Source organism: Silene latifolia, chromosome Y (genome assembly GCF_048544455.1).
Source record: "Silene latifolia isolate original U9 population chromosome Y, ASM4854445v1, whole genome shotgun sequence".
In the NCBI taxonomy this organism is placed as follows: domain Eukaryota; kingdom Viridiplantae; phylum Streptophyta; class Magnoliopsida; order Caryophyllales; family Caryophyllaceae; genus Silene; species Silene latifolia.
In genome coordinates this window covers 244958719-245102897 of record NC_133538.1, presented here as the reverse complement: position 1 = coordinate 245102897, position 144179 = coordinate 244958719, and the positions used below count along the sequence as shown (strand labels likewise).

The 144179-nt window shown below is 40.4% G+C and overlaps 1 protein-coding gene, 1 long non-coding RNA gene and 1 other non-coding gene across 3 annotated transcripts; 1 reads left to right on the top strand and 2 right to left on the bottom strand.

The window, feature by feature from the left end:
• Positions 1 to 5347: 5347 nt before the first annotated feature.
• LOC141633643 (uncharacterized) lies at positions 5348 to 7880 on the bottom strand. Its single transcript, XR_012538423.1, has 3 exons — positions 7561 to 7880; positions 6554 to 6658; positions 5348 to 5513 (listed from the first exon to the last, which is right to left on the bottom strand). It is a non-coding gene; the product is annotated as an uncharacterized LOC141633643 (long non-coding RNA).
• A 17175-nt stretch (positions 7881 to 25055) lies between these two features.
• Positions 25056 to 25162, bottom strand: LOC141634688 (small nucleolar RNA R71). The gene has a single exon (XR_012539413.1). It is a non-coding gene; the product is annotated as a small nucleolar RNA R71 (small nucleolar RNA).
• Positions 25163 to 65020: 39858 nt separating this feature from the next.
• LOC141630381 (small ribosomal subunit protein uS4m) lies at positions 65021 to 132001 on the top strand. Its single transcript, XM_074443212.1, is given in 6 exon segments — positions 65021 to 65196; positions 68667 to 68767; positions 102452 to 102814; positions 119961 to 119965; positions 131344 to 131571; positions 131603 to 132001. Coding segments are annotated over 6 exon segments (1233 nt in total). The 3' UTR covers positions 131963 to 132001.
• The last annotated feature ends 12178 nt before the right edge of the window (positions 132002 to 144179 follow it).

Genomic DNA, 144179 nt, shown 5'->3' with positions numbered 1-144179 from the left:
CACATTTTTAACTACACACATGACGAACTACATAAAGGCTTAAACTTTACGATAAAAAAAGTAAAAATCGAGTAGGAAGGGAGAGTTTCCCGACATTTTTCGAGTAACCTATCACCGTTACCTTATAACTTCTTCAATGGACGCGATTCCGACTCAAACCACTCCGAGTCGTCCAAGCTTGCACCTAGACATCACAAAACACGAGATTAGCACGGATTTTCGAGCCATGATAGGGACGGCCGAACAGAAACAGGGAAAAGTTGGCGTCTTTCTTATATACAGAGTAGGAGGACGAGAAGGGGAAGCTAATGGCGCGGGAATTAGCGAAAAAGGTTGAGAAAAGAGGATGAAATCTCAGTTTGTAGGCCGAGTTTTAACCTATCACCGTTACCTTATAACTTCTTCAATGGACGCGATTCCGACTCAAACCACTCCGAGTCGTCCAAGCTTGCACCTAGACATCAAAAAACACGAGATTAGCACGTATTTTCGAGCCATGATAGGGACGGCCGAACAGAAACAGGGAAAAGTTGGCGTCTTTCTTATATACAGAGTAGGAGGACGAGAAGGGGAAGCTAATGGCGCGGGAATTAGCGAAAAAGGTTGAGAAAAGAGGATGAAATCTCAGTTTGTAGGCCGAGTTTTAATGGAGATTTAAGAAGGTGTGCTGCTGTATGTTGTTGCAGTATTTCGAAAAAAAAAAAGAAGGAAAGGGGGAAACATGGCTCTTGCTTGGGGATTGGTCCGAAAAATATTGTGAGGGTGAGAGAGAGTAAAATATTATTAATTTAGTTAGGTGAAAAAGGTGAGTAATGTGTTGTCGATACGGGATAGGTCGGAAATAAATTAGTCTCACATGTGAAAATGTGACGGTCTTTGCTAGACGGAATTTCGTCATAAACCTACTATAATTTAAGACGGAACTTTATTATTATTAATATTACCGTTACTATTATTATTTGACTAAAATATATATATTCTTATATAAATTATGCCGTAGAAATATAATTTTATAAAACTTAGGCTTAAATTTATAATTAATTAAATTAAGTAATTTGAAAATATAAAATAAGGAAATTGAAGGGTTAAATAAATTAAAAATGTTAAAATGCGAAATTCGCGGTTGTTACACCAATTGTCTCTGTCACTATTTTTTCAACAATAAGCTTTGATAACTAGTGTTGATATTAGTATGTTGTCGGAGACTATAATTGTCCCTTTCACTATTTTTTTCAACATTTTGGTCCTTAGTTGTTGTGAACTACCAATGGTGACATTAGCGGTTGAATTATCAATTGTTTTGTTTAAAAACACTATAGTGTCTTTTATAATTATATAATTAATACTCATTTATGTATTTTATAGTTAATTTACATATTTTTGAGATCCCTTCCATCAATCATGCCTAAACTAGCGAGAAACATAGGATCGTACGATCCTACAAACCGATCTCACGATCCAATTTCACAGGACCCAAACGATTCAAAGTAGAATCCCAATCCTTACAACATTAATTACACATATGAAATATCATATTTTGGTATACAAAGAACAATTAGTCTCTCTTGTGACGGAGTATATCCGTCACAAGGTGAAGACGGGCCAAATCGATACCAAATTGAGTAATGTGGATACTAGTGGGCCATGTGTAACTTATTATTTAATATATTGCATGTTGGGAAAGCAAAAGAAAAAATAATAAAGAAATGGGGAGCTCCCCATATTTCGTCTACTGTCAGAACAATAATTCAACCTCAACTTCTCTCATCTCTCATCACTCTCAGTAAACACCATTTTTTTTCACACTCTCTCATCACTCTCACTGTATCATCTACAATAATAGACATTTTGCCATTAAAAATCGCCATTTTCTCAATCTTACAGCTTCGAAAGCTCCGTCCATCAACTTAATCTCTTCAATAATTGAATATTCGATGGGCAAGAAACAAATGGCGAGGAGGACACCCCCCGAAGAAAAATATGGAAGGTATGATATTATTGAATTTGTTGAATGTTGTTTGTTGTTGAATGTTTTGTCAGAAAAGATATGGTAAAAATATGGTTTTTATTGTTAAATATTGTAGATGAACCGTGTATGCATGAGTAGATTTAAAAAATGCAGTTGTTGAACATGGTGATTTTAATTTTCTAAAGGATGGTATGTTTAATGTATTTAAAATCAGATCAGGTTTTGTTATTAAAGATGGTATCATTAGTGTAATGGGAAATAAAGTTCAGATCTGGTTTTGTTAGTGTTTTTTAGTATGCAATAATGTCAGCTGAAGTCGGGTTTTGTTTTGAAAATTGTAATGGTAGTCAATTTTGTCATATTTGTTGAGATTAGGGTTATTGAATTTGTTTTTGTTGGTAAAATGAACTAATTAGACGTGTTTTTGTTGGTAAAATGTTAGGGGTTTCATTTAGAGAGCCGATGGAAACAGATGAAAGGGAAGAAAGTGATGCGTCAGACGACATCTCAGTGGATACAGAAGACACTGATGAGGAGGGAGGCAGTGATGAGGAGGAGAAGGGAGACAGTGGTGAGGAGGAGAAGGAAGGCAGTGCTGAGGAGGAAGGCAGTGGTGATGGTGGTTAGGCAGAGGTGATGAATAAAGTGGTGAAAATGGCCGCATTTCTTGGTGCAAAGAAGATAAGCAAGGAAGAGAGGAGCACGGCAGATGGTAAGCTATATATGTGACCATTTTATCGCAAAAAGTGACCACTTTAACGATAAATGTGACCCTGTCATGTTTGTTAGCTGTAAAATGTGACCAATGTGGGTATTAGATGGTAAATTAGTAAACTTGTTTGCATTTGTGATAACATCATAACATATCATCAATGACATAGTGACATTTGGAAATTGTGACCAATTTATGCAGAAATGTGATCCTGTTAATATATACGTGAGATTGTTATCCGCAAAAAGTGACCAATTTGGGTGATTTGAACTAACATTAACAGGGTAACAGCTATAATTATCACATGGTGACATTTTTTTATGTGTAAAATGTGACCCTGTTAATATATATGTGAAATTCTTATCTGCAAAATGTGATCAATTGAATTTATAAATGTGGCCATAACATATTTCATATCTTTCATATCTTTAAAATGTACCTATGTTTGAGCGTGTTGCACATTTTATTTATGTTTGTTTGAGTTTAAGATGAATCTTAATTTGTTAACATAAATCAGTAAATATGGTGACATATATGTTAGTGTTCAAAATGTGACCACCTTAACTGAGAAATATACCTATGTTTGAGTGTGTTCCACATTATATTTATGTTTCCTTGCGTTTAAACTGAATCTTAACCTATTAACATAAATGAGTAAACATGGTCACATATGTGTTGGTGTTTAAAATGTGACCAACTTAGCGAGAAATGTACATATGCTTAAGTGTGTTGAACATTATAGAAATGTTTGTTTTGATTAAAATAAATCTTAAGATTTTAACATAAATGAGTAAATATGGTGACATATGTGTTATTGTTGAAAATATGACCACCTTAGTTGAGAAATGTACTTATGTTTAAGTGTGTTGCACATTATATATGAATAAACATGGTGACATATGATTTATGTTCAAATTGTTACCACCTTAGTATCGAAATGTAACCCTGTTTGAAATATTGTCTATTAGTTAGAATGTGTGAATGAATGTTATGATGATAACATCTATGAATAAGCATGGTGACATAAGAAAATGCTACCACCTTAGCGGAAAATGTAACTATTATACGAGTTAATTGGTTTTACGTCAAAACCTCTTAAAATGGAAACACATATGACAAAAAATGTGACATGGGGTTTTTTGTAGCAATGTTGTCACCTTAGAACGAAATGTAACCATTATACACTATGTTTGTTTGGATTTGAATGAATGTTATAATGAATGATAACATCCAAGATAAACATGGTGACATATGGTTTGTGTTAAAATTGTAACTACCTTACTCTCGAAATGTAACCGTGTTTTAAATGTTGCCATATAAGTTAATATGTGTGAATGAATGTAACAATGATAACATCTATGCATAAACATGATGACATATGATTTGTGTTAAAAATGTTACCACTTTAGATCAAAATGTAACCATGTTTGAAATGTTGACATATTAGTTAGAATGTGTGAATGAATGTTATAATAACAATTATGAAAAACATGGTGACATATGATTTGTGTTATAAATGTTACCAGTTTAGTATCGAAATGTAACCTTGTTTGAAATGTTGTCAGACCTCAAAGAGAAAGTCAACCGAGCTAACAACAACATCCACCCTCATTTAACTTGGGCATCATGCTAGAGGACATCGGCATTGGGAAATTGCGAGGAGGTACAACTACCGCCACTGAGAATGCACCGTTAGACACCAAGTACAGTCTTGAGTACACCCGTGCTAGAGAGAAACATGAAGCAACAAACTTAGGCGGTCCTCACAAATAGGGTGTTGCTAAGAAAAAGTAAAGAAGGGGACATGGGCAATTTATGGACTATGATATGTTTAACTGTTAGTTTGTAATAAGACTTATGTTTAGTACTTGATGGTTGGTTATAGGATATGTTATTTTGGAACATAATTATAGTCTCTCATGTCTCAGGGATCTAAGAGATAGTTTGTTTTGTGACCACCTCATTATAAAATGGCATTACTATTTATTTAAATTAAATGTGCACATTTCTTCTTAACAATATTAAATATGTCACCATAAACGTCTAAATATGTTATAATTCTTAATGAATAGGTGATTACTAAAATTATAACAAATTATAACATTTAAATTACAAAATGTATGTTAGTTAACTGATGACATACTTATGTGAAATGGTAACATATTTAGTTAAACTGGTGACATACTAATGTAAAATTGTAACAATTTAAGCACTTCTGATTACAAAATGTACGTTCACGATGTTATAACAACCTTGCAGCACTACATAGCATGTACTACCCAAAACGTTTTCCACCCCAAAAGTGAGATATGACGTTTTGTTGAATATGCCACTAACATAGCCGATGTCTCTGTGTTGGGTAAATATGGACACATTGTCAGCATATAAACTTAAAATGTTTAAACATTAACATTTAATGTAACCAGTGAATAGTTAGAATGGTATCATCTAGTTGTACAATTACAATCTAACTAAAATAGACATCAATGATGTTATTTTATAATAACGTGCACACAAAACAAACATTATCTTAGATCCCGACATCATGAGGGACTAAAATTGTTTCCAAAATTAACATATCTTCAAAACAACTATCAAGTACTAAACATATGTCTTAATTATTACAAACAACTGACATTAATACATAACAAAGTCATCAAATGACGTCTGCCATCATCCTTATTTTTACTTGGCTGCACTGCCACCTTTTGGAGGACCGCCCAAGTTAGTTGCTCCCTTCTTCACTATAGCACGGGTGTACCGAAGGTGGTACTTGAGATCTAATGCACTTTATTCTAGCCACGTTTATCAGCTGCGGTTGCATACGAATTTCTGCAGAGCATGAGTATCAATATGTTACTATTATATTGCATTTATTTTAACACCAATAAACATATGACAACGACACATTCTAACTAATATTAAAACATTTGAAGATGAACTTATATGCAACATTGCTGATTCATTCCACACAGACCAAAATGTAACCATTTTTGTCATATATCAAATTGTAAAATGGTTACATTTACTAACTTATGTTGTCTTCCTTACCATGGTTCCAAACTTCCAGGTCCTCATGTCGCCAATGGTAGTACGATATGTTTTCATTTTAAGAGATTTGAAATGGTTACATTTCCAAACAAAGATGGTAACATTTCTACACAAACTGAGATGTCACCATGTTTATTTATATATGTTATAGTTATAAACTACATTCAAATTCAAACAAACATATTGTATAATGGTTACATTTATGTCTAAGATGATAACAATGCTACACAAATACACGTTGATAGTTTGATACCATTTTTAGTCATATATGTTCCCATTTTAAGAATCTTTTAAAAAAATTCACATATTCTATAAAATGGTTGCATTTACCTATAGTAACATTTTAACACAAGTTCATATGTCACCATGTTTCTTCATATATGTTATCATTATAAAATTTATTCAAATCAATGAACATGCTGTAAACTTGTTACATCTACTTACAAAGATGATAACATTCTACACAGACTCTAATGTTATCATTTGTCTTCATATATGTTATCATTATGAGATTCATTCAAATCCAAACAAATATATTGTAACACTTAAATGATATCATCTTAATCTGAAATGTAACAATTATACAATATGTTATTTTGAAATTAAATGATCTTTAATAATAACACATTTGAATAAACATGTTGACATATGAGTTTGTGTTAAATTTGTTATCACCTTTAGTTGGAAATGTAATAATTTTCCGAGATGTTTGATTTGACAGTCACTTCCAATGTTACCATCATTTGCTTTGAAGGAATAGTCTTATAGTGATAACATATATAAATACACACAGTGACATGAGTTTGGTATAAAAATGTTACCTTCATTGTCAGTATGTGTTTCATAAGCTCCATTGCCATTTGGCTATGTATGCGGGAGATCAACTCAATCTTCCTCATCGTCGGCATCCATTTCAATCTACGGACCTACACATTTTAGACCAAATATGATAACATTTTATTACATCTCCTAACATGACAACACACTCAAACTTGTTCTTATATGTTTTTTAAGATGATAACATTCTACACAAATACTCATATCACCATTTGTGCTGTTATATGTTTTCATCTTAAGAGACTTTAAGGCAAATTAAAACATCTCATAAATTGTTACATCTCCAAAATAAGGTGGTAACATTTGTATACAAACTCAATTGTCAGTGGAGTTGGTCATGTATATTGTCATTATAAGATTCGTTCAAATCGAAATAAACATAATACAATGGTTACATTACGATAACATTTCTAAAACGACCCCAATGTCACCATCTTAGTTCATATATGTTTTCATGTCAACAAAAATATAATAGTAACATTCTGAATATGGTAACATCTTATAACAGTTTCTAAGATGACAATACACTCTAACTATGTTACCATTTCAGATATCAGTGTTATCACTGCATACTCCTACATACATAGATATGAAAATCGTACCATCTTCCTCACATGTTCAAGCTGCAAATATATTTTTTGATGATCAATCATGTGGAAATACAAAATGATCAAATTGAAACAAATAAAAACAAATTTCTCCCCTGAATTATGACTCCAAGCCTCTCTAATTTGGATAGAAACCTCATATTTTGCCATAACAACCCAGATCTCTACATCAAAAAACAAAAGATTTAAACTTTTAAAAATAAATCAAACAAAATCCTACTAAATTTATGAACTTTGAGTTAAAAAATGACATAGAGACCGAAACTTTTTAAATAAATAAAAAAACCCCAACACAATAATCAAATTAAAGTAATAAAAAAAACACAAAAAATTCAAACTTTTTAACATAAATAAAACAAAAACCCAATAAAGTAATCAATTACCGTCAAACAATACACCATCATCGTTCTCGAAAACATAAATTTGCTCCTCTAAACCGTCAAAGTAGCTGCCTCCTCTTCCATTTCTGATTTTGTTGTTGTTGTTGTTGTTGTTGTTGTTGTTGTTGTTGTTGTTGTTGTTGTTGTTGTTGTTGTTGTTGTTGTTGTATTTGTGCAATTTTAGATGACGATTTGGGAGTGAATTAGTTGGAAGAGGGAGATGAAGATTGTGAGATTTTAGGGTTTTTAGAAAGAGGGAGTTGTTTGGTTTTAAAAATCAAAATGAAACTGTGTAGAAGAAGAGAGAAGTTCACAGGAAAACAAAAAAAAAAAAAAGAAGAAAGAAGAAAGAAGGTATGACGCAAATGTGAAAAAAGTGTTGATGTAGCGTACTACCTACATAATATAATAATACTCCCTACACACCTATAAAAGTTACAAATAATAAACAAACCAGCCACTTGGTTGTATATTCGACCCATTTCCTTGTAAAGTGATACTATTCGACCCGTCTTTACCTTGTGACGGATAGCATCCGTCACAAATGAGAATTTGTGTGCAAAGAAAATTATAAAACTCCATGAAGTATTCTCTTTATCTTTGCCTAGATGAAGAGGGCCTCAACCGTCTTATTCTACAAGGGATTTCGTGTAACCAAGGCATGAAATAGGGTTGAAATACACTTAAGGAAAGCGTGCTCTTCGTGATTCGATTGATATCTAAGTTTATGATCATTATCACTGTTACCTTATATACCAATATTTCCAACACGATTAGTATAACATCTTATGACGATTTTGCCAGTTTTAATTGGAGATTAATTACTATTTTAACTAGAGTTGGTAAATTTGACCCGACTCGTCGAAAACCTGAAACCGACCTTCTTGCGATCAATCACTCGATACATTCTGATAAACAATAACTCGAAGGTCGGACATGAACCCAACTCGATATTGATCCCATTAGATTGACGACATGACAACTATTAAAGTTAATATTGATCAAAATGAAAGCGATTTAGGGTTTAGTTTGATGCGTTTGAGTTAATAATGAGTAACTAAATCAAACAATGCTCGAAAACTAAATTTAATAGTAAAACAACTAAGGTAATGCGATAATATAACTAAACCCGATAAACACAAACTCGACCCAGTACATGAACTGAACCCAAATTACCCGACACGTAAGTGTAGGCGGACCCAACATGACCCAAATCCAATATGATGCGACCCAATCCAAATCCAACCCGACTGACACAATCGCCACTCTAGATTTAATCATGCTTGGGAAAACTGTGAAAAGAGATGCGTAAAATGTGTGCGAGTCGATGAGCATGCCTTGTCAGAAGAGTTACCGGGGATTCTTTGTTGATGATAACATTAATGATTAAGTGATCGGGAAACTTGATAATCAAGTGATCAATCAATATCTATCTATCTATATTATTAAAGGAAGCTTTTTTCGAGCAATTACAAGAGTCTAACTTTTGCAAAATATTAGAGTCTCCAACTTTATAAAAATTGTTAATAAAAAATAATGAAAATACTTAAAAAGATAAAAACAAATGGAAAAGATGTAATCCACACCTACCCTATTACTTCTATAATACAACTGCACAACCATATTAGAGTTTGGGTAGGATTAATATCCTATATTCTCCTCGATTGATATCACCAAGCTGGAAACAAAGACTACACAAAATCAAACATCCTGACTATATATATAAATGGCTATATATTACCTTCCTCCTCCATCATAAAGTGAATTTTTGCACGTCCTTTTTTTTTTGCTTTTTAATTTATGTGGATAATATTTCAATCTTGACTTATTTGTTGTAGTTAATGTGGGGTTGCAACCTTATTACATTTGAAGTGTTTTCATTTGATTTTACTACGTGTTTCATTCTCAATATTTACCTAATTTTTATGTTTATATTGTCTATTGCATAGTTTGATCATTGACCTATAGTTATATCATGTTTTATATGTCACTTTTATCGACTTTAATTTAATTTTATAAATAATTTTTTAATGAGTCGTCTTTGTTATATATGTAGGTATAGGTATTGACACGAATTGAAGGGAATGAAAGGGAGCAAATTTACGTAATACTCATCAAGTTCTCAAGTGCAACTTCCTAATCTTGACCTTCTCCTAATTTTAATGCGAGTTCCTCTCCCAATCCTAAGAGTATTGACCCATAAAAGCAAAGGAAAATGCCATAGGCTCCTAAAGAGCTAAGCGTATGTATATATATTGTGTAGGAGACTTAAAAGTTTTGACCAATTATTTTTTTTAGGTTACTGATCATCAACTATTATGTGGATAAAGGATCCGTGATCGCATTTTACTATAAATTTGTGTAAAGCCGTCTTAGACAATTATTTTTAATATATAAATATATATAAACCTTTCTCATACTTGCAATCACAATTATTTGATAATATAAGTTATCACGGTGCATAGTATATTACTCCATTCGTTCAAAACATTTGTTTATTTTTGGTTTTAGCACAAAGATAAAGAAAAGAGTGGAGGATCAATCATTTGATGACAAATGGACCAAATTTAGTGTGGAGATCAAATTGTTCATCAAAAGCATTCTCAAAATAGAAAGGTAAATAAAGAACTGAGATACCATAAAATAAAATAGGTAAACAAATGACAGAGATAAAGAGAATAGTAGGTTCATTATCTCTTTCTCGCCGATTTGTACGTTTATGCATTTTGTTTTGTTGTTCACCGGGTTTAATTGTGACTAAATAGTTCGATGGACTTACTACATACAAAACGATTGACAAAGAGTAGGAAAGTAATGTATGTGAACTTCGCTTTTGTGATGGTTATTGTGCATATGATATCTAAAGTTCCAAATTTCATTTGATACAAAGTTTCTCGGATAGTTTGGTGTCATTGTTCTTCCTAACTTAGTTTTTTGTATGACCGTAAATTAGAAAGCATAATGACTACCTAGCTAGACTATAAGGACAATAATGCATTGACGTCATTACTATGAAGGGAACATATCAAAATTTCTGTAACATGTAGTTGTTCAGTTAGACTTGAATTAGGATAGTTTTTATGTTTTTCATTTGTATTTAAGGGGTTGATATTTTTTTTACAAATACGGAGAACTAAAAACATCTAGACTAAAACTCTTTGGGAAGTTTTACCCTACTATTTCAATAATGAATCAAACTCCAAGTTTAAAGTTAACTTATATCCACAAGTTCAATCCCCTATAAAAGTGTCTCATCTAAAACCATTTTACATGTAAAATTAAGGGCTTGCTTGGATTGAGGGTAATAGGAGGGGAATGAATAGGAGAGTAATATGTGAGGTGTATTTCCCATGTTTGGTATGCGGGTAATTATTCACCTCCTGAAATTATTACCCTTGTGAATGGGTAATACATTACCCACCCTCTCCCCTGGGTAATGATTAAGGGAGTAAAAGATCTACTCAGTAATCATTACTCTTATGCCAAATATATCATCAAGGAACTCATTACCCCACTAATTAATTTTCCCAGTAATTATCGCCCAATAAAACTTACCCCCTTAATAATTCCATGGATTCCAGGCAAGCCCTAAGTAGTAAAACTTATTACGAGTAGTTACTTAGGGATTTTTAAGTCAGTTAATTAGTGGTTTTATACTAATACATGTGTAAAACCATCTTATACAAGTATTATTATTGATTATATAAAACCATATACTTTAGAATCCTACAAGTAGGCCCGTGCATCGCTCGGGCATTAAATCTAGTAAATATATATTTTAGGCTTTTTTTCGAGGGACGTGGTAGTCTCCAACTTTTTTAAAACATTTAATTAAATTTTAAAATTAACTACTTACAATTTTTCTATTAGAATTGGTAAATAATTAATCATTTACAATTTTCCTATTAGAATTAGAAAATTATTTTTTTAATATTTGTGCACTTATTATTTTAAAATTACTTTTTCCAACTTTTCTATTAGAATTAGAAGATTATTTCTTAATATTCGTTTATATATATATATATATATATATACATATATATATATATACATATATATATATATATACATATATATATATATATATATATATATATATATGAAAACTTCGATATACTATAGGAAAAAAAACTTAGATATATTCATAGTCTCCAATTTTATACGCATTATTCAATATGATAATTCACAACATAAAACATCTGTAAGTTCAAATTTTTTTACACACTTCAAATAAAATTAAAAATTAACATTGTAGACATAAAAATATGTCTTACATTGTTAAAATGGGGCCAAATGGTCAAATGTTTACTTATGTGAAATTTTATCGTCTGAGAAATGGGCGGAGATTTTAGCCCAAACAAATATGACGGGATTTAGTCCATCTTGCGAAAATATAAAATTGGTCCACTCAAAAGACGAATTGGGTTGTATTTCTAATACAAAATGTGATACGTAAATAACGTGTCCAAGCAGAGCAACGGTCCCAACTCCAAATTGGACCATGATTTGCAAGCCCACGTAATGGAGTTTGGCAAGCCCAAAAAATATCGAAAGAAACCAAAACACCATGCGTTGTGACGTTGGAAACATGGTATATACATCAATATCAATCAATATATATACTTAAAAGAGGAACTTTTGGAGTGATATTAATGGTCGATGTATTGGAGCGATATTAGTGGTCGATAATTTTTAAGCTACTTATGTTTAATTGGAATTAGAATATTGAATAATAATATTTATTTATCTAAATTAAAAGAAATAAAAAATAAAACAAGAAGTAAGGATAAACTACAATAAATTGCAGAGATTCCTTAATTAGAGGATAAACTATTCCATCATTATAAATTGTATATATTAAACAACCGGTTAGAAAAGATAGAGATTTATAATGATTCGAATGCTAAAGTTTAGCATGAATTGGAAACTACGGAGTATCCCTATGTACCATTATATAAAAGCTTTCCACAACTAAAATTTTTAACATGAATTTTTCATGTATACCCTCCCTCTATAATTCGTTTTCCCTTTCATGTTTTTGTAACATGATTAATAATGTACTCCTATCATGATAAATGTACTCCTAACATAATTAATATTGTAGATTTGATGTTTTTATTTTCTATTTTATAATGATTTTTAATAATACTTTTTTTTTTTTTCTATGCAAAGCTAATATCGGGTATCTTCTATGAGGAAAGATTGAGGGGCTTAATAAAAGGCTTAATCTAATAGTGTAAGATGTAGTCCTCTACTATATTTGAATGGTGAAATTTTATCTATATTATTTAGTTACCATATTTTATGGTGTGGTTATCCTCTCTTACATTCCACAAATATACCACAAAAACAATAAGAACTAAAGTTAAATTTTACATGGTAGCTCTTACTCAGACACCACAATAAGTAAGTCAAAATTATCGCAACGCCCTCGAATCGATACCAATCTAAAAGTATTGGTGCAACCATGCGTTAGGGTAATAATTAGGGCATACTCTGGTGTATCAATTTACATGGGACGTGCATATACTCTACTCCGTCATTAATTAGGATTATAGTGAAAATAAACCATACACTCATATGTCCTCTCCGATAATATTTAGACGTTACAATTAATTGTGCGAGACCATAGTATCGATTAAAAGGATCCATCAATAACATCTCTACTTATGAAAGTTTTGCCCGATGAGAATTATGGAAATGTACAAGCAAAAACTTGAATTAGGTCACAATACATGTGATGTGACATAGAATATACGGAGTATAACAACTCAAGCGAGACGGTTTTTCATTAGAGATGGTGTTTCACTAGATTATTAAGAGATCGCTGTGTTTGTAACTTTTATTATTGATTATGACCCAAAAAGATGGTAATCTACTTTCATAGTAAGTGACTCATTTTACTTTTACCAGAATACGTAGACCATTGATACAACCTAAAATTAAAATTGTTGTGAACTTGATTGAACAAAGGTATGACAACAGTATCCATCAAGGTGTAAATATGAGTCATCAACATGTATATCAATACATAAGATGCGAATTGAAGTTACAATTCATGATCATAGGAAGAATTTAGTAGGGGTAGTTTTGAATAATTTAGGATTTAATAAAGCACATGTAAATTTCAAAATAATTTAGAATCTAACAAAGTATAATATGGACAAAATTAGCACAAAGCGTACAATGTTAAATCATACTCCCTCCTATTCTAAATAACCCTCCCTATTCTAAATAAAGTATTTGTGTGGGGGTAGGAGATTGGAGAGAGAGAAGGTATTGTGTGATTAAAATAAGTATTGTTGTGGGGTAAGGTGATTAAAATAAGATAAAGTATGAGTATTGTGGGGTATTGTCGTAGGGTGAGGTGATTAAAATAAATATAAAAGTTTGACAAATAAGGAAATAGGGAGAGCATTGTGAATTGACGAAAAAGGAAATAGGGAGAGTTATTTAGAATTTGAGGGAGTATGACTTAATTTTTGGTTTCCGGACTAATCGGAGATAATCGTACTTGATAACTCTTTTTTATATAATAAGGCCCTATTATTTTAGACTTAATTTCAGCTCATAACAAAAGGGACACACAATACAAATAAAAGGATACGGGTCAAAGCGTTGAAAAATAATAGTACCTTTATCTCAATTTTATTGCTCCATTTTCCCCTCTAAATTTATCCTAAATTTATTGTTAACTTTTTAAAATTTAGTAAATATTTATGCTATAAATCACTTATCCTTGCTATTTTATTAATTTTTCTTAACTCCACTCAACAGAGAAAGTGAAGCAATATAAATGACCAAATGAGATAAAGGGAGTAATTCCCAAGAAATTAAATAAGCATTTTTGAGGTCGACCTTATGTAAATACTTTATATTTGAGACCATTGTTGTGATATAACCCGACCAACGGCTGGGCTTGAAATCTAGCTTATTTTGTCATTATAAAAAAAGTCTATTTAAACAACCTCATGACAAATTCTCGAAAGCCATTGTTAAGATATGACCCGGGCAACGCCCGGGCTTGAACACTAGTATATCATTATGTGTGATAATGATTATCTTTAATTTCAAAAGAAAGACTTGGTCATTAGTCTAACAACCGCAACAAGTTTGTTCCACAAAATGTGGAGAATGTGCATGAGACTAGGGAGTAGTCAACGAGAATAACGGAAATTGGTTGCATGTGTTTACCCGAAAAACAAACAAACGCATGGTCTTATAAATTGAGAGTAAATCCTCTCATTTAAGACTAATGAACACATTTCACAAAAATCACCAAAATCCCACCAAAAAAATATACTACACACAAAACCTCTCTACAAAACCTTCTCTAAAAATCTCTCCTAAGAGGAAAAGAAGAGAAAAGAAAAGACATTCAATCTCTAAAAAAACTCCCAGAAGAGAAAAACAAGAGAGAAAATATATTCATTTCTAGTCATCTAGATTTGGATATTAAACTACTCTTTGACCCGACGTCAAGCATCCATTGCAGTCAGTTGAAGAGAAGCAAATCAAAATCGTCACAGGAGAACCAAGTCTTCAAATCAATACCCTCCTATTCATTCAATTGCGGATATCGAATCAGTAGAATAACTAGTAGATTGTACCCGAAATCCTTTGAATTAATAAAATTATTATTTTGTTACATTTGTTTGTGTTTTATCTTTTATTTGCAGATTTACACAAATTTGTTGTTACAAATTTGGCACGCTCGGTGGGACATCTCTACTACTCATCTCTTTTTCCGCACAATCAAGTTTCACAACAATCGTTTCAATGGCCTCTAACGAAAGCTCAACACGTCTCGATGGGTCACTCGATAGATCGCCCATTGGTGTTTCTACAAGGAGCAGGACCAGATCCATACTCTTTCGTACCGCTGCAGCAAGACTCCGTTCTGCATCCGTGCCTACGTGACCCCGTAAATCCAATGTCACCGTCAATGCTTCAAGGGAATCATATGGCGCTGGCGACTCTAGGCCATATGAATATCCTGTTTTCGGTTCATCATCTCACATCCGAGTCGACGACCCTCAGTTTGTCTCATCAACATTTCGAGAGATAATGTGTGGCACTTTTGGGGAGATGACTGTTCACACTAGCCCTTTGTTCGAGCCATCCACCGTCGAGGATAACCACAGTAGCGCTGGTTCGTCTCCGTCGTCACCACAAAGGCGTAACGAGGAGATGTTAAGCCAACGGTCATATTCCATGGTGGCACCCGTCATGGTCATTGAGGGCGATAATATGGAGGAACAGCTTAGCAAAATGAAAGCTATTCTCGAAGACCTCCAGAAGGAAAATGAAGAGAAATCCAAGAAGATTGCCACCTTGACAAAAAAGTTGGAGAAGCGGCCTGGTTCGTCATTTTATAATGAAGATAGTGATTACGCCAGCGAGAACGATGATGATCGTGACAAGGATAAGTCCTTTACTGCGAAAGACGTCCAAAAGATGATCGCGGAGGCCTTCAAAAGTTAGTTCGATGGAAACTTTCACTCCGTCGACAAGTACGGTTACGTCAAGCCATATATAAAAGGATTGATTATTTGAGGATGCCTATTGGCTACCAACCACCGAAGTTTCAGCAGTTTGATGGAAAGGGCAATCCCAAGCAACATATCGCCCATTTCATTGAAACTTGTAACACTGCTGGTACTGATGGTGATCTCCTTGTCAAGCAATTCGTCCGATCTCTGAAGGGGACTGCTTTTGATTGGTACACAGATCTAAGCGCCGAGTCAATCGACAGTTGGGACCAGATGGAAAAAGAATTCCTTAATCGCTTCTATAGTACCAAGCGTATTGTAAGCATGACGGAACTCAATAACACGAGACAATGGAAGAACGAACCCGTTATCGACTACATCAGTAGGTGGCGCGCGTTAAGCCTCGAGTGCAAAGACCGTCTGTCGGAGACTTCTACTATTGAAATGTGTATCTAAGGAATGAATCCGGAGCTAGTCTACATCCTGCAAGGCAACAAGCCAATAAAATTCCTGGATTTAGCCACTCGAGCTTACAACATGGAGATTACTATCTCTAGTCATGGAGGATGACTTTTTACTCATTTAGAACCAAAGACGGAGAGAGAAGAGTTTAAGAAAAATGACCAGACGTGTAGTAGCACTTCAAGGGAGGCTATGATAATTTTTACTTCCAATCCGGTGAAAATATCGGCGCGACCTAAAACAAACAAGAGAGTGGCGACCTATTTAAAGGAAACACGAAAGCCACGCCCAATTTTAAAAGAGCTCGAGAAGAAGACGTATCCTTTTCCGGATTCCGATCTAGCCGGTATATTGGATGATCTCTTGGAGAAGAAGGTGATCGAGCTTCCTGAGTCTAAACGACCAAATGAAGCTGGACGTACGACCGATCCGAAGTATTGTCGATATCATAGGGCAGTGAGTCATCCGTTGGAGAAGTGCATAACCCTCAAACAGAAAATAATGCAGTTAGCTGAAGACGGGAAGATTCAATTGGACCTCGAAGATGCGCTGAATCCAACTATATCATAACACATGTAAACGTCGAAGGTGTTAAGTCATACCCTTCTTCTGCAGTTAAAAATCGTGTGCAAATGATTCAGTTCGGAACTCTTGAGCCGGTGATTGTCGCCATGTCCGAAGAGTCTAAACCCCTTGCATCACCAACCTCTGGCACTCAGAATCTAGAGGAACACAACGACAATGAAGGGTGGACGCTTGTGACTATGCGTCGACGAAAGAAGCAAAGCGGAGAAGTGTCAGTACCCCAAGTACCCAAACGTCCAAGATCAACTCATCGGAAAGTAAGGAGATCTTCATATAAGAAAGGTGGAGGAATCGTCATGGATTCTTCGTTTGATGTCGTATCGTTTAAGACAGTCAAGACAAAATCACGTCGAGTCGTGACGTTATAAGACTATTTTTCCAAGAGTTACTTTAAACAAGTTTCGGTGAACACCGTGTCTTCTACCGTTGTTGAGGAAAATTGTAGCGAAGACGATCTGACTAAAGAATCCACGTCAAATTCGACCAAGGGGGCAAAGGTTGATGCAATCCTAGATGCACTGCCTGCGCGTATGGGATGACAACAAATGTTTCACTTGCCCAAAGAGTTGCGTCAACAATTGTCTTTGACGATTCTTCAACCAGAAGCTTATGCTGATAAACTTAAAGCCGCAGGAGAGCCTGCAGATCAATTAAAAAAATGTGTTTCTTGCAATGTCGCGCTCGCTTTGTTTGATGAATATTTGCTACTAGGATCAAAGCTACACAATCGCCCTTTGTTTGTATCTGCATACATTCGGGAAAGGAAGGTGGGTCGCATCTTGGTGGACGGAGGTTCAGCCGTCAACATAATGCCAAAAGCCACTATGGAAGAGCTTGGGATTTTTGTAAGCGAGCTAGCCGAAAGTCGTTTGATGATCCAAGGCTTCAATCTTGATGGACAAAGAGCTATTGGAATGATCCGTGTTGAAATTTCAATTGGAGATATGTTATCCACCACGCTTTTTCAAGTAATCAATGCCAAAACGTCATACACGTTGTTGCTTGGCTGACCTTGGCTTCACGAAAATGGTGTTGTAGCATCAACCCTACATCAATGCCTGAAATACTACAGAAACGGCGAGAAAAAAATAAATGGCGATGTGAAGCCCTTTTCTACGAAGAGAATGATACGCCAACTGAGATGCTACCATCAACGATGTTTTCGACTGGGACCAAAGTTCCGAAAAAGATGGATGACGCCAAAATTCCAACCGAAAAGGATTCAAAAATAGTCAAACATCATGAAAGCGTCTTCATAAAGACAAGTCAAACAAATGTGAACTCTGCCGAAAAGAAAGTTGCTCCGATCACGCAGAAAGCGACACCGAGCTTTAAGTATGTGCCAAAATCAAAGCGTAAAGATGGAGAGACACCTTTCGCAGAGTTCGCACCTCAAAATGAAGCATCCACATCAACTAGAACAATTGATGATGACGATCTGCAAACTTTGAAAAACAGTGTCATCGTTCCGGTTGCAAGAACAAATCGCTTTCCGACGAGTAAACAACCTCTGCCCGGTTTTCGACGTCTTCACTGAAAGAGGACCAAACAGGTGACAAAAAGTCGACCAAGGTAAGATTCGATCCAAATGCTTACAAGCTCATATCGATGTACGAGTACGATTTTGAAATTCCAACTCCGTTAAGCCAAGTGATTGAAGTCAACTCATATGGTTTAAACCAAACGCAAAAGAAATTGCATCAACAAGGGTGCAAGCTCAAAATCGGAAAGGTTGGTATTGGTTTTTCGCCTCCTGAGCTCGTTAAATATTCTGCATGGCATAAGGCAAAGCAAGCTTCATCACAATATATTGTGGAAGATCTGGCGGAAAGTAAAGGCGAGAACACAGAAAAGTTGCCACAAAGGTCTGTTTTTGACAGGCTGGGTCAACCAACCTCTACTCCTCACTCTTCCATGTTCGACAGGCTCGGAAAAAGGGAAGATACCATCCGGGTGTAATTGACATTAGGTTCTCAACAAAAAAGGCCAAATGTGTCCGTATTCACTCGCATTGGAAAAAACGAAGTAAAGAAATCAGTTTTCAGTCGCATTGGCAGCTCAAAAGAATGGAAGAGGCGTCAACGAAAGCAAAAGAAGTCCTTGATGGCAAAAGTTGCAGTCGACCTCAGCAAAGATACTCTTAGTGTAGCTCCCTCTCGAATGAAACGTCATCTTAAAGTGGAAATAACCACGGGTAGGTCACTGAAAATAAAAGGACGTACCGTCATTTTCACAAGTCCGCAAGAGAAGTCGAGTCGAAGGAAAATCACTCGGAATTTTGTCTTGCCTAACCATGTGACGGCACAAAAGTGCCAATATTCGGGTGATGAGATAGAAGTTGGTGAAACTCCTAAAACTCTAGAAGATGATGTCCAAGCGACGTTGATGACTTCAAGAAAATCACCCTAGGCACAAGTTGAGGTGCCATCGACTTCCAAGTCAAGAAGAAATTCAAGGAGCTCTCATGACTGATCATTCGCCAAGTCAGATATTGACGGGTGACGTCAAAAAAAACTACGTTTACGACAAGTTTTGGTACGCCTTAACTTCCCAGTCAAACACAAATTTGCCCGCCAAGTCAGATAATGACAGGGTGATATTACAAGAAGGATGGATCATCCTTACGACAAGTTAGGGTGCTCATCATTGACTTCCAAGTCAAAGTAAAATGGATCGGGACCTCGCCATGTTAAGACACCAAAAAAGACACATGTGAAAAGATCTCGATGGGGCAATAGTCCGGAGTCCCATCATCATGCCTCCCAAGGCCTGAAAAAAGTTGACTTCATTGTGGGACGGACTTACGTTGTGCAAGAAGTCTACACCAATAGCGCGTACAAGATTGTCGATAGTGATGGAGTACCTGTTGCTCAGTTGGTCCGATCAACACCAAGTTCTTGAAGCGCTATTACGCGTAAGATGACAATTCAGCAATAAGCTCCTGAGCACTAGGCTAAACTGCACAACAACAACAACAACAAAAACACTAAACAAAAATTTCCCTTTGACGAACTACGTTGGCTTGATCCTGCGAAGTATTATTATTTTGTAGGTACGTAGGCAGCTTAGGTAAAACTCTTTTACTTAGGTGCGGCCAAAACCCCCAAACAAAATCGACTTTGTTTTGCAGGAATTACGTTGGCTTGATCTCGTAAAGTATATTCGTTCATGCTTTATGGGTACGTAGGCAGCTGAAGTAAGCAATTTGCTTTAGTCCAGCCACACCAAAAAAAAAACTCCTTTTACTCCTGGCTCATAAGAGTATAAATTATGTACGGTAAAACGAAATGGATACGCAAGATTGAAAAATAAAATTCAACTTTATTATCTATGTATTCAAAAAAAATATACACTCCCAAGTGTATAACAAAAAAAAAGTCTAAAAAAGAGACTAATACAATAAATGGCATCATGGAAACCACGACAAGTTTTACAAAGCTTCATATGTGTAAAAAAAAAAGACGTCGTTGGTTGAACTCCATCTCCGGAGAGTCGAGATTTAACTTAAAAAAAACGGTGTGTCTTGACAATGCGTGAACGGAGCACCAGCGAGGAGCCTACGACATCTTGCAACTATCAGTACAACTTTGGAGGGACTCGTCATAGAAAGAAAAATGGTGTGTTTGATTCTATTATCTGCTCCATCAATGTCGCGGTCGACCATCACTAAATACTCTTTGTCTTTCGTCTAAAATTTGCTCTTCCTGAAGGGTAGCATATCGTCTCCTAAGACAAAAGATGAACAAATTATTTTTTTTTTAACAAGGTTTACATTGCCAACAATATTCTCACTTTTATGACCAAAAAATTTTCTCTCTCTACAACAAACTTTTTATTTTCCGGTTTCATGATTATCCTTCAATACTCTGTTTCCTATGGTATATTCTTATCTCCATGGTGCGAAGACGAGGTCGTATTGTGAAGCTCCAGTCTGCTCTTGCTTCTCATAAACCTTAGGTTTCTTCTGATTGTCTTCATGATGACAATGGTGATCAATTAAAAGAGAATTTTTCTACCCCGGGTGTGGACTTTGTGACGGTCAATGACTTAATTGTTTCCGCCATTGATAAGGCTCGAAGCTCGGGTTTGCACTCTTCTTCTCCAATTGTTCGTCCAATTACTGGTTCTTCATCTTTGGTAAACCCTAATACAATTGTTTCCCCAATTGTTCCTACTGTTGTTAATATGGTTCCTGTTACTAATTCTGTGCATAACAATACTGCCTCTAAAGATACTCTCGAAAATACTAATAAAAATGTCCCCAATTCCAGAAACTCCATGGAAAAACCTTGGTCTCATGTTGTTATAGCACCTCTGAATGCTGGGATGAGCTTGCATTTTTGTCACGATAGTGTGAATGCTTTAGAAATTGATATAGATCCTTCTGATTTTGAAAAGGAAATGAAAGTTTGGGAGTTTACTTTGATGGGTCATATTATTGGGGGGAAACCTTCTCTTAAGTTAGTTCAGGCTTTTGTTACTAAAAATTGAAGCTCAATTGCCCGCCCGGTTGTTCAGTATTATAGGAAGGGTTGGTTTGCTTTCTGGTTTGACTCTCAGGAAGCCATGACAAATGTTTTAAGGCAGAGTCCTTGGATGATTGAGGGCAATTCTTTGATCCTCAAGCACTGATCCCCTTCTTTTTCTACTGAAATGGAAAAAGTGGCTAAAGTTCCTGTGTGGATCTTATTTCCTGGCCTTGACCCCTATCTTTGGTCTGAGGTGGTGTTGAGTAAGATTGCTAACAAATTAGGGAAGCCTCTTTTTGAAGATCTTGCTACAACTAATAAAGAGAAGCTGTCTTTTGCAAGAGTTATGGTAGAAATTGATGTTTCTAAGGATTTTGTGTATTCTGTGGTTATCAATACTCCTTTTCTTGGGCAAATCACTCAGAAAGTAGTCTATGAATGTGCTTTTTTTACTGCACTGGGTGTGGCAAATTATGGCATAAGAGTACTACTTGTAAATGGCTTAAAGTGTCTACTGAGAGTACTGTTGAGCAGCCTGCTCACGGTAAGGACAAATTTCCTCAGCAGGTTTCTGGGTTTGTTGTTCAGGTCTCCTCTGATCCAAAGCCTTCCCTCCCTGGCTCTTCTCCTCACATGTCTGAAATTCTCTCTTGCCCTGCTGATAATGCTGTTGTAACAACTAGTAATCCTTTTCAGGTGTTGGATCCTGGTGAAATTTCTCAGGATGAGATGCCTGGTGTTGTGATTAGTCCAGAACTAGGTGGTACCTTGGGGCTTATTCAGGAAAGAACTGGAGACCAGTTGGAGAATGTAGGCTCATCATGTGTTACACTAGGCCAAAGATCTCTTTCTGCTGCTCCTGTTCCTTCTGATATCATTCTCAAAATGCACTCAGGATGTTCTGTGTTAGCTAGTTTTGCTAATAGTGCTGTTCCAAAACCTCCCAATATTTCTTCATGAAGATTTCATCGTGGAATGTTAGGGGTTTTAACTGTCCTATTAAACTGATGTGACCATTATTTGAGCATATTTAGTCCCCGAATTAGCCTCGTTCCTATGCTTTTTAGTACATATTTGGGTAATTTACTATCTTTAGTCCTTTGTTTTGCATATTCTTTGAGGTTTTGTTTCCTTGGTAGGAGAGGAGTGCAAACCTTGCATTTTCATGGCATAATAGAGCTAAATTGATCGAATCTAATGACCAAGCATCAAAGAGAAGACAAGACTAGAAGGCCTTTGTATATATTATAGTAGATGGGCAATGATGAAGAAATCCTTGCATCCCCGACTAAATCCCGGAGGATTATTGGAAGAAGAGAGGAAGAAAATAAGGCTGAAACATTATCCGCCCGTCCAACCAGGCAAGACGCCCGTCCAACACTTCAGGAATCCGAGCGTCTTTGCCATCAAGACGCCCGTCCAACCACGCCACAATCCGCTCGCCTTTGCCATCAATCCGCCCGTCCAGACACCACAGAATCCGCCCGTCCCAACCCCTTGGATGCTCGGATTCTCTTACAGGCCCACACGTCCTTTTCTTCCCTCCATGAAAGATGCGCATATTTATGAAAGATCGGAAAAAAGGAGACTCGCATCTTTTCTGAGAGGAGCGATTCCTCAAGGACTTAATCGTCATTTAAGCCCTTAGTAAACCCTAATTTGTGTACCTAATTCCCACTATAAATACCCCATTAGTCTAATTAGATTAAGCATGTTCTTCTTATCAATATTTAGTGTAGTTTATATCATTATAATCTCTTCTTAATCTTGTAATCAACTTCTAATCAAATATTAATACAAATCTCATTTCCTTAATTTCTCTTTTCTTCATCTTTTATTTTGGGTAATTGAAGATTATTTGGGTTATTATTGCGAGAATGACAACTTTCCAATCATTCATCAAGTACTTCTATTATTCTTTGCTTTATTTTGGAATCATTAGTAGGTATAATTATCTTAATCCCTTTTTAATTATTGTTAATCATCTTTATTTATTCATCATGTTTTGCTTTGTTAATATGATTGACAACCTTATTAACATGTTAAACTTGATAATGAGTGAGTAGTTTCCTTAACTAGGGTTAATGGGTAATTAGAGGAAACCAACATGGGGGATGATTCATGCTTAATTTAATATGTTTTCAAAATTTATTTGCTTGCTTGTTGTGATCTCAACTTATGCACATGTTATGTTTGATGAAATGCGAGCCTATGAATCCTTGCATTTTTTACCCATCACTTACCTTTTGAATGAGACTTGTAAGACATAAACCAACTCGAGTCTCATTAGACCATGCATACAGTTGAGTAGGGAGGATTAAGTCGAATTGTAGGTGTTGTACAATCTAATCTATTCGGCTCCGGGACTCAAACCTTCCTAGGACTGTAAGATATAAACCAACTCGATCCATCACAACAATAATTGCTTGCCTATAATTTGAGAATATGTTTGTATGATCAATTCCCATGAATCCCCTATGACCCCATGAGACCCTAGTGCTTTGTATCAATTGTTTACATCTCATTTCATCTTGCTTGTTTACTTTTATTGCTATTTAGTTTAGTGATCTTCTCATCTCAACCCAAATCGTGACACCCCTAGAAACCGCTACTTACAATCGAAAATCCTACATCAATACCCGTCCCTTGGGATCCGACCTTTACTTGCCCCTTTACTAATAGTAGAGTTGTTTGTGAAGTTATAAATATTGTTTTGGTCTAGGTGCTCCTAACGACAAGTAACCAAAAATTAAGCTCCAAGTGAGTCCGACCAAAAATGGCGCCGTTGCCAGGGACGGTGTTATCTTGATTTGATTTTCTTAGATTGTTATTAGTTGTGTGTTTCTTTGCCTTGGGGAAGTAAAACTCCTCAAGGTTTGTTCTAATTATTTTCAAGTTGTTTGATATTTTGCATGTCTAGAAGATCACAAGGTAACTTGTTACCCATTGATCACGAAATTGACAGGACTTTGACAAACAATAGAAGACTTGCTAGAGGCACTTTGAGAGGTATGGGTGAAGTTGTAGATATTCAACCAAATACTATTGAGTTCATCAACCCTTTTGCAAGAGAAGGTGAGGAGAACCCAACACCCAATCCAACACAAAATCAACCCACAATGCCTAAATTTTCATCATATTCCTTACCAACCAAGGAGAACCTACCCAATGGTACTACCACACCACAACACTTAACCGGAAATTTCATTGCTAAATCCGCATTTATCCAATTAGTCGAAAGAAGCCAATTTGGGGAATGCCTAGTGAAGACCCTCACTCTCACATGGAGACTTTTTGTGACTATTGTGATGCGATTTCACAAACCGGTGTAACTCAAGACCAAATTCGATGGGTCTTACTTCCTTTTTCTCTAATCGTCACCGCAAAACAATGGTTGAAAGGCCTTGATAAGGCTACTATTGGAATTGACTCTTGGAAGAAGTTGGCTCTAGCTTTCTACAAAAAATTCTACCCTCCGGAAAAGACTAACATGCTAAGAGCTCAAATTACGGGTTTTAAGCAAAGGGATGAAGAATCTTTGTATGAAGCTTGGGAGCGATTCAAAGGAATATGTCGCTCATATCCTCATCATGGACTTAACGTGTGGTTCTTGGTAAAATAATTTTCGAACGGTCTTTATGAAGACTCAATAAACATTCTCAACATGGGATCAAATGTTATGTTCACCGAAGTTAACGATAATAGAACTTGGAACAAGATTGAGGAAATGGCGGTCCATAATTCACAATATAGTAGACCTCGCAAGGCTACTAGAGGAGGAAAGCATGAAGTGGACTCTATTACTCAATTGGGTGCTCAACTTAGTGTTCATATTGATACCATTAACTTGAAGTTTGAAAAGGCTATGGCTAAACTTGAAGAAGCTTCAAAATCACCAAAGCATCATGTTAATGCCATGGTAGCATCTTCATCAATCCCAAGTGGGATATGTGAGAATTGTGGAACTTTGGGACATGACCAAAGTGAATGTAGGGGAACAAATGAACAAGTGAATGCTTTTCAAGTATACAAGAGTGGTACCCCTTATTCCAATTATTACAATGAAAACACCAAGGTTACCAAAACCAAACTCCATACAATCAACAAAATGACCAAGGTTTTGACGTTCAAAAAGCGGTCCTCCAAATGCAAAAGAATCAACAAGAATTTTTCACTCAAATGCAAAAATATAGTCAAGCAAAGGATATCACCATCAACAACATCCTAGCCCACACAAAAATGTTGGAAACTCAATTGACCCAACTAGCATCTTCAAACTCTCAAAGACAAAAGGGACAATTACCACCTCAAGGTAATCCCCCAAGACATGAAACAGTTAGTGCCATTCACTTGAGGAGTGGTGCGAGGTATGAAGGACTAAAGAAGCAAGTTGAGGATGAAGTTGTGGAAGCTAGTTACAAGGAAAAAGTTGTGCAAAACTCCAAGGAAGGAGAACCAACAAAAAAAGAAGTTTCAAAGAAAAGTGAAGAAAAGGCCAAGCAGAAAGAGCCCATTGTGATTAGACTTCCATTCCCAAGTCGTCAAGCTAAGCCTAAGTTTGATGACCAACTTGGGAAATTCATGGAAATTGTGAAGAATTTGGAAGTCTCGATTCCTTTTACGGAATTAATCAATCACCTGCCGGCCTATGCAAAGTACATGAAGGACATCCTTACGAAAAAGAAGTCGATCCGGAAGCTTGAAACTATCGCCTTCACTAAGGTGAGTAGTGAAATCCTTCAAGGGAGTTCACCTTCGAAACTTAAAGACCCGGGAAGCTTCTGAATACCGTGTACCATTGGGGACACCACAATCAATAAGGCTTTGTGTGATCTAGGAGCAAGCGTGAGTGTTATGCCGTATTCGGTTAGTAAAAGGCTAGGGATAGGAGAGCTTAAATGTACCAACATCACACTCCAAATGGCCGATAGATCGACGAAGAAACTGCTAGGGATATGGGAAGATGTTCCCGTGAGAATCGGCAAATTCTTCATCCCGGTGGACTTTGTCATTGTTGACATGGAAGAAGACTCAAATATTCCGATCATCCTCGGTAGACCTTTCTTGCACACCGCGGGTGCGGTGATAGATGTGAAGCACGGAGAGCTTACTCTAGAAGTGTGAGACGAGACCATAACTTTCAATCTTGACAAGACCATGAGAGCACCCCGTTTGCATGAACCATGCTTTATGGTTGATCACTATAGCCGAAAGGATGATAGGAAGAAGTCGGAATTCCAATGGAAAAAGAAAGTTGATGATGCTCCATTCAAAGAGCAAGAGAATAGCAACAAAGAGAGCTTGAATAGCTCACCCATTATAAGTGAAGAAGATGGCCTCATTGGCCAAGAAAAGAAAGAAGGAGAGTTGTCTCTATCAACTCAAGAAATTTTTAATGATCAAGTAGATGAAGTTTGCGGTCTTTGGGATGATGAGTTCGAAGGGATATTCAATCCCTACATTGGTAATGCTATGAACCAAGACCATCACGAAGAACAACAAGCGCAAAGATCTATTAAGGATCTTTATCATGACAATGAACAATCTTTCGACTACTTCTTCAAGGTGTTGAGTAACATCAACAACAACTTGAACATGCCTCCTTGACATCTCACATTGGATGAGAGTTTGGTTGAGTCCTCCCTAAACCACCTGTTCCGGTTGTAATTCCGAAGCAGTTATTTGTTACCACTCGTGGCTTGTAGAATGGCGTCTTTGATTGAATCCTTCTTTCGGCCTCTCATGAAACAATGAACAAACTGAGGGCTCGACTTTGGCCGAGCGTACTCACTCCGACGCTCAAGTCAGTGAACTTAAAGAGATAAGTTATGTGTTACTTGGCGAAGTATGTATTGTAGAGAGATAAGGAAGATATTACCAGATTATGAGGTGTTTAGGTTAAATTGTGGATCCTTTCCTCAATAAGGGTTGAGGAGTATTTATAGACTTTCACCTTTTGTCACGTAGTGACCAAGTGGCCAAGTGGCTAGCAGGTGGAAAGACTGATCTACCCTCGGCCGAGGGACCCATGGCAGGCCGGCGGGCCCTGTTGACTCGCCGCCGAGGGGTCTTGGATATGAGTACGCGGATATGTGCCCCGGCTGGCAAGTCACCGTGGCCGGGACATAGGTGACAGGCCGACAGGTTGCGTCGGTTAGGCTGTCTAAGTCGTTGACTTGCTGTGGATATCTTTGACCTTGCTCAATATGTTGACTTGGTCAGCGGGTGCAGAATATGCCCCATCAATTTGCCCCCAGCGTAGTCTATGCCGTGGTATGGACCTTCGATGAGTGTTGAGCGTATTCTGCGCAAGTAAAAATTTTTCTGCCCCGGCTTCTTCTACCTCGGCTTGGTTCTGCTTAGGCCGTACCATATCCCCCCTCCACATGGATGTGTAATGGACATCAGATGTGGAAAAGAAAGTGGCGCTGGCCGAGACCGAGGTTGTGAGTGCCGTGTGCTTTTGATTGCCCCCAGCCGGTGCTGCCAAGCTTGGTTGAATCAGCGGGCCGTTTGGCAAGTAGATACCAAGGGGTGTGTTGAAGAAGATACGTCGATTGGCATTCTGTCAAGGAGCGTGTTGAAGAAGTTTTGTAACTGTTTGTCGATTGACCTTCCATGGCTGCATGCTTGACATGTGTCTCGTTGTTGATTGGTTGACGCTTCATGGGCTTTGCCCTGATTGGTCGGATTGAGTGGGCTTTGCCCTATAAATAGGAGAGTTAGCCCCTGAATTTGGCCTTCCAAATTCATTTTCTCAAAAAATTTTCTTCTTGCTTAACTTTCTTTGACGAAACTTCTCTCTAGTCTTCGAAGCGTTACTCTGGCGTAGCACTTTTTCTTCAAGGTAAACAAACAAATTTTCAACTTTTAATTGTTAAGTTTTTTGTTGTGAACATGTCTTCTGCTGATGCCGGTCCTAGTAACCGTGCGCCGGGGGGTTCCCCGTCGCGTCTTGATGAGGAGGAGATACTAGACGCCATCCCGATAAGGTCTGGGGGCCCTAGGTCTCCTTCTCCCGAAGTTGATCCAAAAGCTTTGGAGGATTGGGAGGATGATGATTATGTTGATGATGACGGTGATGATGAGGAAAGGGCTCATCCTAATGAGGAGAGGCCGTACATCATGGATCACGGCGACGCCTGTAAGGTCTGCCCTGACCGTGCTTGGACCCACAAGTTTGCCAGTTGTTCTGGTCCTGACGTTTTTGAACGTCACTTCTCCTTCGGCAGGGAGTATAGTATCGTAATTCCTGAGGAAGGTCAGGCGGTCTGTTGCCCTCATCCGGGTTGCATCGGCGTATACATCAGACACCTGGAGTATGGACTCCGGTTTCCTCTGAATGAACACGTTATGGCCATAATTAAAGCCATGAACGTCGCCGTGGCCCAACTGCACCCGTTGGCCATTAGGACTATAGTCGGCTTTGTGTGGCTCTGCCTTTTCAAGGGGGAGGTCCTGACAGTGAACTTATTCCGCCGGATTCATCACCTTTGGCCGTCGGCCCCTGGTCGCGTTGGGTGGTACAACGTGCAGACGGAGCCGGGTTACGTCTCCGTTGATAAGCTTTCTTCCTGTAAGGACTGGAAAGATCGGTGGGTGTACGTTGAGGTTCCGGAGGATTATCCACTGCCCCGGTCCTTCCAGCACCAAGTCAATTTGCGGTGCGAGACTAAGGCGGAGCATGACAAATGGGTCTCCCGGAGTAAGCTTAAGATGGACGCCAGCAATGTCCTTCTTAATGCGGATGAGAAGCGGGCGATGAGGCTGTTTGAGGCGGAGAAGAATGGGATGCCGAAGGGATGGATTCCCCCGACGCGATCATTCTTCGGGATGAGCCGCTCAGCACGTCGGCCTCATACCGGCCCTCGAACGGGGTGAGTGGGGTCGGTGTGAGGCCCATCTCTGCTTTTAATGTTTCTGTTATTTGAACTTTGATTTATTTCTTTCACTTGACTGTTGCTTCGTTTCCTTTGCAGACCATTTCGGTTCGGACCTGTCTGAAGATATCCTTAGGAGAATGGGACTTGCCAAGGACAAGACAATTGTTAATTTGCACCCTAAGGCTCAGACCCGTGATCGCAGAACGCCGCCGAATGATCTCATGGATCGCAAACAAGGGCTTGAATACGACGGCGGCCCGGCGAAGGTTGCTGGTAACATACCGCGCCGAACGCGGAAGACAAAGTCTTCGGCGGCGACGGCGTCAACATCAGTTCCACCTCCACTCCCTTCAGTCGAAAAGGAGACGGTGGAGGTCGTTGATATTACCGCCGAGGAGGTGGTCACCTTGGCAGTGGAAACCCCTCTCTTCCGTAAGAGGAAAGAGCCTACCGCAGCCGCTGATGGTTCTGCTGCTACTGTTGCTACTGCTGCCGGCAAAGAAATGCGACCTCCGACCAAGAAGGCTAAGCATGGTACAGATCTATCCTGTGGCTCAGACTTAGCCGGTTCATTAGGCGTTCCTGATGACAGGCTCTCTGGTATGTCCATGCATGTTGACACAGATGCTTTGATTGAATTTTTTGTAGATCAACAGTTGTCGTCTACCGGTCCCACTGTTGAACGGCGTGCCGAGAAGAAAACTGCGCAGGTAAGTGGTCAAGATGTCACCGCCGTCACCTCATTCCCTCAGCCTACCCCCGTCCAGGTTAGGTCGGAGGGCCTAAGTTTGGCCAGGATGCTGTCGAAGTGGGCTGATACGGCCGGTGCTCTTATTGTGGAGCAAGAGAAGGCCATTGCTGAAGCTGCGTCCCAACTTGAGCGGCTCAGGCTTGAACTCGATGCTGCGAACAAGGAAGCTGAGAGGGCCAAGGCTGAGGCTGAAGAGGCAGTCCGTGCTGAGAGAGAAAACTCAGGGAGGACGCTGAACAGGCAGTCCTCGCTGAGAGAGCCAAGGCTGAGGCTGCGGCGGCTGAAGCTGCTAAGCTGCTGGAGGGGCGTGACCACCTTCAGAAAGTCGCCGACCTTAATGCTAAGCAGAGGGAGGAATGGAGGTCCAGGTTTCAGTCCCAGGGGAAGGTGGTTCGGAATAAGGATGCTATCATCGCCCAAAGGGAGGAGGACATTGAGATGCTCCAACGCGAGATTCTTCCTAACATGTGCGCCCAATACCGGGACCTGGCCGAGGAAGCCGCCAGGGAAGTGATTGGGGAGCTCTTTCCTCTTGATGGCTCCTTTCCGTGGCCAAAATTTGACGAGATGCTTGATGACAAGCTTGAAGCTAAGGAGAAGGCCGCGGAGGAGAAAGCCAAAGAGGAGGCCAGGGTGAAGAAGGAGGAAGAGGAGGCCGCGGAGAAGGCGGCCCTTGCTGAGAAGGCTAAGGCGGCCAAGGAGGAAGCTGAGAGGATGAAGGCAGCTGAGGCTGCTGAGGCTACCAAGAAAGCTGAGGCTGCCAAGACAGCTTCTGGGTCGCCCACCAAAGACGATGCTGCTAACGTTGCTGATGGCAAGCAGCAACAGGCATAGGGAGACGGGCGGTCGTCACCAGGCTCACCCGGCATCTCGGATAGCTTCAGCTGTTCGGGGGGCCAATTATTAAGCCTTTCCTCCCTGCCATTTTTTGGCGCTTCAACTGATATGTCTGTAACCTTTTTCTTTTCTTTTCCTTGTATTTTGTAAAACTTTGGTAGGTTGTGTTTTGGCTTATCCCTATGGGGACGGCCGTCGTCTGTATTCTCCTTAATTGTAATCATTTTTCAATAAAGCTTGTTTATTGGCCCTCGGCTTGGCCGGGGTTTTGATCACAATCCTTCACTTGTCTTCTTGCGTTATTAATTGAGCGCTTTTTCGTTTTTACCTTCGGCCTGGCCGAGGCAGTTAGAATGCGTATCTCAACTGTGTTTAACGTCTTTTTCTTAAACATGTTAGCATGTTGGTCGCTTCCTCTTTCACTCTCGGTATGGCTGAGGCGTCCGATTTGCGCTTCCCAACCGCCGCTGTAAACATGTTAGCGTATCGACCGTTGTGTCCCCTGCCAGGCCTTCGGTTGGCCGAGGCGGCTAGAGGTTACGGCTCGACAGGCGTCAGATCTCGTAGACATATTGATCGCTTCCTCTGCCAGGCCTTCGGTTGGCCGAGGCGGCTAGAATTGTGTCTCAACTGTACTTATACGTTCCTAAGGCATGTTGGTTGCTTTCGCGAGTATCAACTGCGCTGGTAGTGACTGCCGCGGCGTCTACTTCTTGGGGTGACTGCCCTCATCAAAGGCACACCCTCCATGTCTGTCAGCCGGTATGTACCCGGCCTCATTTCTTCAACCACTTTGTAGGGACCTTCCCAGTTAGCCGTCAATTTACCATGAATGTTCCCTTTGTTGGTGGCGGCTGACTATCTTAGGACTAGATCTCCTACTTCTAAGTCCCTTTTGTGGACTCTTCGGTTGTAGGCTCTTCTCATCCGGTTTTGGTATACTGCCAAGTTGAGGCGTGCTGTGTCTCGTCTTTCTTCGACCAGGTCTAGGGAGGCTTTCAGACCTTCCTCATTTTCAACCGGGTTGAAGGTGGCCGTTCTGAATGTCGGCACCATTGCTTCAATTGGCAGGACTGCTTCGGACCCATAGACTAAGTGGAATGGACTGTACCCCGTTGCTTCTTTCTCCGTGGTTCGCAGGGACCACAGGACCCCGGGTAGTTCATCGGCCCATCTTCCCTTTAGGTCTTCAACTGTCTTCTTCAAACCATTGAGGATTGTTTTATTAGCCGCCTCCGCCTGTCCGTTGCTCTGTGGGTGGCAGACGGAGGAGTATGCAAATCTGATACCAAGTTCCTCCAAGCAGTTCATTATTGTGTCACTCCAAAATTCTCGGCCGTGGTCAAATACCATGACTTGGGGTAACCCAAAACGAGTTATGACATTTTCCCAGATTACCTTTCTTACGGCCGCCGTGGTCTTGGCAGGTACCGCTACAGCTTCAACCCATTTGGTGAAGTAGTCAACGACGACAATCAAGTACTTTCTTCCTCCGGATGCCGTTGGAAATGGCCCAAGTAGATCCATCCCCCACTATGCAAAAGGAAGGGGACTAAGTACCGGCTGCGGGTCTCGGGAAGGTGCATGTATCACCGGAGCAAGCATTTGACAGTTGTTGCATTTTTTGGTTTTGGTTCAGGAATCCTCAAGCATGGTGGGCCAGAAGTAGCCGGCTCGGAGAGCTTTGTGGGCTAGTGTTCTTGCCCCCATGTGCGACCACGATGCCTTCGTGAATTTCTCGTCGCAGATTAGCTCGCGTCGGGCCGGCCGACACATTTCAAGAGTGTCCTTGTCACGGACCTCCCGTATAATTCTCCTTCAAACACCAAGTAACTTGTGCGATCCTCTTTATCTTATGTGAGAGATCTGCGGTCCTCCGAATTGTTCATCGGTTGTACTTCATTATCGGAGTCATCCACGTCGTCTCGGCCTCTATGTCGCCCACCATGCCGACAGCCTCGCAATGCTTTTGGCATTCCGGATGTCCACCAAAGACGGTTCGACCGACATTCTTGATGGTTGAACTGGCAAGCTTTGAGAGAGCGTCGGATCGGTTGTTCTCGGACTGGGAATGCACTCGTATCCGAAAGATTTCAATTTTGAAGTGCAGCTTTTACCCTTTCCAGGTATCTTACCATCCCGTCGTCCCGAGTCTTGTACTCTCCTCTGATTTGATTAGCCACTAAAAGTGAATCTGTTTTCAAAATGATGTGCTCCGCCCCGGCAGCTCTAGCTAGCTCGACTCCGGTTATCACCGCCTCGTATTCGGATTCGTTGTTTGAGGCCGAGAAGGTAAATTTCAAGGCGTACTCAAACTCGTCCCCGTTTGGACCGATGATAAGTATGCCGCTCTGAGCCGTTCGCCGTGGAGGACCCGTCGGTGTATACTTCCCATACTCCGGGGTTTTGCTCTTCTTGATATGTGCACTCGGCCAGGAAATCTGCAAGTGCCTGTCCCTTTATCGAGGGCCTCGGCTTGTATTGAATGCCGAAGCCGGATAGCTCTACTGCCCATTTGATGAGCCTGCCGGATTGCTCAAATTTTTCCAATGCTTTCTCCAACGGTTGGTCGGTTAGGACCGTCACGGGATGTGTGTCGAAGTAAGGCTTTAGTTTCCTTGCGGCAACGACGACAACAAAGGCTGCTTTTTCAATCAGTGGGTAATTCCTTTCGGCGGGCAACAATGTATGGCTGACAAAGTAGATTGGGTGTTGTTGTTTGTCTTCTTCTCTGATGATCACGGCACTGACCGTGGCCGAGGTAACTGCTATGTATAGATATAGCGTCTCCCCTAGCATTGGCACAGACGGGGTTGGGAGAGTTTGAAGATGAGCTTTCGGTTGCTTGAAAGCGTGCTCTGTTCCTCCCCCACCAAGTCCTTATTTCCTTTAACACTTTGAAGAATGGGGTGCTCTTGTCGGCCGACCGAGAGATAAAACGGGCTAAAGCCGCCATCCTCCCGCCAACATCATAACCTCTTTTCTATTCCTCGGCTCCCAGTGCAGTCCAAAGTGTGCTTGGACTTTTTCTGGATTGGCATCAATTCCCCTGGCGCTGACAAGCACGCCGAGGAACTTACCTGACCGGACACCGAAGTTGCATTTCATTGGGTTAAGTTTCATCTTGTATTTCCTCAGTGAACAAAATGTCTCGTGTAAATCGGCTAAGTGCTCGCTGTCAGACTTGCTTTTTACAATAGCATCGTCGACGTAAGCCTCAATGTTTTGCCCTTTTTTATTTTGGAACACCTTGTCCACCAGTCTTGTGTAAGTTGCGCCGGCGTTCTTCAAACCGAACGGCATCATTTTATACATATATGTGCCGTTACCGGTGATGAATGCGTATTTAGGCATGTCTTCTTCGGCCATGAATACCGATGATACCCCGAGAAGGCGTCCGGCCCGCAGCTCAAAGATAGTGTAGCCTGCCGTGGCGTCGATTAAGCTATCTATTCGAGGCAAGGGATAACAATCTTTGGGGCACGCTTTATTAAGATTGGTAAAATCTACACACATCCTCCACGCCCCCGATGATTTCTTCACCATTACAACATTAGCTAACCACTCAGGATAAGTACAAGGCATGATAAAGCCCGCCGCTAGTAATTTATCTACCTCGGCTTTGATGGCTTCATCCTTCTCGGCTGAGGAGTTCCTCATCTTCTGCTTGACAGGCGAGCGGTGGAGAGTACGTTCGGCTTGTGAACAATTACCTCCCGGCTCACGCCGGCATCTCGGCCGAGTAAGCGAAGACGTCTTTATTCTTCCTCGGCAGGTCTAGGAGAGCGGCCCGAATTTTGGCTCCAGTTGACACCGACGATCACGGTGCGCCCGGGTCAATTTCCACTTCTTCGGTCTCCGCTCCTTCGACCATGCCGACAGTGGCATCCATGAGGTCGCCCTCCTGTTGTAAGGATGGGCTTTTCCCCTTCTCTGACTTCTTCGCCACTTTGAGGGATTGCATGTTGCACCCTCTGGCAGATATCTGGATGTTGACCGCTTTGTCTTTCTCATCCTTTGAGACGAGTTTATGCACTTCCCCCGGTCCGAGACATACATCGTTGTCGGGCCCGGATGGGCATTACGCATCGGCCTCGCTCAGAGTGACTCGGCCTATGAGAACGTTGTAGGCGGACGAGCCGTCAATGACCACGAACTCGAGACAGACGTTCTTAGCCGCATTCCCTCGCCGAACATCACCGGGGCTGATTGACCCTGGGGTACCAGGCCGGCCCCGGAAAATCGTACAACGGATTGGTGCAGGGGGCTCAAGTCCTCAACCTTCGCACCGAGGTTGAGAAAGCACTCCCCGAACATAATGTTCGTGTAGGCGCCGTGTCAATCGTGCACCTCTTGACCAGGTGGTTGGATATGTCCAAGTGGACTACTAGTGGGTCGCTGTGCGGGGCGATGACTCCTTCGTAGTCCTTCTTCCCAATAGTTATGTCGGGGATGTTGGAAGCGGGGATCGCTGTTTTGGGCACAAAGTTGATGGCCTGATATAGTTCGTTCAGGTGCCGTTTGTGCCCATGAGCAGACCCACCGTTCTCATTGCCCCCGATGACAACATGGATTACTCCTATCCGTTCAAAGACGAACTTTTTATTTGAGCCGCCGGGTATCCTTCTTTTGGCCTCCGCAACATACTTGCCGAGGCTCCCCTTCCGGATCGCCTCTTCAATGGCATTCTTCGATGCCGCAGTTGTCAGTTAAGTGACCGGTGTGGCCGTGGTACTCACAGTACTGGCTCGTGTCACCGTCCCCCCTCGCCTTGGGAGGCCTTTCCCACTTCTGACCCTCGTTCTTGCTCAGGGCGAAGACCTCGGCAGCAGATACGACCAAGGGGGTGTGGCCATTGAACCGCTTTTGGTAGTACGGTCCTGAACTCCCCCCGGCGCCCGCCGAGTTCTGTTTCCTGGCAGATTTGTCAGACCGTGACCTATTATTGTCACGGCGTCCTTCATCCGGGTTGTCCTCCCGGCGGCTCTTTCTCTCTGAGTGCCCGGCCTCGCTGGGGCCTACCCAGGTTTTGTGGTAGTCCTCCACCTTTATGGCTTGGTCGGCCATCTTCCTGGCGGAGTCTAGGTTCAGGCCGCCGCACTTGATGAGCTCATTTTTTAAGTCTCCTCTCGGGAGGCCTTTCATCAGTGCGAAGGCCGCCGCTTCACTGTTCACTCACGAATCTGCTGAACCTTGGCGTTGAACCTCTTCACATAACTCCGGAGAGACTCGCCTCCCTCCTGTCTGATAGTCAGGAGGTCCGATGTCTCGACGGCCCTCCTCTTGTTGCAAGAATACTGGGCCAAAAATGTGTCCCTTAGGTCGGCATAACAGTATACCGACCCATCGGGTAGCCCCTTGTACCAACTCGTGCCATCCCATGCAGTCGTTGGGCGACTCGGCACCAAACCTCATCGGGTTGCTCCCATACCGACATGTAAGACTCGAAAGCCTCGGCGTGGTCGGTTGGGTCGCCTTCTCCTTCGTATGATATGGGTGGCAACTTTAGCTTAGTCGGCACCGGACCTCTAGGACATAGGCATCGAGGGGTCGTCGACCACGTGTCGAATGACACGCGGCGATCGGCTCCTCATATCCTTAGTCCGGCTCCTCTCCCCGTGGCGGGAAGGGCTTCTTCTCCGACTCGGTGAGTCGGGCTTCTTCTCCGACTCGTGAGTCGGGCTTCTTCTCCGACTCGGTGAGTCGGACTTCTTCGCTCCTCGGGGCGGGCCTCGTCGGTCTTTGCGGCGACGCTGTCCTCCCGCGAGTGCGAGAAGGACTCAGTCTACCACTAGCGCTCTGGGCTCCCCGGCGTCTTGACAGGGTCGCTTCCTCCAATGCTTCGTTCAAGTTTCTGAGTCACATTTTGGGCCCCGGTCTCCTCAGTGCGGGTGCCGCCGCTCTTGTCGTTGTGACAGTGTGAGTCGGCGTGCCACCCATTAGGTCCAGGAGTAGCTTCAGCTTAGCTGCATCAACCACATGTCCCATGATGGTGACTTGGTCGGCGGGCAGCGGCGTATCTGGTATTATTGGCATCCCGTACGCCGGTTGAATTACTCGGCCGGTGGAGGGCTGCACAACCCCATAATTGTGGACGGTATCATCTTGGCGACTTGGTTTAAATCGATCCACAATTGCTTCTGGCTGCTTTGACATCCTCTTAGCTTGTTGGGTGGGTTTTGTTTTTTTTGTTTTTTTTTTGTAAGGGATTTGACTAGCTTCTAGTATCTGTTTATCCCCACAGACGGCGCCAATTGTTCCGGTTGTAATTCCGAAGCAGTTATTTGTTACCACTCGTGGCTTGTAGAATGACGTCTTTGATTGAATCCTTCTTTCGGCCTCTCCTGAAACAATGAACAAACTGAGGGTTCGGCTTTGGCCGAGCGTACTCACTCCGACGCTCAAGTCAGTGAACTTAAAGAGATAAGTTATGTGTTACTTGGCGAAGTATGTATTGTAGAGAGATAAGGAAGATATTACCAGATTATGAGGTGTTTAGGTTAAATTGTGGATCCTTTCCTCAATAAGGGTTGAGGAGTATTTATAGACTTTCACCTTTTGTCACGTAGTGACCAAGTGGCCAAGTGGCTAGCAGGTGGAAAGACTGATCTACCCTCGGCCGAGGGACCCATGGCAGGCCGGCGGGCCCTGTTGACTCGCCGCCGAGGGGTCTTGGATATGAGTACGCGGATATGTGCCCCGGCTGGCAAGTCACCGTGGCCGGGACATAGGTGACATGCCGACAGGTTGCGTTGGTTAGGCTGTCTAAGTCGTTGACTTGCTGTGGATATCTTTTACCTTGCTCAATATGTTGACTTGGTCAGCGGGTGCAGAATATGTCCCATCACCACCATTTGTAAATATTCTAACTCCCTAACTTGCATTTCAATTTTTACATTGCACTTTTGTCATTTTTGGATTTATATTTTTGTGCCTTGATCAAGATATTCATCATTTTTGAGAGAAGTGAGGGAGGGACCTATGATTTTATTGATGTGTAGTTCTTTGACTTAGTGTGGGGATAGCAATTGCCTAGGCTATTCATGCCTTTGTAGTGCCCCCGCAATGAAGAACACGAGGATTGAAGAATGAAAATGTTACGGGTTGTGCAGTACCCACGGATGGACCTGAATCCGTGTGGACAAGGAGGAATCCGAGCGGCCAAGAAGAGAATCCGCTCGTCCTGAGGAATCCGAGCGTCCAATTCACCAGACGCTCGTCTGGCTGAGATGGGGAATTAAAAAAAAATTGGTCTGTCACAAAATCCGAGCGTCTCAATTGAGAATCCGCTCGTCTGACACAAGACGGTCGTCTTAAAGCAAAGACGCTCGTCTTTCTTCTGTTGAATTTTAAAGAATCACCCTGTAACAAAATCCGCTCGTCTCACATTGAGGAATCCGCTCGTCTTTCTTCAAAGACGCTCGTCCTGTGGCGTCATTTCCTGAGGTAAAAACGAAGAATCCGAGCGTCGCAGAATGCAATCCGCTCGTCCCCTGCTGTTATTTCAAAATTAACGGGTCTTTTAAACCCTTATCCTTCATTCATTTTCATTTCCTCTACATTCAAACACTACCCAAAACCCAAAAACCCCAAAAACCCTCATCCTCTACATCAACAAAACCAAATTTCCTCAACCAAATTCCACAAAATCAAATCCAAACTTCCTCACAACAAAAATTAATCACTCCTTTTGCAACAACAATTGATTCAAACACCAAAATCTTCAACCTTTGAGTCGATTTTTAAGATACAAAGCAACATTCTTTCATCTTAAATCGATTTGGGCATAACTAAAAATTGAAGATTTCAATCTTTCTTTGGTGTAATCAACAATGGCAAGAACTAAAGGAGGTAGCAAGGCACCCCCAAAGAAGACACTTTCAAAAAGGCAACAAACTCTTCAAGCAAAACAATTGTCAAAGGCATTGGTAGTCCATGAGGCAAGGTTGGAGGTTCAATAAGGTCCCCCTATGGAAGCTACAACATCAACAACTCCGATCATTAAGCAATTATCCAATTATCCGGAGGTAATTTTCACTTCCGACTCTCATAGGGATAAATTCGTTCTCTTTGCTAAGAAGACCATTATGCGTACAAAATTTATTTGTGAAGATGCCTTGACAAAGTTGGGTGTTCTTGAACAAACCAAAACCTTCTTTGAGGCTATGGGATTGGGTAAATTGTTTTCCATGAAAGAATTGACATACCCTTCCCTCACCTTGGAATTTTTGAGTTCCCTGAAAGTCACAAGGGTGGAGACTAGAACCCACATCGAGTTTCGTCTTGCAAATGTTAATAGACGCATCACTTTTGGTGAATTGAGTAAGATTTTAGGCCTTAGTGATACCCCGTACTATGAAAAGATCCCCGACAAGTATGACACCGCTCCTCTTTGGGAGGCAATTTCCAGAAAGAAATTTGTGCGCTTTCATGATTGTTGTGCTCTATTAGTCCACCATCCGGGCATTAGAGTGTGGCATAAGGTCATTGGGAATACTTTGATAGCAAGAAATGGCACTAATCATCTTACCAAGCTCGATTTTGTTCTTCTTGAGTCGGCCTTGAACATAGGAAGGGAATATACTATGCCATATAATGCTCTAAGGCTTTTTGTTGAACGATAGCTTAATGTCGATTGTGGTAAAGAGGGCACCGCTTTCATTGTGAATAGAGGACTAGTTACCTTTTTGGCCAAACACTTAAACCCAAATTTCAACAAAGACAACACTTATGTGGCGGTTAAAGGAGGTCATCTCATTGATATGGACACCATGATTCACAAGTTTAAGTGGGTCAAGCATGATCCTCTTGACACCAAATATGGGTGGTTAACCAATGAAGCTAGATCCTTCACTTTGCCTTCAAAGATTTGCCGATTGAGTGTTCACCGACCGAACTACCTTCTTCCACTCTCCGAGGAGACCGAGTATATTATTCGACAACAAAGAGGCGAGATTGATGAGCCCTCCTCTTCCATTGTCACACCACCCTACCCATTTAAGTATCACGAGTTCAAACCCAAGGATGTCGAGGTAGGAAATGATTACATGACTCTACTCATGAGGGAAATGCACAAGCAAGCTTACAATGATAGAGTGGATGCTTATAAGGCCCAATATCCGCCCCTCCTACATCTAGCTAGGCATGGACTTCTTGATCCATCATGTCCTTTACCTAGTTGGGCGGATAGGGAAGTTTTCTTTCCTAGCACCTCTAGTGGAGGAAGACCGGGTGGAGAGGAGAATGTTGATGATGAGGGTGTTGATGAAGAAGGTGAAGAACAAGAGGTTAAAGAGAATGTTCAAGAAGAAGAAGCTCAAGAAGAGGAAGAAGAGGAAAGTGAGGAAGAGCAAGGAAGTGAAAGTGGGAGTGGAGATGATTTCACATCTATGGAGGAAGATGATGATATGATGGAGGATTAGCAAACCTTGGAGGCTCCTACATTCTTTCACCCCTCTTATGGTTTGTCTACTTCTTTTGTTTTCTTTATTTTATTTTGATCATTTGTTTGAGGAGTCCTAGCAACATGGAGGACTAACACCTTGGCCCCATTAAGGTGTTATTTTTAATGTTCCCAATTTGTAAAATCCAAAATGACAATTTGTAGTTTCATGCATTGCATTCCATGTGCATGAACTACCCCGAAATTCAAGACGTTAGAAATAATGTCTATTTTGGTTTGGGGAAGTCCATGCATATGCATCGGGAGGTAATTTAAATTACGCTCTCCGCCATAACAAAAACCCATGCATCATGTAGTGTAGCTTAGTATAGTTTGCATTTAGTTTAGAAATCATGCATCATGCTTGCATAATTTCCTATCGTATTGGCCATTGAGGACAATGCCCATACTAGTGTGGGGATGGGAAATTCTAACTTGACTTTTATTCAAAAATCCAAAAAAATCAAACATTGCGAAAAAAAAAACAAAAAAATTTTGAAAAATTGAAAAAATTCAAAAACATGTTCATTTCCTTTGTAGTGTAGTCTTGTATATATTGTATTGTATATATTGTGTTTGTTCATCCTTGTTCACATTGATTGACTACGCCACATCCGAGACATGAGGATATTGAAGACCGCATGGTATGATCTTTCCAATCTCCTTTTTCCTCTTTATGTTAATGACTATGTGGCTTTATTTTGATTGATGCGGCATAAACAAAGTGAATTTAGGATTGCATTTAGATTATTTGGCATACTAGTTGGTAGAATCATATGCATTAGGATGTATATATGTTAGTTGCGTCATGGCATGTAGTTTGCATGTTAGAAAAATTTTGTGAAACCGTCTACTTGGGAAGCTTGACAAGTGTATATAGGCCCTAGTAGATGCTTTTTCTTCTTAAGACTTTGCTTGTTAGAATACTTGTAAAACACCCTAGGATGTGTCATGCTAGTATCCTTTGACCCATGGATTAAGGCCTAGTCAAGAATACCTTGTGGTGTGATAACTCCCTGGCTACCGTTTATTCCAAAGTGACACTTGAAACCATGCAACCATCCTTCATCCATGTTCTACCACATTTTGTCATCAAAGGAAATGAGCACAAAATAAATTGTTCAAATTTGAGTTCAAGAAAAGAAAACAAAAGAAAAGAAAAAGTTTGCAATTGCATCAAAAGAAAAGAGGAGTAACAAAAATGAAAAACTCCTATGCTTTAAATATAAGGCACCCTCGTTACTAATTGGGGTGACTTTGAAAATGTTCAAAAGAAAATGCAAAGAAAAGTTGAAAGTTGTCAAGTATTGAAATGCCAAACATCAAAAGAAATGGCAAAAAGAACGTGTTCTCAAATGTTATATGCCACAAGAAATTGGGGGGAAAAACAACAACAAAAGCAAACTCCCAAATGAAACTCAAATACTATCGATCCCTTTATCCATCGTATCCATTTTTGTGCATGGTAGAGAGGGGACGACCCTTCTTCTTGTCTAGGCAAGAGGGGGAATTCCGCGATCCTCTAGTGTTTCTAACACCATAGGGAGTCTATTCTTGGCAAAAGCATTTAACGATTGAGGACAAAGGTACCCTAGCTTGACACAACTTGGAGGTGATTTATTGGTATCCTTCTAGGCTTAGTAGTTTGATGAAATTGCATTTATGAAAGAGTGTGTACCCTTGAATTGCTTTCCCTTTAGATAATTTCCGCCACTTAGATGAGGAAAGTGGCTATTCTTTTGTATATGCATCCATTACTTGATTTTGTGTGCTTTAATGTTTGGATGTGTCACCATTTTGGCAACACCCACCTTGCCTTGCAAGAAGGCATCCTACCTCATGGTTGTCTTGTTGTGAGTTGAAGGGGCGGAGTGAGACCCGCTAATTGTCTCATGTCGGCTATGTAGTAGGATAGTTTAAATAACGGTCCTAGTTTTGTCACCTCTTTACTCGGGACGAGCAAAGGTTCGGTTTGGGGATATTTGATGTGACCATTATTTGAGCATATTTAGTCCCCAAATTAGCCTCGTTCCTATGCTTTTTAGTACATATTTAGGTCATTTAATATCTTTAGTCCTTTGTTTTGCATATTCTTTGAGGTTTTGTTTCCTTGGTAGGAGAGGAGTGCAAACCTTGCATTTTCATAGCAAAATAGAGCTAAATTGATAGAATCTAATGACCAAGCATCATAGAGAAGACAAGACTAGAAGGCCTTTGTACATATTATAGTAGATGGGCAATGATGAAGAAATCCTTGCATCCCCGACTAAATCCCGGAGGATTATTGGAAGAAGAGAGGAAGAAAAGAAGAAAATAAGGCTGGAACACAATCCGCCCATCCAACCAGGCAAGACGCCCGTCCAACACTTCAGGAATTCGAGCGTCTTTGCCATCAAGACGCCCGTCCAACCACGCCACAATCCGCTCATCTTTGCCATCAATCCGCCCATCCAGACACAACAGAATCCGCCCGTCCCGACCCCTTGGACGTCCGGATTCTCTTACAGGCCCACACGTCCTTTTCTTCCCTCCATGAAAGATGCGCATATTTATGAAAGATCGGAAAAAAGGAGACTCGCAAATTTTCTGAGAGGAGCGATTCCTCAAGGACTTAATAGTCATTTAAGCCCTTAGTAAACCCTAATTTGTGTACCTAATCCCCACTATAAATACCCCATTAGTCTAATTAGATTAAGCATGTTCTTCTTATCAATCTTTAGTGTAGTTTATATCATTCTAATCTCTTCTTAATCTTGTAATCAACTTCTAATCAAATCTTAATACAAATCTAATTTCCTTAATTTCTCTTTTGTTCATCTTTTATTTTGGGTAATTGAAGATTATTTGGGTTATTATTGGGAGATTGACAACCTTCCAATCATTCATCAAGTACTTCTATTATTCTTTGCTTTATTTTGGAATCATTAGTAGGCATAATTCTCTTAATCCCTTTTTAATTATTGTTAATCATCTCTATTTATTCATCATGTTTTACTTTGTTAATATGATTGACAACCTTGTTAACATGTTAAACTTGATAATGAGTGAGTAGTTTCCTTAACTAGGGTTAATGGGTAATTAGGGGAAACCAACATGGGAGATGATTCATGCTTAATTTAATATGTTTTCATAATTTATTTGCTTGCTTGTTGTGATCTAAACTTATGCACATGTTATGTTTGATGAAATGCGAGCCTATGAATCCTTGGATTTTTTACCCATCACTTACCTTTTCAATGAGACTTGTAAGACATAAACCAACTCGAGTATCATTAGACCATGTATACAATTGAGTAGGGAGGATTACGTCGACTTGTAGGTGTTGTACAATCTAATCAATTCGGCTCCGGGACCCAAACATTCCTAGGATTGTAAGATATAAACCAACTCGATCCATCACGACAATAATTGCTTGCCTATAATTTGAGAATATGTTTATATGATCAATTCCCATGAATCCCCTATGACCCCATGACACCCTAGATCTTTTTATCAATTGTTTAAATCTCATTTTAATTATCTTGCTTGTTTACTTTTATTGCTATTTAGTTTAGTGATCTTCTCATCTCAACACAAATCGTGACACCCCTAGACACCGCTACTTACAATCGAAAATCCTACATCAATAACCGTCCCTTGGGATCCGACCTTTACTTTCCCCTTTACTAATAGTAGAGTTGTTTGTGAAGTTATAAATATTGTTTTGGTCTAGGTGCTCCTAATGACAAGTAACCAAAAATTAAGCTCCAAGTGAGTCTGACCATAAACATAGTGAGGTCCACACTTTTCTTAAGGATAATAATATTGACATTCTTGCTCTTTTGGAAACTAGAGTCTCTAGTACTAATGCTACTACTATAATTCGTCAAAAATTCAGAGACTGGGTTGTTGTCACTAAATATAGTAAGCGTTATAATGGGAGGATTTAGGTTCTTATTAACCCCAAGTCTACTAAAATTATTTCTCAGAAAATTTCTGATCAGGTTATTAGTTTTCATATTCACCACTTTGAATCTAATATGGCTTTTCACTTGAGTATGGTTTATGGAAGCAACTGTGTCATAGCCAGGGAACGACTTTGGGCTGATTTGAAGCAATTTGCCCCCTCTACTCCTTGGATAGTCTTAGGATATTTTAATGTAGTCAGAGACCCTGCTGAAAAGCTTAGTCCTAATCCTCCAATTCTTCGCGAAATGATGGCTTTTAATTCCTGTCTTTCCTCCTGTCACCTGGATGATCTTAATAGCTCTGGTTGTGAGCTCACTTGGACTAACAAGCAAGACTCTTCTAATAGGATTTGGTCTAAGTTTGACATGGCTCTTGTTAACCCTAGCTGGCTCTCTACTTTTCCCCACTCTTTTGCTCATTTTAGTGAGTCCGGGATTTCTGATCACTCTTCCATTATTGTTCACATTACTGATGATAGGACGATTCAGATGAGGTTCAGTTTCCTAAATTATTGGATCTCTCATCTAGATCATCATAGTACTATTGCTGATGCTAGGAGAACTAATAAACAAGGGAGTCCTACTTTCTGTTTTTTTAGAACCTTAAGTCAGTCAAACATGCCCTGACTAAAATTCACAGGAAGGATTTTGCTTATATCTCTGCTAAAGCCAAGTCTGCTAAAATTGCCTTGACTGAGTGTCAAGCTAAGCTGGTCCAGAATCCTTTCTCTGAAACTCTTATTCAGGAAGAAAGGCTAAAGCTCAAGGAATTCATTACTGTCAAAGGTCAAGAACTCAATATGCTTACTCAAAAGGCTAAAATCAAGCATCTTCAGGACTCTGATTGTAGTTCTAAATATTTTTTTTCTATGATCTGTGAAAGAAGGCATCAGCAGCAAATTGGTATCCTTAAAGATGTTCATGGGGTTCCTCATATTGGGTATGACCAAGTCATCCAGGCTTTTCAGGACTATTATCAGGGGTTGCTTGGGCTGTCTTCTCAGGTTGAGCCTCTTTCTGATGAGGAATACACTGGTAGCAGGTTATCTCCTGAAGACAGTTTAAATATAGCTGCTACCATTACTTTAAAAGAGATTAAGGATGCTCTCTTTTGTATGGATATCAATAGTAGTCCTGGTGAAGAGTTTATGGATTCAAATACCTAAGAGGGGGAGGGGGTGAATTAGGTACTATTTAAAAATTTCAACTTAAACTTTATTGAATTAAAGTAAGTTGTTTGATAATATGGGAGATAAGTGAATACATCGATTAATATTGAAGGATTAAACGAGTATTAAAAGACAAGTTTGCTAAAGTCTGAAGATAACAATGGTTCTGACTGTTGTTATTCATCTCAACGTATGGAGTATAGGCTACAGACCAAATGTGATAGTATGTGGAACTGTTACTCAAGAGTTGAGTAAATAATAAGACTAAGTAATATAAAAGCAGCGGAATAAAGAACAAATGAAGATCAAACAAGAGATTTTTGAATTGGTTTAGCAAGAACTCAAGTGCCTACGTCCAATCTACTTTTTATTGATTAATTTTAGTAATCTACTTCGACTACTAAAAATCCCGTACAATAAAAAAACCAACAACCTACTCCGGTTGTGACACAAGTTCAAGAACTACTCCGTCCTAGAACAAGGTAGCTCGCAACCTACTCCGGTTGCCAAAGAGTCCAAGGACTACTCCGTCCTAAACTCTACACACTAACTTAGAACGTTTTATGGATCAAGTTTCCACGGACTGATTCTTAACAAGAATTGATATGGACAACTTTACAAGATCAAACGGTTCATAAGTGAGAGAGTTTAGTACTTAAAGCAACAGTGGTTATGATTGTAACACTTGAAGACTTTTGAAAGCTTTGCAAAATAAAGACACGGTTTTAAACTTTGAAAACAATTTTGCAAACTTAATTAAGTTCTCAGGAAAAGTCTTGTGGAAAATATGAGATGAGGCACTCCTTTTATAGAGAGGGCAAGCAAGGTGGGTGATTTAGGGTTTTGAACTTCAAAGGTCTTGACATGTGATGAAGACAAACTCTTCCCCAAACTTGCACAAAAGAAGGTGCTCTTTCAAAAGGAAAAAGAAGAAAAGAAGGTTTGTAATTATCCAAAAGAGGCGTTTGGTTTTTCAGAAAACAAAGAGTGGAAAACAAGTCACAAGGTGACAAGTTTTCACCAAAATGGCAAAAAAGCAATCCTTGTTTTACAAAAAACCAAGGAGTCAAATTGGCAGAAAGAAGAAATAATTTGAATTGATAATTAGCTAAACCTTTTTTCTAGAAACCCAAATCCTTAGAGAGAAATCTGAAAGTTATCTTTTAAGTCCAAGTCACTTTAGAAAAACAAAAAGTATTTTTGAAATGTGAAAATGAATTTCAATTGTTACGGATCATGAAGACAGTCTAGGCTATTGTTACTTGTAAGGGTAACAGTAGTCTTGACTGTCATTATTGCTTTTAAATACTCTACTCCCTAACTTGTACATTAGATGACGCAAATGGCTTTATACTTTGGGTGATCAACAATTCAACACATCTTAATCCACGCTTGATTTGATCATAAAACGTGAAAAGGTAATCTAAGAGAACACACATTAAATGGGCATGTTATCATCAATCAAAGGAACCAAACAAATTCCCCCTTTGATGATGACAAGCCCTAAAAAACGAATGTTTAAACTTAAGAGAGAATCCAATTTCAGGATCAATCAAGCAAAGTCATATAGGAGAAGGGACTATATTACCTTATGTAGCAAGAGCCTATGTTAAACTTACCAAGACAAGTTTACATTGCCCCAAAACAAGAGTAAAAATTGTGAAGGCTAGGCCTAGTTATGAGTTAACCAAATTACATAGAGATTAAGAACATGAGTTTACCTTTTCCCCCTCTTGACATCATCAAAACGGGCAGGGATGTCAATGGCATTCAAGAGCAAACACGTATAAGAAGACACGAAAAGACACACATAAACGTGACAAGATAACAAGGTCAACACAAACATTTGGTTCAAACAAAGTCTAACCAAAGTTCACCAAGGCTAAATAGAGTTTAAACTACACCACCGACGAAGAAATTAAGAGTGAAAAATCGGTAGTGAAATAGGCAAAAGAGGTACGGCAAAACAGACAAGGATTATGCGGGTTAGGGCGATTTCAAGGGGAGGAAGCTTGGTCACCATCCGACTCATCACCGAAGGAATCCTAACCCAACGGGTCACCCATGCCATCATCACCATGCTCCTTGGTTGAGACAAGAGTGGAGATGATATCCACTTCACCACGAATCATATCCACGGTGGAGGCAAGAGCCGAGAGAGCCGCATCCTTTTGACTTGCATCTTGCTTTACACAAGCATTCAAATACGCAATAGCTTGAAGAATTTTCCTTATGCTACCTGTTCCAACTTGACTAGATGATCCACCCTCCGGATCCGACTTGATTTTCACAGAAATTAACTTATTATTTTCCACTTTAATCAACATTATTCCCATTTGACCGTCACTAATTGTATCACACATGTCCAAGGACCCCACACTAGAGCTAATAAGCACCCAATTTGCCTTAAGTATGACTGACAACCACATACCATAGGGGAGATGAAGCACACTAGTTGAGGGTTTACGGAGTTTAGCCGAGATGAGGGCAAAACGCTTGAACATTTGCCCAATTAGGTTAATCTTTTTGTGAGTGGCGATGTGATAAATGAGATAATGTTGGGCTATGGATAATTTTCGATCACCCGCGGGGTAAAGAGAACGATAAAGCATGTTGAAAATTAATCGAAGAGGAGGGGGTATGGAGGTAGTACTAACAGGTCCACATGTCACGGCTTTGGGATGGATGACTTTTGCAACGGCCAAAGGTGAGGCATAAGGTAGGGCAACCCAAGTTTTGGGAGGGAGGTCGTCATAACCTGCGGTTGGGATTTGAAGGGCAGTGGCAAAATCAGGTTGGTAAAGTTTTAGTGGCTTACCATTAAACTTAGCAGTGAGAAAATCACCCGTCTTATCCACTCGAACCATTGCAAAAAACTGAACAACTTCACTGACAAATACCGGTTCACGAATTTCCAGTAGACTTTTCCACCCTTGAGAAGCAATCATGTCTCGCACATCGTGAAATGCGGAAGAATCATACCAGGACTGATTGTAGACCCGAGGAGAATGAATCGCTTTATCAATCTTTCACAGTTTTTGTAGATCGAGGTGGGAAGATCCAAGTCTTCGAGTTATTGCCAAACACGCGTCATATCCCATTTGAAGATGAGAGACGCGGAATCTGAGGGTAAAAGATACACCAGTTTTTTCTTTGAGGGTTTTTATTTTTTGGAAGGAGGTTCAAGAGATGGTTCATTTAGAGGAACAGTGGTCGGATTTGGAACAGTAGATCCGGTTTCAATTTCAGTTTGTTCAAAACTTTCAGTGATCGGGGGTAAGGACGATGAAGAAGCTTTCCCTTTTCTCTTGTTATTTTTCTTTCCCGGAGCTGGAATGGGGTCGACAGATTCAGAAGCATTCATACTGTCATAGGACGGAGTGATTTCCTCGTTTTTATCATCAACCACGGTGACTGTTTCTGTGGATGAGCTTGAGACGGCAGTACCCATTTTACAACCACCTCGGGTTTGACGTCCAACCATGGTGGAGATTGGAACGTCGTCAGATGGGACCTTATCTGAAGGGATGAAGGTAATACTAGTTGGGTGAGGGTTTACGGGTTCAGTGACAGGGGTTGTTGTTGGATTTTGATTTCGAGGAAAGGCATAGGATTCTTTTTGAGGTTGAGAGGTTTTGGAGGTAGGTGATGGGTCAGTTGATGTGGATGGGTTCGTTATTTTTGGGGCTTTGATCGGGATTGAGGTGTTGAAAGAAGTTTTAACCATAGTAGGTAAAAGGAGGTTATAAGGTAGGTGAGGGAGAGGAAGAGTTGAAGGGGAACGGTTTTTGTGGGTTAAGGGATTTTGGACGAGGGAATTAGGGTGGTATAATGGCCCAACATAAATGAGGTAAGAGGTAGTTGGTCGGCCCAATAAATGAGGTTGATCACTCAAAATTAAAAGCAAGGTAGTACAATATAAACATAAATTTAGATATGAGGTTGAGTGATTCCCGACTGACGAGTATGGCATCAATTTTCGGTAAAAAATGGTATGAGTGCACTAAGAACATGCAATAACATATGTTCATTTTAGTTAATCATTTGGAGAAATTAGTAAGACTCACATTAGAAATGGCAAACAATTAATTAACCCAATTTCTAGTCTAAATTTCTCAAAATGCTCTCTAGCAAGTGGCTTAGTAAATATGTCGGCAATTTGATTTTCGGTCTTACAAAAGATAAGTCTAATATGTCCTTTTTCAACATGATCACGAATGAAATGGTGACGGATATCAATATGTTTAGTTTTAGAATGTTGAATCGGATTTTTGGATATATTTATTGCACTCGTATTATCACACATTATGGGAATGGAGTCAAAAATAATACCAAAATCAAGGAGTTGTTGTCTTACCCAAAGAAGTTGAGAACAACAATGTGCAGCACTAACATACTCACTTTCGGCCGTTGAAATAGCCACCGTATTTTGTTTCTTTGAGCCTCATGAAATGAGACACGGACCCAAGAATGTTGCAATACCCGGTGTACTCTTTCGATCTACCGTGCAACCCGCATATTCCGCATCGGAAAAACCTATAGTGTCAAATGGACAATGTAAGGGGTACCACAAGTAGAGATCTTGTGTTGCAATCAAATACCGAAGAATTCGTTTAACGGCTTTAAAGTGGGATTCTTTCGGATTTGCTTGGAATCGAGCACATAAGCAGATACTAAAGAGAATGTCAGGACGACTTGCGGTCAAGTAGAGAAGTGACCCTATCATACCTCTATACACTTTTCACTAACATTCTTACCGAGTTCGTCTTTGTCAAATTTGGACCCGGCTACCATGGGTGTATCATGAGACTTACCATTAGTCATTCCAAAATTCTTAAGCATTTCCTTAATGTACTTTTGTTGATGGATCATGATTCCATCCTTTGATTGCTTGATTTGGAGCCCAAGGAAAAATCCTAGCTAACCCATCATGCTCATTTCAAACTCCGATTTCATTAGTTCCGAAAAGTACACGTAAAGGAGTTCATTTGTTGCACCAAATATAATGTCATCAACATATACTTGGACAACCAACAGTTCAGCTGACTGTGACTTTAAAAATAATGTTTTGACAACGGAGCCTCTTCTAAAACCATTTTCGATAAGAAATTTAGACAATCTATCATACCAACACCTAGGTGCTTGTTTTAAACCATAAAGAGCCTTGTCTAATTTGAAAACATGGTTAGGCAAATCATTTTCTTTAAAGCCCGGAGGTTGCTCCACAAATACACCCTCTTCTAAATACCCACTTAAGAAAGCGGTTTTAACATCCATTTGGAATAGTTTAATGCCTTTGTGAGCCGCAAAAGATATAAGTAATCGTATAGCTTCAAGTCTAGCTACCGGTGCATAGGTTTCATCATAGTCAATACCCTCTTGTTGGTTATAACCTTGCACCACTAGTCTAGCCTTGTTCCTTACGATTTTTCCCGAGTCATCAAGCTTATTGCAAAAGACCCATCTAGTACCAATGACGGTACGATTAGATGGTCTAGGAACTAAGTGCCATACGTCATTCCTCTTGAATTGATTGAGTTCTTCTTGCATAGCTATTAACCGGTCAGCATCAGTCAGGGCGACTGTCACATTGGCGTGTTCCACTTGAGAAAGAAAAGCATTGTGGGCACAATACTCATCAAGATGGGCAAGATTGTTGAGGAAGGATCTTATTTGAATTCCAGAATTAAGATCACTTGTGAGATTTGAGAGTGGGTGAGAGCTTTGATGTTTCCACTTCTTTGGAACAATGGATTCTTGTTCCCCCTCAGCAGTAGCAGTCTCAGTGACTGTTTCCTCCTGATTAGAGCGGTCATTCTCAACACTATCTTCATTTCTGGAAGTGGAGGCAACGATCGTTGGTCTGCATTGCGTCCGAGAAGAAACAAAGTGGCGAGAGTTACCACGTGTTCCCCCTGGACTGTTGCTTTTATTTGGATACAACAGTCCCTGAGGTTGTTGCAGATCAACGTCATTGTTCAATGCTTTAACTTCTTCAAATACAAAGTCCTTTCGAACAAGACCGATCTCGAACTCATCTTCATCATCGTCTTCTTCTACACTTTGTACCAGTCCAAGCATACTAGATTCATCAAAAATGACATGGACACTTTCTTCAATTAACATGGTTCGTTTATTGTACACTTTATAGGCCTTGCTATGATCGGAATAACCAATAAAGACCGCTTCATCGCTACGTGGATCGAATTTTCCCAATCTATTTTTGCCATTGTTATGGATAAAACATTTGCTACCAAAACATCTAAAATATGAGATATTGGGCTTTCTTCCACGTAGTAATTCATAGGGTGTTTTTATTAACTATGCTCCTTATCATAACACGGTTATAAATGTAACAAGCAGTATTTACCGCTTCACCCTAAAAGTTTTTAGGCTATTTACTACATAACAACATAGTTCTAGCCATACTTTCAAGAGTTCTATTCATGCGTTCTACCACTCCATTTTGTTGAGGAGTTCTAGGAGCCGGAAAATTGTGGTCAATGCCATTATCATCACAATAGGCACCAAATGATGAATTTTCAAATTCGGTTCCATGATCCGTTCTTATGGAAACAAGTTTTAAGTCAAGTTTGTTTTGGATTCTTTTTAACCAAATTTGAAATTCATCAAATGCCTCATCTTTGGAGCTCAAGAAGAGAGCCCAAACAAATGTAGAAAAATCATCAACAATGACACACACATAACGGCTACCACCTATACTCCTAGTTCTCATAGGTCCACAAAGGTCAATATGCATTAATTGAAGAGGACGAGAGGTACTAACACATATTTTGGATTTAAAGGAGCTTCTAACATGTTTTCATTTAGCACATTCATCACACAATTTATCAAATTCAAACTTCATGTTAGGAAAGCCTTCTACTAAGTCAAGTCTTCTAATGGTATTAAGAGTTTTAGAACTAACATGTCCGAATCTTTTGTGCCACAACCAAGGATCATTTTTCATTACACTCATGCAAGACATAGTATGACCGGGCAACATGTTCAAATCAGTTAAGTAGACATCTTTGACACGTCTACCTTCAAGAATTAACTCATGGGTTGTAGCATTAAAAATACGACACAAATCGGTACTAAATTCAACTATATTACCCTTATCACAAAGTTGAGAAATACTAAGGAGATTATGTTTCAAACCTTTGACAAGCTGCACGTTGTCGACACAAAGTAGTGGTGACTTACCAACCTTTCTAATGCCAATTACCTCACCCTTTTTGTTGTCACCAAACCTTACCGTGCCACCATTATACGCTTTAAGTGAGAGGAATTGGCTTCTATCACCCGTCATGTGATGAAAGCATCCACTATCCAAGTACCAATTATGGCCGCCTCTCACCAAGCCCTACACAAGATTAGTATTTGAGTTTAGGAACCCAAATAAACTTGGGTTCCCTATTATGATCAACATATCTTACGGTGTCTTTCCTAATCCATATTTTCTTTACAACTTTGATGTTCTTGTTAATGTCATTAAATCTTTTTCTACAAGCATTGAAGACATGAACATTCTTACCACAATAGTTGCAAATAATGTATTCGGGAAGACCAACGTATTTCCTTCTTCTAAAATCAGTTTAGGCTTCTGGATGTAACAGTCTGTCTGACTGTTCCATTTGAAGCCTAAACCGGCGACTTTGTTACATCTTTCATTTTGACTCGTGAGGAAGTTTAACACGGTTTGACTTCCTTCCAATTTCTCAGTGACATTTTTAGCATTCACAAGTACTTTATTCAAATTATTGACCTTGGTGAGAAGGTGCAAGTTCTTTTCTTTCTCCCTTTTGAGTTCATCATTCATCACACTTTGAGTTTTCATTTCAATCAGGTGTGATAAAGAAAAAGGATTAGATTAAAAGGGACTTCCCCATGAGGAGGTGTAGCTCGAAGCAAGTATCTCAACCCTGAGGACTCTTCCGAAAGGAAACCGCAGTTCGCAACAAGAATCTGAATCAACAGCTTCCTTGGGAGAGGAATAAGACATAACAACTCTTTCTCCTAGCACGCGTGCTAACTCTTCAACTAGGTCGGATGTTAATGTTAGACCAGGTGTAATTGATGCTAACCCGAGGGCTACCCTTTCACCCCGACCGCGCATCTACCTCAGCTTCACTTCCTCTTCTTACCTGAGGTCTAGAAAGATCCAGCCGAGAGAGGGTAGTCTATAGTATTGCTTCGCAATTACCAATGTGATCTCCGTATCGAATGAAACTATCCGTAGTATTGCTTATATTTCCTACGGTAGTAAAAGCAATACTCTATGTTCCCAGTGAACAAGATATGACGCCGGTCCCCAAACCCCTAGAGGGTCCCCATGTGACGGGCGTGCCAAGTAAAAAGGTATGCGAAGCAGAAACTTTAGTGGCTCGAACGGTAGTGATAAGGTTGCGCACTTGGGCGAGTCAAGTCTCTCTCTATCTTGGGCAACACTTTCATACTCTATCAATACGGGTACCATACTACTATAACCGTATCTGCAAACAAATGAAATAACTTCAATTAAAAATGAGACTAATGAAATACCGAAGGTATCAGTGACTACTACTACTACTATAGAATAGAAAATAAGGTCTCAAATGAGACTACTACTATAGTAGATAATGAACAAGAAGTAAAGAAGCCAATGCTTTTATGATGGAGTACTTTTACTAAAGATGATAATGAAACTAATGCACTTCCATATGGAGAAAAAAATTCAACACCAGTAGAAGAGGTACTCCCAATATATTATTATGATAATGACAATGAAACCAATGAAACAAATGAAGAAAAGAAGGTCTCAATTGAGAAGGAAGTAAAGCCATTACTATTAGTAAAGCCTGCTTCGCTGCCAGCTACAGAGTTTACTAGGAGATGGAGTACCAATACCTTATCGGATGAAGATTATGAGTCTATAAATAGAATTGGGGAAGAGCAAAAAGAAAGACTTTAAAGTTTACAAAAACTTAAGCAATAGTTCAATGCTCGACTAACAGAAGAGGTGCATTGCCACTCGAACGATAGTGAAGATGTAGTCCCAGTAGACTACAATGAAACAAATAAGACTACTACTATAGTAAATGAAATTTATCTTGAAATGAAAAGAAAAATTCAAGATATGAAAAAAAAAAAGAGATAGAGGAGGGAGGATACTGACTCTCCTTATCCTGCATTAAAAAAAGTACTTACGCACCTAAGAGAAGGAAACTCCCACGATCGGGCTGAAAGGCTTGCTTTTGTTTGTTGAGATGGTACGAATGGGATGGATGTCACTTTCTCTAAAATCTTCCTTCTTTTTTTATTCTTCCTTGACTCTTGATTCAATTCATCTGCACCAGTAGTTGATTCGATCACAGCTTATTCTTATACTAAAGCACCGGATAAGATCACACCGGAAGGGCAAACAAGAGCCCATCCCTATTGCAAGAACGGGGAATCTACTAAGAAATGATGAAAAGATAGTCATTCAGTGCAAGTGGTATCCTATATTAAGATAAGATTCCGGTTTAGTTTAGAAAGGATCTGTCCCGAAATTAAATAAAAGAAGAAAGCAATGCCCAAAACTCCCACGCTTTCCGGATCATTGCTTAAGAACCAAGCGGTCATTTCCTTCTTCCTGAATTGGGAGAGCAAGAATCAGTCTTTCTTCATTTATCGAGAGACCTGTAAAAATAAAGCAAAGAATGAAAAAAATTATTGTGATAGTGATAGAATGTCATATATTTCTGGAGCTAGATTAGTTGACGATAAACAAGTCAAAATTGCCTCAACCAAAATTGATGGAATTTGACCTAAAAAAGCCATTCAGGTTTGTTATCGATTAGGTATCAGTGATAACATTAAGATAAAAGAGTTAACTAAATATTAGATCGACCAAATTTCACAAATGATAGGTCAAGATCATGTTGTTCATTGGGAATTGAAGAGGGGAGAACGAGCCGACATCGAACGATTTATTTCTATTTCTAGTTATCTTAAAATTCGTCATCAAGATGGATTGCCCTTACGCGGTCAACGAACTCATACTAATGCTAGGACTTGTCGTAAGAAAATTAGGAAATGAAAGAAGTCTACCGGAAGCCCTTAGTACTTGTCTGATCAATCACACTGGTAGCTTCAATAGTTCACTTAATTTTCTTTCGGGTTTGGTCAGGAGGGATAAAAGAGAGATGCTTTCTACCAGTCAAAAGCGGATACCGCCCCCCATGCTCTTACGGTCCGCTTACCGAGGTTGTTTACATCCCGCATATAAGTAACGTAACCCTTGATCCTAACCCTCGGAAGCGTGGGGTGTGACATGGGGCCAGAGCAAGTTGGGTTGGGGTATAGAGCCGTAAGCGCGGTGGGGGTGACAGAGGATGTGCTCGTACGGTTCATAGAAGGATATGATCAACTCGTTGATTTTTGGGAACTTTCACTCCTATATATTCGAAATATGCCTTTCTAGGACCATTACGATCTCCAGCTCAAATGGTCCCTTATGAAGTCTCTATTGGTCTTATTCTTATTGTGTGCCTTGTGAGCGCATTTTGATCCGCGAACGCAATCGCTCAGATGTTCCCCTAACCCAACCCGGGAACGGACCCGAGGGAACCGCTGCATGGAGAATGTCCGCGTCTTGTCGCAAGGTCATTTTTAGTTTTGGGTCATATCATAATAGGGCGAGCTTCGAGCGGGCAGCTTTATCTGATCAAAGGCCGGGGCACAAGGGTCCTGGTACTATCCAGGTGCGAAGAACCCCAGAGGTGACTAAAATGAGTATAAATCTCACTCACCGGCCTAAACGACGAGGAAACACACGAACGTGAGAGCAAGGGATCACCCAACGAATGGACGAGCTCCAAGGAGGGAGGCAAGAACCTTGCTTTCAGAAAAGTGGCGATTCTTATCTGAATTGCGAGAATAACTGACTAAGTCGTGCGTGCCATAAGAGGTCATTCTCCAAACGGCACAGGGCCAAGTCTTTAGTTTAGGTTCTTTAAGTAAGTTGGGTGACAGATTGGCCATAAGAGTACTCCGGGAAAAACCAGGGCAACAAATGTCGAGCACACGACGATGCCGCCCGTTTTAATTTCGTGGAAGTCTCCGGCAGAGGAAAGGGTTGAAGGTGATAGCGCATTCTGCTTCTTATCTAGAGAGGGGCGCGGAAATCGTTCCTATTGGATCGTGCGTGGCAGCTGGTATAGATAAATAAAGGCGGGCTGCTTGAACGGGACACCTATTCTCTTAATAGGCGGCAAAGCGGAATAGTAAAGGGGCCGAGTTGACTGATAAGTGATTATACTTTTTCTAAAGGCTAAACTATCATGTGGAGCTAACATGACTGGCTACATATAAGTATAGCCAAATCAAGATAAAACAGGACACACGGTCAGAGGCCGCAGCGGGACTACCATAGGAAAGCCCGCCCCCGCTAGCTAACGTAAAAAGAGATTCCCGGATAGCAGTAGTCTCTATGTGAATCTCTTCTCGACCAGCCGAATTGGGCTGGGAATGGTTCAGGCCACATGCATCATTTTCTGAAAGCACTCCTGTCGCCTCCGATGATTGCTTTGTCAACCATGCTTTCCTTCCCTCAAAACAATGCTCTTCACGTGACGAGACGCTCCTTGGTTTGGAACAAGACAACAATGAGTAGTTCGCTTTAGGACTCCACCCCTTCGAGAGAAGGATGCCGGCAGAGATGGAGCTGGGAGCCAACCTAGACTTTCCTGCTAAAAAACGTCTAAACTAAATAAGGTGCTTTAGCTGAAAAGGAACCATCGCAGCCTCTTCAAGAGATTTTTGTTTGGTAGGAACTACCTACTCACTCGGACAATGCTCTGAGCACGAAAGTGTGCAGTCTTATCCCATGCTGAGTCACAGGCAGCATCTCGGAAAGCACGGACGAGCCACATGCAGGGAAACTTGCACGTGTGGTTCGGCCGGGGACCCCGATATCTTTGTACTAATATGTGTAGGTCCTCGTAATTCGAGTGAGATTGTCACGGCGCAAAAGCAGATATGGTCCGGTATTCCCTTGTTCCCTGTATTGGTTATGTTCTTTATTTCTTGTTTAGCAGAGACTAATCAACCTCCGTTTGATCTCCCAGAAGCGGAAGCTGAATTAGTTGCAGGCTATAATGTAGAATATGCGCAGGATGCAATCCTTAATAGTTCACTGTTGGCGGAAGCCAATGTCCCGGGGACTCATTCTGACTGAAAAAGGGGGTGGGTCTTTACCAACTTTTTAATTCTAGATTTTAAGAAAGCCAAAAATGTGAGCGCCTAGCGCGAACCTTATTGAAATTTAAAGGTCCCCTTACTATATATAGTATAGAGAGGCTCGAAGCTATTTGACTTTGATTGCAGGGTATCGTCAGATACTCCTTTAATAAGATAGAAAGGGCTTTTCTTGCTTGTTTAGTAAAGTCACGCTTTTCACTTTGATAGGAGTAGGTGCTTGCTGGGGCAGGGCACTCTTCATTCGAAACTAATGAATGTCGGGTCGAAGGTTTCTTCCTTGTTCTTAAAAAGGTAGTTTGGTAACCCCCCCCCCCCCCCCTTAAACGAGCATGGGGCTTAGTCAAGTAGAATCGGGTTGCGCTGCCTGATGCTCCAATAGAAAAGAAATCAGTAGGGCCATGCCGGTACGACTGAATATGCGTTGGAAAGGGAAATCCCTCCACTACGACACCAAAAAACCAGGCCGAATAAGAGCCCGCCCGTTTCCATAGAACAATATCGTGACAACGTAGACTTAAGTGGTCATATTGGATCCTTGGGAACCATCACAAGTATGGCTGGCGGGCCTATACTTAAACGAAAATGCCATGTCATCCAGCGGAGCCTAGAAGAAGGTGACTCGCGCAGACAGCTGTGTCCTTTTCAATAGAAAAGAATAACCAAAGCAACCCAGCTGGCTGGTCAATCTCAGAGATCTTATCGACCGGCAAACCAGAGACGGACGACCACGGTCCCGACCTTACCAGCACCGAAGGTGTACTAATTAATTAACTTTCAAAACCTACTTTTTCTTTTCTGACAAAATAAACCAAGCTTAAGCGGTCACGACAACATCCATAGTTAACCTTTGGATTCTTAAGTTAAGTAGGGGGACAAGGAAAAGCACGTAAGAATGTTGACCACTACATAAGCCACTAGTGGCTGAGATAAAGCAAGGAGAAGAAAGTATAGGTTGGGCAGAGATCAGAATCAGAGAAACAAATTGCGCGCTAGCCTAGCTAGCTAACGTTTTTCAGCTGGCTGTTGTTATGTTAGTTGTAGCGCTCTTTCCCTCCTTCTTTCACTTCGGAAATATTTAGAAGTCTTTTCTTTTTTTCTTATGATGACCCAGTCGAGATAGTACAATACATTGGTGTAAAAGATTGAGTGGGATCTGTGAGCTTGCTTTGAGAGGAAGTTGTCTAGCCCTATATTATAAGAGAGAGGAAGTTAGGTGTCTAGATGAGGCTAGGGATCAGTCTTAGAATGAATCTCAGGAAGATGACTGTTCCACTCTTTTATTTGATTAAAAGGAGCGAGTGTATTTGCTTAATAATATAAGACGAGCATGTTGGCGAGCAGGTTAGGAGCTTTCGTCTTTAAAATAAGGACGAGCATGTAGGCATCAGATTCCATGACCTTATATTTTGAACTGATTTAATATGGAAAAGAAAGAACTCAATTAAATACGGGCAAGGCGCGATGCCCTGGCTTTGTTGAAAGACGGCACTTTAACTCTTTTCCGAATCTGATCATTCCCAGATAGACCGAGCATTCTATATAAGGCGAGTGCATGCTCTTAGTTTTCTTTAATCAGATGCACAAAGCTTAAACACGAAATACAGCTTTCCTGATTGACTTAGGTTTTCATTCCCTTTACCTGCTTTGGCATACACTTCTTTCAATCGTAGAAACCAGGAACCACGTCTACATTAGACTTCAACGAACGGGTCCAGACCCCAGACCCTTTGGCCTCAGAATCACACTCTGACTTTGACTTCGATAACTGTCTTTTGACTGACGAAACTAATAACTCTCAGTTTAAATCTTACCGTTATAAGACTGAATCCGCAGAAGACGTAGCAGCTTTATCTTATGGGGATAGGGAAGATGGGTCCTTTTGGGACTCGAGCAAGAGGATTCCTGCTTCGCCTATATGCATTGGTCGGAATATTACGATTCCTTACTAGGATGATATATAAGCAAAAGCCGGGTAATAGGTCTACAATATAGAATAACCCTCAAGGATGGGCTCTGCCCCTTCTTTTAGATGTTGCACTAGGAAGTGAAATCGCCTCGACGAATACATTTGACCGGGAAATATTAGATCAGATTTCGCCTTTTCTTTACCATTCGGCTCACCTGTAAGAGGAGATCGGGGATATCATATGCGGGAATATGTCAATCAAGTGAAATGCGCTTCCTTCATCCGCTAGTGGAAATACAAAAAGTTTTAAACCTTTTTGTTTACAAATTGCGGACATATTTTAAGTCAGCTGTCCCCTGTTTGCAGGATGAGTGGAAGCTGCGCTCCTTTTACCTGGTGGAAGAATCTATAGAGCACTTTTGTTTACTGGATTGCTAGAACCTCCCCTCACTCTGACCATTGAATGAACCACTTTAGGTCACATTTGATGTCAAAGCCTGAACTCCAACCCTAGGCCACGTACTTGGTCATAGGAACGTTACCTCACATGCTACACCAGCAAGTGAACCCAAAGATCGCGGGTTTGATGAGTAATGCGTCGGGGAAGTCCTTACTGATTTTGAGTGCTTCTTTAAACGTGGATAGGGATGAGACCCTACTTGCATGCATTAGCTTTCATGCACTGGCTTTTACGCCATATTAAGAATAAGAACTAGATGTTGAGAGGTATTATAACTGTAGGTACCTGGTAATAGGTCCGATATTGAGTTGAGGATGGGCTTTGCCCTCTGTCCTTAGGCTAGCTAGGAAGTGAACCGGTCTCCCCTTCACTCCCGTTTGAGCCAACTTCCGTCTCTTCGAATGATTGAATAGCCATTTGTGACCAACATCGTGAAGCAGTTCCCGAGATTCCCGACCAAGCCTTTCAACCCAGGGACCCTAGTTTCTACCATCTATCAGCTAAAGCCGCTTGAACCCTCTTGTGGAGTAGAAACCTTATTTAAGAGGTTTCATGCGCCCTAACCCAAGGGCGTATCATGGCATGGACTAGAAGAGCGTAAAAACAGGCATATCTGGGAAGTTTATGCTCTTCCCATCATCGCCAGCTGGATATTCTTCTGGAACAGCTGCATCAGCTGCAACTTCACCCGGTTCCTCAGCAAAAACCTTCCCGTTTCCTATACTATGCACGCCAATAACTAACTTGTTTCGTCAGGAAGGGTTTTTAAGTAAGAATAAACCATGTTTAATATTAATATGTTTTAGGCGCCGCCCCCCGCTAACAGAGTCTCGGGGAATGGGGTAGAGGCTCCATAAACGGCCACTGGAGTTAAATTTCATAGGAATAGATCTGCTCCTATACTTAATTCCACGTGCTCATGAAGGAGACACCTTAATGTCGTTGCCAAACCGGGGGCAAGTTTACTTGCGCTAGCGCGGTCATCCAAACAAGGAACTGTACGCCAATATCAAATGCCACTTTGATCAGGTATTTTGTAGCATATACCGCCCATATTTAAGTATTCTATAACATACTCTATCAAAGGACAGTCGTGGAAGACTCTAGGTCTTTGACGTGCCCCGGGAGTTTAACCCCCTGCTGCTAGTGGTAAAACCACTTGCATCCCAAAGGCCGGAGACTTCCCTAAGGCGAGGAAAGCCGCGAGAAAGTCCTAACCGGTATCACCGGTTGTTGGTTAAGGGACGAAGTTTGCCATAAATGGGCGGATAAGTTCGATCAATGTTAAGGAGACCAGGCCCAACCTCTATTCTAAGTTATAAATATTTGAGGATGCTCCACCAGAAGCTTTGGCTGATGATGTGGAATGGAAAGAAAAGTATCCTTCCATTAGTGACGAGGATAGAGACATAGCAGCCTCGTCTCCGGTGCCCGCTGCTCTTGATTTCGGGGCAAAAGCAATTGCAAAAGTTAAAAAAAGCCGGGGATTTCGGTTACTAATGACTTTTTACTTAACAGGCCCTTTCAAACTAAATGGTTCAAAGAAGCCGGTGATTTTAGTCATTCGACGCTTTTCACTAAGAAAATTTATTTTATAAATAGATTTTTAAAGAACCCCGTTATTTTGGGACATGAATTCCCCGAAAGTGACATTATTAAGGCAAATTCATTTCTAATACCTAAATCCCTAAAGAAGTGGCTGGTAGTGGACCATGTCTCCTACTAAAAGGCACCCTCCCGGGTCAGGACCAAGAGGAATGTTGCAGATGCAATTCAATAAATAATGGAATGAGAAGCTCTTTTTGTGCCTCGCCAAAGGAACTGGACCTTTAAAGGCAACCCTGTTTTCCCTTTCTGGCGCGTAAAAGGTAAATGCCGCTGTTTCGGGTAGAAAGATAGGAATACTATTTTATTTTTATGTGGTTACATTGGAAAAGAAGAGCCCAAGCCCAGCTCCTTACTAAAAAAATAAGGCATTCAGTGCCCATATACTTTCCTATCGAATGTCAACACGGGATTACTTAAAAAAAACAGGCGTTAGAGTCGGTTCAAGGGGTATCCGCCAAAGGCGCAAAAGTAGTTCTAGGAACCTTAATGACGTTCTTTCTTTTTCCCTTGAAAAGAGGGGGATGATTGGTGCGTCAACAACCTCTTCTTTGTTTGCACTAAAATCCCCAGGAATAGGTGCCTCTTCGTGCCCCTAAACAAGCAGCGATAGAGGCTGTGAGCCGGACTTTGTCCGCAGTAGCCGTTAAAGGGTCCATTGTTTCCAGGTAAGCTTGAGGTTAATCTTCCAAGGTAAGATACATAAGGACCTGTCCGACGTTCAACCAACTTCATCAGAGCCCCAACAGCCTCATCTAAATCTTGCACCACCTCCTCTTGTTTATCTGATTGTTCCTCTTCACCGTATGCTTCATCCGTACCGGTAGACTAAAGATAATGAATCTCAGCTCTTTCCCCGACCAAGTTCACACCTATGCCCACATCTATACCTTACCTATCGCGGGTCCACAGGAATTGTAAGTTGTTCTTTTGATTTATAGATTTTTTATTTATAGAATTCTCCGCCAGGAAGGACCGAAGCCCTCTTTCTTTTTGCTAAAATGTAGCTGCTTCGGAAGTAGCTTAAAGGTCTCCGATTGTCCAAGTATTTATTCCTATTTTATCTCTAGATACAGTGTGGGATCAACCAACCAAATTCCCTTACTCAGAAGGAAGGGAAGATCGACCCAACCCTGGTGTCGCAAGGATATTTTTGCAAATATGATATCGAAAGTGAGCCGCGTTTTAGTCTGGTTGAGAAATCATATCCTATAGAATAGCAGGAAAAGCAGCATTTACAGAAGAAGAACAAGTTGAGGCATTTGCTGGGGATATAGCAGTACTGGAAGTAGAACGTGTGTGCCTTTTCCTTTACCCAGGTACCGGGTAAGAAAGATCTTTCCTACCTTTCCATCAACGAACAGCTTGATTTGGTTCATTTGCTCGCTTCCAAGCAAGGGAATTGAAACCCAAGCCTGCTTCTCAAATTCAAACACGAACACACGAAACAAAAGCAAGCTGTTCTAGATCCTGTTCCAGTTCCAGATAGAGCACTAGAATTTCAAACACTAATAAAAGACAGAAGCAAGGTTCGAGATAGATTAAGATTCTAAAGATATTAGTTACTACTTAAATCACAGAATGAAGATCAGTAAGGATTTATCCCCTCAGATTCTCTTTTACACCGAGAAAGTCTTCTGTCCTTCCTATCCTGCATGGAGACTGTCAGGTAGCCTACCAAAAAGGACTCCCTACTTACTTAAATTTGCGATCCGGGGCTTCCCATTTGTAATTATATGCGATCTCTTCCAGATCCTCTTTTGCCTCTCAAATATGGGTTAAGCTTGCGAATTTCCTTTGATAGGCTACTAACTAAGAACTCGATAGGCTACTAAGGAAGTTCATTCCCCTCATTGATTTAACATGATAGGACGGGCCTTGAGTGCTTTTATGATATGATATAATTAAGCCGCGTCTAAGGAGTGGGGTCCTTTTCTCCTTAATTGATTGGATATTTTCGTTGATATTGAAGTTGAGTACAGAATTAATCTAAGTATCGGCTTCTGTCGGATAGGGTAAGCAAGTAAACTTCTCCCCTGCCTCTTTTTCCAGAGGCTATTGATTGAACTTATATCTCCCATTATTCTACATTAATTAACATCACTAAGGAGGATAATGTATTGGCCTTTCTGCTGTTACGCGCGAGGTGTATCCTTACGTTAGGGCGCCTCCTGATCGATTAACGGCACGAACGAGTCTGGTCTGTAGTCCCGGAACGAGCAATAGGTCGAAAGTGAAAGATATGAAATGAGTGAAGGAGCTTTCTTGTTACTTGTTATAAATAAGCATGGCATGAAGAAGTCTAGTTTACGCCACTCGTGTGCCACTGGCCAATAAAGCTGTACTACTCTCCTATTTCCATGAGGTAAATAAGCTGTCCTTTTATGCTTTTATTCCAGAATGCGCCTCAGGATGGCTTCCCTGACTGAATGACTGCTAGTGTATTTCCCACCGTATATGATATTAATATCAAACTATAGATCTAAGAATAACCCGAGGGAGGGCTATTAGGGTCATAGTTAGAATATATATTCCAGATTAGATAATAGTCCTTAAAATAAAAATGTAATATAGGATATCTTCCCTGCAGATCCTATCACGCATTCTCATCCCTTTCACTAGCGCTCAAGTCCCTAAAGGTAAAACAAGGGTAAACCCCCTCTCCTTCTTAGTCGAGCTCCTTCTTCGGACCCTATCGCTTATTCATTTCACTCTCGTACTAGCATAAGGCAGTGCTCGCTTCAGCCTCCTACACCCGTCAGAACGTTCATTGTCTTGGGCCAACCCGCTCTTCTTATACCAAATCCATGGTAAAGGATTCATTCTGATGCTTTTGTCTTATATATGACATATGATATGATCACATTTGTCATAGAATCGCAGTCAGTGGACTACATAAAGCAACGAGTGTAACGAGTAGGTTAGCGTTAGCGCGTTAGCGAAGGAAGCTACTCCCATTTAAATTAAAAAGTTAAGGAGATAAGTTTACTTCGTTTTTACAAGAACTATAACAAGAAAAAGCAGCCATATGCCAGGAAAAAGCAACCATACGCCAGGATGGACCACCTGGAGAAAGGTGAACCATCTAGTCCAGAAAGATTTGAACCATCTAGCTAGTCCCTAGTCCACAATAGATAGCGCAGATGAAGACATATGAAGTGTTACAGGAAGAAAAAGATACAGGTGAAGCTACGGATGATCCAGACTCAGACTAAGGTTAAGAAACAGGTATGGCAGTTCCAGTTGAAACAGTCGAAGACGAATTAGAAGAACCCAGGGTTGATGGAAAGTTCGAAGAACCGGTTGTTGATCCAGCTGTTGATGATGGAAAGAGGGGTCCTACTATATATATACCAGTAAGATTAAAGAAACATTTTAAATCGCAGACCTTCCTCACCTTGGCACTGTAGAAAGTGTGTTGCTTGGGCCCTATTTCTTTCCCTTGTAATTTGAAATTTTCCATTAAAATTTGTAGCCCTTGCTTGGTTTGACTCGAAAGTAACAATCTAGCACCTCCCAATCTTAAGATTGTATATTCTCTCTTATATAAGACAAAACTTCTCTCTTTTTCTTAAGGGAAAAAGCCTGATATGAGAAATTTAGGGGGCCGGGACTTGAGGTCAAAAGGGGGCATTATTCGCCTCAAAAGCGGGGAATTCCTGCTTGATGGGTTCATTCCCTCCACTCGCCACTTTTAAATGATAGGGCTGCTCGCTTCGTATAGAAAGCTTATGAACCTCACTTTCTTTGTTATTCTCCTAACTCTACACACACTCCGTTTATAGGGCTTTTAAGCCTTGCATATGTGAAAGTAAAGAGACGAGCCAAGGACCTATCTTATACTGGGAAAAACCTACTACTACTACTCTTTCAGTCAAAGTTCTAGGCTGAACATGAACAAGGCCCACTGTGAAGGCAAGGCCGGACCAATCATCTCTAATTGAACTTAGCGCGCGTATCTAATCTAACTGATGGCTTCCTGCGGACAACTTTTTGTCAACGGGGGATTCTATGTCACCAGGAGCTTCTATGTCAATAGCAAACTCTACCTCTATGTATATAGTTGGTTGGATCAGTAGTCTAAGGTAGTAGGAAAGTGACTAGCAGGGTGGCTTTCCCGCGATGAATGAAACCTCTATCTTACAAGAAGCTTTCCTTTGGCATACGCATCATATGTTCTCGATCCCAACAAGTTATCTTCCCAGTATTAGACTATGTCTGTATAAAAGGCTTAAGGCTTAAAGGCTCACTAAGGCCAAGGCCCCTTTTCCTAGTTTCATTTGAACACGAACTACGACTTTCCACTAATGTGAAAAGAAGCTCTTCTTACTACTGTTGGTGTTGGCACTCACTTCAGCACTCGCTCTATAAGAGGTTTATGCGCCTTACAAGTACAAGTGGAATCTTAAACCTAGCGTATCATAAGTATCATATATAGGGATAGGGACGTTTCTTTCGAAGAAGAGAGATGGTGTCTAATAAGATAAGAAGGAAAGGCGGGGCTTTAGAGAGTCGATGCGGATATGAAAGAGGCACTCGCAACATCCCACTCTAACCTCCCCTAGTTTCGTATACGACACTCGTTCCCTATTGTTACGAAGACTGCGCTCGTTTCCTATTATTTAGAAGGCCACTTCACTCGCTACCTTAATCTATTAGGGCAACTCTGCAACATCAAACTCGCTATGTACTTCGCTCGCCCCTATATTAGAAGGGCACTACGCTCGCTCCACCCACTGCATAAGAGATTTATGATAGAAAAGAGAAGTCAGGTACGCCGTTTATAGACTAAGAAGAATTCAGATAAGAAGACGCAGATAAACAAGTATAGGGACTTTAGCCACTTGCGGGAAGAACTTTCTAAGAAGATAGAGAAGATAGGATAGGGTGCTTATCCATCCTACTAGCAGGGGAAGATGTTTACAGCATGCATCTTTGAAGAGAAGGACGGGAAAGGTCATGAAACTTGATCAAATGTATGTGATAGGAATGAGACTAGTTTTCCCTTATAAAAAAAGTTTGTTGTTGGTGGTCTTGCCCCTCTTGCTCTTGTTGGCTGACTGACTGACTACGCTATCAAGTGCACTTGTTTTATATTTCACTGATTGAACCACATACATCCCTTTATTAATAGCTAATATTCTGTTTTAAGGGACCTATGGTAAGAAAGGAATGAAGGTAAGTCGCAGGAGCTCAGCTCTTACTGATCGCACTGAGGCTATGCTCACACTCGAAAGATTGGCTCTATCCTCTCACTCGAAAGCTACAAACAAAACAGCGAAAATGCCCCTTGAAAAGATTACCTAATGGTGTGACCCTAAGAATGGTATCCTAGATGCCTTTTATTATGTGGAAACCCTAGATGAGGACGTTTAGCCTATACAGCACCGGACGATCTTGCCTCAGCCGCTCCACCCGCTACAACGGGAGGATCTTTTCCAGCTGTATTACTGTATTACCTTTAATTGTAGCACGTGCTTCCTTAGATTCATTCTGCCGTTAAGAAGGGATATGTAATGTTATGTAAAGTGTTTCGTTTTGAGAATGCCGTTTCCAGCGCTCGCTGGGATCGTTCGATTCGATCCTTGTTTGCTGATCGAAATTAAGAGGTTCGATCCGAGATATCGTACGAGATTTGACAATTAGAACAAGGAGACCCAGATTCTACAGTGCCTTGTTTATTGCCAAGGGAATTAGAAACCAAGCCCAAGCAAGCGCCCTTTACCACCTTTACAGGGAAACCTATACAGGAAAAAAAGACTAGGAAACTTCACAACTAAACCCCTTGTTAAAGAAGATGCGTCCTTATTAAAGAAGAGGCTCAAGCGTTAGAGAGAGGAGCGAGTGAAGGATACGAAACTAGTTTGTTTGCGGTCAGTGCTCGCATATTTAACAAAAGGTGGTTTTCGGCGAAGCACATGTAGCGAGTGTGTTAAGGGAACGAGAGTGTAGAAAGAAAGGGTCGTTCCTCTCGCTCCCGGCCTTTACAAAAGACAGGTTAACGTCGAAGAAGCAATCCCTTTTGAAAAGCAAGCGCCAGTTCAACCAAATCATGCCAATAAAGTTGTCGATGATGGAGAGGGGAGAAACTTCTATCCAAAGGCTTTCTTCTAATATAAATCCTAGCATCTTTCCTATGGCTTATTACCTTGTTAGCGAGGATAGCATTCCCGCACGTAAGCCACTGAAAGGGCAGATGTGCTTGGACGAGACGTAACCTTTGGAAGAAACAGATGCGCTTGAAGTTTTAAAAGGTTGATGTACCAGACAGGGCATGTGCCAGACAGGGAAGTTGAAAATGCAGTTGAAGAGGCAACGACTTTAGCCGATGGAACGAGCGAAAGATATGTAGCGAGTAGAATGCAAGGGAAGGAAGATTCCATTCATCATTATCTTATATAATATAGGAAAACAAGGGAACCAAACCCGCTCTCTATGAAGCTGCGCGCCCCGAGACTAATTATGATTATGAAAAGAAGAATAAGTAAGGATCATAAACGACATCAAAAGAGGCCGATTGAAGCAAATGCGGATAATTTTTAAATTTAAAAATTTAAATAAAGGGTCACACGGAGCCAAGTCAGACCTAACTTGCTCCCGCTCCTCGGGAACGAACGTCTCTTGCTCTACTTTATCCAATTCCAGAAGAAGCGCTTTTAAAGAAGCTACAATCCCTGAGTTGTGAGGCCCAGAAAGAGGGTCAGAGTGAACCTTATTTTCCCAAAGATATTAAGAAGTGGAAAAGAAAAAGAGTTCGACGAGCCGGAATTAAATCATTCGCGGGGTTTTGGTTATTTGGGTTCAATTCCCATAGCCCTGATGTGGCGAAGTTGAGATTATGCTGATTCAACAATAATACATAATGTATATATTTAGATTTAAAACAAGTCGTCTACTTTTTGGAAATGTTGGTTTTCGAGGACTTACAATAATGCAACGCCGCCTTCTCCGAAAATGGAGAAGAACGAAAAGATCTAATAAGAATAGGATTTATCCGAGAAAAAGTAGTAACAGTTACATCAAATTACAAACTACACGAAAGTATTCCCCTTTTTATGGGAATTTACCTATCATTGGGCAAAGAACTAAAACAAATCTCACTTCATATATCCCTTTTCTACTCAATGCAGAAACAAGATTGGACGTTATTCTGGTTCGTATCCATTTTTTTTGAAACTCTTCCTCAAGCAAGGAAGCCAATAAGTCATCAATAAGTTTGCGTGAATAATTTTTTAGTAAACATTACTCATTTTTAAGTTTCCCACGGTGATATAATATCTATGAAATTAAATTACGCTCGAACCCGCTCTGAATAAATTAAATAAGGATATTTTTGGGGTATAATGAATGTCCGGTCCTCCGCTCAACAAGCACTGGATTAGCTTCCGTCGTAATCCGCTTGGAAGGCCCTTGCCCTTGCGCATTCTGTGGTTTAAGTAGACTCATTAATTCATATTCCATTGCAGGAGAGGAATGAAATATTAGACCTTAAGGGAGAACGAACAACCTTGGATACGTCCTGACCTCTTTCTGGTGGCACAGCCCCTTGCTTTTGTTGTTCACACAGCCTTCTCTAACTGATCGCACCTTGGCCAACACAGGCGCTTCTTTGATCACAGCATACCCTCCGCTTGCTCGTTGGCAAAAACATCAAAAACAAGGGAAAAGACACTCGAAAAGAGGTCCTAATGGTAGGACTTTCTGGAAACCTTCCTCGAAAGATCCTTACGCTAGAAAGGCCCATGATTTCACCCATACAACGGGAGAATGAGAAGTTTAAGCGGTTGGAGAGACAAAGGCGTTTGGAAAGAGAAGCGGTTGGAACAACCTACGGGTTTAATCCCTTAAATGTTAGCTTTTATACCGCGTTAAGAAGAGGAATGAAAGACTCGACATAAGGGAGAGGAGAACTGTTGGAGCTTGTGTCCTCCACAAACTAGTGTGATAACATTTGTAAATCTCTTACAGGTTCACAAGGGTATACTTCGTATTTTAATCAGTTGATTAACGAGTACCTAATAACGATTGGATTGCTAGAAAGTTTGACGTTATTATCATACAGATGGCGGTGATCAACTGGTCCCTAAAGGTCACACCTATAGGATGTGTTTGAGAGATGTGGTTATAGAAATATAATCACATTGATGGCTTATATACTAAACAGTTAGTCAATGTGTTGGTGAGACAATTATTTAATGAAGATTAAATAATATTAGTTGAGACGAATTAACTGTCAATTCGTAAATTAAATATAATAAGTTATATTTAATTAAATGTATGTAATGTTAGCTTGGACGAATTAATCTGTTAATTTGTAATTAAATGTAATCGGTTATATTTAATATCAACAAGATGAATGTGTCATAGTGGTAATAGTGAGGGTACTCAAACCAAGAGGTCATGGGTTCGATCCTCACTAGATGACAATTTACACATTTTATACATTTTTGGAATAACCGAGAATAAGAGAAATAACTCTCTTAATTTCGGTAAATTGGGCCGAAATTATGGAAAAGAAAATCCACCCTATTTCTCCATATACTCGGTTGTTATAAGGGGAGATGAGGGAATTTTCTTAACCTAATTCTTTTCCCAATTCTTGCCTCCTCTCATCGGAAGAACACAAAAAACCTAAAAATTAATCAGTGATTTTTGGATCGATTCTAGTAAAATCAAAGGGCATTTCTCATATCGTCTTGGGTGCAACTAATAGGCGAATATCATTGCGATATTGTTCTTAGGCCGATTTTGCTAGAACCGAAGGTTATTTCTTAATCCTTTATGCTTTTGTTTATGCAATTTAGTTTTATGACTCGTAATCATCACTTTATTATTCGTTATAATCCTTAAATTTAAAGGGATGCATACAGATAAATCCCACAAGAACTCGAACTCCTTTCACAGCAAGCGGCTTTTTCGGACCAAGACCCGCCCGCGGTTGAAAAAAGAAAACCATATTCGTGGAAACGTGGAACTCTTTCACCCAATTAGTCTTCTTTTAAACCAATTTTACAGAAAAAGCATAAAATTGAATTAATTAAATTTCCCACGAATTTTTTTAATAAACCCGTGAATTTCGGTGCCTTTCACTTGGAGGAGAGATTTCAAACCTGTCATCATTTTTCGGTGCAAAAACAGAACTTCGTATCTTACGTTAATAGTTAAAAAATTTGCTATTTTTGCATTTTGTTGAAAAATCACGGGGTTTAAAGAAAAATTGCATTTGAAAAGCCCGTTTCACTAAGAAAATCAGGTTATGTCCGAAAATCACGGGGTTTTGTCAAAATGCACATCTGATTTGGTCGTTTCACAAGTAAAAATTGGATTGCAACAAAAAAGACGGAGCGACTGAAGAGCGAGCCAGTTGTTTAAGAAAAAATGAACATTTTCAAAACTGGCTTTATGAGTGGAAATGCCTTTCACCAGCGAAATCCTCAAGAAAATGAAAAAGTCGCTTTCGATTTTTAAATTTATTAGGGAAAATAGGTTTTGTAAGAAAATCCTCGGGAAAACGCAACATTTCACATTCATTATTAAAAATTAAATTTTAAAAGTTCGTTTCACTAAGAAAATCACTGGTGCAACCAAAATCATAAGTAAAACATAAATTGCATGTTTGACAAGCCCGTTTTACTAGTAAAGTCACTCTTGCAAGAAAATCCTCGAGAAAATGAAACCTTGAGCGTTGCTTTTGCCCCCTATGAGTGGAAATTTGATCGCAAGCAAAAGGCTTTATGCGAACCTGTACCCGCTTTTACATAACTCCCGGAACACAAGACAAAGAAGGAGGCACTCGAAGACAAACGCGAAGCCGGTCCTGGTCATATAGTCCAAACAATCCTTAGTTGAATTCTGTGCGATAAGCAAAGAAGTGGTATGTGCAATAATGAAGTGAGTTTGCTAGATCATATAGTCATCCAAACAGTCAGTTATCTCAGTCATCTCGGCCAGGGACCGTACCGTCTGCCCGACAAGCGATCGATCCAACCTATCCTCAGTCCCGGGAATGCGAGAAAAGGACCCGTTCCAGTCATTCTTCTCCCTAGTGATGTTAATTAATGTGGAATAAAAATACAAGTTTACTCACGAACGTAAACTCGAGCACCTTGCGCAGCTAGCAGCTTTTTCGGACCAAGACCAACAAGCGCCTTTTTCGGACCAACATGTAACCTACACTCGTTCCAACACCTCTCGCTTCATTCTTTCACTCGCTTCCTTATGGTTAGGGCTCAACTTCTAAGTAAAATGGTTAGATGCCCTACTGAAAAGAAAGGACTAGACTAATGCCATGCGTTAGGAATGAAGATGCTCAACCAACGGGAGAGGCACAGTTCGTATTTTGTTAGGTGCCCCACTGTAATTATAGGCCTTAATTCGTTATCTGCCCCGCTTACGCCAGGAACGGGTTGCATTTTGTTAGATGCCCCGCTAAGGATTCAACCCCCGCTACGCGCCTTACTTACTCATGTGCTCATCATTCTCTCATCAAAATCTGATTCAGCCATTCGAACCTCCGATCGGCGTTTGCCCACTCCAATAACATAGGAGCCGTAATGGTTGTACTAGAGAAGCATCAAATCCCAAATTGAGAAAGAAGAATACTTAGAGCAAGTGAAGGCTTGGAGTGAAAAGCGAGCGTAATCCTAGAGCGCGTTAGCCTGTATTAGAGCGAAGGTTTGGTTGGTTACCGTTGGTCGATACCCTCTCTTTGTATCTTGACTGAGGGGCGAAGCTCGTTTTCATCTTTCAAAAGAAACCGGGATCATTCCATTTTGTCAGGCTTCCTGCTCAAGATTTGACATGAAATCGAGGCAAAAAGTGGGAATGGTTCGTCTTTTCTTAGGTGCCCCACTCATGGTTTAACACGAAAACAAGATCTCAAGTGGGGGTTCAAGCAAGAGGAATGTCTCTATCTCGGTAGGTGCCCCGCTAAAAAATAGGACGTGAAATAGAAACTGGAAGCTTTGTTAGGCTTCTTCAGCCCCGTCTTCGACCCTCTCTTCTTCAGATAAGGACATAAGAGCCGCCCGTCCTTTCGTGCAAGTTGCCACCGAAGCCTGCCTTCTCTTTGTGCGGGATGGCCTTCCAAAACAAATCAAATCGCGAAAGATCACGATCAGTGGTTCTCTTTCTTCATAACCGAGGGATGCCTTTCCCCCTTGTTTTTCCTCTCCCTCTGGTCAAGTTTTTCAGACCTCGACTTAGGGGTTAGATTCCACTGTACCCAGGAGCCTGTACGCGGCCTATCTTATCTCGGACCTTCTTCCTCTTCGAGCTATAAATAGCCTCGACTTATGGGTGAATAAGCCCAATACAATTGCACGTACTTAGTCCGCGAGGTACTTTTTTCCCTCGAAATAGCATTGAGGAAGGCTTTTTCTAGACCCTGAGGCCCTGTAGAGCAAGTAGGTCATTTTCGGCGTAATAAAGCCAACAATGCTACTCAAGGAAGCGCTATAAATGCTCCTAAATATAGTAAGTAATGCTCCTAAATATAGGCTGGAACCCTACCCAATATAGTAGAATGGGGTAAGGTTTCCCAATCGGAAAAGCATGGATCATGGACGGTATCGGCGTGTGCTCAGTCGCTTGTGAGTCAGTCCTTGCATTTTTCTTCACCCAGTTGTGCTCTTCATTCTCAATTATCAATCGCATACACCCGTTCGCAATCGCGGATTCCCCTCTCAGCGAGAGAATCACTCTCGTCCCCAGTAGCAGACCTTTGGGACCGAACACTACTAGTGATGATTTGATCTCAAATCAAGAAATACGAGTCATTAATTAAGAGAAGAAAGAATGTCTACTATAAAAGTCATTCTTATATAAGTAAATAGACGAGAAAGTCTAACCCAACCCGATAAAATTCGACATAAAATAAAAAAAGTGGGCATTATTAAGGCAAGAAATGACTGGCCAAAAAGCAAGGACAAAGTTTAGTTTTCCGGAGAATTTCGTTGCATCGATGGGATTATCAGCCTAACCAAAGCAGTGTTGGGGCATAAAATAGCATAATAAAAAAAGTTTTTACCTACTTACGGTATTTTCGAATGTCCAACTCGAAAAAATCACAAACTTTAATTTTTGGCAATCAAATTCGACCTCGAAGCGAAAACCTGAAAAATTGGAAGAAACCCGTGATTTTTGGTGTCTTTGCCTCAGAAAAGGGGCTTATTCACCTGTCCTAAAAGGTCAGTAAATCCAAGAACAAATTTGACTTCGTATCTTACGCTTATAGTTGTAAAATTTCCAATCAACACTTTTGTAACGAAAATCACGGGTTTAGTCAAAAGTGACACTGATTTTGTGATTTTATTAAGGAAAATTACTTAGTAACGAAAATCACTGGGTTTTTTTAAAAAGAAAAGCATTTCCAGAACAAGATGAAGTCGGTCGAGGAAGTTCCAAAGGAAGAGGGATTTGTGGTCGAACCGGTTGATGACGGTGGGTAGAAAGTGCCCTAGCCTATATACACCAGTAAGCCTTTCTTTTCTACCTCAGTCCTTGTTTGCACAAGCACTTCAAACAAACTCGCTCTTGGTTGAAGCTCGGCTACTAAAGAAGGAGTCCCCTTTGATTGACACACCGAACTCTGCTCTCAGGTACATTCTTCTCCGTCTTTGCTTTCCATGGGTTCTTGTCTCTTTTGGTGCGCATGCCCGCAATGATTACGTGGTTCATGGCATTAGAGAATTCTTCTTTAATTATTTAACAAAGATTAGATAAGTTAGTATGACGACTTGGTTTTTCGATCCTTTATCTTTTCTTGCCTGCCTCATCCGACTCTAACGCTCTAACTGGCTAAAAAGGATCTCTTGGTACGCTATCTTGCTAGATCCGCAGCCAAGTTACCAACCTAATGTCAATGATACGGGGCAGGAAGGGGCCAAGTTCAACTTAATCCCATATCTGTCTAAGAAAAGAAAGCCTCACTACGCTATAGAGGAATCTCTCTCTTCCTTACCTAAACCAAAAGAGCTGCTTAAGCCGCTTTTCACTCTCATGCTCGGGACCCTATCCTAGTAATGTAAAAACTCTTTTCATTTATCAGCAGCGACATTCTCCTCTATACTCTCGCGATATTGGGTGCCGCCTTTTTTGAAAAACGAACAGCAATCACATGAAGCAGTTTCCTTGTTTGGGTTTGGTTCTTTATTTTGGCAACGACACTACTCTCTCGCCTATTATATTAAGGGCCGAGCAAAACAACCAAGCTATGAAATTAGTCTTCCTTTTTTTATAGAGTGGAGCGAAGCCCTTAAACGTCATAATGCATTGAAGGACGAGTCTCCCTGTGCCACTGGCCACGCATCTTACTATCATGAATGAGGTTAATGAGCGTAGTCCCTTTCTAATCGTAGGGAACGAGCCCAATCTCTTTCCAGGGTTTCCGCATTAGAAGAGGATGAAGAAGAAGACCCATTTCCGGAACAAGATGAATTCGAGGCATTACCAGATGAGGATGAATTCGAAGAAGAAGCTAGTCCGCTTGTATTGGACGAAGCTCTTTCAAGAGACTCGAGGCGGGATTGGCTTTACCACTTTCCCGTTACCTTTTCTTTTGACTCATATAACTAGATATAGTTAGTGTTTTCATTTGTCTTTTGTATCCGAAGGGAATATGCTTTTCTTATTTCTTATGCATATACATTACATATAGCAAAGACAAAGCAGAGTTTGATCCTGGCTCAGAAGCACCGATAACGAATATGCTTAACACGAGTTCCAATCTTATCTTATTAACTCTTCTTTCTCTTTTTAAAGTTGAATTCGTGCATAGTACACCAAGAGCCACATCCTCATAGAGGAAGGTAAATTGAGTTCACCCATAGAGGTGTCCTCGTTAAGGTCGATTCGAGGTCGAAAGCTTGAATTTGATTTTTAAAAGTGATTGATGAGAATAAGAAAATAATGAAGACACCGTTTGATAAGCCTGTATTTCATTTCCAATTGAGAAAGAAAGAAGGCGAGAGTTAGCTTATGGGCCCCTCCTAAAGCAATGATAGTTAGGCAGAAAAAAATTATCATAGACTATATGAAGGGGTAAAGAAAGGGCTTCCATGACAATGAGATCCTTCTTGTCTTGCATGGGCTTGTTGAATGGCAGGTCTGCTTACTTAGAGCATTCCCCTCAGCTAAATTCACTCACTTGAAAGAGGTATTCCCTCTAATTATAATAAGGCATTCATGAGCTTACCTGTAACCTGTAAGTGGACTAACCTCGCCTTCTCATAACTCTACTCTGGACAGCTTCTTGCGTGCTCTATTTACTTTAAAAGCGGATTCGCCGACTTTGACTTCTAGGCTTGAAGCCTTCTCTTCTCGCCCTTTCATCAAAGACCATACATTTTCTTTCTTTATCTTGTGAAATCACGCATTGATGTCTTTCTGGTACCCTTTTGGTTGGTTTCGATCTGCCTCTTTACTTAGCGCGCTAGAAAGGAAAATGAGAGTCAAGCAACTAATGTGAATAGGGATTACTTGAACAAGAAAATCTATCCCAAAAGTTCTTCCTTCCCCTTATAAAAATTGAGTAAACCGAAATAGCTTAAAAGTAAGGTATCAAGAGGATGATGTGAGTTAGTCACACTGCAACTGGATTTAGCGATTTTTACAAAGAAGTAGTACTTCCTACGATGAAACTCAATCGTACCTCGGATCCCTCTGCTTCTCTTGTACTCGTAATGGCTACTTGATATATCAGCGAGAGACGTTCCTAGTCACTCTGACCTCTCTTTAACCTCTATTCTCTTGGGAAAACAATTCTAATAATCGAGCTCAGTGAGGGCTCAGGGTATTATCTCGCCAAAGAAGCAGAAAGAAGACTTGCAGCTAGAAAGTAGCTGTGATTACTTGAGTTCAATCAGTTGAGGTTGATTCAGTTTGGTGGTATCCTTTTTTAAGTCGTCTTGATCCCGGCACTTACTACAATGCAAATGGATTTAGGTTTTTATTTCACGTGACATCCCCAAGTTACTCTTGTGAAAGCCATTCCTTCTTTGTCTCTTTTGTCCATGAGTGAGTGCATTGATGCCTTTAATTTTAATTTAATTTTAATAAGGGGTTTGCCTTTGCTTAAATTTTTCCTCGCAACTACTTCCTTTGCTGATGAAATGCCTTAGTACGTAGCCCTGCTTACGACTGCAAATGGTTCACGTTCACAGCCCTATAGCGCTAGCCTTGCTAAAGGAATGCTGAAAAAAGCCCTCGTTAGGTTTCAAAAGAGATGGAATACCCTCAAAAGGCGAAGGCCGATCTAGGATTGCCGGTAATCCCTTCCCCCTTAATTAATCTGATTTGAGGATTAAAATTCAAGAAAAGAGTGACGTTTCGCGTGTTACGTTTGCCCGATCTTTGGCCTTGTTTGGCTCTAAAATCCCTGGCTTTTGGCTCTTTCCAAAGTTCTAATCTAAATCCTATCTAAGCATAGGCTAATCCATCTCTTATAGGTTAGGTGGAGATTTAAGATAAGAAATTTAATACCAATATTTAAGCGGAAGAATGCAGATTAGGTGCAGTTTTCCCTTTCCCTGTTATTGTATGTATGATCAAGCTCAATTTCAACTTAGAAAGAAGTGGCACGAAAGAAATTCCCTTCTAATTAGAAAGGCGATCGGAAGTAGCGAGCAGGAGTGTTAACGTTTAGTTCCTTAGCGTAAAGCTTAAGCTTATAGCTTATATTATAAAAGTTAAATTTAAATAAAGAAGTTAGCAGCAGGTGCAGGTAAAGGTACCTTTATTCTGAGACAGTCTAGAACCACGGGGAATGAACCACGGGGAATGTTGCCGCAGTTTACTAGCCAAAAGAAAAGTATGGGACGAAGCTACTCTAGTTACAATAGACTAATAGTAACTGAGCCAATACCGGTAAACCCAGGCCCCAATGCAGGAGTTAACGAGTCACTTGCTTATAGTGATTTCTGTTGGAGTTAGTGTCCTCCACAATAGTGCGTTAACATAATAAATCTCATTAATAGAATATCATCAGATATTTAATTATTTGATCCTCCTCAGTTGATTAACGTAAATCGATAACGATTGGCTGACTAGAGTTTGACGTTATTGTCGTGAGACGGCGGTGATCAACTGACCCCTTTCGGTCACACCTAAAGGAACGAACGCCAATTGATAACTAATTAATTGTATGAGATACAATTTGTTTAGTCCCTTGATTTATAGACTAAGAGGTTAGTCGATTATTTTTGAGAGATTTCGAGTTGTGAACTCGAGGAGTGGCAGTTATTATTTAATTATGCGATAATTAAATAATAAGTTTTGGGAAACGGGTTTTAGTTAATTAACTGTTAATTTACTAAAATTGTACTAATTGATCAATTTGATTAATATTAGTACGTAAATAATATGTGTAGTGGTGCACGTATATTTACGGAGTGAATTGGACGAATTAATTATGGAAGTATTTAAACAGACACGATGATTAAAATAAAAATTACACGGATTTGTGCGACAAATATAAGAACCAACATGGACCCGTATATGGTCAAGTGGACCGTGTAAAATAAGTGTAGTGGATGATTACTCACATAATCATTTTACCTTATTTTGTATACTATCATAATATATATCTTATACTAGATTTTGCATGTGATGTAAGATAAAATTATAAGACAAAATTGTCCAGTTGAGCACTCCACCCACCCGCCATCTATTCCCCCATATACTCCATCATTTGTTCACAATTTTAGACAACCTCACTACTTTACTCTACCATTTTGCATGTGAACAAAAACTCATCTACCTTCTCTCTAAAATAATAATCATCTCTACTAAGTTGTTAGTATACATAAATAATATTACTAAGATTAGTTAGTAATATTTCTAATAATAATCAAGGGTACAATACTAATAAGTTCTAGTTCATACTTGTTAATATTTATGGGTTAGTTCTTGGGTGCAACAAGGAGACTTTCTAGTTGAAGGTTTTTCAAAGAGGATCATCCACATCATTTTAGCTCAAGAACAAACTAGTAAGGAGAACTAGTTTGTGCCCATTTTACCATATATTCAATGTAAGGAAATTGTTTTTCCTTATACTTTCTTTTTATGCTTTCATATTAGCATGCATGTTACATAGATCACATAAACAACAATTTATGAGATAAATTAATTTTATTAGAGAGTCTAATATGGATCTATGATCTTTCAAGTGGTATTAGAGCTTAGGCTTGTAATTTGCATGTTGATTTTAAGCATTTTAATGAATTATGAGATAATTAGTAAAAACTCAAAAATTGTGTTGGAAGAGGCTTTAGCATGAAATTTTTGGGACATGCATACCTACTGATCTCAAAAGGTTTGTGGAATTTTTTGGTGATTTTTGAAGTTATTTTGCTATTTTTAATGATTTTTGGTAGAAAACCGAGTCAAAATGTCGCATTTTAGTAAAACAATTGACTAAAATTAGTTAAATGTTGATTCGGTGCATGGATTTTTTATGGTAGTTCATGCATGTTTTCTACTGTTTGTATGCAAAAGGTTGGAGGTTAGTTCGGACTGTTGCATGTTTATTGATTTTTTGAGTAAAAAGTCGATAAAAGTCAAATTAATTAATCATATTTTAGAAATTTTTGATTCTGCCCATGATAAATTTATGTACATTTAATAATATTATTTAAATATCAAAAGTGATTTTGCATGTGTGTTTTCACTTTTTTTTTATGTTTATTGGTTTTAGTGGTTAAAAACCGATAAATATCGATCTTTTTTTTCACAAACTTTATCCGGAATTTTTTGGCAATTTTTCTGACATTTTGGTGTTCTTGGGAGTGTTCCAGAATACTAAAAATTTTTGTTTCAATTTTTTGGGGTACTTTTTCAAATATTTTGGATTTTTACTTAAATATTATGATTTTACCGATTAAATTAGCAAAATATCACCAAATCAGACTAATTATTTATCATAAAATTAGTGAGGACTAATTTTGAGGTTCAAAGCAGTTTGGACAATTAGTTTGGACTTAAATAAGAATTAAGAGTTAATAATTAATTTTTAAATGTTAAAAATCGATTAAATCCACAAAAACCGAGATGGATACCAATGAATGATAGGTAGGGCGATTTTGGCATAATATTTGCAGCATTTTAAGCATATTTATTTAAGTTGAATGAATGATTGTCATTTATTTAAAGTATTTATTTTTTTGTACCTAGTATGGCCTAGTTAATTTTAATCGTTATTACCCGAAATGAATGGGAATATCGATTTGTTTGTAATTAAATACGATCTCGTATCGTTGGTTTGTAATTAATTAATAGTTTTATTTATTTTATTAATTAATGTATAATAGGAATAGCTATCTAATTCATTTGTAATAGTTATTTTACCGGCGTTTCCAAAAGACGGATTACAACGAGACGGAGTCTATTTTTGGAAGGTGTTCCAAATCCCACAAGGAAGAGCCACTTATGGAATGAAGAGGCAAGGGTCCAAGGAGTTGGTTTCTGAAATGTAATAGACTAGTTTTTATTAACTAGGTGGCCATACTAGGATTTATTCATATGCTTACATGTTTGCTTGTTTTATTTTTCGCGCATGCCAAAATCGCCATTCACATTCATTTTATTTTTCACGGTTGTCAATTCCCGTCATTTACATTCACCGAATTAATTCACTTATAAGGAATTTATGACTAAATTGACAAGATCTCTCACATAACTAAAATTGAGATTAGCCTTACCAATTAGTAACACCTATGAATCTCTTGTTCATTAGAGCCACGCTCGCCCAAGCGGGGTGTTCTCTTTTTACCTTGGGTAAGTAGGGTGGTAAGTGGTTATAACACGCCAAAATTGGTGGGACTCAACGGGATATAAGACGGTCTTGTGTTCCGGGGCTAGTAGATGAATTTGAGGAAATTCGTCGACCAAGAGTTCTAGAGGTAGAATTAGTCAACGTGACTTACCGAATATACGCAATTATGGGATGTTTCGCCCAAGCGATGCTCATTTTTGTTTAATATTTGGGTCTTGGAATCGTTTATATAATTTAGTGGGAGATCATTATATAAATGCTAAAACTTGCTAAACATGTTTTTATAAGTAATTTTTAAAACAATGAATGTTAATTTTTCCTTTTTGTTGTAGCATTTTAATTCGCAATGGCAACTTCATCAACTCCATCGACTACTTCACTAGGCAAAGATACATGGCTAAGGTCCGTAATGGACAAATGTATTTTAAAAGATGACGGTAGTAACTTTCTTGAATGGGAATCCAACATCAAAAGTGCCGCGTTGTCCGATAATGTGCTCACTTACTTGACCGATGCTCCTCCTATCGAGCTCGGTGCAAGAGCTTCATCGGCGGTGCGGACCGTCTATGATGACTACGTGAGGATGTTGAATGATATCAAGAATGTGTTGATATGGTCAATATCGCCAAAGATCAAGCTATCATGCATTTCTTTAAATGCTTACGAGATATTCACTCGTATGATCACTATGTTTTCACAAACACCTAAAGTCCGTCAATACGATGTGGCGGCACGCTTCTTTGAAGCTAAGCTTGAGAGGGGCCAAAAGGTTGGTCCCCATGTACTCAAAATGGTCGAATATGTTGACATCCTAGAGCGTATAGGGTGTAATATTCCTAAATCTCTTGTGGTGGATCGTATCCTTCACTGACTCCCCACCAAGTTTGCCCACTTTAGGGTAAACTACAACATGAATGACATGGATAAGAGTTACCATGAAATTCATGCACGCCTCACCCAAGCGGAGAGGGATATGGAGGCTAGTTTGAGTGAAAAGGGAGATGTTTTAACCATGAAGTTAAAGAACATGTCTCTTGGAGTCAAGAAAGGAAAAGGGAAAGAAAAGTCCCAATTCAAGAAATCGTCAAAGAAAAATGACAAGGGAAAGGGGATGGCCGTTGAGAATGGCAATCCCAAGGCAAAAAGTGTCAAGCTCTCCGAGGCCGAATGTTTCCATTGTAATAGGAAGGGGCATTATATGAGGAGTTGTCCCAAATACTTGGAGGATCTCAAGGAAGGGCGTGTGACGCCTATTGGTATGATTTCCTCTCTCTATGTGATAGACATTAATTATGCTTGTACTTCCACTTGGGTACTTGATACCGGATGTGGCTCTCACCTTTGTAACCATTTGCAGGGTATAAGGGACGTGCAAGCACTAGCAAAAGGTGATGTGGATCTCCGCATGGGCAATGGAGCTAGAGTAGCCGCCGTTGCCGTAGGGACCTATGTGCTCACTTTAGCTAGTGGTTTAGAGTTGTATTTAAATAAGTGTTATTTTGTACCAACTTTAACTAAGAACATCATCTCCATTTCCGCGTTAGACGCGGAAGGCTTTTGTTTTATGATTAAGGACAAGTGTTGTACTTTTTCTTTAAATGATGTGGTTTATGGCAAGGCCATTTCAATTGGATGCATTTATGTTTTAAATGATGTTAATGACGTTTATCATATGGAAACTAAAAAGCTCAAAAAGGGTGATCCAAACGAATCCTACCTTTGGCATTGTCGTTTAGGCCACATAAACGAAAGACGCATTAAGAGACTTTCTTCATCAAAAGTGCTCAAACCATTTGGTTTCGAATCTTATGGTACATGCGAGTCTTGCCTTTTAGGCAAGATGACTCGTGCACCTTTTGCGGGAAAAGGGATACGAGCAAGTGAGGTTTTGGCTCTCATACACACGGATGTGTGTGGACCATTAACCATCACCGCTAGAGGAGGTTTTCACTACTTCATTACTTTTACTGATGACTTAAGTAGATATGGGTATGTCTACTTAATGAAGAACAAGAGTGAAGCCTTTGACAAGTTCAAAGAGTTTCAAAAATAAGTAGAGAACCAATTGGATAAAAAGATAAAGACTCTACAGTCCGACCGTGGTGGTGAGTATCTAAATATTGAATTTGATTCACACCTAAAAGATTGTGGTATAGTATCACAATGGACTCCTCCTGGCACACCGCAATTAAATGGTGTGGCCGAAAGGAGAAACCGAACTTTACTTGATATGGTTCGGTCAATGATGAGTTTAACTGAGCTTCCTAGTTCATTTTGGGGTTTTGCCCTCTTGTCTGCAGTATTTTCACTAAATCAAAGCCCGACTAAAGCGGCCGATAAGACTCCATATGAGATATGGACAGGGAAAGTCCCTCATTTGTTATTCATGCGTATTTGGGGTTGCGAAGCGTACATTAAGATCAAGTCTGACAATAAGCTTGCACCCAGGTCTAAAAAATGTCTTTTTTGTAGGATATCCAAGGGAAACACGTGGCTATTACTTCTACAATAAACACGAGAACAAAGTGTTTGTGGCTCGTGATACTGTCTTCCTAGAAAAGGAATTTATTTCTAGAAGACAGAGTGGGAGAAAATTTGAACTTGAAGAAGTTCGAGAGCCACAAACCGAGAATGAGGTAGAGGAGAACGTGGAGGATAGCATTCCCTCTTCCTCTGAAAAGGTAATTATTCCTAGAAAGTCAATTAGGATTTCTAATCCACCTGATTGCTACCTTGGTAACATCGAATAGGATGGTGTTTTGTTACTTCTTGAAAGTAATGAACCCACTACCTACAAATCGGCCATGTCTAGTCCCGACTCCTCGCTTTGGCTAGAAGTCATGTGGTCCGAAATGGATTCCATGTACGAGAACCAAGTATGGGACTTGGTGGATTTACCTGAGGGAGTGCGACCTCTTCAGTGTAAATGGATATACAAAATTAAAATCGGCGTTGATAAACATGTGGATGTTTACAAAGCTAGATTGGTGGCAAAAGGTTTCACCCAAGTTCATGGTTTACACTATGACTAAACCTTCACTCCAGTCGCTATGCTTAGGTCCATTAGGATAATCTTAGCAGTTACCGCATTTCATGATTATGAGATTTGGCAAATGGATGTCAAACCCGCCTTCTTGAATGGGTTCTAGAAGAAGAGGTGTACATGATACAACCCAAAGGTTTTGTGGATACATCTAACCCTAAGAAGGTGTGTAAGCTCAAGAAGTCCATTTATGGTCTTAAGCAAGCATCTAGGAGTTGGAATCATCGCTTTGATCATGTCATTAAACAATACGGTTTCACAAGAAGTGTGGAAGAACCGTGTTTATACATGAAGTTTAGTGGGAGTAAGGTTGTATTCCTTGTCCTATATGTGGATGACATATTGCTCATTGGGAATGATATTCTATCACTCACTTCCGTTAAGGAGTATCTAGGGAAACACTTCCAAATGAAGGACTTGGGAGAGGCACAACAAATCTTGGGTATCCGGATCTATAGGGATAGGTCCAAGAGGATACTAGCATTGAGTCAAGAAGCTTATATTGACAAAGTTCTTGACCGGTTCAATATGAAAGACTCCAAGAGAGGATTTCTACCAATGGACCAAGGGATTACTTTGAGCAAGTCACAGTCTCCCTCCACCTCTAAGGAAATTGAACACATGAAGGCCGTCTCTTATGCTTCCGCTGTTGGGTCTATCATGTATTCTATGATTTGCACTCGTCCCGACGTTGCGTATGCCTTGAGCATGACAAGTCGGTATCATGCCAAGCCTGGTGAGAGTCACTGGATAGTTGTAAAGAACATCCTTAAGTACTTGAGAAGGACTAAGGATTCGTTCTTAGTGTTTGGAGGAGAAACTGAGTTGCGTGTAAGAGGTTACACGGACGCAAGTTTCCAAACCGATCGGGATGACATGAAATCCCAATCCGGCTATGTGTTTATGCTAAATGGAGTAGCTGTTTGATGGAAGAGCTTCAAGCAAAGTGTTACTGCGGATTATACAACAGAGGCTGAGTACCTTGCAGCGTCTGAGGCTGCGAAGGAAGCTGTTTGGATTAGGCAATTCATGAAGGGGCTAGGAGTAGTCCATTCCGCCAAAGGTCCTATCACTCTATATTGTGATAACAATGGAGCTATTTTTCAAGCCAAAGAGCCTAAGTCTAGTAACAAATCTAGACACATTGAAAGGAAATACCATGTAATTAGAGATTATGTGGAAAGGAAGGAAATTGACATGTGTAAGGTTGGGACAGATGACAATATTGTTGATCCTTTAACCAAGCCTTTATCAAAGGCTAAGCATGATGGTCATGTCGTCTCTATGGGATTGAGACGAGTACCGGATTTTCTCCAGAGTATGATTATGTAATAATTGGATAGTGTATCTTTTATTATATATATGATAATCACATTCATTGTTTTCGTATTCATTCTTTATAAATCTTTTATTTAGTGTGACTAAATTTTAATACCTTGTTTATCTGAATAAGTTGTGGAGACAATGTTGAACACTATTCAAGTGAATAAGATGAACATTGTATTTTGTCCCTAGTCACTTAATGAAGTGACGTCTCGGAGTGACTAGATTGTAAGTCGATTGATGGTTGTTCAACACCATAAGGTCATATGTGATGACTGGTCGATTACATAGGCAGAGTGTGTGACACTTTGCCGGACAGTAACCATTTAGAGAGTCCATAAGTTCTATTATAGACGCTTGGTCGTGGCGAGGATCTCTAAGATGTTCTAATGAGTCGATTCTTTTGACTGGAGACTATTATCTGAGCAGGTGCAGTTTTTGAGTGACTTTGGTTTTTGTCCTAGGTCGTGCCGTGAAAGGAGGCCAGAAAGGCATTTACTAGGTCATGGTGAGCTGTATTGTGCAATAGGATAGATAGGGTATACAGGAATTGTCCACCCACGTTGGGTAACTATATCTCAAGGCCACTCGAGGAGTTAATGACTACAAATGCGTGGCCACGCTCGGAAGTAATCTGTGAGAGATTTTTCCGGTCAGGTAGTCACACTCCCGATCGAGAAAACCACTCCCGATGTGTACATGTGCAAGTGCAACCTGAAAGACACCTTGCATTGAGTGGGAGATTAAAACGGACAAGAGAATTAGTAGCGCACACCTTGTGTCAGACAAGTGGGAGATTGTTGGAGTTAGTGTCCACAATAGTGCGTTAACATAATAAATCTCATTAATAGAATATCATCAGATATTTAATTATTTGATCCTCGTCAGTTGATTAACGTAAATCGATAACGGTTGGCTGACTAGAGTTTGACGTTATTGTCGTGAGACGACGGCGGTGATCAATCGACCCTTTCGGTCACACCTAAAGGAACGAACCCCAATTGATAACTAATTAATTGTATGAGATACAATTTGTTTAGTCCCTTGATTTATAGACTAAGAGGTTAGTCGATTATTTTTAGAGAGATTTCGAGTTGCGAACTAGAGGAGTGGCAGTTATTATTTAATTATGCGATAATTAAATAATAAGTTTTGGGAAACAGGTTTTAGTTAATTAACTGTTAATTTACTAAAATTGGACGAATTAATTATGGAAGTATTTAAACATGACACGATGTTTAAAATAAAAATTACACGGATTTGTGCGACAAATATAAGAACCAACATGGACCCGTATATGGTCAAGTGGACCGTGTAAAATAAGTGTAGTGGATGATTACTCACATAATCATTTTACCTTATTTTGTATACTATCATAATATATATCTTATACTAGATTTTGCATATGATGTAAGATAAAATTATAAGACAAAATTGTCCACTTGAGCACTCCACCCACCCGCCATCTATTACCCCATATACTCCATCATTTGTTCACAATTTTAGACAACCTCACTACTTTACTCTACCATTTTGCATGTGAAGAAAAACTCATCTACCTTCTCTCTGAAATAATAATCCTCTCTACTGAGTTGTTAGTATACATAAATAATATTACTAAGATTAGTTAGTAATATTTCTAATAATAATCAAGGGTACAATACTAATAAGTTCTAGTTCATACTTGTTAATATTTTTAGGTTAGTTCTTGGGTGCAACTTGAAGGAGACTTTCTAGTTGAAGATTTTTCAAGGAGGATCATCCACATCATTTTAGCTCAAAAACAAACTAGTAAGGAGAACTAGTTTGTGCCCATTTTACCATATATTCAATGTAAGGAAATTGTTTTTCCTTATACTTTCTTTTTATGCTTTCATATTAGCATGCATGTTACATAGATCATATAAACAACAATTTATGAGATAAATTACTTTTATTAGAGAGTCTAATATGGATCTATGATCTTTCAATTTCGTCATGGAAGCGGGTGGGATAAAGAACGTACTCATCTTTACAATGGAAACCAATTTGCAGAGACGCTTCATTGCCCAAGGTGCAAACAAGATTTTCACCACGCTCACTAACGAGTTCTCAAAAGCACCGAGGATCGTTACTTATGAGCATACCTGTCGCTTCTTTGATGCGAAACTCCAGAAGGGCCAACCGGTTAGCCCACACATTCTTATAATGATTGAGAATGTCGAGAAATTGGAGGCACTTGATTGCAAAATCAGTGAGAGCATAGTCATTGACCGAATGCTTCATTCTCTTCATGATGGCTTTGCCCTTTTCAGGGCGAACTACTACATGAATGACTTGAAGAAAAGTCCTCAGGAGCTACACTCACTTCTCGTACAGACCGAGAAGGATATGAAATTGAGTGGGAGAATGAAGTAGGATGTTCTCACGATTTCCAACAAGAATAAAGGTAAGGGCAAATCTCCAGGTGACCTAACTGTAGGTAAGCCAAAGTTTAAGACGACAGGAAACGGTAAGAGTGGGCCTGGTGAGACTAGTGGCTCACAGGGCAAGGCAAAGAGCAAGGGCGGTCACATTGAATGCCACCATTATCACAAGACTGGACATTGGAGGAGGAACTGTCCCGTGTACCGTGAGGACATAAAAGCAGGCCGCGTCGTTCCTGTTGGTATGTCATCTTATATTCATATGATTGAGATTAACCATGCAAGTTTCGAACTTGGGTACTTGATACTTGGTTGTGGTTCTCATCTCAGGTAATCATTTGTAGGGCCTAAAAACCATCACACCTCTCGGAAAGGGTGATGTGGACCTGCGAGTCGAAATGGAGCTAGAGTTGTTTGCCTCTCGAAGGGAACATACGTAATCCAACTCCCTAGTGGTTTTGAGTTATTTTTAAATAATCACATACTATGTACCCAGTTTGTCTAAGAACATTATTTCAGTTTTCGTACTTGATAAAGACGGTTTTTCATTTTTAATAAAGGATAATAGCTGTATTTTCTCTTTCAATGAAATGATTTATGGCAAAGCAGTTTTCATGAAAGGAATTTACATCTTAGATCAAACCACGGAAGTATTACACGTGAATAATAAGAAATTAAAGGTTGGTGACAAAGATCAAACCTATCTATGGCATTGTCGAATGGGACACATAAATGAAAAACGCGTGAAGAAACTCGTCGATAATGGGACTATTCCCGCATTCGATTTTTCTACATTTGACACGTGTGAATCATGTCTTATCGGCAAAATGACTCGAATTTCCTTCAAAGGTGTTGGAATGCGCGCTAGTGACCTATTAGGACTCATACATACTGATGTTTGTGGACCTATGTCAATTACCGCTAGAGATGACTATAGATATTTTATCACTTTCACAGACGATTTGAGTAGATACGGATATGTCTACTTAAAGAAGCATAAAAGTGAGTCCTTTGAAAAATTCAAGGAATACCAGAATAAGCTTGAGAACCAACTGGGAAGAAAGGTTAAAGCACTCCGTTCAGATCGGGGTGGCGAATATCTTTCAAATGAGTTTGATCAACACCTTAAAGACTGTGGAATCGTTTTACAGTTAACTCCACCTGGAACACCTCAATTGAATGGTGTGTCCGAACGGAGAAATCGAACCTTACTTGATATGGTTCGATCCATGATGAGTCACACGGTAGTACTTGATTCATTATGGGGTTTTGCTCTTTTGTCAGCTGCTCTTATACTTAACCGAAGTCCGACTAAAGCTGTCGACAAGACGCCATATGAAATGTGGAAGGGAAGGGTCCCTAACTTGTCCTTTATTCGGGTTTGGGGATGTGAGGCTTATGTCAAGTGGAGACACGAGGATAAGCTCGGCCCGCGATCGGTCAAGACATACTTTATTGGTTATCCAAAAGGAACTTTTGGTCATTACTTCTATTCGCCTACCGAAAATCGAGTTTTTGTTGCGGCTAGTGCGACGTTCTTAGAGAAAGAATTTCTCAAGAACAAGACAAGTAATAGAACCTTCGAGCTGTTGCAGATTCAAGAACCAACAACCGAGGAACAGATGGAGGAAGTTGTTCCTCCAACTGATGATACGGTTAATATTCCTGAGGAACCTAGGAAGTCGGGTAGAGTCTCTAATCCTCCGGACAGATACATTGGTATGGTCGAGGAGAGTGACATTTTGCTCCTAGAGAGTAATGAACCTGCTACCTATAAAGGTGCCATGACCTGTTCCGACTCAAAGCTATGGCTCGAAGCCATGCAATCCGAGATGTACTCCATGTATGAAAATGACGTATGAGATCTAGTTGATTTACCTAATAAGGTAAAACCTCTACAGTGCAAATGGTTTACAAAATAAAGCGTTCTGTAGACGGGCAACCAGATACCTATAAGGCATGACTAGTGGCAAAAGGTTTCACTCAAGTGAACGGTTTGCATTATGATGAAATTTTTGCACCCGTAGTTATGTTGCGTTCCATTCGGATTATCTTAGCGATTGCCGCTTTTCATGACTATGAAATTTGGTAAATGGATGTGAAAACCGCCTTCTTAAACGGTTATTTGGAGGAGGAGTTGTACATGGTGCAACCCGAAGGTTTCATAGATCCTGAGAATCCTAAGAAAGTGTGCAAGCTTAAGCGTTCCATTTATGGACTTAAGCAAGCTTCTCGAAGTTGGAATCCTCGCTTCGACCAACTGATAAAAGAGAATGGTTTCACTCGATCGGTCGAGGAACCATGCTTATATATCAAGTCGAGTGGGAGCAAGATTGTTTTCTTGATATTGTATATCGATGACATAGTCTTGATTGGGAATGACATTCCTCTCTTATCTTCGGTTAAAGGATGGTTGAAAACCCATTTCCAGGTGAAAGATCTGGGTGAGGCACAACGCATATTGGGAATCCGTATCTACCGAGATAGATCACGACGGACGTTATCACTGAGTTAGGAGTCTTATTTGGATAAGATTCTTGAAAGGTTCAGCATGACCAACTCCAAGAAGGGAAACCTTCCTATGACGTCTGGGATGCAGTTGAGCAAGTCTCAGTCACCCATGACGCCTGAAGGGATTGAGCGCATGAGTCGTGTTCCTTATGCATCTGCAATAGGATCAATCATGTATACCGTGATATGCACATGTCCAGACGTGGCATATGCATTGAGTATGACGAGTCGGTACCAAAAGAATCCAGGTAAAACACACTGGATAGCTGTTAAAAACATCCTCAAGTACCTAAGGAGGACTAAGGATAGGGTATTGACTCATGGAGGCGATACTAAGCTATGCGAAATCGGTTACGCAGATGCTAGCTTCCAAACGGATCGAGATGATTCAAAATCTCAGTCCAGGTTCGTCTTCACTCTTAATGGTGTTTGCGGTCACCGGAAGAGTTCCAAACAGGATGTTGTAGCATTCTACCACTGAATCCGAGTACTATGCCGCTTCGGAAGCTGCAAAGGAAGCTATATGGATGCGTCAATTCTTACAAGGACTTACGATAGTTCCTAGTTCGAATGACCCGATCACCATCTATTGTGACAATAGAGGTGCCATCTTCCAGGCTAAGGAGCCTAAGTCTAGCAATAAATCTAGACATGTACATTGGAAAGCTCACCTGATCCGTGATTACGTGGAGCAAGAAGAGATAGTGATTGACAAGATAGCTTCGGATGATAACACCGCGGACCCTCTCACTAAACCGTTGAATTTTGATAAGCATGAAGGGCACGTTATTTCCATGGGAATTAAACGTGTTCCTGAGTTGTAGTAGTTGATTATGGATTTGATACATTATCTTTTTCATATACTATTTATAACCTCATCGTTTTTATAATATTTTGTTTTTCATGTGGATTGTATCGACAACATTGAACGCCACAAAGTGAACTGAATTACATTATATTTATTTTGGTCCATAATCGCCTTAATGAGCTGATAACTCTAGCTATTATATTGTGCAGTCGATTTATGGTGGGTTCAACGAGCCATAACTCAAACGGTTCACTGATCGATCACAGATGCGAGATTATAACGATACCTCGTAGGACAAATTTTTGTGACAACGTAATGGAGTCCTAAATGTTTAAAAACATTCGGTGCCAGGTCGTGGATTGGACGTCCATTGTGTTCCTATAGTCGATTCTTTTTACTATCGACTGTCTCTTGAGATTAAGGCAGTTTTTGGGTGACTTTGGTTTCTTTCTCATGGTCTGTCGTAACTGGAGACTAAGTAGATTTTTTCCGGTCATTTCATACGTGCTTACATCTCAGGATTCGAGTTGAAGAAAATATCCAACCCTTATCAGGTATAGTTATTTCTCAGGGCTACGCGAGGAGTTGTAACTGAAATGCATGGCCATGCTCGAATGATGATTCGTTTATCAGTTAAGTTACTCTCTAGTCAGGGAAACCACTCATGATATTGATCACTTGTAAAATACGACCTTTGTGAATACAGATTTTGCAAATTGTTTTACATTGAGTGGGAGAAATTTTAGGATATGAGAATCGGTTATCGCACATACACTTGTGAGGACAAGTGGGAGTTTGTTGGAGCTTGTGTCCTCCACAAATTAGTGTGATAACATTTATAAATCTCTTATAGGTTAACAAGGGTATACTTTGTATTTTATCAGTTGATTAACGATTACCTAATAACGGTTGGCTTGCTAGAAAGTTTGACGTTATTATCATACTGATGGCGGTGATCAACTGGTCCCTAAAAGTCACACCTAAAGGATGTGTTTGAGAAATGTGGTTATGGAAATGTAGTCACATTGATGCCTTATATGACTAAACAGTTAGTCAATGTGATGATGAGACGATTATTTAACGCCGATTAAATAATATTAGCTGAGACGAATTAACTGTCAATTCGTATATTGAATATAATATGTTATATTTAATTAATGTATATAATGTTAGCTTGAACGAATTATGTTGTTAATTCGTAATTAAATGTAACCAGTTATATTTAATTAGCTAATTATAAATATGCAATATTTATAGTTAAAGTATATTTTATTCGAGATTGTTATAATAAATGTTGTCAGGCCGGATTTAATAAATCAACAACAATCGGTTATGTATGGACTTATTAAAACGGGGCAACATATATGATAATTAATAAAATGTATACATAATATACATTTTGATAACTACCCTAAAATAAGAAGATATTTTCTCCTTATTTTTGGTTGGTAGTTTTGACCGAAAAAAAAAGAAGAGAAAAAATCTCCCCTAATACTCCTCTTTCACGGTTTAAAGAGGGAGTATAGGTTAGATTATTTTCTAATTCTTTTGACCTAATTTTTGCCTCTCATCAAAACGCACAAAACCCTAAAAAATTAATCAGTTAATTGGGGGATCTATTCTAGCAAGAACAAAGGCATATCTCATATCATTTTGGGTGCAACTGATAGGTGAATATAATTGCGATATTTTTCTTAGGCCGATTTTGCTAGGACCGAAGGTTGATTTCATAATCTCTCTATTTTGTTTATGCAAATTTCTTTTATGACTAGTTTTCATATAAATAATTTCATTATAATCCTTATAATATTAATGGAAGTATACCAATATTTCCTACAGGAACAGCCTCTTATCCCCGATGACCTTAGACGACGGCAACTTTTGGTTTTGGATAGTCTAGGTCCCCATTCTGTCTTTAAAAAGTTGTCCATGAAGACTCTCGTTGACCTCGCATATAAGCAAGCAACAGGTGGAGGTCGAAAAAAAGATCGACGCTTCCCTTATTCTCGACGGAATTTCTCCAATTCACTTTTTATCTGAATTGAACGGCTTAAGGGGATTTATTTTTTACCCCCTTATTTAAATTAGAAAGCTCCCCCGTTTCGGTAGCCACTTCAGCTCTTTATATACGAGAAATTACCCGCATATCCCAGATTGAAAGCACCCGTCAAAGCATTCCTTACCGACGGGTAAAATGGGCAATTCTCAACTATGAATTGTTCTGGTCTTATTATTTAGATTTTCGTAATAATCAGTAAAAGAAAAGGCGTATATGTTGTTTAGGTCGATTAGAAGGCGCTTCCAATACTTGCTTGCTAAAAATCAAAGAAAGAAGATCAGTTTTCCCACGTAGTTCGTCGGTCAAACCAACGATTTTATTCTCAAGAGATATCTTTTTTTAATTAGACTTCTATCAATGCAGTGAAAGAACCATCCCTTCCTATTTCTTTGTCCTGTCAGATAGAAAGAAAATGAGAGCCCAAAGAGCCCCTCTTTAGACTTTAGGGGGTGGGGGTGAAGGGGGAGTTTACATACAACTGAGGCAAAGTGCTTTATGATTGAATCTCAACGGCATTCTTTTCATTTGGTAGATCCAAGTCCATTGCCTATTTTGGGTTCACTCGGAGCTTTGGCAACCACCGTAGGAGGTGCGATGTACATGCACTCATTTCAAGGGGGTGCAACACTTCTCAATTTGGGCCTTCTTTTTATCCTATATACCATGTTTATGTGGTGGCGTGATGTTCTACGCCAATCCACGTTAGAAGGACATCATACCAAAGTCGTACAATTAGGACTTCGATATGGTTTTATTTTGTTCATCGTCTCGGAGGTTATGTTCTTTTTTGCTTTTTTTTGGGCTTTTTCTCATTCTTCTTTGGCACCTGAGGTAGAGTTCGGAGGTATTTGGCCCCCAAAAGGGATTTGGGTTTTAGATCCTTGGGAAATCCCGTTTCTTAATACCCTTGTTCTTCTTTCATCCGGAGCTGTCGTAACTTGGGCTCATCATGCTATACTCGCGGGGAAGCAAAAATGAGCAGTTTACGCTTTAGTAGCTACCGTTTTACTGGCTCTAATATTCACTGGCTTTCAAGGAATGGAATATTATCAAGCACCCTTCACTATTTCGGATAGTATTTATGGTTTTACCTTTTTCTTAGCAACTGGCTTTCATGGTTTTCATGTGATTATAGGTACTATTTTCTTGATTATATATGGTATTCGCCAATATTTTGGTCAGATGACCAAGGAACATCACGTTGGCTTTGAAGCAGCTGCATGGTACTGGCATTTTGTAGATGTGGTTTGGTTATTCTTATTTGTCTCTATCTATTGGTGGGGAGGTATATGAAGGAACGAATCAGTAGATTGAAGAATGAAAGCTCGAAGGCAAAGAGAATCGGGCTTTTCCAAAGAATAACTGCAGCTTTCCTACTCCCTTTGTTATTTACTTATTTAACACAATTTATATTAGCATATTGGGGCCGTTTGAAGAGGGCCATATTCAACTATCCCAAAAGCTCTCTTTTCTTTTTTTTTTAAAGAAGTGGTTCGAGTTGTATGTGTGACGCATTTTACATTTTATTTTTGAAAGGGACAATTACAACGGACAATAAACAATAGAACAATAGAAAAGATCTTCCTGTTGGAGCGAGTGTAGGTGCTTTAAATAATAAGGGCGAGTTTGTTAGCGAGCGCCCTTCTAATTTAAATGCGAGTTTGTTGGCGAGCTCTCAACAGCAGGCTCGTTCCCTTGCTCTTCTAGGCTTTGTTTACGAAAGTCAATACCTAAGATAGGTGCCTTGGTCAGCATTAAAGATTCAATCGCCACTCTAGACTGAAGATCGGGTAAAGGCAGCACTTTAGATTCAAGCCAGGTTTCGGGAGAATTTCAGTCTATTATAGGATAAAAGAAATCTACACTACAAGACTTTCTTCGTGAGCTTCTTCAAGATGTGGGAGACAAAGCGCCTCCTTCTAATCGTTACCAAAATAAGAGGATCAATTGGCCTAGCAACTCTTACGATCAATCAGTCAGAAAACGTAAGAAAAAAAGGCAGGACTTTAGCTCGCATACCATTTGACTCATTAATCCAAGGTCGAAAGCCACCTACCCACTCACAAGTCAAGCAAGATACCAGTCATCCGGGGAAGGATAGAAAGACTGATCCCCCGCTCCGGTCCTTAAGGAAAAAGAGGTAGAATCGTAAACGATTTTAATTTAAAAAGTTTCGAGCCCTATCTTAAACGGGTGTCAAATTCCCTTTTATTTTTTTAACGGGGGTCGTTGCCTATCATTAAAGGACTCTTCCTGTATCCCTCCTTTTATATCAAATTCCCCTTACTTTAAAGACTTTCGGTTGCCCCAAGCCCATCCCTCATTCCAAGCCTCACGTGCAGCAGAACTGGAAACTGTGGGAGGAGTCTGAAAAGAGGCAGCCGGAGCACTCCTCTTGGAGGCAGAGGCCACATCAGGGCTGGCAGAAGGTCTCTTTCTTTTAGCACTTTGGAGGATGAGTTCCAATGGATCAACTTTTGAACCTGCAAGCATACATAAGTCTCAGACGACAAGATGATTAACACGTCGTGAAACAAAGATGCAAATAAAAGTGGTTGCGTAAGTCTTACCTGAAGACATACTGTGAGCTGATTGGGGAGGATTGGAGGAGGAAGCAGGTGAAAACCCAGGAAGCAGGTCTGGGAACTTTCTCTCAGACTCAGAAATGCTGAACAGCTTGCTGCTGGCAGGGATCTTGGCGCCGATACGGGTAAGGTCACGGAGGCCTGCACGAAGACGATGAAGTAAGCTAGTAAGCAGCGAGATAAAATAAATCAGACGACAGGGAGGCTACTTACTCGAAGTCAGAATCTATTTCTCGAAAATATAATCAGCAGGAGGCTGGATGGAGTCCTTCCTCACATAGAAGAAGTCCTCAAACCATTTCTCATCACGGGATTTTGACACGTGTCTGAAGGGAGCCTCTCCATGGCCCCGGAATGAGAACTTACCCCTACAAAGAGATCTGATGCTGTACATGTGGGCCAGATCGCCCAGAGTGACGGATTTGCCAGTACTCTGACCAGCGGCCAGAGAATAGAGAAGAACTCTCCATATAGCAGCGAAAATTTGTGCCATGGCGAAATTGTTGGTAAAAATGAAGTTTTGGACGAGTTTAGGGAAAGGAAAACGGAGGCCATATTTAAACGGGTACAAGTAGAAACAAACCCACCCCGGACAGAGGGCGTCAGCTTTCTGTCCCGGTTCAGGGATGACGATATCCACCCCGTCACCAAGACCAAGCAGACTCTTGATCATAGGAATGTCGGCCGGAGTTAGGGCGGAGTCACAATCGTGTGAATGTTTAAAAAGTCCCCGAGAAGGGAAGGTGGGGTCAAGATTACGGTCGGAGGGTGTAGGGGTTGACGAGGATTGTCGAGTTTTACCCATGGTGGAGAGAGAAAATGAAGATTAAAAGAAGAAGAGAAGATGGATTACCCGGTGATGGAGACGGGGAAGGGAAACAAAGTGAAGCGAGGAATAAAGGAGAAGGAAGATTGTGGGTTTAAGAGAGAAGAGTTTTTGAAATGATTTGAAGTGATTAATGAGAGTGGAAGAGGGATGTTGGGGTTATAAAGAGGAGAGAGGGAGTTGGGTGCGGAGAAAGAGGAGTAGGGCGGCTGGAAATGATGGATTGCATGGGAAGGAGTAAAAAGACGGCGTAGGGTTTAGTATTTGGTTACGTGAAATTCCTTGCTCGATACTTGAAAACGTACTTCACAAGAAATTTGGGGCAAATTGTTTGGGCTAAAAATAGCACAATAAAGAAGGCCCATTTGATAAAATAAAGATTACGAAAGAAGTGATTAGGGGGAAGGGAGCCCGCGGTCAGGAAAAGGGAAAACGGGCTTAAGAAGGATCAAGAGCCCGTCATAGAAGGTGCCCGTGTTAAGGAAATAAGTGTCAGGGAGAAGTTAGGGAGAAGATAGGGAGATCAGGGAGAATTGGCAAGGGAGTCCGGGTTTGGAAAGAAGTCCTTATGGAAATAATATTCCCTTTCCATATTCGAGGTAGGATATATCTAGGGTTCTTACCCTATAAATAGCCAAGGGGAGCAAATCAAGAAGGGCATTCACTCATCCATACATTCATTCGAGATTATACTCAAGACAACCGCACTTGTGCATTCACATCAACACCACGGAATATCACTCACAAATATACACCCATCTAAGATCTCGCGGGCCTGACACCTAGCGTCAGTAAGATTAGTATAAACGTCGCTATTGTAATCATCCTCCAATTCGTATAGTGCAATACTTGGCAGGGTACCGTGCCTCTCGCGGTTGTTCCCACATTGGGTTTTCCGCGTCACCAAAATCTTACGTGTCAATTTACATTACGCACTTTATTTTCCTATTTACTCAATGACGTACGAACAAACATACATTCAACCAACGAATATAGACTATATTGACCCTAATTAATCGATTTGGGTAAAAATACCTAAACAGACGTATCGAGACAAAACAGCACTTGCGTGCCGCAGCTTTCACGCATTAGCTTTCGTGCTTTTGAAATCTCTTTTTATTGCAGGGTCAAAGCGAACAAACCTCTCGTCTTATCAACCAAGGGGACGTACTGACTGAAATAACCATCCTTAGATAGCTGAGGAACTTATGGTTGAGGACTATATTTACCGATAGATGACATGTGGGATCTCTCTGTATGTCCTTTTGTATGCAGGATCAGTCGAAGCTTCCTTCACTCTGTCCGGAGAATGTGATACTTGACGGCGGATTTGTCATGAAAGGTCTAGCGCTAGCTCTAGGCATAGGAATCGGTCATAGAAAAGTTAACTATGTTTTTTACGCGAGGAAGCTTTCTTGCCTCTTCGAATGCACGAGCCTTCTTAAAAAGGGGGTTTTGATTCCCTATATAGATCCCTTACTCCTTTAAAAAGGGATGCCCAATATTACATAAAGGGGTACCTTGGTTGAACAGAACGCACTTCCCGCTTCTGCAAGGGCGGACTGGGACGAAACCACTGTCTGTGGATAGCCGAGCAACAGGATTTTGCCGCGTTAAGAAGAAGAACTGGTAGTTTATGGGTCTCCTTACTGATTGGTAACAAGAAATATTTTCAATTTTTAATACCTTTGAGGATGGCTTTGCCCTTGCCTTTCCTATCTATCCTTGATACATAAAGCTAGCTACTTTCCAAACCAGGACAGACATGTGGTTGGACTGAATACGCTGACCTAGATCATTTGTCATGAAACCAAGGGCGTTTACGCGACAGACGGGAGAGGGACGAGTCCCCTCACTTGCTTCATATTGAGTAGTGGTATTTCGCCTCGAGAAAGAGGGTCAACTGCACTTGTTCCCGGGTCTTTGGACTGAGGGCTGATATTTAAATTTATTCATAGACAGTGGTATAATCAAAAGCCAAGGACGATGCTCCTTGTAGGTCCCACCTTTAGAGAGATTACAAATCCAGATTTTTCTTAAAAGAAACGTTCGTGAAGGAAGTTTGTGGGTTTGACGGATAATGTATTGAGCAAGTATTGACTGGTCTTGAAGGACACCTCGCCTATTCCTATAATGCTTCCTTGCTTCTCCCAGGAGATCAACGATCTCTTAGGTAGGGTTTTTCCTCTAGTTTAAGTGCGCTTGCCTCCTTGAGGACGTATTGGCATGAAATATCACTTGCATGCACTAGCTCTCGGAACTCACTTGTTTAAGATAGGTATTTCCCACTGATGTGTCCAGGTATGGGGGCAGATGCTTCTTAAGCAGCCAAATGAACTTAATTTCGTGGGTTAAAGGTGGGACAAACTAGCTAGAATCCTAGTCGTGGAACAAGCGCAACTTATCCTCCCGCGTTTGGTCGAGAACGGGTATCGTGAAACCGAGGATGTTTACGCGGCATAAAGAGAGGAACGAGCCCCTCTGTGAGGGCTGTGGAATACTCTACTAATAAGGGATTTCTCCCTACCGAACTAGACTCCTTTAACTGAGGCTGATATTTCAATTTATCTTTTGGCAGCGGTATCACCAGAAGCTGCGAAAGCTGCCCTTCGCCGGTGAGGACCCTACAATGGTACCAACTCAAGCTTTTCCTAAACGAAAAGTAATACTGAGAACGGTTGTGCTTTTGATGATAAGTACTTTCTTGAGCAAGTCCCAAACAGTATCCGAGGACACTTCGACCTGGAACATGTGCTTTAGTAGAAGCTGTGCTCCCTCGAACAAGTCGTGTTTGGAAGGGCATGCCCCTCACAAGCAGTTGTTGAGCAGAAAGTCGTGGAATGAGACACGTTTGGCAATGACGTATCATAGTGAGACGAATTCCTCGCTTTAGTCATAAGATTAGCTATAGTAAAAGGATGTGCGGGCTATCTTGCAATGGTGTGACGACCGTCACAAGGATGTATTCTCGGACTTCCTTTAGTAGGATAGGAAACCGGGCGTAGGAACGGAGTTTAGTACATCCGTGGGTAGACTCTCAGGACTGAGAACTGTCGATGGTTAGATCCTATAGGTAGATAGTGCGCGAGAGGAAGCAGTCATCCGCTTGCCTGGGAAAAGGGGCACTTCCCTTCCCTTTCCTTCTTTTTAGGGGAGATGCCCTACCTTACATAGGTAGGAGGTTTGTTCCCATTTGATTTCCCATGAAAATCTTTTACATATAAAGAATATTTCCACTCTACAAATTTAGATTCTTGAATCTAATTGTCCGAGGAAGCAGTTGCTTCTGAAAGTTCACATGTTTATGTTTCAATTGAACTTGCTTGATTGAGGGGCGAAGCTCTTTTTTCGATTGACGAAAGCCTTGTCCAATTTCGATGTGGAATAAGTGCTTCCTTTTCTTGTTGATCCCCAAACCCTTTATTATATAGAGATAGGCGGTACCCGTGTACCCACGATCAGACAAAGCTGCCAGGATCAGCTTCATGCTCAACCAACCCTTCTGATATGTGTCTGGAACAGCTGATTCCAGATATCCTTGTTCTAGAAATAGGGCAGACTCTCGAGGATAGAGCATCAGGCAAGACTATCCCAATCCATCGATGAAAGCCTTTAACGTCTTTCCAAATGCTGTTGTTGGAGTCCGAGGGTCTTTATATTGATTAAAGGAAGCAGTTGCTTCGCCTCCTTCTTTAGAAGTGCCCACGAAGGAAGTACCTATACTGACTAATCCTGACGACTAAAGGAAGGTGAGTGCCCGCTTAGGTAGACAGGGAAAGATAACCATCCCTATCTATAGAGATAGGTGGTAGCCTTCTATCCACAAACAGCAGTTGGAAATGCTGATTCTTTGACTTCATGTTCATCATGAATAGGAGCCTCAACTTCTCTGTCTTTGAATGCTTCTTCCAGATACACTTCCAGAGATAAAACTTAGTTGGGTAGTTCTCATTCTCATGAGGGACCCACCCAAATAGATGCCTTCTTTGAAGGTAGGTTGTTGGCCTACTGTTACGAGTACTGGCCGGAGGAGATAGGTCCAGTCCAGTTGGTTACCGATGGTCGAGACCATTTATCTTGTTTGGTCGACAAGGATTTATTAGCCTTTCTCGCTTACCGGGGAACCATACCCTATACATAGAGGTATGCTGATTCCTTCATTCATTTACTTGAAATTAGAGACAAAGATTCCAACTATCTTTGCTGTGTCCACGGGCCACAAAGAAGAACGACAAGAAAAGGCAGTCACCAAGGAAGTTTCAAAAGAAAAAGAAGCAGATGCAATCGAGGATGGGAAAGACGTCAATGAACAAGCTGCTTTCGCCGATGATGGAGAGAAAGCCTTTGAAAAAAGTCAAAGAACTCGGTGTTTTTGGTGGTCAATGCGATTGGAGCAAACTTTTTCACTTTTAGCGTAAGATACAAAGTCTTATTTTGGGATACATTTTCGGTGACAGGTCCAAAACCTTGCTTCCAAGTGAAAGACACCGAAATTTATGGGTTTATTAAAAAATTTCACACGAAACGAGATTTTAAGCCCTCAAATCTGTGACATAGCTATCATGCGTTGAGGTCCCCTTAACGCGGATTCCCCAATACCTTACTTTATAGAGGAGTATAATTGATATATGAAATAGAAGTCATCCCCAGGGAGAACCAACCCTATAACCTAGCTTAAAAGTCAATAAACTCTTCCCTTAACTAATTGCGAGCATTGAGCTAGAGTTGTTTCTTTTCTTTCTGCACCCGGGGGCGGGGTACAGTTGCTCCAGTCGAAGTGCCAGATTAAAGGGAACGAGCCAAGAAAACGAAACAATAAAAGAGAACAACAACCAATAGCAACCACTTATGCACTAACTTACCTCTCTCGTTCAAACAAAAAAAATAAAAGGATCACTCCACGCTAGATTAATTAATTAGGTAAGATTTTTTAAGTAAAATTTGACTTTGATTTTGCATATATTTTTACTCATAATGGCAAATTCATGACTCACTCAAAAAACGAGATTATTAAACGGATATTGATCCAGATTCTCTTTCTTATTCTTCATGTTTTTCATTCATCCAAACAGAATCGAACCAGATCAAAACATTTTCGCCAATGTTGAGTTGGGGTGATTTAACCATTCAGCCATGGATGCAAAAAGACTCGGTGAGTGAACTAGGTTTTAGTATTCCTTCTCGAACTTCTATTTCTTCCGTTAAAGGAGATTCGAGAAAAGATGGAATAGGAAGACGTGTTTCCAGAACAAAGAAGATACGGGTTGAGAAGAGGAAGTTAGCAAAGTTATACGAGATTGGAATGAGCATAGGAACACGTATTGATGCACCAAATCGGCTAATGCTCCCAGGTTGATGCGATGTATTCCACCAGTTGACTGGAAACATTATTATTGGTATATCGATCGGTGCAGCACGGATTGAAATAGGAGCCGGTTCGACAGAAATCTTTTGAAAACACAGTGCGCCCAAGTAAATAAGGAATAAGATGAATACAGAAGTTAAACGAGCATCCCACACCCAAAAGGTGCCCCACATAGGTCTTCCCAGAAATCTCTCAGTTACTAAAGTTAACAGCGTAGAAAAAGCACCCATTTCTGTACCTGTTCCGGAAGAGCGAAGAAAAAGAGGATGTATTGTTAATAGGAACAAGAAAGTGTTTATAGCCGTAACGATATAAAGAAGAATACTCATCCGAGCCACAGGAACATGTACATAGAGAATACGAGAATTTCCGCCTTATTGAAAATATAGTGGTGCTACCCAAAGACTTAAATGAATAGACATCGCTGTTAAGAACAACCAAGATCCAAAGAGAATTTGAGCTTAGCTTTTGGTCTTTGACATAAAAAAAAAGGGTTGTAATAAAGAAAGGGAAAGGGGACTAGGGACCCTTTAGACTTATAAGTCTAAGGATACGTCCCGCTAGAAGGAGTATGAATAGTTAGATGCCAAAGATAAAAGAGTGAATTTTAAAAGAAAGCAAATTATTTAGGAAAATTTACATTTAAATTATGTTAGAAGGTGCAGCAGCTACCTCTCTGAGATGTGCCCTTTTTCTTGGAGAAAGAAATGGGATTATATTCTTTCATTTTATTTAATAAGCACCAGCCATGATATCTTTGAAACCTGGGACTAGCATCCTTGTTCATTATGAAAACTTGCTATTGTATATGCTTCTGATTCAACCTCTGAGGAAGACTTTCGGGCATGAGACGTTCGTTCCCTCGTAAAAGTATGAAATAAAGTGAAGTGTTAGCTTAGTGATGGAAGCACACGTGCTACAATTTCAACAGGAGAGGAGTTTTGCTTGGCTTTAAGCGCGAAAAGATTTAATAAGAATAGGATTTATCCGAGAAAAAGTAGTAACAGTTACATCAAATTACAAACTACACGAAAGTATCCCCCTTTTTATGGGAATTTACCTATCATTGGGCAAAGAACTAAAACAAAACTCACTTCATATATCCCTTTTCTACTCAATCCAGAAACAAGATTGGACGTTATTCTCGTTCGTATCCATTTTTGTGAAACTCTTCCTCAAGCAAGGAAGCCAACAAGTCATCAAAAAGTTTGCGTGAATAATTTTTTAGTAAACATTACTCATTTTTAAGTTTCCCACGGTGATATAATATCTTTGAAATTAAATTACGCTCGAACCCGCTCTGAATAATTTAAATAAGGATATTTTTGGGGTATAATGAATGTTCGGTCCTCCGCTCAACAAGCACTGGATTAGCTTCCGGCGGAATCTGCTTGGAAGGCCCTTGCCCTTGCGCATTCTGTGGTTTAAGTAGACTCATTAATTCATATTCCATTGCAGGAGAGGAATGAAATATTAGACCTTAAGGGAGAACGAACAAGCTTGGATACGTCCTGACCTCTTCCAGGTGGCACAGCCCCTTGCTTTTGTTGTTCACACAACCTTCTCTTACTGATCGCACCTTGGCCAACACAGGCGCTTCTTTGATCGCAACATACCCTCCGCTTGCTCGTTGGCACAAACATCAAAAACAAGGGAAAAAACACTCGAAAAGAGGTCTTAATGGTAGGACTTTCTGGAAACCTTCCTCGAAAGATCCTTACCCTAGAAAGGCCCCTGATTTCACCCATACAACGAGAGAATGAGAATTTTAAGCGGTTGGAGAGACAAAGAAGTTTGGAAAGAGAAGCGGTTGGAACAACCTGCGGGTTTAATCCCTTAAATGTTAGCTTTTATGCCGCGTTAAGAAGAGGAATGAAAGGCTCGAAATAAGGCAGAGGAGAACTCGAACTCCTTTCACAGCAAGCGGCTTTTTCGGACCAAGACCCGCCCGCAGTTGAAAAAAGAAAAGCATATTCGTGGAAACGTGGAACTCTTTCACCCAATTAGTCTTCTTTTAAACCAATTTTACAGAAAAAAGCATAAAATTGAATTAATTAAATTTCCCACGAAATTTTTTAATAAACCCGTGAATTTCGGTGCCTTTCACTTGGAGGAGAGATTTCGAACCTGTCATCATTTTTCGGTGCAAAAAGAGAACTTCGTATCTTACGTTAATAGTTAAAAAATGTGCTATTTTTGCATTTTGTTGAAAAATCACGGGGTTTGAAGAAAAATTTCATTTGAAAAATCCGTTTCACTAAGAAAATCAGGTTATGTCCGAAAATTACGGGGTTTTGTCAAAATGGACATCTGATTTGGTCGTTTCACAAGTAAAAATTGGATTGCAACAAAAAAGACGGAGCGAGTGAAGAGCGAGCCAGTTGTTTAAGAAAAAATAAACATTTTCAAAACGGGCTTTATGAGTGGAAATGCCTTTCACCAGCAAAATCCTCGAGAAAATGAAAAAGTCGCTTTCGATTTTTAAATTTATTAGGGAAAATAGGTTTTGTAAGAAAATCCTCGGGAAAACGCAACTTTTCACATTCGTTATTAAAAATTAAATTTTAAAAGTTCGTTTCACTAAGAAAATCACTGGTGCAACCAAAATCATAAGTAAAACGCAAATTGCATGTTTGACAAGCCCGTTTTACTAGTAAAGTCATTCTTGCAAGAAAATCCTCGAGAAAATGAAATCTTTAGCCTTGGTTTTGCCCCCTATGAGTGGAAATTTGATCGCAAGCAAAAGGCTTTATGCAAAGCTGTACCCACTTTTACATAACTCCCGGAACACAAGACAAAGAAGGAGGCACTTGAAGACAAAGGCGAAGCCGGTCGTGGTCATATAGTCCAAACAAACCTTAGTTGAATTCTGTGCGATAAGCAGAGAAGTTGTATGTGCAATAACAAAGTGATTTTTCTAGATCATATAGTCATCCAAACAGTCAGTCATCTCAGTCATCTCGATCAGGGACCCTACCGTCTGCCCGAGAAGCGATCGATCTAACCTATCCTTAGTCCCGGGAACGCGAGAAAAGGACCCGTTCCCGTCATTCTTCTCCCTAGTGATGTTAATTAATGTGGAATAAAAATACAAGTTTACTCATGAACGCAGACTCGAGCTCCTTGCGCAGCTAGCAGCTTTTTCGGACCAAGACCAGCAAGCGGCTTTTTCGGACCAATATGTAACCTACACTCGTTCCAACACCTCTCGCTTCATTCTTTCACTCGCTTCCTTATGGTTAGGGCTCAACTTCTAAGTAAAATGGTTAGATGCCCTACTGAAAAGAAAGGGCTAGACTGATGCCATGCGTTAGGAATGAAGATGCTCAACCAACGGGAGAGGCACAATTCGTATTTTGTTAGGTGCCCCACTGTAATTATAGGCCTTAAGTCGTTATCTGCCCCGCTTACGCCAGGAACGGGTTGCATTTTATCAGATGCCCCGCTAAGGATTCAACCCCCGCTACGCGCCTTACTTGCTCATGTGCTCGTCATTCTCTCATCGAAATCTAATTCAACCGTTCGAACCTTCGATCGGCTTTTGCCCACTCCAATAACTTAGGAGCCGTAATGGTTGTACTAGAGAAGCATCAAATCCCAAATTGAGAAAGAAGAATACTTAGAGCAAGGGAAGGCTTGGAGCGAACAGGCGAGCATAATCCTAGAGCGCGTTAGCCTGTGTAAGAGGGAAGGTTTTGTTGGTTACCATTGGTCGATACCCTCTCTTTGTATCTTGACTGAGGGGCGAAGCTCGTTTTCGTCTTTCAAAAGAAACCGGGATCATTCCATTTTGTCAGGCTTCCCGCTCAAGATTTGACATGAAATCGGGGCAGAAAGTGGGAATGGTTCGTCTTTTCTTAGGTACCCCACTCATGGTTCAACACGAAAACAAGATCTCAAGTGGTGGTTCAAGCAAGAGGAATGTCTCTATCACGGTAGGTGCCCCGCTGAAAAATAGGACGTGAAATAGAAACTGAAAGCTTTGTTAGGCTTCTTCAACCCCGTCTTCGACCCTCTCTTATTCAGATAAGGACATAAGAGCCCTAACTGGAATAAAGACGATTGCCCGTCCTTTCGTGCAGGTAGCCACCGAAGCCCGCCTTCTCTTTGTGCGGGATGGCCATACAAAACTAATCAAGTCGCGAAAGATCACGATAAGTGGTTCTCTTTCTTCACAACCGAGGTTAGATTCCACTGTACCCAGGAGCCTGTACTCGGCCTATCTTATCTCGGACCTTCTTCCTCTTCGAGCTATAAATAGCCTCGGCTTATGCATGAATAAGCCCAATATAATTGCCTTTACTTAGTCCGCGAGGTATTTTTTTCCCTCGAAACAGCATTGAGGAAGGCTCATTCTAGACCCTGAGGCCCTGAAGAGCAAGTAGGTCGTTTTCGGCGTAATAAAGCCAGCAATGCTACTGAAGGCGGCGCTATAAATGCTCCTAAATATAGTAAGTAATTGTAACACCCCGGTTTATGAAGGAGCCTTTAGCAAGACATTCCCTAATAAACCGGACTGTTACCATCTCGGTTTCCCGAGGTAGTGAATAATAAATTAAACTCCAAGGCAATTTATATAATTATACATCTGAAATGAAACAAGTCTCAAACTGAAAATAAAGTCTGATAACTAAACAGAAATAAAAGTGGGCTAGCTCTAAGTCAGGCAATCCAAGCTCTCTTCCCATCCAGCTCCTATCAGTCTCTGAGGTACCTGTCAACCTGCTCCCCATTAAAAGGTTCATCACAGGTGTTCACGAATACACAGGGTCAACCACGAGGTTGAGTAGGGTAATACAATGCAACAACAAAATATGATATGCATGCTCCTCCGTCACCTCCATCTCCATCTCATCTCATATCTCATAACTCATATCTCATAACTCATATCTCATAACTCATATCTCATAACTCATATCTCATAACCCGGACAACCCAGCCATACCGATCCCCGGTAGACTATATATATCGACCGTAGCCGATCTGCCAGCTCGCAGCTGAGGACACCAGGGCAAGTCCTGCAGAACCCGCCTGGGCCTTATCACAACATCATCATCACCACACCACATCACCACAACATCCTCCATCTCCAATGCATATGAATGCCCAACAGTAAACAATGCAATACAATATGTATATCAATGAATGAAATCATGCCAGCTACCAAATGTTGTGATAACACACTCAACACGAACAGTTCAGTCAACCATATCATAGTGTAATCCACAACCACGAATCAAGTCACGTTCACAATTTGGTCATATGAAACACAAACAAGTCAACACAATTCAACAACACGATAAGAAGTCAAGTGTATTTCCCTACCTTTTCGCAATCCAAGCACACACAAGCAACCAATTACGATCCTTCACATATTCATCACCTACATATCATAATTATGTATAATTACCACCTACTCAATCAAATAATCATGCACACCACCTAGACTCATCATAACTTAATAGGAATATCAACTTAAAGAACAAACACGACTTTTCCTGATTTTCCAGCACATGACAGACTCGGAATAAAATACATAACTAATTCCAGAAAAATCAAATTGATACAAGGCCAATTGGATTGAAACCCCATGAGTCTTAGCTACAAATTATATCTAACGTGTTTTTCTCAAATTCCAAACTTATCAAGGGTTTTCAGACTGATTTCCAAAAACTGACAGAAACCGTCGCATAAAAAGTATTGATTCATAAAACGAGTTTAAAACATTATTTTTCAGAAATTCCAAATCCTATTATCATCTAGACTATACAAAGATGATGTATGAAGAAGCCTCATAACTGAATCGACATAAATATTAGGGTTTCAAATCATTTTCCACAACCAAATCAGATTCGCGGACTTTTCAGCGACATGTTCATAAATAAATCACCTAGGACAAACCATAAAGAATTTGACTACGAGCTTTTATATGCATAAACTAGACATCAAATAAATATGACTCTCTTTTCAAACTTTTTGAAGACGAACACTTTAAAACAGTATAAACAATGGAATGAAATCGACTTACAAACAGGGAAATCGAATTAGGTTGGAATCGATGAGAAATCTTCAATCAAATGAAAGGCTCTTTGTGTGAATCTGAAAATGCGTGCCGTCGAAGTGAGGGAGGCAGGTGAGATGAGGGTTGTGTAGTGTTAGGGTAAAAATTAGGTTAAAGACATGATGTTGGGTGTTGGGTTAATTGGATTAAACATTTGGGTAAACTCAAATGGGTCGAGGGTAAATGGGTTAGCTCACATCTCGAATTCCATATAAACCCGTCTCAATTAACTTACGAAACAACTCGATCTTACGATACCACGCGAGTCAAGTAAAATAACTTGACGTACTCGATCTTACGATACCACGCGAGTCAAGTAAAACAACTTGACGTAATTATCGACTAAACAATTAACCCGACTTAAGTAGTATTATAAAATACGGAGTATTACAGTCTTCCCCCCTTAAAATGAACTTCGTCTCGAAGTTCGCCACCCCATAACGATAACCAAACATCCCCAAGAATAAGACAACACAAGTAGTACATAAACATAAGCTCTAAAACGCGAAGTGTTATATTCTACCCCCTTAAGAAACTTTGTCCCCAAAGTTGGACATACTGACAAAGTATGTGGCACTTAAAGAACCACAACATTGACCGAGTAATAACAAATTAAAACAATGAGACTCCATGCATGGTCAATTCTCGATCGACCAATCATAACATACCACTTAGCCAGATCGTAAACCACCACGATTTTACAATCCTATCCTCCTTAAAACATGGTTACGTCCCCGTAACCCCATTATGAAATTCCACATCCAAAGTTCAAGAAGATTATTGAAACAATAGACACAAATCATCGATAAGCTAATTACTCTATCTTGACAACTAACATCCGACTTTTCCAAAGAACAAAACACACTTGTCAATTTCATGCTACGCATTACACAAAATCAAGGTAACAATTACTTGGATGCTTTGATACCAAATTAACACATTTACATCAATGTAGACAATCACTAACTCATAGTTCATACTTGACGGATTAAAATATTTCATATCAGTAATCACATCATAGAAGTAAAATCCATATTTCTGCAAATCAGGTTTAGAGAAAGACACTAGGCAAAATTCAAGCAATGTAATAGCGTTTGTATAATTGAGACTACTTTACACAAAACCCACCGAAACGATTAAGATTATATTATCATATAACAAGGTTCATACTCATATCATAAGCCTACCGTTCATGTTACGAATTCATATCGAGTATTACATGGTTACATCACATAATTCATGTTTGATTAACTTTTATATGAAACTCACATAACTTACAATCTCAACAATCAAACATCATGCAACAACTTTCAAAATTCATAATTAAGTAAATCGAAATAATGACAATCACGAAAATTCACAATTACCTTGTACAAATTGATATCATAAAACGATGACAAATAATGACACATACACATACAACCCCGAACAATAATAAAGTATTAGGGACGTTAATACCGTGTTACCTCGACAAAGAAAATAAAACTCAACCACGTCCTCGCATATGACGAAAATAGCTCACTAACTAATGGTCTTCATAATCAAAGTTGGTGTTGGGATAGAGTAGGCACGAGGGCAAAGGGCATGTATGTAATTAAGCAAATTTGATGATCAATTATAGACCATGAACGATCGAGAGTAAAAATAACAAAACAATTTAAGAAACTTCTCACATTTGTAAACATATCACAAAAAATAGATCTACCACTACTATCCATCACAATCACAGGATCTTATTGACATGTCCATACAACCATTTACTCACTCATTGGTTTAGGTCACGAATTAGGCCGATGAATTTAAACAATCAACAACATACTCAAAATTCATATTTTAAATTATCAAAATTGTTTGCACGATATCAATTCTGAAAACATATTTCCCAATAAAAGTAGCAACATATGATCCATGACAACCACAACATTACTTCATTAGCAACCATATCGTTCAATTATGTCCAAAGAACTTAGTATAACTCATTTTCAATAAAACAAAAGATCTCGCATAAACAACTTAAACATACACATTTGCCATCATATACTTTGTAGAACCTTATCTATGATAAATTACTAGCAACTTCAACAACTTTTCCGATTTGCACGATTTGAACAATTAGGCAACTTGTAGGCTCAATTAAATGTAACTATAACGACTATCATTTAAACCAATGCATATCATGTGAATCATCAAAGGGTTATCCCATTATAATTCGACGGTTCGAGAATATATTTCAAATATCGTAACTATATCGTAACTATATCAACTATATTTCAAATATCGTGACAATTGCAACAATCACCTTAGCATTTCATGACAATACAACTATGAACATATCCAATAAGGAACAACAATACTATTTTATTATCATATCATAAGTTTAGGTTCAATCAAAATAAATTAATGCAATGAAAGTAATAAGTATAACTATAGGCACACAGACTCACATAAAAGACATGAGAACTCAGATGACATCCTACATGTGTGAACATTTAGACATACTCATTACTACCATCCATTTGTAAACATTTAAACATAATTATTATAATTATTCGTGCGAGTATATTAGAACAATTAAATTAAAACGCCATCAACTTTACCAAGATATGACAATATAGTTTTATATTTACATATATCCGACTACTACGCAAATATGATGAACACACCAGAGATATTACAACATGCCAAACATATATAAAATATGCAAACAACTGGACTCGTATAAAATATTTCACCCTCGATTAAGAATCAAATTAAGCTATTCAATTTCACTCATACTATCATGCCAACAATGTTATCAACTAAATTTTAATTTTATCACTTGTTAAGATACATAACTACTGTACATGCGTGCTACTATCATGATATAAAACATTATAAGGTCACATTAATAAGGCTCACGAAATAACCAAACAATTATATGAAAACTTAACATAGAACGCACATTTTACAAGTCATGATTCACATTGTAACTTTCAAAAATCACGAATAAATAACCGTTCAACGAAAACTTGAGTTATATTACTTTTTATAACATACAGAGAGTTAATAACTCGTGAGAAAAAGAATGAGGTCCAAAGCTCAAGAATTCAATTTTTAAAGGATCTTGCAACTCAGTTGGTCCAAGCAAGTATGTGGCAGCAATTGGTCCGAAACTTGGGTCAGTTTGCAAAACTTACCATTTAATATAGAAACATCACGAATTTTCGTGGCTTATCAATTTGAAAGCATATGCGAATCTTCGAATCGAAGGAGTTGGAATTATGCAAAAATTATTAATACAATTTAAATGAGGATTTTTACAAAATCGTTGGTCAAAACATCACTGCACAGAAACTTCCTGACCACAGCCCACTAAAATATTTATTACTCCTAATCCGTATATCCTATAAGCATGAAACCAACGCCAAATGAACACTAACTCACGAGGCTATCTCTCATAAAATTTTCATCCATAGGCAATAAACAGAAAAGAAATGGCAGTAAGGTCATTTAAAGAGTAAAATCAGACAAAACGAGTTTCAGCACTAGGTCATTCTTTACTATGTTACAAGCTCTTATGAACATACTATGTATACTAACCCATCCCAACTTAAATCTCACAATTTGTACTTACGTAAACATCTATTCCATAGAATCCCTTCGCATCACGATCTACTCCTTACATCTAAATCACGATTGCTATGACTAGAAACATGCAATTCAATAGTGTTTCTCATTACTATCACGATACTATACTAGCATGGCTTCCGGATCACATAACCGCATATCACTAGACATAATAGTACTATCAACACATCATTCAACATCCATCCAGATAAATATCATCAATTCGCAATCATTTTCACGCTCGCGATTACCACAATCCAACACTTCATTGATTATCAACCTGAACACGAAAATTTCATTTCTCATCTCCACAACATCATATGATCGCGTCATCATTCATACAAAATACTTACCGTAACGTTGTCCTGCAGAATGGTTAGAATATATGGGTCTCAAGGTATACATCAACTCGATTATATCCAAGGTTTCCTTCTAACTACCCCATTACACCAATTTCTCTCGGGTTACCTGTTCAAAACGAGAGGGCAAAAGAGCACGCATTAAGGGCGCCTTCTTAACCGCACCGTGAGCTCCTAACGCTTATTCCCAGGGTTCATTTTATTTAGACACATCCTACGTTCATTGGGTTCATTGGTTTAGGCCTGAGGATCGTATGCTCTGATACCACTTTGTAACACCCCGGTTTATGAAGGAGCCTTTAGCAAGACATTCCCTAATAAACCGGACTGTTACCATCTCGGTTTCCCGAGGTAGTGAATAATAAATTAAACTCCAAGGCAATTTATATAATTATACATCTGAAATGAAACAAGTCTCAAACTGAAAATAAAGTCGATAACTAAACAAATAATAAAAGTGGGCTAGCTCTAAGTCGGGCAATCCAAGCTCTCTTCCCATCCAAACTCCTATCGGTCTACGAGGTACTCACAACCTGCTCCCCATTAAAAGGTTCATCACAGGTGTTCACGAATACACAGGGTCAACCACGAGGTTGAGTAGGGTAATACAATGCAACAACAAAATATGATATGCATGCTCCTCCGTCACCTCCATCTCCATCTCATCTCATATCTCATAACTCATATCTCATAACTCATAACTCATATCTCATAACTCATATCTCATAACTCATATCTCATAACCCGGACAACCCAGCCATACCGATCCCCGGTAGACTATATATATTGACCGTAGCCGATCTGCCAGCTCGCAGCTGAGGACACCAAGGCAAGTCCTGCAGAACCCGCCTGGGCCTTATCACAACATCATCATCACCACACCACATCACCACAACATCCTCCATCTCCAATGCATATGAATGCCCAACAGTAAACAATGCAATACAATATGTATATCAATGAATGAAATCATGCCAGCTACCAAATGTTGTGATAACACACTCAACACGAACAGTTCAGTCAACCATATCATAGCGTAATCCACAACCACGAATCAAGTCACGTCCACAATTTGGTCATATGAAACACAAACAAGTCAACACAATTCAACAACACGATAAGAAGTCAAGTGTATTTCCCTACCTTTTCGCAATCCAAGCACACACAAGCAACCAATTACGATCCTTCACATATTCATCACCTACATATCATAATTATGTATAATTACCACCTACTCAATCAAATAATCATGCACACCACCTAGACTCATCATAACTTAATAGGAATATCAACTTAAAGAACAAACACGACTTTTCCTGATTTTCCAGCACATGACAGACTAGGAATAAAATACATAACTAATTCCAGAAAAATCAAATTGATACAAGGCCAATTGGATTGAAACCCCATGAGTCTTAGCTACAAATTATATCTAACGTGTTTTTCTCAAATTCCAAACTTATCAAGGGTTTTCAGACTGATTTCCAAAAACCGACAGAAACCGTCGCATAAAAAGTATTGATTCATAAAACGAGTTTAAAACATTATTTTTCAGAAATTCCAAATCCTATTATCATCTAGACTATACAAAGATGATGTATGAAGAAGCCTCATAACTGAATCGACATAAATATTAGGGTTTCAAATCATTTTCCACAACCAAATCAGATTCGCGGACTTTTCAGCGACATGTTCATAAATAAATCACCTAGGACAAACCATAAAGAATTTGACTACGAGCTTTTATATGCATAAACTAGACATCAAATAAATAGGACTCTCTTTTCAAACTTTTTGAAGACGAACACTTTAAAACAGTATAAACAATGGAATGAAATCGACTTACAAACAGGGAAATCGAATTAGGTTGGAATCGATGAGAAATCTTCAATCAAATGAAAGGCTCTTTGTGTGAATCTGAAAATGCGTGCCGTCGAAGTGAGGGAGGCAGGTGAGATGAGGGTTGTGTAGTGTTAGGGTAAAAATTAGGTTAAAGACATGATGTTGGGTGTTGGGTTAATTGGATTAAACATTTGGGTAAACTCAAATGGGTCGAGGGTAAATGGGTTAGCTCACATCTCGAATTCCATATAAACCCGTCTCAATTAACTTACGAAACAACTCGATCTTACGATACCACGCGAGTCAAGTAAAATAACTTGACGTACTCGATCTTACGATACCACGCGAGTCAAGTAAAACAACTTGACGTAATTATCGACTAAACAATTAACCCGACTTAAGTAGTATTATAAAATACGGAGTATTACAGTAATGCTCCTAAAGATAGGCTGGAACCCTACCCAATATAGTAGAATGGGATAAGGTTTCCCGATCGGAAAAGTATGGATCATGGACGGTATCGGCGAGTGCTCAGTTTCTTGTGAGTGCGTCCTTGCATTTTTCTTCACCCAATTGTGCTCTTCATTCTCAATTATCAATCGCATACACCCGTTCGCAATCGGGGATTCCCCTCTCAGCGAGAGAACCACTCCCGTCCGCAGTAGCAGACCTTGGGACCGAACACTACTAGTGATGATTTGATCTCAAACCAAGAAATACGAGTCATTAATTAAGAGGAGAAATAAAGTCTACTATATAAGTCATTCTTATATAAGTAAATAGACGAGAAAGTCTAACCCAACCCGAGAAAATTCGATATAAAATAAAAAAGTGGGCATTATTAAGGCAAGAAATGATTGGCCAAAAAGCAAGTACAAAGTTTAGTTTTCCCGAGAATTTCGTTGCATCAATGGGATTATCAGCCTAACCAAAGCAGTGTTGGGGCATAAAATAGCATAATAAAAAAAGTGTTTACCTACTTACGGTATTTTTGACTATCCAACTCGAAAAAATCACAAACTTTAATTTTTGGCAATCAAATTCGACCTCGAAGCGAAAACCTGAAAAATTGGAAGAAACCCGTGATTTTTGGTGTCTTTGCCTCAGAAATGGGTCTTATTCACCTGTCTTAAAAGGTCGGTTAATCAAGGAACAAATTTGACTTCGAATCTTACGCTAATAGTTGTAAAATTTCCAATCAGCACTTTAGTAACGAAAATCACGGGTTTAGTCAAAAGTGACACTGATTTTGTGATTATATTAAGGAAAATTACTTAGTAACGAAAATCACGGGGTTTTTTAAAATTTTTTTATTCATTTGGCCATTTATGAAGAGAAATTTCTTTTGGTCCAAAATCCTCGAGAAAATGAAAAAGTTCAAATCCTTTTTTAAATTTATTAGTTAAAATTAGATCACAAGCGAAAATAGCGGGTTTATTAAAAATACACGTTTTAAAACGAGCATTATGAAGGCAAATGTGATCACAAGCCAAAAAGGTGGGTTTTTGAAAAACATAAAACTAGTGTCCGCACTTCCAGAGCACCTGACAAAGAAGCAAGCATTTCTGACTGTTCCCGATCATGAAAAAGAAGCATCCATTCCAAAAGAACAAGAAAAACATGGGGCATTAGCCGATGCCTTCTTTCTTTCATTGTCGGCGTAAGTTAAAAGCAGGGGCAAGCCCAAGCCCTAAGTTTAAGGCATATAGGAAGGGTACCTTTAGGTCGGGAAAGTTCTCAACAACAGCCAGTTCCTCTACTGCTGGTCGGGCATCTCCGTCCCTCTGCTTTTTACGTGGCGCAAAAGCTTATGTATTCCACTAGGGACAACCACTTAGACTTTGAAAGAAAGAGAAGGACATGAGACAGCGCAGGCTTTCTTTCTTCCCGTGTTTTCTCTTAATTAGAACAGACCACCGCTTCGGAGGAAGGTAGAGACCACTACTACTATAAAGGGGAGATCCCTAAGAGACTACTCAACTAGCTAGGTAGCCATTTGCCCAGTTACGTTACTTAAGAAAGACAATTTGACTATACCACTATGCTATTCTGACTATAAGCTATAAGAAGGACTACAGGGTCTTGTCCGATTAAAGAGTTCATGGACTCCTTCCTCAGTTCAGGTCTGTTGTATCCTTTCTTTGCGCCCGAAACCAAGCTACTTTGAGGGTTAATAACCCACATTTGGACCCCTTACTCGACGAAAAAGTAAGTAAAACACGGGATTTTCGGTTACTCGTAGGGTTTCACCATACTCTCTCCCCAATTCCATAGTATACTAAGGGCACTGTTCAAATGGTGGATAGGGTCCCACAAAAGCTAAGAAGGAAAGGCGGAAAACTGGATAAGATGACAAGTTCTTTTAAAAAATAAAATTTTGCTAATCTGCCCCCAAGCTACCCCAATGTAGATGTCCAAGAAGCGGATTTAGATCTCACTGATAATGTCGAACCAACACTCCTCAAGGAAAAAAAAAAGGGATTATCTTCGCAGGAGCAATTCTCAGAAGCTGTCAATCAAGCTCAACTTTCTCGCATCAAGAAATTTCTTAGTAAGAGCATCTTTATTCAATAGCTGAAGGTGAAATACCAATATCGTGATGATGTTTTTAATCTTCTTAATCTGAATAAGGATAAAAAAGATCAACACGAATTGGAAGCCCTCCAGTCTGAAATAGAAAAAGTCACAACCTCATTTGATGAAGATTATTTGTTTCAACGTCAACCTGGTCTGATGGAATTCTTAATTAATACTGAATTACCTTCAGCTAAGGATTATCTTAAAGAAAAAATTTTTGTTTATAGTGATAATAGTACTATACTATTAAGGGTCCCTTAAAGAACAAAGGTCGTCTTTTGTCTCAAGAAGAGAAGGATTTGCTAAATTGTTTTGGTCCTTTTACGCTTGAATGGCTTTTAATTCATATTTTATGCTGTATATTTAGCAAGGATGCATCCATTAGGATTGCTACTCTGATTAATAGGATCGACACCCTCGTTCGTCAAAACGCTTCTATTTTAAAAGAAAAATCTACCAAGGGGACTAACACCTCTAATACTAATAATAGCCCTAAACAGGAAAGCAAAACGATCAATATATCGAAGCCTTTCGGTGTTGGATTAGTTTAATTTCTTATTGATCGGGATCTGATCGATGTGAAGGATGAGGTAGACTCTACCCCTAAGGTAAGGTTGGTAAAAATAATAAATTTTACAGTAAAAAAAGCATTCTTTTCGACTTCGACCTTTCAATTATGGGTTGCTCACCCGCAACGCTTAATAGTGCGCCAGGATTTCCTTTTTGAACTGTAATTCCCCCTTTAGCAAGCTCAGGAACAATTGAATATGAATGTGCAGCCATAGATTATTATTTTTTAAATTTAAAAAGATTGGCTTATTTCAAAAGTTTGGATTCTTACCCTTGTAAGTCTAGCCCATGCCCGGGCATTCAAGTTAGCCCCTTTTACTCGCTTAGATGCTCCGTCTATCCTTCAATCGATTGAGCATGTCCTCTTTTTTTCATCTGAAGCTTTTTCTGGTAAACAGGAGTGAAAGACTTGCTTGACTAATAAGCAGAAAGAGCGTAGTTTTGTCTTGTTTAAAGTTTCTTTGCCAATAAGCTAACGCGGCAGGAGAACTGCCTTCCTCTAAGTTACGAGGAAGTTAAGCTCGCTCGATTTAATTAATTACGGGAGAGGAAGCATGGTTTATGTTATGAGCTTTGTTTCTCTTTTTCACTTTTCTTTGTGATTTCACGATCAAAGAATTTGAGAAGGTATGAGAATTCTAATCATTAGTTATGCTATCTATAATAATATAAGTAATCTTAACCTCAATTGGATTGGATAAAGGAGGAGGTCAAATTTTTCTTACTGTTCAAGTTAGTTATGTCATTTCAGTCTAATTCGATCTAACAAGAAGGAAATCACGCTCTGTAGGATTTGAACCTACGACATTGGGTTTTGGATACCAACATTCTACCGAACTAAACTAAGAGCGCTTTTCTTATCACAATAGATAAGTATTTAATAAAATCAAAGAAAAGGATTCTTTTTGTAACCCAATACTACACCCTGCATACATATACTATCATATATAGTATCATAAAAATAACCAAAAAATTTTCTATGTCCCAATTGAATCGATCTCAATGGGTCCTCCCAGACGCTTGCCTGCAGGAAAAGAATAGGTAGGGATGACAGGATTGGAACCCGTGACATTCTTTATCCTTTACAAAGGCGCTACCAAGCTGCGCTACACCCTTTTCAATTAGAGGATTTTACATAGTCATTGTAGAGACCCCTTTCCCTGTTTTCCAGATATTTTTTTCTCTATCGAGATTCCATTTTTCTTGCCATTTCATTTTTTTTATGATATCCGACGATCAAGACAATTCTCGTTAAACTTTTTCATTTCATAGAAGTTTTCTTACGAAGCAAATAGCATTTCCTATTTCTTTGTCCCCTGGACTGGACTTATTATGATTCCGAATTATCCGTCGTTACCGTTACGTTGTTCCCAAGGACTAGCAAAATCGAAATAGCGAAATTCTTGGGTCATCTCAATGGGCTCAAAAACCACGCGTTCCTCTGGATCATCATAGCGTACTTCTACATATCCACTCAGAGGAAAGTCTTTTCGTACTGGATGACCCTCGAAACCATAATCTGTTAATATACGGCATAGATCCGGATGATTAATGGAAGAAACACCAAACATATCCCAAACTTCTCGCTCCCACCGGCCGGCTGATGGAAATAGACTGACTACCGGAGATATTCGTGTTACTTTGTCTGCACTGGTTTGTACGCGAATGTGCGAATTATACCGAGTACTCAGTAAATTATAGAGCACTTCAAATCTTAGTTTTCGAGAAGGATAATCAACTCCGCAAATATCGATCAAAACTTTAAACCTTGTATAGGTATGCAATTTGAGAAAGCACAATAATTGAAATGGGTAGTCCGTATTGGTATCAGATCTATTCCCATGTTCTGATTTTTCTATTTTTTTGACCCATTTCTTGGGCAAAGTCTCCCAACTATATTTGAAAATGAATTGGTTATCCATAAAGATAAAGAAAGCTTTCTTTCCGCTTCTTGCTCTAAAATAAGAGAAGACTTGTCGTAAATATGTTGTTAAATTAAAATGGGCTTGGTCCGACCTAGAAAGGAATGGAAGTTGATGGGCATTGCTCTCTTCTCTTATGATATTTCTAGTTGGAAAGATGAACTCACTGCACACTTTCTATATATCTGTCTTCCTTAGAAGCTGCATGCTTTCGGAGAGAGAGCAATGGGAGGTTCAGTCAAAACAAAAGCATTTACCACGCACTCAATGCAATGATCAAGCAAGACGAATCTCTTTACGCAACGAAATTTCTATAAGAGCCTAGCCAGCCCGTCTCTGCAATATTGTGTATGTGTAACAAACCACTTTATGAAGAACGAAATTTTTCGTCTTTCTTTCATTTTATTCTCCCAATCCATTCACTGAGTTACTTACGGAATTTAAAATCTTTCAGAGGTTCGGCTTGCTTCTCCCCCTTGGAAACTGGCTAATCAAAAGAGGGCATTTATCTAAAATGGATCCTCAAAAAAGAGAATACCTGTGAGGATATGTTTAGCTTTGGGTTGAAAGGTAAGGAATTTGACTCCGACTAAGATTATTGTCCATGGTGGAGTTGATAATAATAGGCACAGCCCAAATAACCCTCGGGTATAATACAGATGCATGTGGATCGCTGAGAGGCATACATACAATGAATTTTATTGATGCTACTCCTTCTTACCATCTTTGACTGGGGCGACCCTCCATTAATATTGATCTTGGCTTGCTTCTTTGTTCTTGTTTCTAGAGAAAAAGAAGGCCTGAGAAAGGAAAAGCCCTCCTACTGAGCAAGATCATTTTATAATAACTAATAAGGAAGCACTTAACTTAGGGCAGCCAGTCTCACTTCACACGGCATAGCGCCTTGCTATTTGCATCCATCCTTGTAACTTACCGAAGTGAGGAAAGCCACAATGGGGATCGCGAGTCGGGAGGGTTGCGAAGATATTGTGCGTGGGTTGATTGTGACCTAGTATAGGACTGGTCCATGGCAATTCAAAGGCTAAGCCCAAGAATTCCAATAGTTCACTTTTTCGTTTTAGTGCTACTTGGATACTTCAAGCCTATTTACCTAGCTAAGCATAGGCTAAACTAAAGGGATGGAGGATAGGGGCATGCATGCGTCCAAGAGCGTATTTTCTCGTTGTTGCTTGTAACAGAACATTATTATCGAGAAAAGCGGCTGGCTCTTTTTTCATGCTTCATGTTGTCGCCTTCTAAATCGATGCTTAAGTTGATCCAATTGCATTGGTGGTCTCTCTCTTCCCTCATCGTATGCGCTTCGCTTCGACCAAGGTGCTTTTCTTTTAAGCTGGCTTCTTTCTTTGATTGTCCGGTACCTTCCCTCGATCTGGTCTTCTGTAACAATCTGATCTTTCACTTTATTATATTATCTATTATGCTATTCTTTTGGGGATCCTAGGTGGGGAAATAGATATAGCCAAGTGGTTCAGAACAAAGAGGAGTGGAGCAGACTCATTGGCTACGGTTCCGGCCCAGAAATAGTCCAATTTTAATTGACCAAGCCTGAATGTGAATGGGCTGCTCTGCTCTTGGTTTCCAGGGAAAATGGAGTGACAAAGAGCAGCTTGCTTCATTGGATCATTGCTCGACTCGATGGGTACTTCTACAGGTTTGCTGGACGGAGAAGCTCTTGTTTTCTTTGTGCTCTTTCTTAGAAGTCTTTTGTTGAGTAATGAAGAAGAGTTCATTGGACAATTAGAACAGTCAGTTAGATAGAATGAGAAGAGCAGTCTTTCGACCGTACCTTTCCTCGAGGAGGTAGATAACTATAATCCTCGATAGCCATCCATCGCTCGTTTACTTAAGAAAACAAAGCAGGGGATGGGCTTGACTTCCCACTGAGTCTTCTTGGGATTCTTTTCTCATTCTATTAGTTCTCGCGGGAAAGGCTGGTTGTTCCCCTGTTCCAAAGGCTGCTGCTGGTGGGGGAAGCATATATCTACCTATCTATATATCTGAACTCGTGAAGTGAATAGTAGTAGAGTAGATTGTTAGAGCATAATGCATACATAGATATAGTAGGCGGCGACGAAGACATGGGACTGTCCGAATGACTGATCTCAGTTTGTTGGTGGGTGGAATTCCCCTATTCTTCTTCTTCGGCCAAGCTTCTTGTTACAAAGGAAGCGAGTGATCCACTTGGAAGGCGTGATGTTTGGCAACTTCAATCAGAGCCTGCACCCACACTAAGATGTGGTGATGTCTTAATGCGACGAATGATGGCCACGAGTGTCAAGGAAGAGCGGTCCATCTATCCCTCTTTCCTCTTATGTTCTTTTTCCATGAGTTCTTACCTATCCCTTCTTTGTTTGCCAGCCTAGCGCTCTGATCTTAGAGTCTAAGAGAACAATCACTTTCACTTTCTCGGAACAATCACTTTCACTTGAAAGGGGTGAAGGCTTAGGGCTGAAGGCTTAGTTAGGGCTGAAGGTTGAAGGAAGACTGACTTCGAACATGAGTCAAAGGAGAGGGTGGGCAGGCACCTAATCCAGTCCAGATCCTGGGAAAAAGAAGACATATCTCGAGCAACTGGACGAACAGGACTTCAATTCCCGCGTTTGCTGGACCAGAAGAAGACGAAGTTTGCGCATTACCAGACCTTTTCCTAGAACAGGGGACGAGTGCAGCGGAACGAACGAGCCGACACTTTAGCATTTGTTGATGATGGGGCTCCCTTCGCTACTTATAGCGGCGGGTCCTCCAGAAAATGAAGCAAGTTGAGCGGGTGAAGTCACAGTTCAAAGAAATGCAGTGGATGAAGTTATCGAAGAAAGCCAAGGGAAAGTGGAAAGCCTTTCATCGAGCCAATCCAGCTACTTCTTTATGTTCATGCTCTTCTACTCCAGCTAAAGCTACTGCTCCAGCTAAAGCTACTGCTCCAGCTAAAGCTACTGCTCCAAGCACCACTACTGATGAGACTCTCTTGCATTTGCATGAAAATGCTCCTTGATTACGAGTTGGTTTGGCCAAATGCGGTAGGGAGCTTGCCACGTACGACTCTCCGGAAAGAGTTGCTCGTCTTCTTCCCTTGTCCATTTTATCTTAGAATATAGCGAGTGCCCACTCGAGCCATTTAAAAGTAAGTTTATCTCTTTTTTCGTAAAAATGTGCTGAAACTGAAGTTCTTTCCTTTTTTTCCTAGTCTCCGATCACCCTCCTAATAGATAATGCAATCACCCTTTTTTTTCTTAAGATTTGATCATAATTAAATAAGAATATATAAAAAAAATATATATGTGATTATAATAATAATAATATATTATATTAATTTTTCATTACTTAAAAAAAAGTTAGATGCTTCCTTAAAGAAAAACCACCAGACATCTCGGCATTCTTATTATAAATGCGAGTCGGCTGGAAAAGGGGGGTTCGAAAGCGCGTAAGATATGTGAGTTGGTCAGATGTGAATTGCGAAGGGAAGTAGGATCACATGTAACACCCCCATACTCCAAGTGCCTTACCAGGACAACCCATGTATAAGGATGTTACCATCTCGGTTACCCGAGGCAATGATAATCAAATAAACAATAATGAAACAGCGTTTAAATAGAAATACTTTAGTGAAAGGTTACAATCCAAAAACCAAACCAAAATACGAATACATGTCTCAAACCAACTGTCAAATCAGCTAACTGAAATGTTTATGAAAACTACTAAGCTACAAATGAAGACTTCTATCATCGACCGTGGCACATCCCAGCTATCCCGACTAACTCATACCGTTTCAATATCTTCTCACCATCCCCGAATGGATCACCGCAGTTTTAAAACAATAAACCTGGGTCGATTATATTCACACAATTTATATAACCAACAAGATAAAGAATTAAGACAGCTCAGCGTCACACACAATCACCCACTCCAATCAATCTCCGTCACCGATCGTCCCACCTTTGGACCACCACGCTGGGGGACCGCACCGTACCCACCAAATCCCCGCTCATCATACCAAGCGATAACCCTGTCCCATTAATGTGCACATCCCCTCCCGTGGCGGGTTCCACGGAGGGCGAAACTAAGGCGTGAAGCCACTCCCGCAAGTGACTCCACTCGGCGAGAACGCATCTCGAGAACCGAGACAAACAATCGGCAATCACAATACAACATCAACAACCGTCAACCAATCAACAATCACTAACTACAAAGACAATCACCACACATTATGTAAATAATAACTTGAGTAGGAAACCCTACCGAAAGCACAACAATCGACGATCTCACAGTTGATATCAAAACGCTTCCTCTACGAATCCTCCTCCTAATATTCAAGCACATAATCACTACCAATCATACAAACAACAAAACCCCCAAATCCCCAAATTAGGGTTTAACCAACTTTAAAGAAACATTATAAAAACAGTATATAGTTCTTACACTCGACGCAAGGATCACAACGGTATAAAGAAAGGTAGAATCCGACCTTCCAAGCTCCGGGATTTGCCAATAATACGATTAAAGCGAATGACGTAGTTTGATTTCTCTTCTCACAGTGATTAGGTTTTAAAAAGTGTTTTAAGAACAATGACGGAAGTATTATATACTCTAATCGCATTATTAACAAAACCCGAGAAATCATCCCCCGTAAACCGGCTACTCGATCGAGTAGCTAAGGTACTCGATCGAGTGCCCCCTTACTCGATCGAGTATCCACGTTACTCGATCGAGTACCCAATAGGTCAGAAACTATTTTCATCTACAACTCGCCCTTACTCGACAGAGTAAGGCCTACTCGATAGAGTACCCAGAGACTCATAAATACGTAGTATTACAGTCTTCCCTCCTTAAAAAGAACTTCGCCCCCGAAGTTCAAACCACAACAAAACAAAGACACACACTACGCACTCCCGACTCAACAACCAAAACAAAACTCAACATAAAACATGTTACTACCCCAACTCAACCCGACTCTACGACAACAACCATACCGACACAACATAAAAAGGGTATAAAAACTCTTAAAAACTCTTTGCGATCATGTCCTACCCCCTAAAAGAAACAAGGTTACGTCCCCGTAACCATACATATCTGATCAAAAAGGAAAGGGTAACGCTCTCTCATGGCATCCTCTGCCTCCCATGTAGCTTCCTCAATCTCGTGGTTAGACCAAAGGATCTTAAGCAAAACTGTCTCACCACTCCTAGTCTTCCTAACCTTCCGGTCAAGAATCTGCTTAGGTACCTCAAGATATGATAAGGACTCATCTAGCTCTATGCTCTCTGCCTCTAACACATGTGACGGGTCACTCACATACTTCCGCGGCTGCAATACATGAAACACGTTATGCACTCTCTCTAACGCAGCCGGTAAAGCCAGACGATATGCAACTTCCCCAACTCGCTCTAAGATCTCATAAGGACCGATGAACTTCTGACTCAGCTTGCCTTTCTTCCCAAATTTCATAACCCCACGCATAGGAGACACTTTCAGAAGAACCTTATCCCCAACCTGAAACTCTATATCCCGGCGATGTAGATCTGCATAACTCTTTTGCCTATCCTGAGCTGCTCTCATCCGTTCCCTGATCATCTTTATCTGTTCAACCATCTCATGTACAATCTCTGGTCTTAGAACCACTGCCTCAGCAATGTCGTCCCAACAAATCGGACTCCTACATCTACTCCCATATAAAGCCTCAAACGGTGCCATGCCAATACTAGTGTGATAGCTGTTGTTGTAAGAAAACTCTATCAAATCCAACCTCTGTTCCTAGCTACCACCAAAGTCCATCACACAAGCTCGTAACATATCCTCAAGAGTTTTGATTGTTCTCTCAGTCTGACCGTCTGTCGCAGGATGAAAAGTTATACTCATCTTCAAAGTTGTTCCCAAAGATTCTTGCAACTCTTTCCAAAACCTTGAGATAAATATCGCATCTCTGTCAGACACTATGTCCTTAGGGACTCCATGTAACTTAAGCACATTCTTTCGATAAGCCATAGCCAATTGTGCTTTAGTCCATGTATCTTTCATTGGCACAAAATGAGCAGACTTGGTCAGTCGATCCACTATCACCCAGATCATGTTGTTACCCTGTTGACTCTTTGGCAAACCCACGATAAAATCCATAGAAATTGATTCCCACTTCCACTCAGGTACCTCTAAGGACTGAATCTTACCTTGTGGTCGTCGCTGTTCCCCTTTAAATCTCTGGCATGTCAAACAACGGGCCACAAACTCAGCTGTTTCTTTCTTCATCGCAGGCCACCAAAACGTGTTCTTCAAATCCTTGTATAGCTTGTCTCCACCTGGATGTACTGAATACGGTGTACAATGTGCCTCTATCATGATTGTCTTTTTCAGCTCCTCATTATTAGGGACACACCACCTACCATCGAACCTCAAACTACCATCTGTATGAATAGAGAATCGAGACACTGTCCCTTTCTCTACTTCATCTCTCCACTCAACCATCTTAGGATCCAAAGCCTGTTTACCTCGAATATCGTCATAAAGATCAGCCGCATCACAAATCTCCCACAGCATCCCCTCTCTGCATCATATGTAAGCCAAACTTCCCCACCTCATCTCTCAACCTCATCAAAGATAGAGCTGTACACAAGGAATGTACACTCTTCCTACTCAAAGCATCTGCAACAACATTGGCTTTCCCTTCATGGTAGATAATATCTATGTCATAATCGCCAATCAGCTCCATCCACCTCCTCTGTCTCATGTTCAACTCCTTTTGAGTGAAGATGTACTTGAGACTCTTGTGATCCGAAAATACCTTAAAGGTCGCACCATAAAGGTAATGTCTCCAAATCTTGAGAGCAAACACCACTGCACCCACCTCTAGATCATGTGTAGGGTAGTTCTCCTCATACGGCTTCAATTGCCTAGAAGCATAGGCAATCACCTTACCGTTATGCATCAACACACATCCCAACCCATTCTTTGAGGCATCTGTATAAACCTCAAATTCTCGATCCCTTTAGGTAATGCTAAGATAGGAGCTGTGGTCAAACGCTCCTTTAATGTTTGGAACGCCTTCTCACAACTCTCATCCTAACGAAACCTGTTCTCTTTCCTCATCAAAGTTGTCATAGGTCTAGCTATCTTGGAGAAATCTTTCACGAACCGTCTGTAGTATCCAGCTAAACCCAAGAAACTCCTGATCTCAGCAACATTCTTTGGTGCTTCCCACTTTGTCACTGCCTCAAACTTTGCCGGATCCACAGCTACTCCCTCCTTAGAGATCACATACCCCAGAAAAGCAACTTTCTTTAACCAGAACTCACACTTGGACAGCTTAGCATACAACTCATGCTCCCTCAGAGTCTGCAACACAATCCTCAGATGCTCCTCATACTCCTCCTTAGTCTTAGAGTAGACTAAGATGTCATCGATAAACACCACCACAAACTTGTCTAAAAACTATCTGAATATTCTGTTCATCAAATCCATAAACACAGCCGGTGCATTAGATAACCCAAACGGCATCACCACGTACTCATAATGACCATACCTCGACGTGAAAGCTGTCTTTGGTATGTCCATCTCTCTAATCTTCACCTGATGGTACCCCGACCTCAAATCAATCTTATAAAAGACTGATGCACCACTCAATTGATCAAACAGGTCATCTATCCTTGGCAAAGGATACTTGTTCTTCACCGTCACTCGGTTCAGCTCCATGTAATCTATGCACAACCTCAAACTCCCATCTTTCTTCTTCACGAAAAGAACTGGTGCTCCCCACGGCGATACACTAGGTCTAATGTATCCCTTCTCTATTAGATCATCTAACTGTTTCCTGAGCTCCTCCATCTCTTTATGACCCATCCGGTACGGTGCTTTAGAGATTGGCCCCGTCCCCGGTTTCAACTCAACGGTGAAATCTATCTCCCTCTTCGGTGGCAACCCCGGAATCTCCTCTGGAAAAAACATCTGCAAACTCTCCCACCACTGGTATCTGATCAACTGTCGGACTCTCTATCCGGTCATCTCTCACATGGCACATGATCAAAGGACACCCCTTCCTCAAATAAGACTTCAAGGTGACAGCTGCAATCAACTTAACTTTGGGATTGACTAGAAACCCACGATAAGACACACTAACACCCTTAGGCCCTCTCAAAGACACTTTCTTTTGATGATAGTCTATCTTAGCTTTATACTTTCCCAACCAATCCATCCCGACTATCATCTCAAAACCGTCAAAAGGAAACTCTAGCAAGTCTACCGGTAGATCAACTTGCCCAACTATCATAGATACATCTCTAAACAACTTCCCACATGATACAGACTCACCCGAAGGTATAAAAAATTTCTCGTTTACAGACTCATATGCCCTCAAACCTAACCGTTTAACATGACTCGAAGATACAAACGACTGAGACGCCCCCGAATCAAACAAAACAAAGGTATGAATACCGTTAACAAGAAAAGTACCAGTGATAACATGTGCATCCTCCTCAGCTGCTTTCTTGTCCATCATGAACAGCTTTCCACTGGTCTTCTGTCCACCTCCCTGGACAGTACTGGCTGATGTGGTCGGCTTAGCACCCAACCCCTGGTTGTTGTTGTTGTTCGTAGCTGGTTTCTAATAAGAATTACCGCCATAGCGGTTACCTCTACCCTTATAGCTCTGACTTCCCCGGTTTGACCATGACCCACCTGGTCTGTTACTCGCATAACTCTGTGCCGATCCCTGAGAATAGCTCCCCCGAGCCGATCCCTGAAAAGCTCCTGGTGCACTTGTGCACTCATGTCTCTTGTGGCCCACACCACCACAACCATAGCAGGTCATCCCCCAACTACCACTACCACTCACACGGCCACGCCCAAAGGAAGCCCCAGCACTGAATCCTAACCCAGAAGAAAACCCTCTAGCTTGGGTGTGGTTGCCTTTCTTATGACTAGATTGGCCACCACCCTCACTCTCAACCTTTCTTTTCTCACTCACTCTCTCCTGAGCCATCTCCACCAACCTCTCAGCTCTCCTACAAGTAGCTTATCTATAATCTTAGGGGTCAACCCCCTCTCAAACCTCAGCGCCAGGTTCTCTTCACTCAAACCCATATCCTCAGCATACCTAGACTTCTCATTAAACTGTTTGTAGTACTCAGCAACTGACATATCAGATGTCATCTTAAACCCATCAAACTCCTCCCTCAGCTTACTCCTCACATGCTCCATTACAAACTCTTTCCTCATGGCCCTCCGAAACTCTTCCCAAGGTATAGCAGGTAAGCCCTGGTTCGCATACATCTCCCTAGCTCTCACCTTCACCGTATCCCACCACTTGCCAACTGCTTCCCCCAGGTAGAATGCAGCTTGTTCTACTCTCATCTCATCAGGACAGTGAACCAGGTCTAGTATGTTCTCCATCTCACGATGCCAGTTGTCAAGAAGGTTTGGTTCCCCGGTTCCCGTGTACTCTTTTGGGTTAAACCTCGCTATATAGAGACTGATCTTAAAGTGATCAACCTCCTTATCCTTATCCTTATTCACTTTCTTTAAAGCCTCAGTGAGAGCATCTTGGTGCTCCAACATCATAACAACATCATCTATGTTCATGGTCTCAGCTCTCGCATAATAAGCGTTTCTCTTGGGCGGCATCTTGAAACTATATAAGAAAGGGTAGATATAAACATACACACTAAAATATCAAACACGAAAGCGGACTGCCCAGAACACACTCGATCGAGTGCCTAAACCTACTCGATCGAGTAAGAGGCTACTCGATCGAGTGACCCCCTACTCGATCGAGTGCCCGAGGTACTCGATCGAGTGCCCAAAAAACTCGATTCTGGTTGCAAAATCGTCAAATACCCACTCGATCGAGTCAGACCTTCTCGATCAAGTCATGCTAACTCGAATATGCTACCCGCGTGCTATATCATATCCCAACATATAAAACAACTTTATAAACACAACATTATATCATAGTTAAGCATACTATGCTACTCAACCCTTCATATGATTAACGAAACAACTATATCATGTTATCAAATGCCACATAGTAAACATCCAACATGCTCCTTATTCCAACAACAGTTCTATATGTCTCATCAATCTTTCATTCATACTTCATCACATCCACACACAAGCGAACAAACAACACATACAACTTGACATACACCCCCCATGTGACCGGTTCAAAATTGTAGGGCAAGTTCGCGACTTTAGGACGTCTCCCAAGCCTTTGCATTAGCTCCTACAACCTTAACCCCGAGTTCATTTTAATTGACTCCCTATATTCATTAGGTTCATTGGTTACAGGTTTCAGGATCGTCGCTCTGATACCATTTTGTAACACCCCCATACTCCAAGTGCCTTACCAGGACCACCCAGGTATAAGGATGTTACCATCTCGGTTACCCGAGGCAATGATAATCAAATAAACAATAATGAAACAGTGTTTAAATAGAAATACTTTAGTGAAAGGTTACAATCCAAAAACCAAACCAAAATACGAATACATGTCTCAAACCAACTGTCTAATCATAATCAAATGTTTATGAAAACTACTAAGCTACAAATGAAGACTTCTATCATCGACCGTGGCACATCCCGGCTATCCCAAGAATCAACTCATACCGCTCAATATCTCGCTCACCATCCCCGAATGGATCACCGCAGTTTTAAAACAATAAACCGGGTCAAGATTATTCACACAATTTATATAACCAACAAGATAAAGAATCAAGACAAATTTCAGCGATCACACACAATCACCCACTCCAATCAATCTCCGTCACCGACTGTCCACTAGACCAGCCCTTCCAGTGGGGGACCGCAGCCGTACCCACCAAATCCCCGCTCATCATACCGAGCGATAACCCTGTCCCATTAATGTGCATATCCCCTTCCGTGGCGGGTTACACGAAGGGCGAAACTAGGGCGTGAAGCCACTCCCGCAAGTGACTCTACTCAGCCGAGAACGCATCTCGAGAACCAGAGACAAACAATCAACAATCACAATACAACATCAACAACCGTCTGAATCAATCAACAATCACTAACTACATCACAATCACCACACATTATGTAAATAATACTGAGTAGGGAAACCCTACCTGGAAAGCACAACAATCAGACGATCTCACAGCTGATATCAAAACGCTTCCTCTACGAATCCTCCGCCTAATATACAAGCACATAATCACTCGACGCAAGGATCACAACGGTATATACAAGCACATAATCACTCGACGCAAGGATCACAGCTGATATCAAAACGCTTCCTCTACAAAACCCCCAAATCCCCAAATTAGGGTTTAACCAACTTTAAAGAAACATTATAAAAACAGTATATAGTTCTTACACTCGACGCAAGGATCACAACGGTATAAAGAAAGGTAGAATCCGACCTTCCAAGCTCTGGGATTTGCCAACAATGCGATTAAAGCGAATGACGTAGTTTGATTTCTCTTCTCACAGTGATTAGGTTTTAAAAAGTGTTTTAAGAACAATGACGGAAGTAGCTAAGGTACTCGATCGCATTATTAACAAAACCCGAGAAATCATCCCCCATAAACCGGCTACTCGATCGAGTAGCTAAGGTACTCGATCGAGTGCCCCCTTACTCGATCGAGTATCCACATTACTCGATCGAGTACCCAACAGGTCAGAAACTCTTTTAATCTGCAACTCATCCTTACTCGACAGAGTAAGGCCTACTCGATAGAGTACCCAGAGACTCATAAATACGTAGTATTACATCGCAAGCCAAAGAGACGGCAAAACTCTTTCTTGTAAGGGACACGATGCACATGAAGCGAGTTCAGGAGCTTAACAAGAGGACTTCTTGAGCTTAACTTGCACCCCACAGGTCTTTTCGGGGAAATCCAACTCAAGCTGTTCCGGGACAAGCCCTCTCCTTTCTTCCGTTTTAACCCAAGCCAGGGAATTTGGGACCTAAGGCGCTCCCTTTTATGGTAAAGGACTACTCGGGGTATATATTCTGCCTTAAAAGGTGGACTTTTCAAATGAAAAAGGTCAGTGAACCCGGCAAAATAGGACTAAAAGCCATTTTACAACTAAATCTCAATTCTAAAACGTGCAAAATCAGTAAACTAACTGTCGGCTCGCCCTTATGTTAGAAAGGGACTACTCTCGCTCGGTCTTTTTCATCATTCGACGATTTTACTAGTGAAATGGCCAAATCGAATGTGACTTTTGACTAAACCCGGGAAATTTCGACATAAATTGGCCAAGCAAGGGGGCTTTTTCGGGATAATAGGGGGCATTCTTGGCCTAAAAAGCATGGATTTCTCGCATCTGGGGGCATTGATCCGAAACTCGCCTATGGGCCTTGCGCTCTTTTTCTTTGTGTTCTTTTTGAATTAGACTCACACACCTAAGACTATGATCCTGGCTCAGAATGAAAGCTGGTGTGTTGACAATCTTACCGAGATATCCTAATTGATCTAAGTGAGTTTACTTGATTAACATCATGAACAGCATCATTATAACCTTTCTTGTAGGCTCATTCATAGATATGCGACTAGTTAAGAATGCCTTATGATATGAGAAGTGCCCCTACTCTAAGGGCAAGCGATCGTATTCAATTTGATGTGCAATGGGATAAGGCTTCTTTTAAACAATAAGCCGCATCATTGAATGGTAAATTCAGTGTGTCCTTTGTAACAACACCACACACATAATCTTTAAGTAATTATAATATAGTATATGTGATTATAATAATCAAATTTAATTTAAATTTTCTTTAATTCATATTAAAGTAAGAAGAAGATAAATATTCATATAAATATCATATTCAAAATTTTTTTTATTATAAAATTTTTTTAAAAATGATATGATATTATTCTTAAATAACAGAATGAAATTCATCATTGGTTTCTTTAATTAGAAATAATAAATTAAATAAGAAGAATAATTAACATAATTTAAGAACATAATGAAATTCTATTATATTAATGAAAAAATCATAGGCAAATTTAGGGGTCGTCGGTTCCGAATGTGGAGAAGAAGCAAAACAAAACGGTTCCGCCTACTCAAAAAGAAGAAGGCATGCCGCCTACTACTAAAATCCCGGTTTTTGCAAAAGTTACATTCTTCTATGCAAGAAAAAGACTTAGAAAGAACAAAGAATTTTAGATACAAAAAAGTATGCTTAGGCGTTCCTTCATTTGCGCAATGAATGAATGAAGAGGCATTTTTCTCACTCCGTGACCCTGACCTTATTCTTATCGAAGAAGAGAAGGAACGATAAAAACCTAAATCTTCCTACTCGAACAAGAAGTTCTATAGGTTACAACTATAGTAATTTGATCTATTGCTCTGCATCCTCTTATCAGTTTAGTATGAAGATAAAGAAGAGAAGGAAGAGAAAAAAGAATTTAGAAATAAAAAGGATAGAACTACCTACTCATTATTCGGAGGTCAATCATAGAACACTAAAAGCTGTGGTATCTTATGGACCTAACATAGATCACATCCCTCACGACATAAGATTGAAAGATCCAAACCTTCCTCTTCGGAGCGGAAAGGGACGTGGCCAAAACATATAAAGATCGGCGTAGTCGCTCATAGGGACATATCTATCCGGATAGAAAAAAAGACAGGGATCCATCTAGATCTTGATTCACTCTTTTAATTTTCTTAATTATGACTTTCTGGGTCGGAGCGTAGCTTTATAATAAATAATAAGCGAGCAGAACCCATGAAAGAGGGAAGCCCTCATAGAGCAGTCTTCTACTTCTAGTCGACTTCTAGCCTGAGAGAAGGTGGCCTCCCTCGGGAAACATGGCCCAATTTCTCTTCTTTCTTTTTTTTTTGGGTTTCTTTATTGCCCAGAACGCTAAAAGGTGGGGAAGAAGCTAGCTGAACCTGAGCACATAAGCAATTCTTGGCGTCGAGAGAGATTTGAGATCGTAAGTAACTCAGTGAATGCTCTCTAATAGGGGCTTGGTTTAGAAGAAGGAAATGAAATATGAACAACCGCGCTGGTCGTACGTAAGAGATCGACTTTCATGCTAGTTCTTGGTCCAAACCAGCATGAATGTTCCATTTCAGTGAAGGATGACGTACCATGATACTTTCTGTTTTGTCGAGCCAGCTTTGGTCTCTGGTTTGATGGTTGTACGTGCTAAAAATCCGGTACATTCCGTTTTGTTTCCCATCCCAGTCTTTCGCAACACTTCAGGTTTACTTCTTTTGTTAGGTCTCGACTTTTCCGCTATGATCTTCTTAGTAGTTTCTATAGGAGCTATAGCCGTTTCATTCCTATTCGTTGTTATGATGTTCCATATTCAAATAGCGGAGATTCACGAAGAAGTCTTGCGCTATTTACCAGTGAGTGGTATTATTGGACTGATCTTTTGGTAGGAAATTTTCTTCATTTTAGATAATGAAACCATTCCATTACTACCAACCCAAAGAAATACGACCTCTCTGAGATATACGGTTTATGCCGGAAAGGTACGAAGTTGGACTAATTTGGAAACATTGGGCAATTTTTTTTATACTTACTATTTTGTCTGGTTTTTGGTTTCTAGTCTTATTTTATTAGTAGCCATGATTGGGGCTATAGTACTGACTATGCATATGACTACTAAGGTGAAAAGACAGAATGTATTCTGACGAAATGCTATTGATTCTAGAAGGACTATAATGAGGAGGATGACAGACCCACTCACGATCTACTAAAGGTATCGGAGATTGATTGGTTCAAATCCAATTCGTGAGATGACAGTGATCTTTAGCTGGTCATGGCCATTAAACCTTTTTAAGGGCGCTAGCGCACCCCTATAGAGTAAGGCTTTCTGAGCTCCTTCGCCTACCGGAAACCCGTACTTGTTGTTTTAAATCCCTTATTGTGATCAAATATTTTGTTTTTATTGAACCTACGGGCAGAGAGAGTTGATCCCTCGAAAGGGATGAGCGAAAGAGATGTAGAGAGTTTGTTGGCCAGCCCAACCGTGTCAAAAGGGAGCTTGGAATTTTAATATTTTACGACTGTCTCCTGAAACCACGGAATGCGCATAAGGACTGTTCGGATGCCTAGGCTAGTATTGTCTTAAATGTTAAATAAGGCTTTTAGGATAGTACTTGATCACAGAATGAATCTTAGTATGTCTCCGCCTCTGATCGAGCACACGGATTGGATACATTGGATGGTTGCTTCGAGCACCGATTGATTGCTTGTCGGGAATGGGCATGTGGATTGGTCGGACAAAAGGGCATGGGCTTGGCTGTTACGAGTTGGTTGTTGGTGAGCAGATTCTCTTCGTTGGCTGTTAACGAGTGGAGGTTGGCCAAGACTCCTATTCTACTCTCCTATTTTCATGCGGCTAAACCCTGATCCTTACGTGGTAGAATGAAGTTCAGGACGAGCTGTGACTATTCTACGAGAACAATCCCCTCGATAGGATTGATGAGACTCTGCCCTCTGGAAAGAGTATGCTTGGGCTCTCGCCCGGCGACCTACTATTGTATCAATTCCCTTTTCTTCAGTGAAAGCCTAGTCATATACTTAAGGAGAAAGCTTCGTATGCATCACCCGATGCCGTTGTATATGAATCTGCTTGAGCCATTTCTTGAGACATAGTAAATGTAAGCTCTTGTCCTTCCCTTGTTATTGGAACTAGCTAGATGAACGGCGCCAACTAACTATCACACATCACCAGCCCTATCGAATGTAAAGGAGCGCTCTATAATATATACGTTCTTTTGAAGGGATGGTAGGAATCTAAGTCCATTCTACCGCTTAATGACCATTAACTGCTTTACAAAGCTTTACTTTTAAATTGAATCTCTAAACTCGCAAACACTTTTATACTCTTTTCTTTTGCTCAGAATCGTTTCAACTTGCCAAATGTATTGTCTCTAAATGGTATAACAACCAACCGTGCCATTATGCGCTCTCATATGCACTTAACTAGAACACAGGTATTAAAATAGTTATATACTTTAATAACGCTAGGAACTTACCCAAATAGCTCCTTATAACGCTCTAACAGATGACATAGTGTCTTTCCCTGCGAGAGAAGCCTTAAAGCCCTTATACTATATGTAAATTTCCACAGAAGATGTTTCATCATGCGACAACTAAATATATGTCCTTTATACTCTGGATATAGAACTCTTAGAACCATTAGAGCGGGGCAAGCTTTGTTTCTCAGAGAACTGGCTAGCTTAGCTCGATTCTTATTATATATAGGAAAGGATATGTCCATACCGGTTAGAGCTTTGTGTGATGGGAAGTACCTTGTTTATATTAGATAGGGTGCACTAGTAGGCTCTAGCAACCTAAGTGGGAGCATACGTTACTGTATCTCATGCGTATGATGTATAACTAGTTAGTGTACTCATATCTGTATCTGATGCCGCATAATCTCCTTTGTCTTGTTCTAATGACAGCTTCTAACACGAGACGGATTCTTCAACCCCTGGTTGTTTCCGTCTTACTTAGATGTTTCCTTTACTTTCTTATATATAACTTTCTACTAAATCTTGTGCCTTTCCTTGAGCTAGCTAGCTATGCCGGTTCATATTTGATTGTGGTCTATTAGAGCTACCTGTTCCTTTCATCCCTATATAGAATTATCATACGTCTATCTTTTATGTCTGTCTATCTGCCTAGAGTAAGCAACTAAGAATATCATATAGTAAGTAGAGTAGCAAGCCAAGGCTCTTGAATAAGTTCACACAGATGCATCATCTATAAGAAGACTAAGGCAAAAAAAAAAAGCAAAGCAAATAGGGATTTCTCTCTGCAGGATGAGTAAGCTAATAACCTCTTATATAGTCTTTCGCGTTTATCTTATATCCGAGGACATCTTTCCCTATGAAACTTCCTATTACGATAGCATATGTTGACTTGTCATAACATAAGGCCTCTCTTCTGCTTTCTGAAACTCATAAAAAAGGAACCGAAGGCATTTAGCTGAAAAGGTAAAGAGCTTCTTGGGCGAGGTAGAGCATTATATGAGGGAGTTGCATATTGCTTTTTAACTACTATAAGTGTTTATTTGGATGGACTTCTTTCTCACATTTATGATGTAGTACCTTTTGTTTGCGCTAGCTCTTGTCTTTCTTCTAGTGTTTACGCTGGAAGCCCCTTGTTATGAGCTAGCCATTTAATGCAATCTTGTTATGTACGATACGTTTCAATTCTAAGGACCTACATAGAGCTACTTATAAGAACCGCTATGATCTGCTTATTCTTGTGGAACCTTAACATGCGTGCCTTACTTATAGAAAATCTTTTATATCTAACAGCCTGCTCTTTACAGGCATCCTCTAACATCTTCTCGCTACGAATGCTACGCTCGTTCGCTCTATGAGAATAAGATAAAAGAAATCACATATAATATAGTAAGTTAATGATGTAGTTAAAAGACAGATTATGAATCCTAGTTTGCAGGCAGACTTCTTTCAATGAGTATTATCATATATTTAAGTGAAGAAAAACGTATGTATAGAAATGTCTGTATAAATTAGACATACATAACATCTTTCCCTTAATCTAACGCGTACCAAAGCTTTCCCGATCCTTGAACTTTCATTAACTTATTTGCTCTGAATGAAGAATAAAAATACTCTTAAACTTCATTTAAATATAAGTAACATAATAAGGGTATGCGTTTTAAATCGAGACATCCCAATGCCTGCCTGTCCATAAATAACCATACATAACAACGGTTCACAACTACTATACAACCCATTCAAATTCGTAAGTGGATACTGTGTAAAGATACGCCCTCTCACCTGACTTGTGGCTTTTCTTCGACTCTACTGGTTGAGCGAGAGCCTATAAACAAAGAAACTACGACAGAAAACTTCCCGAATATAGTTGGTTTTACCAGTAGAAGTAGCTGTACCACGAGTTTCCCAATCAAAGAGTACTTCATAGGCTTATAACTTATGTTATAATAGGAGAGAATACCCTACAAGGGAGTTAAGGAAGACTTTTCGTACACATAAACATTAACAGGGGCAGTATCCGCTAGTGCTTTATCTGCGGGTGCTTTCAATAGTCAAAGTTCTGACTTCTTTAACTGTACCTTTCTCTAGAGCTTTACCTAGATATGTCTTTGGAACTGTAGTAGTAGATTTATCTTGAGAAGTAGTAGGAGAAGCCTATGATAGATATGTAAATGGTAAACCGGAGGATGAATCACTAGTTTCAGACTACGAAGCTCGCTATTCTAATAGGGATATGTTTGCTTTCTGCTATATATTATATAAAGCTAAGCTTTCTCCTGGTTTAGTGGACTATACTTGTTAATTATGCCCTAAGGTATTACAATAGTATAAGATTCCATCTCACAATGCTAGGAATGTAATGTTATAAGAAAAGCAACCCTGGGGTGGCTATTCATAAGAAAGGATCTCTCACTACTTACTATAGAAGACTCATTTTCTTAAAGAAATTAAACATATTGTTTTTTATCTTGTATTTTTACACATTTCTAAATCTTTTTAGGAAAGACGAAGAATATTTTCTTAATCTTCATATTAGAATATGAATGCTAAAATAGCACATTTTTTAATTAATTCCATAGTATATGAAGTTTTCTTTTTTCATGAGCTTTTGATGCCAGGTTAGAAATCTCACTTCTAAGCGGGCGAAGGGTCCAATCCAAACCAAACCAAAAAGAATGAGTGAGTTTGGTTCGCGTCTTGATCGATCGGGTAGATCTATATGCTTCAGAGGGTGAAACGAGGTGTAGCGCAGTCTGGTCAGCGCATCTGTTTTGGGTACAGAGGGCCATAGGTTCGAATCCTGTAACCTTAATGTGATGGGCTGATGTGCACAGACCTCTATAATATAGGCCTTAAGGCTGACGAAAAAAAGCACATTTCTCATTTTTGGTAAAACATGATTAGACTTTTTTCTTTACTTTTGTTTAGGTATTTTTACCCAAATCGATTAATTAGGGTCAATGTAGTCTATATTCGTTGGTTGAATGTATGTTTGTTCGTACGTCGTTGAGTAAATAGGAAAATAAAGTGCGTAATGTAAATTGACACGTAAGATTTCGGTGACGCGGAAAACCCAATGTGGGAACAACCGCGAGAGGGACGGTACCCTGCCAAGTATTGCACTATACGAATTGGAGGTTGATTACAATAGCGACGTTTATACTAATCTTGCTGACGCTAGGTGTCAGGCCTGCGAGATCTTAGATGGGTATATATTTGTGAGTGATATGCCGTGGTGTTGATGTGAATGCGCAAGTGCGGTTGTCTTAAGTATAATCTCGAATGAATGTATGGATGAGTGAATGCCCTTCTTGATTTGCTCCCCTTGGCTATTTATAGGGTAAGAACCCTAGATATATCCTACCTCGAATATGGAAAGGGAATATTATTTCCATAAGGACTTCTTTCCAAACCCGTACTCCCTTGCCAATTCTCCCCGATCTCCCTATCTTCTCCCTAACTTCTCCCTAACTTCTCCCTGGCACTTCTTTCCTTAACACGGGCACCTTCTATGACGGGCTCTTGATCCTTCTTAAGCCCATTTCCCCTTTTCCTGACCGCGGGCTCCCTTCCCCCTTATCACTTCTTTCGTAATCTTTATTTTATCAAATGGGCCTTCTTTATTGTGCTATTTTTAGCCCAAACAGTTTGCCCCAAATTTCTTGTGAAGTACGCTTTCAAGTATCGAGCAAGGAATTTCGAGTAACCAAATACTAAACCCTACGCCGTCTTTTTACTCCTTCCCATGCAATCCATCATTTCCAGCCGCCCTACTCCTCTTTCTCCGCACCCAACTCCCTTTCTCCTCTTTATAACCTCAACGTCCCTCTTCCACTCTCATTAATCACTTCAAATCATTTCAAAAACTCATCTCTATTAAACCCTCAATATTCCTTCTCCTTTATTCCTTGCCGGCTTCACTGTTTCCCTTCCCCGTCTCCATCACCAGGTAATCCATCTTCTCTTCTTCTTTTAATCTTCATTTTCTCTCTCCACCATGGGTAAAACTCGACAATCCTCGTCAACCCCTACACCCTCCGACTGTAATCTTGACCCCACCTTCCCTTCTCGGGGACTTTTTAAACATCCACACGATTGTGACTCCGCCCTAACTCCGGCCGACATTCCTATGATCAACAGTCTGCTTGGTCTTGGTGACGGGGTGGATATCGTCATCCCTGAATCGGAACAGAAAGCTGACGCCCTCCGTCCGGGGTGGGTTTGTTTCTACTTGTACCCGTTTAAATATGGCCTCCGTTTTCCTTTCCCTAAACTCGTCCAAGACTTCATTTTTACCAACAATTTCGCCATAACACAAATTTTCGCTGCCATATGGAGAGTTCTTCTCTATTCTCTGGCCGCTGATCAGAGTACTGGCAAATCCGTCACTCTGGGCGATCTGGCCCACATGTACAGCATCAGATCCCTGGGCAGGGGTCAGTTCTCATTCCGGGGCCATGGAGAGGCTCCCTTCAGACACGTGTCAAAATCCCGTGATGAGAAATGGTTTGAGGACTTCTATTACGTGAGGAAGGACTCCATCTAGCCTCCTGCTGATTATATTTTCGAGAAATGGGTTCTGACTTCGAATAAGTAGCCTCTCTGTCGCCTGATTTATTTTATCTCGCTGCTTACTACCTTACTTCATCGTCTTCGTGCAGGCCCCCGTGACCTTACCCGTATCGGCGCTAAGATCCCTGCCTGCAACAAGCTATTCAGCATTTCTGAGTCTGAGAGAAAGTTCCCAGACCTGCTTCCTGGTTTTTCACCTGCTTCCTTCTCCAATCCTCCACAATCAGCTCACAGTATGTCTTCCGGTAAGACTTCTGCAACCACTTTTATTTGCATGCTGTTTTTGCTGACGTGTTAATCATCCTGTCGTCTGAGACTTATGTATGCTTTCAGGTTCAAAAGTTGATCCATTGGAACTCATCCTCCAAAGTGCTAAAAGAAAGAGACCTTCACAAACCACGATGTGGCCTCTGCCTCCAAGAGGAGTGCTCATTTGCCTCTTTTCAGACTCCTCCCATAGTTTCCAGTTCTGCTGCACGTGAGCCCCTGGAAGTTAACCCGTTATCTCGCCATCCGCCAACTCCTCCTGCCAGTCCTCGTGCTTCGTCTAGTGGGGGCATCATTGCTTATTTCCCAGAAGGCTTTGGGAATGTGGACAAGGTGCCTTACTGGCCGGAGATTGATCAGTTGCTCTTTCCTCCTGTTGAGGAAACGTTTTCGGAGTTCACCCCCGAGGAGATGGCCGAAAATGACGTGCACAACGCCTTCATGGTAAATATTCTTCGTCTTCTACCTGTCTGTCCATCTGATTCTTGCTTAAATTCTGCCTCTCAACTCTCTTGCTGACTTCAGATTATTTATGCCCCAGACTCTTCAGTCTGCACTCTACAACAGGAAGATGATCAACATAGTGCAGACCACAAGCCGTGCTACCAGCGCCAAGAACCAGTCTTTGAAGGAGATCATTCTTGATCCGCACAAGCCTGCGGATTGATCGAAGGAGCATGTGGTGGAGGCGAAGACGAGCTTCTTGTCACTAAGAAGAAGTTGAAGGAGGGGGCGATCACCGCTCGAACCCGGGTGGTGTGCGGCCCACTTTTCGACTCTCGAAGCGGTCAGGAGAAGATCGGTGGTGATCTCCCAGCCACCAACGTTGTTGCCTATGCCACCTGGCGGGAAAAGATCAGCGGGATGCGTGCTGCCCTTGAGGAGGCTCCCACCCAGCAGGCCATAGAGGATGAGGAGAAGCAACTGGAGATGCTCTACCCTACCCAACCTGATCTGAGCGTGCTGATGCCTGAAGTTGGTGAGGCGAATTCTCCTGCGTTGGTGACGAGCAAAGCTCTACGGGGGTGGTCTTTGGAATGTCCCGGGATCTTTCACGACGGAGCTCGGGGAGCTATGGCGGGAGGATGCTCGGTGAAGCGATGATTGAAATGAGAGGTCAGCAGGCAGAGGAGATGCCAGAGGTGAAGGTCATTAATGTGACCGATAATTAAGTTTTTATGTTTTGATGAACTTTTTTTTTTTGGCAGTCTGGCCCAGAGGTGGCAGACATTGTAAGTTTTAAAACTCTTCTTGCGTTTGCTCCGCCAGGGTGGCGGTTAAACTTGGGGCCGTATTTTTGGCCATATTTTGAAATGTCCCTTGTCATAGTTTGGCAAGGTTTTAGCTTACATATCGTGTGTTCGTTGTTTCTCTTCCCTGTTTTTAGGAAGTTTGTGCCGTGTCGATCTGCTTGGCGATTTAGGCGAGTCCTGTCACCCTGAAAAGGCTAACGTTCTGACTCAGCTAGCTGTCGTGTCCGCCTGATGGCTGATTTAGGCGTATGCCGCAATGTTAGGAGGAGTGGCCGTTTCAACCTAGGAGGCTGATTTAGACCAGCCTGGTCAGTCTGAAAAGGCTGATCCAGATCAAGCTAGCTGCCGTGTCAGCCGGATGGCTGATTTAGGCGTATGCCGTAGTTTTTGGACTACTTAACCTTGTTCATAACGCAAGGTGTGTTCATCTCGTTTAATGCCAACATGGGCGTCATTGAGGCAAGTTTATCGTCATTCTAGGACCAAATGGAGACGCTGCAGGATTCTGGTAGCGCAGATATCCCTACGTTCCATGTTCGTTTTTGCATGCATGCTAGGGCCCTGATTAATTGCGATTAGTGCGAGCTACGTCCGGGGGTGGTATCGGGGGTAGCCGGATAAGCGTATTCACACGGCCAGGCTCCCTTTCGTATATTCCACATCACTTTGGTGAGGGTGCTCCTTGTGGAGAAAATAGGTTGGGCATGTTGGAGTGCGTGTGCCTTGTCACCCCGTGTTGGCGATTGTGATCTGCTAGACATCCTTTCAAAGTACCATAGATACCAGAATTCAAAGTGATGTACTTAGAGAAGCCTGAAAATAAGAAAATCTATTAAAATGATGTGAAGTACCTGTCGCCATCTCATGGGGTGTTTTGGGTAAATTTTACCGATTATATATTAATGTGTGAGGTCAAAGTGATCGTCTATGGTTTTGAGCGTATAACGAAATTGATAAGTAGAAACAGAAAGCAACGAAAGAAAAAGTGTGACACGAGAGAATTTTGGTGACGCGGAAAACTCGTTGTGGGAACAACCGCGGGGGGAGTCGGAATCCCGCCAATAATTGTACTATAATCGAAAGTGATTCGCAAGTAAGGAAGTACTATATTATTTTTTCTAGTAAGCTATCTCAAAATGAATCCCTTTGCTGCCGCGTGCTCTTCTGGCTTTATAGTTGACTTCCTAGGGTTTCCTCTTTTCAGGGCCCTGAATGCCCGTTGCGAGGTTCCTGGGACGGTTACCTCTTTTTTAGGAGATATTTGTTCTGACTTTCCTCCCCTTTGACTGGCGTTTCTCTCAACACTAAATGTGTTTGTTCTCTTTTATTGCGTGGCCCTCATTTTGCCAACTCATCGGTCCTCTCTTATTTGCTCTCCTCCACTTAATGTATGCCATGTGTCCCATAGAGAAAAGTGTTAATTTTTCCCCAACAATTGCCCCCAAATTCTCGTGCAAGTACACTTGGGCGGGAATTTCTAAACTGACTGAGCCGCCAAAAAACCGTCTGTACGATTTCCCACGCCTTTTCGGATGATTACCCATTATCTTTTTAACTTCTATGCCCATTAATTACTTCCCAACCGTCCACTTTCTCTTTTTCCTATAACTTTCTTTACTTTTTCCAACTTCCCATTTTCTTTCATCTTCCGTCTCTTTCATCTTCCACCTTCCTCATCCTCCATTTTTCTCATCTCCCAATCCAGGTATCTTACTTTTCCTTTTTTTTGTAATGGCCCGAAAAAATACTCGTTCCTCTAGTTCCTCTATGTCGATCCCTGTTTCTGATCCTTCCAACTTGTTCCCTTCTGCTTCTATTCTTGCTCCGACGCATTCCTGTGACTCCACTTTCGAGGCATCTGACATTGCCTTGATAAAAGAGTGGTTTGGTTTTTCTGATGAGGTGGTGGTGCATGTCCCCCTCCCTGGCCAAAGGGCGGATTTTCGTAGGCCGGGGTGGACATGCTTCTACTTCTACCCTTTTTTTCTGGGTTTAAGATTTCCTTTCCCAAAATTGATTCAAGATTTCCTCCGTTTGAACAAGCTCGCCGTGTGTCAGGTGGCTCCGTACGCTTGGCGTACGTTACTTCCCCTTTGTGCTATGAACGATTTATATGACTCCGGGATCAATCTCGGTGATCTGGGTCATCTCTTCACCGTGAGGTCCTTGGGCCATGGTCAAGTGACCTTGCGAGTCCGAGAGAATGAGGAGCACTGCATAGTGTTTCCTCCTAAGCCCAATGATACCGACTGGTTCCGCCGCTTTATCTTTGTAGAAATTAACTCCCTTCCTCCTCCAGTTGATTACTTGTACTCTGAGTGGCGATCCACTTCAGGTATTTAGGATTTCCTCTTTCTCTCTTACTCTTTGTTTTCTTACTTTCCTTACTTGCTTTTTTGTGCAGGCTTGAACCGTTTAGTGCCTTCACCCGACGAGACCGATTCTCTTACCAAGCTGTTTGGTCTGCCTCCTGATCAGAGGTCGTTCAATCGCTTATTGGGCCTTATTCCAGGTGGAACACCGCCCGTTGACGGAGAGGAGGAGGAGGAAGCAACGATGACTGGTAGGCTTTTCCTTTGCATGTTTTCCTGACTTCTTTACTTCCAGGACCCTACTTTATTCCTGGGGCCTTACTCTTTTCTTTGCCTCTCCAGGATCCTCAGAAACTGTCAGACCCAAGGTTACCCTACAAATGATCTTATCCCAGAGGAGGAAGAGGGCTACAGGAGGTGTGCCCAAGCCTGCTTCCAAGAGGAAGGCTGATTCCACCCCGGATGCTGAGGCTGCTCATTCGAAGAAGCATGCCTCCTTCTCTGAGCCTTCTCCCATCGAGGCTGCTCCCCTGGCGTCTCTGCCCCCTGAACTCACTAGGCCTCCTACTCATGACACCCCCAATGTTCATCCTGCTGAAATGATTTTGAAACTTCCTGAGGGTTTCGGTCTTTCTCGGTCTTTGGGGCATTGGCCTTATCTGGAGCGGCTGATGCTTCCTGGTCCCCGTTCATCTTTGGAGAAGAGGACTTCAAAGAAGCTGTCAGACCTGGATGCTGAACATGCTTTTGAGGTAATACCCGTTTCTTTTCTTTTTTCTCTTTTTTTTTTTTTTTTGATTGTTGTCCTGCTGATTTTTCCCAATCGCTGCAAATATCGCTCCTCCTCCGCGAGAGGCTCGCTCAACTTGAGGATGAAGTGTGTCGTCGACAATCAGAGAAGAAGGACCTGCTCCTTCAGCTAGATACCGAGATGAAGGAGAAGGTGAAGCTCAGGGAGGAGGCGGGCTCCATTCGCAACGATCAAGGAATCAGAGATCTGAGATGGCTCAAGTTAAGAAGCTAACAACTCTCTGACGGCCGAAAACAAGGCTTTGAAAGAAAAGAAGGCCAACTTGTCCAAGGCCCTGGCGATCTTTGCGACTTGCTCCTCCCTGGGAGATGAAGATCGCTTTGTATCAAGGAGTTCAACGAGGGAAAACATCCGTCACGGGACCTGGAGGAAGAAGAGAGGTTGTTTGCGACTCCTTTCTGAGAAGGTTGATCCGGGGATTACATCGGATTTTGAGATTGACGCCCGGAGGATGATGACTTTTCAATTCTTGAAGAAGAAGAGGTACAAGGGGGAACTGTCCGGATGGAGGCCTGGCTCCTGCGGGTGACTCACTGTTCAATCTGCTCCTGAGACTGTTCCTACTCCGGATGCAGGGGCGGAG